This window comes from Nycticebus coucang, chromosome 15 (genome assembly GCF_027406575.1).
Source record: "Nycticebus coucang isolate mNycCou1 chromosome 15, mNycCou1.pri, whole genome shotgun sequence".
Lineage (NCBI taxonomy): Eukaryota > Metazoa > Chordata > Mammalia > Primates > Lorisidae > Nycticebus > Nycticebus coucang.
The window spans coordinates 96,877,879-97,022,057 of NC_069794.1; the positions used below are offsets into that span (position 1 = coordinate 96,877,879).

Genomic DNA, 144,179 nt, shown 5'->3' on the forward strand with positions numbered 1-144,179 from the left:
GGATACAAATAGTTTCTACGTGCAGAGTGGCTCATGCCTATAATCCTAGCCCTTTGGGAGACTAAGGTAGGAGGATCCCTTGAGGCTAGGAGTTTAAGACCATCCTAAGCAACAAAGCAAGATCCCCCTCCAGCACTGCCCCCCCCCCATTCTATACAAAAAAATACAAAACTTAGCCAGGCATGTCGGCAAACATCTGTCATGCTGGCTACTTGAGAGACTGAGGAAGAAGGACCTCTGGAGCCCAAGATTTGAGGTAGTAGTAATCTGTCTGTGATGACACTACTGTACTCCAGCCTGGGTAACAGAGCAAGACACTGTCTCAGAAAAAACAAAGAGGTTTCTACCTGAAAAAATTACTGAGAATTAAACAAAGTAACCCAAGGAAAGGCTTCAGCGTAGTTCTTGGCACAGAGTGTACTCTCAAGTGCTGCCAATGACAATGATCATTTTGTAATCATAACACCATCTTCAGCATAATATGACTTTTTAAGTAAGAAATAAATGTGCTCCTCATTTTTATTACAACAAACATTTTATGGATTCCTCTGAAGTGGGTAAGTTTAATTTTTTTTTCTCTTATTCATCCACCCAGCATTTATGGAGTCCTCACCCTGTGCCATGTGCCGTATGAGGTACAGGTGAACGAGTGAAATGCAAATGCTTTCTTCCAGGTACTCTTGTTTACTGGAGAAGACACAAAAATAGGTGAAAAGTCTGGTATATGGGCGCCTGTGGCTCAAAGGAGTAGGGCACCGGCCCCATATACTGGGGGTGGTGGGTTCGAACCCAGCCCTGGGCCAAAAACTGCAAAAAAAAAGTCTGGTATGTATTTGAAGAGGCCACTTCCCAGGAAGTATAGTTTTATCACAATAACTTCCAGCAGAGATTAGCTAAAAATTGGATGCCAAGGGGCTGCTTTTTATTTTCTGGTGTGGGGAGGGGATGATGGATGTTAATAATAAGTTAGATACACTAGACATTCCGTCCAATGACGTTCACTTGGTTTAATGAGGTTGTTCATGTCTTAATATGAATTATTTCTTATCTGATATAATTATTGTCTCAATTATCTTGCAAGAGTGAAAATGTTGATTTGGAGGTGATTTTGTGGTCTGATGCATTTGAGAGAGGGCAGACCTGGTGGGTTGAGCACAGTGGCAGTTCTGGAAAATCAAAATCCCTAGAAAGAGCGAATACCAGTGGAACAATTCGGAACACTTGTCCTCTGGGACCCCTGTCAGTTAAAATTATTGTTTGTGTATTTCTAATACGCACAGTAGGAAGATCTAGAGGAGGAGAGGCTGCTGGACTAGATAGATGGGCTCACAAATGCACAGAATTGTGCCTGTGGAGGAGGCTTAGAGATCATCCAGTCCAGCCTGCTCATCTTACAGGTGAGCAATTGTGACCTAGGTGAATAACCTGCTCAAGGAAACACAGCTTATTATTTAAAGACTAACAAATCACTAACCTCCCAAGACAGTGCTCATCTGTAAGGGACCATTTGGTTGTATATCTAGAATATCATAAAATTGTAATTAAGGTCCAGAATCACAACCTGGAAACATTAAGTATATTCCAAAGTATTGAGTTATGCTTTTTGTGCTAACATATTTCTACTACAATTTTACCATTACGTTTATTTTATTATAGTCTAATTATTTGAAAATGATATTGGAGGTATAACCACATGTGTCCTAGGACCATCAGCTTATTGCTATACAATGATATACCCTCATTTCTATTATCCACATAATTATGTAGGAGGACTCCTGAGGCACTAGGGTGCTCCCTTTGACCTTGTTTTTATTTTTATTTTTTATATTTTTGGAAACGGGGGTCTCATTATGTTGCTCAGGCCGGAGTGCAGTACTTATTTACAGGTGTAATCATAGCACACGGCAGCCTTGAACTTCTGGGCTCAAGAGATCCTCCCTTCTCAGCTTTCCGAGTAGCTTAGGCTGGGCCTGCTCCAACCTTTTTCATAAGAACCATAGTCCATTCATGAGGGTAGTGTCCTCAGACTGCATTACTTCTCCAAAGGCCCTACTTCTTAATACTATCACATTTTGTATTAGGTTCCAACATATGAATTTTGGAGGGACACATACATTCAGACCATAGCAACAGATGAGCAAGAATACAGCATTGTAAGCAAGGTTCTTCTGTGGTTCAGAAAGAAAGATACCACCGCTGGCTGGAAAGGTAGTAACAGCTATTATTAATATGACAATGCCATTTACACAAAAATCCAGTGATTCAGAAACCTCGTTTGTAGAACAGAAGAGGATTCAGGGAAAGTAAGTGACTTGCTGGGCTTGCTTAGATAGGATGCTAGCCCTGGAAATGGAGTTTTTAAATTCTTAAGTTCCCTCCACATTTCCATGCTGGGACAGCTCTATGGAGAAGGTGTCCACTCCATCACCATGTACTAAAAGTGGGACTGATGATAGGCAGAGATAAGGGCTGGGGCTTCTAGGTAAATCAGATAGCAAAGACATGAAAATTGGAAAAGTTAAGTCATATTTGGAAAAGGGTGAGCAGAACATGTTCGTTGAAGCACGAGCTATGTGCAGGGGAATGAGAAATAAGAAAAGAGAAATAAGAAATAAGATCTTAACGACAGATGATGGTGGAGGAGACAGTGTACTGGGACTGGGAGCAGAGGTAAAGTCAGGAAAATCTGGAGAAGTTGAATCAGGTTGTTGGGGAGAGGTTGGAAGAGGGAGGGGGATTGTTTAGGAGTGTGGAGGAGGTCTTCTGGGTGTCATGGGAAGAAAAGGCAAAGTCCAGAAACCTTGGGTGGTGAATTGACATGGTGACGGGATGAGGGTGCTGAAGGGGAGGCAGAAAGTGAAGATGGCTTTTAGCTATGAATGCTGTCAGGATTCTTAGGAATCTGCAGGTTGTGAAGATCTCCTTGTTATGAGCTGGGTTCATAATAAGATCTCCTTGTTATGAGGTGGGTTTTTTCACCTTTTTTTTTTTTTTAACACCCATTGCACTTTTGGGGTGATCACTTTTTTTTTTTGAGACAAAGTCTTACTTTGTCACCCTCCATAGAGTGTTGTGGCGTCACAGCTCACAGCAATCTCAAACTCTTGGGCTCAAGCGATTCTCTTGCCTCAGACTCCCTAGTAGCTGGGACTACAGGTGTCCACCACAACACTCAGCCATTTTTAGAGACAAGGTCTCCCTTTTGCTCATGCTGGTCTCAAACCTGTGAGCTCAGGCGATCCGCCCTCCTTGGCTTCCCAGAGTTCTGGGATTACAGGCATGAGCTACCGCACCTGGCCTGATCACTTGTTTTATTGTCTGTCTTCTCTGATAGACATGAAGCTATGTTGAGGCTGTCTTGTTTACAAATATATCCCAGTGCTAGTGCAATGACACATACACAGTAAGTACACACTAACAAATGTCTAAAACCCTAAAACAAGTGGTGAAATACTTACATATTTGATGACAGCAGGTAGAGTGAAGAGAGATGGTGGAAGGGCATCAAGCAACCTGAAAAGAGAATACTTGCAAAATCATTATAGGTACTGAGCAACAGTCTGAATATTTCTCTTCCAATGAATCAAAGAGAGTGGCAAATACAACTTCGATGTCTTTAAGAACTAGAGTCAGGGCTCAGTTTCCATAGCCAGCCACATACACGGAGGCTGGTGGGTTTGAACCCGGCCTGGGCCAGCTAAAACAACAATGACAACTGCAACAAAAAATAGCTGGGTTTTGTGGCAAGCACCTCTGGTCCCAGCTACTTTGGAGGCTGAGGCAAGAGAATCACTTAAGCCCAGTATTTGGAGGTGGCTGTGAGCTGTGACTCCACGGTACTCTACCAAGGGCGACATAATGAGAAAAAAAAAAAAAAAAAGAACTACAGTCAGAGGCAATGTATGTATATGGTTTTTTTTCCCCTTTAAATGAGTGATTAGATAAGATAAGCAGTTGCAAGCTAATGTTCTGAAGTGACTGAACTACTGAAATCCATTAAACAATGTGATTTAGCATTTAAAAATAAACAGAAAAAGAATCCAGTTTTTTGGTGGTCCTTGAATAATTGGATCTTCTGGCAACACCGGGCCTCAGAATGTTCTAAAATCTGTGTTTATCAATAGGCCACATCCTACCACTCACAAGGTGAGTGACCCTGGACAGAGTCTGGCTACCAAAGGCCTCTGAATTCCTGATTCCTGGGCCTTGGGCCCTTTAAGGCCCCTTAGCTTCAAAGATTTTCTTAGACACAGGATTTTGCTCTTAGGCCTGGGCTGGAGTGCAGTGGTGTAATGATACTGTACTGGACTCAAGTGATCCTCTGCTTCAGCCTCTCAAGTAGTGGGACTACAGACATGTTCTACCACACCCAGCTTATTTTTCTAATTTTTTGTGGAGACAGAGTCTTATGCTGTTGCCTAGGTTGGTCTTGAACTCCTAGCCTCAAGTGATTCTCCCTCTTCTGCCTTCTAAAGTTTTGAGATTACAGGTGTGAGCCACTGTTCCCCCTTACCCTATGTTGTCTTTTTTTTTTTTTTACTGTTGTCTCTGTGGTTTATTTCTACCAACTTTTGACCTCAGTACGTCTGAATTATATGTATACATAGATGTACATTACAATACATACTTGCTCAGATCTACTATAGATTCCGAAAATGATTTATTTCACATATAATCAAATAAAGTCCACCTGCCCAAGAAAACAGTTTTCTCTGAGTGTAGTTCATCCAAATTTCCATGTCATTCCTTTGATGACACTGGGGGAGATGCTAGACTGGAGTCTGTGGACTGGACTGGACGGCGGCCTGAAGGAAGGAGCTGCTGAGTGAAACACCTGCATGGGTCTGGCTTTTTTAATCAGGGAGTGAAAAGTATTAGCGTGCATTTCTCTGTGGAATCCTCTTACAGTTTCTCTGCCAGTGAGGGAAGCTGTCTAGCAACTCCACACATTCCAGCTGCATCAGGTTGAAGCAGAAATGGGTCTCAATCTCCTGGTCACTGTGCCCTTCTCCAGTTTGCAGCCAATTCCTTCAGTTTCTCGTGAGACCTCAAATATAGTGTGAAAGCCTCTGGTCACAGCCTCTGGCCCAGAGCCATTGCAAGGGGAATGGAAAAAAAGAAACAGTACTGGCAAGAACAGAGCCCACAGAAGTGGATTTGATGTCTGCTCTGCTCACCCGTTGGGCCTCATTCTTTGCTTTTTCTCCATCAACTGAAACACACAGGAGTTTGGAATAAAGGTGTCTCTAGGAAGTATCTGAGTTCTGACAATCAGATATTTTCATTTCAAACATTAAAAACTCTTCTTGGGGCTCAATAAGGAATGTGTCTACTGCCCTGTTTCCCCGAAAATAAGACAGTGTCTTATTTTAAGGTATGCTCCCAAAGATGCGCTAGGTCTTATTTTCAGGGGACGTCTTATCTTTCCTGTAAGTAGGTCTTATTTTCGGAGGATGTCTTATTTTGGGGGAAACAGGGTAGTAAGAGAGAAGGAGGCATTAATTTAGGGCACAGCTGGCCCATGAGGCTGGCGTCAAAGGTTTGCACAGTAGAGTTGTACAACTGGAACAGTCTCGGCACCTCACAGGAGGAATACCACTCCACACAGCTCCCTGGTCTTCACCCTCTCCCCCTTCTGTGGACATCTAATACAACCAAGTGCTGTGTAAAAAAACAACTTCATGTATATGTGGCATTTTGGCAAAATTAATGAGCAGATTATAAATAGGTATACTCATTATCCTAGAAATTCCCAATTAAAGAATAGAATTGAAAACACAATTAAGAGCATATGTAAAAGTATTTATGTGCAGATGTTCACAGCCACACTATTAAGGATAAATATTGGAAATATTATTTAAATGTTTATTAACAACAAATTAGTTAAAAATATTTACTTATTTCCATAAACAGAATATTGTATAGTAATTAACACTATGTTGTAGTTAAGGAAAATGTTCACAATAAGTTATTCAATTAAAAATCCAGCTATAAAATCTTTTGCCCACAGTACTTTTTCTATTTTCTTGACAATAATGCATGTATAAATATTCATAGAAAAGTTGGAAGAATATGAAATAAAGTGTTAATATTGATTAAAAAGAAAGAAAGAAAGAAAGAAACACAGGAACTGCCAGAGATAAGGCTGCAGAACGGGGCTTAGGAAGATGAAGAAACCGGGCAACACTAGAGTGCTAATTTGTTCAAGTATTTATTGAGTACCCACGACGTGCCACGCACTTTTATACGAGAGATTCAGAAGTAAACTAAAGTTTCTGCTTTCATTGAGCTTAATTCTAGTGCATAAACAATCATATCACATAACTATGTACACATCAGGTGGAAATAAGTGTTATTTATAAAACTGAAACAGAGCAAAGTAACAGCAAAGCCAAAAACGCGACAGAGCAAATCATGCGTCGGCGCTCTTTATTAATTTTCCAGCTACAGGGAACGAAGTGCGCTCTCTGCAAGCCCCGCCCTCCCTTCTTGATAGGGCGCGAGGTGCCGTCTCCAGGGTAACTCCTCCCTTTCCCCCGCCCAGAGGCGGCCTTGGGGGCGGGGCTTCGCGCCCAGAGCTCAGAGCACGCGGAGCCGAGAGCTAAGCGCACAGGGATCCCGGCGTTCTCCTCGCCTGGCGTGAGACGTACTCTGGCCGGAGCCTGGCATGCTGGGAACTGTAGTTGCCGACCGCCGCCCCGCACCTGGCGGGCAGTAAAAACTGCCAGGTTCGGCTCCATTTATGGCACAGGGTGTGCAACACCGAGTGGTTGTGAAGAGGCCTTGTGGGGAGGAACACAGGGTCGTCCCGAGAAGCAACTAAGCACGTCCGGCCGGGCGAGCGCCCAAGCAGGTCGCCGCCCCCGGTCACGTGTCCTCAGCCTCCGCAGGCGCGCGCCGCTCCCCCGAACCGTTCCCGCCCCAGCCCGCCCCGCCCGGCTCCGCCGTGGGCCCGCGCCTTCGCCGGCGCTGCTGCCACCTCGCGCTCGGAGGCGTCAGGGAACGTGCTCTCCGCCCCTTCTCCTCCTCCTGTCTTTCTCCCCCTCCCCCTCCCCCTCCCGCGCCGAGACTCGCCGCCGCCGCCGCAGCAGGAGTAGCCGCCGCCGGAGCCGCGCGCAGCCATGGCCGAGAACCCCAGTTTGGAGAACCACCGCATCAAGAGCTTCAAGAACAAGGGCCGCGATGTGGAAGTGAGTGCGCTTCCGTGGTCTGGGCCCGCCCGGCCGCGCCGGCCTGGCAGCGACAGGAAGGGGCGGGGGGCCGGCGCTGGGCTGGTTCTCGCCGGCTTGTGGTCCGACGGAGTTGGCGGCCGGCTCGGTGGCCCGGGGCCAGGCGGGGCGGGCGGCGGGTCGCGGGCTGGGCTGTCGCTCTCCTCCGGGGGTGCCGGCTCCAGGACCGGGGAATGCCGGGGTTTTCGGCTCCGTCACGCGGGCGCGGCCTGGTGTCGGCGCGGAAGGGATGTGGAACTGAGGCGGGGTCCGCGGGCCGGGGCCGCGCTACAGGAGCGGGGATGCTGCCCCCTGGCTGGCCGACGGTCCCTCCGCGGGGGCGGCGGCGGCTCGCGCCCAGCGCCCGAGCACCCTCCGCCGGCGCAGCCCCGCGCTGCCTCCCGCGCTGCCGCACATGGAGCCTCAGTTCTGCGGGTCCCAGCTCCTGCCTTCTGCGAGCCGGGCCCAGGCGGGCGGTGGCGGCCCGCAGGAGGGGGGTGGGGACCAGCTGGGCAACTGACTTGTTTGAGAGTGATGAATGGGGGAGGGTGGGATGCGCCAGGACCATTTTCTTGTATTCCAATACGGTCCTTTGGATAAATCGCGCCGAGGTGTTCTAGCGCATACTCTCGCAACTGCTGGTATTTGGAGCGAGCTGAGGGTGGACAATAGTTTGCCATCTATTGTGTTGAGGCTTCGGAAAAGAGGTTGTACAGCTCCCGGCTCATAGGACCTGTTTTCCTAGCCTGTCTTGGAGAGGGGGTGTGTGGACAGGATGGTAATTTCTTTGGTACGTTTTACCGAAATAAATTGGGTACATGGGTTCATACGTCCTCGCATATACCCCTTGCTCCAAGCTACTAGGATTTCCAAGTGGTGGCAAAACTGTAAACATCGTGGTCACTCCGTTGCTACTCAGCATGTTTCCATTGTCTCGTTAAGGTGACATTAGTAGGTACTGTTTGCAAACTCGGCTTATTGAAGCAGCGCTAGAGGTCTCTCTGTAGCTACTAAAAGCAATGAAGTATTAATGTGCAAACTTCACTGGAACTGTGACCTTTGGATTTGTTAGTGGGAAATGGTTTTAAGGCCACAGCTTCCTTTTCTAATACGAGGTGACATGACTTACAGGTCTGTAATTTTTGCTAAGGGGCTAGTGTGATTAAGAAGTATGTAATTTATACTGTCTTAAGGAAGGCGGTAGGGTAAATATACCATTCGGCCTTATACTTTGTGGCGAGACAAACTAAGGCCATCTGTCAGAGCTACAAAACTAAATACTAATTGGAAAAAAAACTAGGGAAATCTGTGGAATGCCCGTGAGACAAAAAAAAGGTCATCTGTTTCCTGATCTAGTTAAATATCCTCTGTAAGAAATACTTCTAGGCAAACGTGAAACTTGAGAATAGGAACAAGAAATTCTAGGACTGGCTGCCTCCTGCTGTCTTGTCTACTTGGTGACAAGAGTTTATTTTGAACTTTTCCCATTAGTATTTTTTTGAAAAATAACTGTTATAAGTAAAAACTACTTTTTCTGTAGTTATTTGTACAGAAAAACTAATAACATTTTTTTCTTAGATATTGGTACAGGTTTTTGTCTTACTGTTTGCTCGTATTGTTTTCAGGGAGTTCATTGATACCAAGTAAGGATCCTGCAACTAATATTTGCAGATGATAATCATCAGAATGTAACTGTTGTCTTAGAAAGACAGCATACCAGTTGGTAAGGCTCTGGCCCCGAGGGTGGTGGGTTCAAACCCGGCCCCGGCTGAACTGCAACCAAAAAATAGCCGGGCATTGTGGCGGGCACCTGTAGTCCCAGCTACCTGGGAGGCTGAGGCAAGAGAATCTCTTGGTCCCAGGAGTTGGAGGTTGCTGTGAGCTGTGTGATGCCATGGCACTCTACCGAGGGCCATAAAGTAAGACTCTGTCTCTACAAAAGAAAAAAAAAAGAAAGACAGCATAGTTGCTAAAGTATTCATCCTGATATTGGTCACAATGTTATATTTCCCAGTTACACTAGAGTAACTAAGGCAAAAATAACAGGCATTCAAGTAGTGGTTGTTTGTGGCAGACACTATGTTAACACAGTGCTGACTGGTCATGAGTTACCCAGTTTCTGTGGAAAATTGCCAGTCAACAGTGTGTTAAGTGAGGCAGGTGGATTGCCTGAGCTCATGGGTTTGAGACCAGCCTGAGCCAGACCGAGACCCAGTCTCTAAAAATAGCTGGGTGTTGTGGCGGCTGCCTGTAGTCCCAGCTACTTGGGAGGCGGAGGCAAGAGAATCACTTGACACCAAGAGTTTGAGATTGTTGTGAGCTGTGATGCCACGGCACTCTATGGATGGCAACGAAGTGAGACTCTGTCTCAAAGAAAAAAGAAAGAAAGAAAAGAAAAAAAAAAGATGTTAAGGTGACAAGTGATTTTATAAGCAGCTGAGAGATGAGGGTGAAAGAATAAAATAGGCTGAATTTGGGACAACTGGGAATTGAGACTGGGAGAAATGAATCAGGGAACAGCTGCTATGGTGAGAGTTTCATGACATCTCATTTAACCCATATAACAACTTTATGAGCTAGGTATGGCATTATCCTCAAGTTCACCTGAGGAAAATACTTTAGCTGTTAAACTTTAGAGTGCTTGTGTAGCCTGCACAAGTCACAGTGGGTATGAGCATGTTCACTGGTTGTCTGTTGAACATCTAACAGAGGTGTTTTGGGGATACAAAAAGGAATAAGATCCACCATGTATCTCAAGGGGTTTGCAGCGCAGGTGCTGTTACAGTGCAGCACATCAGTAAGTGTTGACGATATCGGTATTCTGAAAGTGCACGGGAAGACCATACTTGCAGCTAAACAGACAGGGGAGATGTGTGGGGAAGAAAAGGATATTCCAGACTTGAGAGAGCCATAACTGAAGAGTCCTGAGGGAATGTTTTAGGACTGCTGAGACTGCTGAGAGAAAGGGGAGTGCTAGAGGTGCTACTGAAAGGTAAGCTGGGGTCAGGTCTGGTCAAGGCCTTTATTGTGCATTTAGCCGTAACTGAGACAAGATGACACATGTCATTTAGTCTTGTCTTATCCATTAGACACTCTTATTACCTTAGAAACATAGCACCACTTCTGTAACCGAGTAGTTGTGATTATCAGGCTGTTCCAAAACAGTGAGATGCCCTTTGATAAGATAGGATTCCTATCTTTTCACATGAAGGGCAGACAAAAGGTACAACATGTTATAAATTATACAACCAGCTGATACACAAATGAGATGCTAGGTTTGAGAATAAGATACTTGGCGGAGGCACCTACAGCTTGATGGGTAGGGCTCTGGCTACATACACTCAGGCTGGCAGATTCGAACCCGGCCCGGGCCAGCTAAACAGCAATGACAGCTGCAACAAAAAATAGCCAGGTGTTGTGCTGGGCACCTGTAGTCCCAGCTACTTGGGAGTCTGAGGCAAGAGAATCGCTTAAGCCCAAGAGTTTGAGGTTGTCGTGAGCTGTGATGTCACAGCACTCTACTGAAGGTGACAGCTTGAGACTCTATCTCACACACTCACAAAAAAAGATAACTTATTTGCTAAAGAAAATCAAAGTTTAGAGTTATATGCTAGGGGGTTGTGATTAGGAATAGAGTTGAAGAAGAAGAAAATCATCCCATTTTGATTAGTCAAGAATGACATCTTAGAAGAGAGATTTTAAGAGGGCTTGGTGTGTGTGTGTGTGTAACGAGTGTGGTGACTCTCACAGGAAATAGGTACCAAATTTGAAAGGGGCACATGAATTAGTGAATAAAGATGGAGGGGAGGGCAGAAAGAGTGACTAGGAAGTGAAAAGATGAGACTTCCAGATGGCTTTTCTTTGTCTGAGAATATGTCTTGTGGCAGAGTCGCTTGGAAGCTTTTTCTTGATGGGAAGATCTGAAGGAATTTATTACCAAGCAAAAAGGAGGTATAACATGATTAGAGCAATGGAAAAGGGTGACTGGGTAATAATATTTATAATTGGTTTTAGAGAAATAGTTCTGTTATCTGGTCTGCAAGGAGGAATTTCCTAAAAAACTGAGACTGGGGATGGCCAGAAGCTGTGAGGATTTGATGCTCCTCCTCCTTGGTGTAAAGCTCACGGAAGAGAGAGAGGATATAGGTTATTCTGAGATTTATAGATGAAGGTAGGAGAGAATAGCAACTGGGAACTTGGGTAGGGAAATGGATTTTGTAGCTAAAACTGGGAAGTACATAGTGAAAAGGAAACTATTAATCACTCTTATTTCGTCTGTAATACCAGACCCAAAGACGTGAAAGTTGGAAAGTAAGAAGGGAAGCAGGAGAAGGGGAGCGGTAAAAACCTGGCCAGCCGCTTCAGTGAGCAGGTGCATTCAGGTGGTGGGCTGACTAAAGCATGTCAGAGCTGTGCATGTAACAAAAGCATTTGTACTCCCATAATATTTTGAAATAAAAAATAATTTTAGGAAGGTAGATGGTAAAAAAATAAATAATTAGAAAAAAATAATAGAACTTTTCATGTAAGGCATTGATTCTGAAGCTTTTTGTCTTTTTATTATTAAAACATTTCAAATAAACATACAGAAAAGTGCACAAAACAGAAATGTTCTTTTTAATGATTACCTGTAAAACACTCAGGAATCTGCTATCCAGGTTAGCATTTTTTTCTTACTCCTGTATATCTTCAAGGTCTGATTAATAACACCAGTAACAGTAACTAGTGATAATTGTTCTAAAAATCTTAACATTCATTGTTTACAGTGTACCAGCACTAAGTACTTTATATGAATTATTTGTTTAGTCGTTACTGGATTATTTAATAGTCCTATCAAGTAGATGCTGTTATTATCCCCACTTATTGCTGAGGAAACTTGAGACCTATGGCTCTTAAGTCATGAGCCGTCCGTCATTGGCAGAGCCTGGCCTGTGTCAAAGCATCATGATACTAAAGCCAGACTCTGTCACTGTGCTGCACTCTCCTGAGAATCTAAGGCTTGATGTGTATGGAATATGTCTGAAAGTTGAGTAATGAAGATAATATTGAAGAAATCTTGATTATGTCACTGAAATTCCTGTTTTAGCATTTTAAAACTTTGCTAATAAAAATTTTTGACACATTGTTTATCATTTGATTTATTTGCCTTTTTTTTTTTTATTCTTGCAAGGTTTCCCTCTTATGAGCAAGGAGCCAGTTAGTTGGTTTTCCTGAAAAATGATAACCCCTATCCTTGGGCTTAACACTTGAACTTTATGCTTTTGTTTGTAATAGTAAGAATAATATCCTGCAAATTCAATTAGCCCTCCCAAACTCAGTTCTTTCTGGAACCTTTATTGGTAAGTGGTACTATCTAATTGTCAAGTTTAAAATTTTATCCTCCACTTCCTTACTCTTCCCTTCTTTTACCCTTCTTTCTGTTAGTCATCTGAAGAGCCCTCATATTTTACTTCTGTTAACTATCAACCTCCTACCGCTGCCCCCAGTTTGGACTCCACTCGTCTCACCCGTGCAGGTGACAGGTATCAAGATTTTCCTATCTTGTCTCCCCAACGTATATGGTGGATTGAGCTTCCTAAATTCTTACTTCCCTTTCCTTTCATTTTGTCCTGCCTTCGGGATGAAAGTCCTTGGCATGTCCCATCACACGTAAATCTACCTACGGCCCTGCCTCTTCTGCCTCACCGACCACTTTTCCTCATGTTTTTTTGTGCCAGCCATGATAAACTACTTGACGTCACTGCATGACCAGTACTTTCTCTCTGGGCCTTTGAGTGTGCTAGCCTGTTACATGCCTTCTTTGGCCGTCTGTTGAGTGGGGCAAACAAACTGTCTTTGCTCAGACTCCTTCACTTATCTCTGGAACACTAAGATTAATAGTTCTGCCACACCATGTCATTCTAGTTCAAAACAACCTTTCACAAGTTCTCCACAAGGCCCTCCTGACTGACTAGTTTGGCACTATTAGTCCCTATTCTTTTTCTGCTTTCTAATGATTTCCTAGGTGAATTTTCCTTCACCTGTTTGGGATAAATTGCTGTGTTGTACAATAATTTCTTTGTGTGGATAGCTTTAAAAGTTCGTGGCTCTGCCAAGAAACCCAGTAAGGATACTTAGTGAACAGTGCATACAATCTAATAAATGCTCTTTGAGGAGACTAGATGATACGTACACTTGAAAACCTCTGCATTTGAGAATGAAAGGTGCAGTATTCTCAGACATTAATCATTAGGTGCACCAACTCCATGAAACTGATACTGTTGCTTAGCCTTTCTTCCAAAGTCTGTTCTGCTACCATGTATTTCTGTAACATGAACTCACACTTGATTGGTAAGTTGCAGAACAATGGTAGTTAATATGAGGCTTATATTGGTTCATATTTGATTTTTGCCAGCACTTTTCATGATTAGCATTCCCAGATAACAGCTGTGATGAACACACAGAAACATGACTGGACAGAGTGAGCCTAGGAGTGGTCACGTTGCCCCTCACCCACATCCTGCCTCTTGGCTCTGTTACTGTGTTGTAAAGCTGCTTATTACCATGGTGGTGCATTTCCTTTGCTTCCTAAGTTTTGAAAAAGTGAAGTGTTTCAGAAATCTCTATGTCATACAGACATGCAGCAGACACTATAATGTTCTCCTGAATTCACCTTTGACAGGGCGTACGCGCTCTCCTGGAGTGCCCTCTCTAGTCGGCCTGTCCTGGGCTCTGTCTCTGACAGTCTTCTCTACAGACTGTTTTCTTGCTCGCATCAACAGCTCCTTGGCTGTAATCATTTCAGTGTGGGGGGGACTTTAATCCTTTAATCATCTGCTGGGAATTATTCACATGAGCATCTCTGGAGCATCTCAAGCTCAGAGCATTTAAAGCCATGTTCTGCCTTTGTTTTTTGTCTTTCTTTTTTCTGTTTATGGCATCGTCACCCTCAACTGTGACATTAATTTGAAACTTGAGAGGCTCCTTGGACTTCTTTCTCATCTTCGACATTCAGTCAGATGCTTGAATCTCTGTGCTGTCTCTCTCTTCTGCCTCTAGCTTGCTGTAGACCTTATTACTTTATCACTGTGTGGGTTAAAAATCATCTCTGTGGCTCAGTGAGGAGGGCGCTGGCCCCACATGCCGAGGGTGGCGGGTTCAAACCCAGCCCCGGCCAAACTGCAACAAAAAAATAGCCAGGAGTTGTGGCGGGCGCCTGTAGTCCCAGCTGCTCGGGAGGCTGAGGCAAGAGAATCGCGTAAGCCCAAGAGTTACAGGTTGCTGTGAGCTGTGTGATGCCACAGCACTCTACCCGAGGGTGGTACAGTGAGACTCTGTCTCTACAAAAAAAAAAAAAAAAAAATCGTCTCTGAAGTGGTGGTGTCCCTTCAGTTGATGAGATTTTTTCGGTGAGCCTAATGCCTGGTTATTTCTCTGGTTTCAGCCTTCCTTCCTGCCTCCATCACCCCCCCGCCCCCCCCCCACACACACACCTCTTGAAGCTCTAGCAACACTGAACTTCTTATATGCTTATACATAATCTGGAATCTTGCCCTCCCGTCTTTGCCAGTGCTATTTCTGTTCTCAGGACCATCTTGCAGACTGGAATATCCTTCCCTGCCTCCTGTTGCCTGTAATTCTGACCCCTTTTAAATACTCAACTCTGGGTTAGGTACCATTCTTTGAACCTGGAAGAACTCTCATTGAAATTATGATAATTTATTTTAATTGTTTTGTCTGTTTCTTCTACTAGACTGTGAACTTACTGAGGGAGCAGATTATTTCTTCATTGTCCAGTGTTTAGTACAGTGGCTGGGAAAAACACTAAACTATTCCTCAAATAAATATTCATACTAGGGACCATGGGCACAGTAATTTTACTAGTGTATGTTTTTGAACTGAAACTTTAAGCCTTTTAGTGCCTTTTCCTACTACTTCCCAAATTGAGTCCAAACCTTATTATGACAGGTAAAATTTTGGGAAAGTAAGGCACATGCATAGTGAATTAGTAGCCAAGGCTCATGTGCATGGGCGAGTAGCCTTCCATCTTCCGTATATACCGTTTTGTTTATCGTGTCGTCCATAGGTGATTGCTTGGGTTGCTTCCTTCTTTTGGCTCTTGTCCCCTCACCATTTTTTAAATGTCATTAATTTGTTGAAGAAATCAGGTCAGTTTTCTTATATTAAGTTGCACCATATGAAATTGCCGTTTTTGAGGTTCAAAGCAGTGAAGTATTAGTAATTTTATATGGGTCAGCCTAATAGAATGTCCTAATTACAGGATTTGTGTTTCTTTGTGGTATTAAAATATTCCTCCTATTTATCACCACCCTTTGGATGGTGGTGGTGGATTTTCTATAAATTGGAAGTTGGATTCAAAGGCTTCAGGTTAGCCATTAAAAAAAAATTTTTTAAAAAATTCAGTTGGTGATTGTGTCGTGATCCTAGAGTTTATATGATAAAGCATAGTTTAATGTTATGAATGTGAAAGTTAATACATTTTATGAAACGAATTTTAGTTATTTGGGTGAAATATGGCATACACTGGATAACATCTGAAGTGAAAAAAGTAACCTAATTCCTAGGTATCCAGTAAAGGAATTACAAAATGTATTTCTAAAAAATCTAACTTCAGAGTTGTTGGGGTTCCCTTTCTATGAAACCATTCCTAAACTGATTTTTTTGTTTTCTTAGCATAAGGTTTGACTGTATGGTTGGTCCCCCATATTAAAGGTTTGTTTGCAGAAGCTGTGGATTTAAAGTGCCAACTGTACTGTGCCATTTTATAGAAGGGACTTGAGCATCTGCAGATTTGGCATCCAAGGGGCTCCTGCAGCCAATCTCTTGCGCACACTTGGGGGTGACTGTGTTTTCACTTGCACGTCTCTCTCTCTTTTTCTTGGAGGTGAAGGAATAAAAGTATAAAGTGGGTATAGCTATTCTTTTTTGCAGTTTTGCTATTAAGAAAAATTTTGTCACAGCTTAGTCAATATCAACAGTTAAATATGGTAAAATAAATCATGATTATACTTGGAATTAAGCATTCTGAGGGGTTGGTTTTCTGGGTTATGAAGTTTGTTTACATACATAGTACCAAATTTTATTTTGAAATTTTTACGAACACTTAAATCTTTTCAGTGTTGCTGAAAATGTCCTATGCATTTTTCTTCCTTCTTCAATAGAATATAATTTAGTTATTTCTGGGGTTTTGAGAATAACCATTATGAATATAGATATTGGGTTTTGCTTTTATGTGTATAAGTGATACCTCCCAAGTTCTTGGAGCTTTCTGGCTTGTCTTTGCCTCGCTTTCAGTCTTGTCAGCTTTCTCTTTGATGCTGTCAGCGTGTTTACCTGTGGTAACCCCTCTTTCCTTTTCATTTTGATTCTTCAGATGTCCTAGTGACGTGGAAAACAGATACATTAGACACTGGGCATTTTCTGTGTGCCAGGTGGAAAGTTTTAGGTGTCAAAGATTTAAAATTTTAAAATGTTGTCCCTGACCTAGGGAAGACCATTTTAGTGGAGGAGAATGAGGCCTAAACATAGGCTCAGTGTACGGGGTGATGTTCTATGATGCAGGTACCTAACTGGCAAAGAGTCCTGTCAGTATGGAGAGAAGGAATGACTGGGTGCACTTGGGGAGGGTGAGTGAGGCTACACAAATTGTATTTGGGCTGGTGTTAAAGAATGAGTTTCTCAGTCAGAAGAAAAGATAGCATGAGTAATAGTGACCATGCCATGGGGTCTCAAAAGCCTGAGGTGTTCAAACTACAGTTGTTGGGAGGGCATAGTATCCATTCCCACTTTCAAAAACAGCATTCTGATTTGGCCTTTTGAAACTACTTTTCTGCCATTGGATACCTTGTGGTGAGATTTATTTTTTTTTATTGATGGGGATTCATTGAGGGTACAATAAGCCAGGTTACACTGATTGCAATTGTTAGGTAAAGTCCCTCTTGCAATCATGTCTTGACCCCGTAAAGTGTGACACACACCAAGGCCCCACCCCCTTCCCTCCGTCCCTCTTTCTGCCTTTGGTTAACCAAGGTGCCTCACCTTTTTCTGGCTAACATAAATTGGGCCAATCAGATTCTGTTCCTGACATGTAAATCTTAAGTGAGCTGATTACTGAGAGACCTAATTGATTGATTCTGACAGAAGAACTGAGAAAGTAAACATCGGTTAATTCTTGCCACTGGAGCTGTGAGAGCTGCTGTCATCCCTGTTTTCGGAGGCCTGATCCTTCAGGTCCTGTTTTGGTTCTGTGCATTGCCCTCTGTCTTTCCAATAAATTCTCATTCCCCTCCCTTTTTCCTTTAAACGAATCCATGTCATTTTCTGTTGTTTGCAACCTACCTAAAGTGGTAACTTGTTTTGGTTTGCCTGGAACTGAGGGAGTTCCCAGAAACAGGTCTTTCACTATTTAAACCAGGAAAATCCTGGGCAAACTTGAATGAGTTGGTCTAATTGAAATATTTTGTGGCATAAAGATGAGTTCTGGGATCCAAATATATTGTTCAAGTGAAGATATTCAGTGTGCCGCTGAAAATAACATGTGCAGAGCAGGCTCCCTCCATTTGCCTCACTCAGCAGCTACTGGGATTCTGAACCAAGGATGAGGAATACAGCAGTGAAAGTGGTCGTAACCAGTAATTGTTTGCACACTCAACTGTGTGCAAAGCACTTATAAAGATAATTTGAAGTAATCCTCACAAAATTTCCATTTTACAGATGAAGAAAATACATTCAGTAATTTGTTCAAGAACATACAATGAGGAAGGGGCAGAATTGGCACTCAGCTCCGCGTTCGTGACTGTAAACCCCTCGCCTTCAATAGCCTTTCACACCTACTGTTCCTCGGGGTCAAGGAGAAGACGTGAAAGAAACGCTTACTGCAGTGGGAGTATGTACTGAGTGGTGGGAAGGAGCCAGCCAGATGGAGCAGGGAAAGCTTCATGGAGGTGATCATGGTTAAGCTAAAGTAGAAAACCTTGTAGGTATTTCCTGGGTGACCCTGGAAGACAGAGTGGTATGTTCTGGAGGAACTAAACTATTTTAGTATTTCTTGCAGGTGGAGTGATTGGATAGTTGGATAGGATGGCCAGGAGTCAGATTGTGAAAAACCTCTTCGTTGGGGAAAATTTTAAATAGGGGGGTGGATTTGTGCATTTAGCAGAGGTGGTTGCACCAGAGGAGATGATTGGTGAGGCTGAGAAGGGAGTTTGGGAGTGACAGAAAACCCTCAGGAATCTCACAGATGGTGGCCTGACGATAGTGCTGGCACTGGGGTTGAAAAGTTATTAGGACTGTTCATTTGATATATTTTACCTTACAGAAGATATATTTTACCTTAAACTTTCTCTGTAAAGATCATGTTTTTAAAAACCCATATGTCTGTGTTGTAAAAGGTCAACTCTGCCTTGAGCACAAAAGCAGGTGGCTAATAGGCAAACAAATGGGTGTGCCTACATTCCAATAAAGCATTATGTACAAAATCAGAGGGTGAGTTAGATTTGACTCACATGCCCTTCTAGGCTGATGTGGCCACTGGTGGTGAAGATTTGAAAAATAGTTTGAGTAGTGATTAGAATGAGTTGATAATGTAGATATGGGCTTATAGCAGAGATTTTCATCTGGTGTGCCATGAAAATTTTAAAGATCATTAATTAAATTATTTTCAAAAGAAGTTCAAAGCACAGTAAGTATATTCTTTTTTAAGCATGCTGTGGAAGTTTAACTATAGATTCAAGTATGCCATGAGATAAAAAAGAAAAGAAAAATACTGGTGACGGCGCCTGTGGCTCAAAGGAGTAGGGCACCAGCTCCCATATGCCAGAGGTGGAGGGTTCAAACTCAGCCCCGGCCAAAAGCTGCAAAAAAAAAAGAAAAGAAAAGAAAAATACCGGCTTATACTGGCTTATAGGAATAAGAAGGAAAGGGGACCAGGGAGGAAAGACCCCCGAGGCACCGCATCTTTTTAGGTGAGAATGCCCCTTAGCATGGTGGTGTACCAGAACGTTAAAGGAAAGTTTCCTGGAGGAGGGGGGGTAGTTGCAGTCGCTCTGCTGCGGGGAGGAGCGGCATGTTGAGCTTTTAGCAGGTGAAGCGGATCCAGATGTGGTCAGTTCTTAAAGGGGGCTCAGGTGGAAAAGACTTGGAGAAGTACAGTCAGAAGTGGGGACCAGCTGCAGCAGGGCAGGTAAACTGGAACAGACTCAGCTTGGTGGTCTCTGTTTTCTTTGACAAAGTTATCGGTAGAAAATGAAAGGTCTAAGAGAGGTAATGCTTGACCGAAAGGTGGGGAATGAAAAACAGGATTTACGGAGGAAGCAGGGCCTTGCTGAGCTGGATACTTTTTTTTTTTTTTTTGTAGAGACAGAGTTTCACTTTATGGCCCTCGGTAGAGTGCTGTAGCATCACACAGCTCACAGCAACCTCCAACTCCTGGGCTTAAGCGATTCTCTTGCCTCAGCCCCCCGAGTAGCTGGGACTACAGGAGCCCACCACAATGCCCAGCTATTTTTTGGTTGCAGTTCAGCCGGGGCCGGGTTTGAACCCGCCACCCTCGGTATATGGGGCCAGCGCCTTACCAACTGAGCCACAGGCGCTGCCCTCTGAGCTGGATACTTTAAGTACTGTTATTTTGGTAACAGTTATGAACAACTTTCCATTAATTGTATCAGATTTAGCTATACTTGGACTCTCAATTAGAATTGTTAGGTCCAATTCTAAGACTGAATTCTAAAAAAGTTGAACTAGCAGAAACACTGGAATTTAATGAGTCGAATTCTTTTTTTTTCACAGATGTAGAAAATTTCAGGCATGGAGAAATAATGTTGTGCACTCACCTTATTGAACTCCTATGTACCATTAAAACAATTATGATTTGTGGCCAGTCTTGTTTGATTTCTATCCCTGCCCTCTTCTCCCCTTCCCCAGATTATTTGAAGCATAATCTGTTGATACAGTGTTTCAAGTATGCCTAAAAGGTAAGACATGGCTTGTCTTTAAAAGTGTTTCTCTTCCTTTTAAAACGTAACTACAATGTATTTAAAAGGAAGAAAACCCCAAACAATAATTGTTTTATCATTAACTATTTAAAAACACACTTTTGATATGAAATTTCAAAGTAAAAATACCTGATATTCTATTATACACTTTTAGACCAAAAATAACCTTATTGGTCTGTTGTTTATGGTTGAAATGTGACATAGAATACCAATAAATATAGCAATATTTGAAATATTTGTTCTTCTCAACTTTCCAACCAAGAAGAGAAAGGAATAATTTTATTTTCCCTAAAAGAGTTGATTACAAACTGTACTTAATTTTTAAGTTCCAAAGGTGGTCCAGAAATTATAACAGAATGGGGCGGTGCCTGTGGCTCAAAGGAGTAGGGTGCTGGCCCCAAATACCAGAGGTGGCAGGTTCAAACCAAGCCCCAGCCAAAACTGCAATAAATAAATAAATAAGAAAGAAATTATAACAGAATGATGGACTTTATGATAATAAAGACTTCTTCATATTTGCAGGGTCCACCTCTTGAGACAGGGTCTTATTCTGTTGTCCAGGCTGGAGTGCAATAATAACATAGCTCACTGCAACCTCAAACTCCTGGGCTCAACTAATCCTTGTGCCTCAGTCTCCTGAATAGCTGGGACTACAGGTGCCCACCACCATGCCCAACTAACTTTTTATTTTTTTTTAGAGCTCAGGCTTATCTTCAACTCCTGGTCTCAAGTGATCCTCCCTTCTCAGCCTCCCAAAGTGCTGACATTACAGACATGAATTAACTTTCATCTTAAAAATGAAAATGACTAATGGTGTACATTATCAGAAAAATATTGAATACTTTATCTGTCTCCAAAATAGCCTGATGTATTTCAATTGAAGCTTACAACACAAAAAATAAATTTTCTTGTCAAATATAGAAGTATCAGAATGGTGAGGGACAAAGTGGGACAGCAGTGAATTCGCTCTTGACCCTTCCTATGTTGAAACAATGTATCGTTGGCCTCCACATCAATGGGTTCCGATTGGGTGGATTCAGCCAAGTGTGAATTGAATATTGGTGGGGGATAAAAAATACAACATAACTATTTACATAGCAATTACAATGTATTGGATATTGTAAATTATCTAGAGATGATTTAAAGTCCCTGGAGAACGTACAAAGGTTATATGCAAATACTGTGTCATTTTACATAAGGAACTTGGGGGTCTGGGATTTTGGTAAGGGGAGCTCCCAGAGCCTGTGTACTTTCTTTGAATTCCCTATTTCAGAATCACAAAACGTAAAGATCCACTTCCTCTTTGTGTTTACATGTTTGTGATGGTTACAGAGTGTGACACTATCGTTTGTTTTCGTTTTTTTGAGAGCTGGGTCACCAGGGGTAAGAGTCTGGAGTGCAGTGGGGTCATCCTGACTCCCTGCAACCTCTAACTCCTGGGCTATCCTACCACACCCAACTAATATTTCTATTTTTTGTTGAGACAGAGTCTTGTTCTTGCTCAGACTGGCCTCAAACGATCCTCGCAGCTTGGCCTCCCAAAGTGTTAAGATTACAGGTATGAGCCACTGGGCCAGGCTGTTACTTTTCTTCATTTAAATAGTAATAGAGAATTTGAGAGGTTGAAAGCTGAATAGTGTATTGAGGAAAGTAGCTGGACAGGCTTTGAAATAATTAGAGGGATTGGGTAGTACATGGGATGTTTCTTTCAAAGTTTGAATCTGTAAGAATAAAGGAATTGGTAGGGTGAAAAGGAGGATGATCATGTTAGCTAAATTTTAGGCTACAGATTGTAGAGCTGCTATATGGATGGCAGAGAAAAACTGGACACTGGATGTTATACAGTATCAATAGCAGCTAAACAGAGTCATATAGTTAATATCTTTTTATAAATTTGAACTGATCTTTATCAAACTTGAAACTACTTCCATGAATACCATACATGTATATCTTGGTTTTGGAATATTCTATAACTGGGAATGTTTATTGAGGCTTTTTAGATATTGCAAAAATAAATCTTTAACTTTAGCGCCTGGCATTTTAAACAAGGGTCAGAGAAACAGGGAAAGAATAGAAGAATATTTTCAATGAATATTTTGGGAATAGTGCTTATATATAACTTAATTTGCTAATATATAACTTAATCCATATTGGTAGTTAAGTATTCACTTGGTATATTTTTATTTCCTTACTAGTAATTGAAAGTTAAATATCTTTTGGCCAGCATAGTGGTTCACACCTAGCACTCTAGGAGGCCAGGATGGGTGGATTGCTTGAGCTCATGAGTTTGAGACTAGCCTAAGCAAGAGAAAAATTCCATCTCTACTACAAATTGGAAACTTAGCTGGGCATCACGGCAGGCACCTATAGTTCTAGCTACTTGGGAAGCTGAGGCAGGAGGATCACTTGAATCTTGGAGTTTGAGGTTGCTATGAGTTGTGACACAACAGCCCTTGACCCAGGATGACAGAGACTCTACCTCAGTGGTTCTCAACCTTCCTAATTCCGCGATGTATTTTCTTTTTTTTTTCCCCACGATGTATTTTCATTGTTACAAAGGGATCACAACCCACAGGTTGAGAACCGCTGCTCTATCTCAAAAGAAAAAAAAAAAGTTAATATCTTTTAAAGGAAAGAAGATGAAAATATAAATTATGATTCTAAATAAGGAGATAACAGCTTTCAGATATATTCACACATTTAAGGAGAAAGCCTATAAACTGGCAATTCCAATGATAAAAATGCACATTTATTCCTGTGTAATGAGAATCCCATTGGCTGAAATTCTTCAGTAGAAGTAAAAGTAATTTAAAATGCTTCCTCATTTTCCTAGGCAATTTAAAGTTACTGTCAGGGATTATGGCTGGTAACAGCAGGGTGGTTTTCAGTTACTTGTTGAGTTCTGGGAACATTATTTTTGCTTGGAATAAAGGAATTGGTACTTGGTTTTTTGTTTTTCTTTTGAGACAGGGTCTCACTATGTTGCCCTCTGTAGAGTGCTGTATCGTCACAGCTCATAGCAACCTCCAACTCTGGGGCTTAAGCGATTCTCTTGCCTCAACTTCCCAAGTAGCTGAGATTACAGGTGCCTGCTGCAATGCCTGGCTATTTTTTGGTTGCAGTTGTTCGGCTGGCCTGGGCTGGGTTCGAACCCACCACCCTCGGTGTATGTGGCTGGCGCTGTAACCACTGTGCTACAGGCGCTGAGTGGTACTTAGTTGTTAAAGTTCTGTCCTGGCTGACATTTGCTTTCGTCTTGTAAATTTAGGGTGTGGGGTTAATGCTAACATTTTTCTGTATCCTGTTGAGCTTTTGAAACTTTGGAAAAGTTAAATATTTAAGGCTTGGAACTGAATTCAATTTTGAAATATAGATGGAAAAAGTACATGGCTACAGAGTTCAGACTGAATAGACATTAGTTGTACAGACTACGTTTTTTCAATATTGTGGAGCAAATGAATGAAACAAGATCCCTGCATTCAAGGGGCATTTAATTTAGTGATGTAAATGATGCAGCTACTGGTAACTATAGACAATGTGGTAGTTTATAAAAGTAAAGGTGGTCCGGAAACAGGAGGGCAGATGTGAACTACAGCCTTCGAGCTTTGGGAAGGCTTCACAGTGGAGCTGACTATGAACCTCGTAGTGGAGATGAACTGGGCCTTGAATGTTTCAGGGTTTGTCTAAGACGTGTAGGTTAGAACATCAGAAATAAGCAATTTTTTTCCTTCAGCTGGTTTATTTCTGCCAGTGTACGGCCGTATGGATGAACTTCTGGAGACCCAGGTCCTTTGCATGAGAGTTTGTTAGATCAGTGTTTCCCATCTGGTGAGCTGCCCCAGGGACCAGCTGGAACTGGGTGGTAGAGACCCTGCAGCTTTGTCTCTTTATCTTAGTGTGATGTATAAAAATTTATGTGTATACCATGATGAGATTGGGAAGCACTATTTTAGCTTACTTGATATTTGTCTCCTAGTAATAAGTTCTTTAGTATGTTGTTTAGCTTTGGTCAGAAATCGCTAGCATACCTTCATAGTAAGGACACACTCTGAATTAATTGTATTAGTTACCAGTGCACAGACTTCTATTGTAATATATTAGACATCAGCTCCATGCAAGGGTTAGGGCGCCCAGCCAGGTTTTGCACTTTCATTCTGAGTTTTTGTAATTAGGAACACGATGGCCTCACATGAGGACATGAGGTGTTTGTGGTCATGGCCCAGTTTTAAATATTGTATAACCAAAATACTCCCTCTGTATGCTTTTCTTTTGATAGACACACCTATTTATGAAAAACTCTGTATACTGTTCACAGAAGCGCCAGTATTTGGAAGAAGGAAGGTGGGACAATCTGGGTGTGGTAAGAACAACCTTGAGGTTAGAGCTGCTGTCCAAGAGGCGGGACAGGTGGAAGAATGGACACGAGAGAAACTTGCTTCCAGTCCTGAATTTACACTGCGGAGGACACCGGGCAGCTGGACTCCCAGCCTCTCACTATGGGAGCGTGTAGGACGAGTGTCGAATTCAGGGTACAACCGTAGATTCTTGTAGGTTGGGCTGATGTGGCTTTAAATCATCTTAGGAAGAGGAGAACGTGGAGTTTCATCTGTCTTGTGTCAGGAGAAGGGGTCTAAGATGATTCTATTAAAGGACTGAAATGATCCTACAAAAGGTAGTCTGAGTCTCCCTCCCTCCATCTCTCTCACCTCTCGTCTCCTCCCTTCCCCAGGTTGCTTAGGCGTCCTGTTCTTCCTGTTCAGTTCCTTTTTGACAATACTTTAAATAAAGTACCGGAATCACCATTTAGGCCTGATTATCACTGAAACATGAAATGAACAAGTACAGCATTAAAGTAGGTACTTAAACATTAGGTCATATAAACATTATTGTAAGTTTTATTTATATCACTTTTGAAGATTTGTTATTGATTGCTTGCAAATTTTAAAAATCACAGGGAATATTTATCAATTACTACAAGCGTGGATAAGCAACAGAGATCCAAGTGTATAATACAGTATAAATAGCAAAAAAAATTAGGATGATACTGGTAATTACAGAATATAGAAAAATTAATCTTTGTGGCAAATTAATTAAGGGAAGATTTTAAGTTGAGTATTTCTTGGAATAAAATACATTTTATTTTTATTTTTTATTACTATTATTATTTTTATTAAATCATAGCTGTGAATAAAAGACATTTTAAAATTACGAAGGTTATTTGTGTGTTTAGCTTGATGTGAATTTGGGGGGGGAAGGGGGTTGATTTTTTTTGTTTTAAATTTTTTTCTGAGATAGGCTCTTGCTCTGCCTCCCAGACCAGAGGGCAGTGGTGCAGTCAGAGCTCACTGCATCCTTAAACTTCTGGGTTCACATGGTCTTCCTGCCTCAGCCTTCTGAGCTGGTGGGACTTACAAGGTTGAGCCATCAGGCCTAGCTGATTTTTCTATTTTTTATAGAAAATGGGATCTTGCTGTTGCTTAGGCTGGTCTTAATTCACGACCTCAAGCAGTCCTTCTGTTGGGCCTCCCAAAGTGCTAGGATTATAGAAGTGAGCCGCCACACCTGACCATGCTTATGAGTCTTAACCTATAGCTGTCTCCTCGTTGCTGCCATCACAGTGAAGGTATAAAATATTTCTGCCTCCCCAGAAAGTTTTCCCGTGGCCCTTTGTAGTAACTCCTCTTCCCTTAGCCGTAGGCAGATAGTTATCTGCTCTCTGTCCTTACAGATTAGTTTTCCAGAATTTCATATAAATGTGACCACAGTATAGATTCTTTGGTGTCTGGCTTTTTTTTTCTTAATATTTTGTGTACCAAGATGTGTTTGTTCATTTTATGTTGCTAAGAAAGGAATATTTGAGACTGAGTAGTTTATAAAGACAATAATTTTGGTTTCTGGATCTGCAAACTGCACGAAGAGTGTGGTGCCGGCACCTGCTTCTGGTGAGGGCTTTGGGGGCTTGTAGTCAAAGCTCGAAGGTGAAAGAGGAGCAGGAGAGGGAAGAGGTGGTTCCAAGCTCTTTTAAACAATCAGCTCTCGTGTGAACTAATAAAGTGAAAACTCAGTCATTGATGTGGGAAGGCACCGAGCCGTGCGTAGGACCCACCCTGTGACCCAGACTCCTGGCCCACCTCCAACACTGGGATCGCTTCCAACACGAGATTTGGAGGGGCCGTACCTCCAAACTGTGTTACTAAATAGTCATTCTTTTGAATTGCTTACTCGTATCCCACCACTTGTTTTTCCATTCACCTATTGTTGGATATTTGAGTTGTTTCCAGTTTTTGGTAGTTATGAGTAAAACTTCTGTGAATATTTGTTTACAGGTCAGGGTCTGTGTTAACTAGGCTGGAGTACAGTAGTGTGATCATAGCTCACTGTAACCTTGAACTCCTAGGTTCAGCAATCACGTACCAAGGCCAATGTTGGCCTAATAAATGCCAATCGAGGGGTTATTCCCTGTATAGTACTAGAATAACTAGTACTATAATTGCTTTAAAAACCTATATATTTTACGTGTCATCGTACAAGTAACAACACGTCAATCACGTTCTCTGCATGCTCTTTTCATTATATTTTTTCCTTGTGACGCGTGGCTGGGATGGACGCATCTGCCGCCCTCTTGCATACCTGTGTCTGTTTCCGTCTCTCTCCTGAGAACAAAGGCTTCAGGATGGTAAGAAGACTGGTTCAGAACTGTCATTTGAATCGGTCTGAAGAAATACTACCATAGACAGAAAGAATTAGTGGTGTGACCTTTTCTGGGTAAGCTTTCTGCGGCGTGTCTTGGAACTGGTACCTTAGGTTTGGTAGGCACTGTTCCTCTCATCACCACACCTGGTGCTTGATTGCACTTGTGCCCACAAAGATTCATTGCCATTGTGCATTTTTTGTGGAGAACACGCATGTTTTGAGCCCACCTTAAGTGTTCTTCGCAGAGCTGTCATGTCCAATCTTTCAAAAAGTATTTTCTTCCTGATTGTTTCTTCTAAATGAAGTTGCCAAGTTGGGAAGCTGCTGTTTGTTTCCAGAAAAATCACATAACAGTTGTATGCTGCAATGTCAGTGATGTTGGAGAGAATTGCCAGGGCCGACCCTACAGGAGTATGTTCTCAGCATTTCCCAAGTGCCCCAACACCTGCTTTAGAAACACCGTGGAAGTGGATTAGTCAGGCTTACTATCTGTCACCTGTGTCTTCATGCTGTGTGGAAAGTACTGTAACGACCTTTGTTGTCTTTGGAACATAACTTACTAATGTCACACAGAGATGGGGGCAGACCTTACTGCAACCAGATCGAGAGTTTTTTGTCAATGCCGGCCTGAGTTCTAGAGGCAAATCACTTTAATCACTGTGAACAGTACCTACTGTGGTTATATTCTTTCTGTCCATGGTAATATTTCTTCAGACTGATCCAAATGACAGTTCTGAACCAGTCTTCTTACGATCTTGAAGCTACTATTGTAATTTCTCAGAAGATTCTCTGATTTCCCTGCATATGGCTCCTCTGAAAAACAGTAGTTCGTAGAAGAATCACACCAGAGACTGACTGCAGTTCATACTTCTAGGTTTAGTTGTATGCGTGCAGTTCATACTTCTAGGTTTAGTTGTATGCGACGTGTGACTGGACAGCGCCTACCAAAAGTCACCAATTTCTTACCAGCAGTGTTGGAACCGTGAGGACTGTAGTAAAGTGAGAGTTTATTTATGACCATGGTCCTAATCTCTCTAACTGGAGGGAACTTGACACTGTGAGTGTCGCGTGCTGCAGCATCATCAGAACACAGGCATTTCAGCAGGAGCAGCGTTCTGTGTACTGAAAACATAGCATGGTAACTTGGAAAATTCTCACTGAAAAAATTCTCGGATATTGTCTTTATTTTGCCAGTACGCATCACAATTTAGAAGAATTCCAATTAGTTCTAATATTTCTTCTTTCCTGAAATCACCAGAATTTTGGATGAACACATTTTACATAATTTTTGACTAGATGTGGTTTCTAATTTGTAACCCTGAGTTAACATCCAGGGTTTCAGTATTAATTGAGTAGTTGGAAAGCATCCCAGGGAGTGTGGGGTTCTATTCCCAGCTGGATTCCTGGTTGAGTCCTCAGTGTCAGCGGACGGTGGTCTCCCTGCCCATGTATTGGCAGTGGGTCCCGTCTCGTCCTGGCAGCGCTATCATCTGGGCTGCAGGTTGTTCGTCCCCCTGCCCAGGTCCTGTCTCGTCCTGGCAGCGCCGTCATCTGGGCTGCAGGTTGTTCGTCCCCCTGCCCAGGTCCCGTCTCATCCTGGCAGCGCCGTCATCTGGGCTGCAGGTTGTTCGTCCCCCTGCCCAGGTCCCGTCTCGTCCTGGCAGCGCCGTCATCTGGGCTGCAGGTTGTTCGTCCCCCTGCCCAGGTCCCGTCTCGTCCTGGCAGCGCCGTCATCTGGGCTGCAGGTTGTTCGTCCCCCTGCCCAGGTCCCGTCTCGTCCTGGCAGCGCCGTCATCTGGGCTGCAGGTTGTTCGTCCTCCTGCCCAGGTCCCGTCTCGTCCTGGCAGCGCCGTCATCTGGGCTGCAGGTTGTTCTTCCCCCTGCCCAGGTCCTGTCTTGTCCTGGCAGCACCGTCATCTGGGCTGCAGGTTGTTCGTCCTCCTGCCCAGGTCCCGTCTCGTCCTGGCAGCGCCGTCATCTGGGCTGCAGGTTGTTCGTCCCCCTGCCCAGGTCCCGTCTCGTCCTGGCAGCGCCGTCATCTGGGCTGCAGGTTGTTCGTCCCCCTGCCCAGGTCCCGTCTCGTCCTGGCAGCGCCGTCATCTGGGCTGCAGGTTGTTCGTCCCCCTGCCCAGGTCCCGTCTTGTCCTGGCAGCTCCGTCATCTGGGCTGCAGGTTGTTCGTCCCCCTGCCCAGGTCCTGTCTTGTCCTGGCAGCGCCGTCATCTGGGCTGCAGGTTGTTCGTCCTTCTTGGGCGCCCCCATTCTGCATTTCTCTTCTCCGTCCTTGTGCTCTTCCCCTGCGCCCTTGTACTCAGAAAGAATAATTTCACATTCCACCTCTACGAATTCTTGTTTACTATCTGAAATAGTGAAAATATCCTCATCATTTCCTTCAAAATCTGATACTACCAGTTGTTTATCTCAGCTGCCAACAAATTATATCGCCTCTTTGGAATATTTATGTCTGCATTATGAGAACAAAAAGTAAGTCATCAAATATTCTGTGTTTTTAGTCCTGCATACCTTGATCTTCACCAAACACAAATACATTGCTTACTAACTTCACTATGAGAAAAACACTTAGGGAAAAGTAGAACCTCGGGTTTTCTGGAAAAGAGACCGCCACTCATTGCTGTCTATAAGGGAAGTGTCAAGAACTGCTGATCCAAGAGTGTTCACATGTGAAAGTGTCACGGGGGGTGGGTAAGGGCCTATTAACAAAAGTCGTAAATGGTAAACTGCAACTTGCTGCTGCATAGACAAATAAAACCCAACAAAACCACCGTGGGGTCAGTCCTTGACCTGCTCCTTGGTATGTGACTGTTATTAAGCAGTCCTCCCCCTCAGCCTCCTGAGTATCTGGGACTACAGATGCCTGCCAGTACACCTGGCTAATTCTTAATTTTTTTTGGTGGAGTTGGAGGTGTTTTTATGTCGCCAGAGTTAGCCTCACATGTCGTCTCAAGTGATCCTCCCACCTCGGACTCCCGAAGTGCTGGGACATGAGCTACTGTGCCTGGCCTGTTCACAAGTCTTTGTATATGTATTTTATTTTTCAATTTGATAAATATCTAGGAATAGAATGGCTGAGTCATTTGGTAAATACATATTTAACTTTATAAGAAACTTTGAAATTCTTTTCCAAAGTTGTTGTACTATTTTACATTCCACCAATAGTGTGTGATTCCCAGTATTCCACATCCTCCCCAATACTTTACGTTGGCCGTCTTTTGATTTTTGTTTTTTTTTTTTTTTTTTTTTTGTAGAGACAGAGTCTCACTTTATGGCCCTCGGTAGAGTGCTATGGCATCACACAGCTCACAGCAACCTCCAACTCCTGGACTTAAGGGATTCTCTTGCCTCAGCCTCCCGAGTAGCTGGGACTACAGGCGCCCGCCACAACGCCCAGCTATTTTTTGGTTTGCAGTTCAGCCGGGGCTGGGTTTGAACCCGCCACCCTGGGTATATGGGGCCGGCGCCTTACCGACTGAGCCACAGGCGCCGCCCTTGATTTTTGTTACTTTAGTGAGTATGTAGTGGTATCTTGTTAGAGTTTTATTTTGTAATCTTCTGATGATCTCGGGCATTTAAAAAATATGCTTATGATAGACAAGTCATATGCCTTCTTTACATAGTATCTGTTTTAATATTTTGCCCATTTAAGAAATTAGATTTCTTTAAAATTAAGTTGTAAGAGTTTTTTTTAAATCTACATACAAGTTCTTTGTTGTATCGTGAATAGTGTCCTTAGAAGAGCAAAACTTCCTTACTTTTAAAGTCCACTATATCAAGTTCTCTTTTTTTTTTTTTTTTTGGTGGTTTTTGGCCGGGGCTGGGTTTGAACCCGCCACCTCCAGCGTATGGGACCGGCACCCTACTCCTTGAGCCACAGGCGCCGCCCTCAAGTTCTCTTTTAACACTTACACTTTTTGTGTTTTATTTAAGAAATATTAATTACCCCACATATTTCTGTTATGCAAAGATTTTTCTCATATTTCCTCTAGAATTTATTTTAGCTTTTACGATAGGTCTGTGATTCATTTTGAATTAATATTTGTGTACACTATGAGGTAAGGGTTGGCATTCTTCCAGCACTCTTTAAATTACCTTGGCATCGTCAGAGACCAGTTGATCGTGTATATGTAGCTCTATTTCTTACCTTTTTTTTTTTTTTTGGAGACAGAATTTCACTGTGTCACCCTCGGTAGGGTACCTTGATGTCACAGCTGACTGCAACCTTAAACTCTTGGGCTTAAATGATTCTCTTGCCTCAGCCTCCCAGTAGCTAGAACTACAGGAGCCTGCCACAGTGTCCGGCTATTTTTGTTGTTGTTGTTGTTGTCACTGGTGTTTAGCAGACCCAGCCTAGGTTGGAACCCGCCAGCTCCTGTGTATGTGGCCAGTGTCCTAACCACTGAACTATGGGTGCTGAACCTCTGAGCTCTTTTTGTTTTTATTAATCTGTGTGTCTACCTTTGTGGTATTGCCTCACTATCTTTGTTGTGGTGGACTTACAGTCTTAAAATCAGTTTCTGACTTTGTTTCTCCTTTTCTTTTAATTTTAAATTTTTACATATTTTTGAGACAGGGTCTTACTCTGTCACCTGGAGTAGAGTTCAGTGGTGTCATCATAGCTCACAGCAATCTCAGACTTCTGGGCTCAAAGCAGTTCCGGTCTCAGCCTCCCCAGTAGCTGGAGTTACAGGCACACTACCATGTCCAGCTAATTTTTCTATTTTTTGTAGTGATAGGGTCTCACTCTTGCTCGGGCTGATCTCAAACACCTGGTCTCTAACAGTCTTCCTGCCTCAGCTACCCGAACTGCTAGGATTACAGGAGTGAACAAGCACACCAGACCTTTATTTTCTTTTTTGTTGTTACACAAACATTGCCCAATAATGTTCTCCCCTTTCAAGATCATTTTGGCTAGAAAAAAATCTGTGGAACATTCCTGATTCTCTAATTTGATTGTCATTCTTTTTTGTATTAAATTATTTCACGGTGTTGCTCTAAAATTTTAAAGTCTTAGAACACAAAGTCCTGTGTGAGTCCTATCTGTCCAGTCATCTGTGCCAGTCAGAATTTGTTAAAAAGGGATCCCATTTCAAAGTTTTTTGTAGAGTGAAAAATCTCACCTCCTCCTTAATTTTTAAAATTCTAGTTGATATCTAGGAATATGGATGCAATGGAATTTTCAGTCTATGATGAAGTTGGAATAGGCTTTTTTGGGGAATTGAAGCAAGTTTTGATATTTTGGTATTAGGTTAACTATAAACTTCTCCAGTCTCTGTTCATTCATTCATTCATTTTTGAGATAGGCTCTCACTGTGTTGTACAGGCTAGAGTGCCCTGGCGTCAGCTTAGCTCAGCTCACAGCAACCTCAAACTCCTAGATTCAAGTGATCTTCCTGCCTCAGCCATGGTGGGGTGCCTTCCTAAGTTTTCAATTTGTCAGAGAGATGGAGTCTTTCTCTTGCTCAGGCTAGTCTCAAACGCCTGAGCTCTAGCGGTCCTCCTGCCTCCGCTTCTCAGAATGCTGGATTTACAAGCTCCTTTCATCCTATCATAAGGATACTGTTAAGAGGTGACTGTTCACTGAATCTAATATCCATTTTTGAACTGTAACTAGCAGACCAGGAGGAGTTGGTAGAGAAGGAGGATTGAAGTTTCTTATTTATTCTTAATTTCCCATACTAGACAAGACTTCTTAGATTAAAATAATGCCTGTCTTTTAGACTTGATTCAATCCAAATGGCAAATTTAGTATAATTTCTGGTATTTAGATTCTAAGTCACTTCCTTTTTAATTACTATTATAGAAAAGCTAAATGTTTTGAAGTTTGGACAGTGTCATTAGCACAGGAAGGGGATAGGGAAGTCATCTGCCCTAAGCTCATAATCCAAAATTACAAAACACATGAGGAACTAACCCTACCACAGGTAATCTCCAGACATCACAAATGTCAGTCTGACGCTTCCTAAGGGTTGGGCAGTCCAAATAACCAAAGGCCATTGCGTAAGTATTTTAAGATGATTGAATCATTTTAAGAAATCAAAAATGTTAGGAAGTAAAAATGATACTACTAAAATAGACCAGTATATTCTGCTAAAAACGAAAGAAAAATCACTGATGTTCAATTCCCAGTGGACAGAAGTAGTGGCGTTTGAAGTTAGAAATGGAGATTACAACCCGTAGAAGGAGAAGGGAAACCAAAGCTGATGACTGCTGGCTTTGTGACACAAACAACGCCAGGCGCTTTTATTAATGTTTATCTCATGTGATTCTCAGAACCACTTTTTGAAGTAGTTTAACATTCCACTTCAGAGAGCACTGTTACCACAGATAGGGTGAGGATAGTACGTGAAACAAGATCCTCGAGGAAAATGACGAGCCTAGTTTTGAGTATTTTAAGGAAGCTATAGGGTTTTCTGGGGAGTGATCCAGGAAATACTAACTCTGGAGAGAGAGTTGTGCTTACTCCTTTTTTGTTTTGTTTTGTTAGTTTGTTTTTTAGGCAGAGTCTCCTGTGGTGTCAGTGTAGCTCACAGCAACCTCAAACTTCTGGATTCAAGGGATCCTTCTGCCTGAGTGCTAGGATTGCAGGTGTGAGCCACTGTGTCCACCCTGTGCTTAAAGTTTTAAGCTGCTTCAATTCCTAAGCTGGTTGGACTTACTGAATATACTCAAATATGTTTACTTACAAATACAGCAGTAAAATAAACTGGCTAAAGAGAGCCAGTGAAGGGGTGATTTAAGTCTGAGGGTTGAAATTTTCTGTACACATTGACAAAAGGTAGAGGAATGATTGTATAAAACTGACAGGGGTAATAGATAAATCAAGGGGACAGCAGAGGAGAGGATATTAGATTCAGTGCACAGTCACCTCTTAACAGTGTCCTTGTGATAGGATGAAAGGAGTAAAGGATGTTTGAGGATACAGGTTATTGGGGAGAAGATTGGGGGGAGATTTGGATGTGCTTGGTGGGAAGTTGAGTTGTTGCTGTCATCCATTTTCTCAGTAAATAGGGGGCCTGGTCTGCTGAGGGGAAGGACAATGTGGAGAAGGGGGCTTAAGAACAGTATTTTTATTTTGGTGCAAAATCTAACTAGGGAAGCTTGGAAAGATTTCTAAACAGTATGCATTAAAAATTTAATTGAAGTTAGAGACTTAGGATTTGTAATATAGCTAATGGAGGTTGAATAAATTTTTTTTTTCTCTTGGGTTGCTTTCAATATTTTTGTATTTATTTTTTGCTATTGATTTGGATCTCTTAAACTGGGCCAATCACCCGAGGACTATCCAAAGTGGTACCCTGGGTGTGTGGTTGTGGGAAGGTTTGATTTTTCCTTTTCCAGTTATTGCACGTGTGGGGCAGGGTCACTTAATTGCTGGTATTTCTCCACAGCTGACGCTTCAACTCAGAGTAACTGATTCACTAGGGTAGGACAGAGACCAGCTGAAAACAAGACAGGGCCACGTAGCCCCACAACACCAAGCAAGTCCCCCAGGGTCTCAGGCCATAGCACTGTACGGGCCCTTTGCAAAGCTCTAGGAGAAAAGGTACAGACACCAGTCCCAGCTCTTGGGCAAAGGACTGGTTAATCACTACTCCAGGAGCCCCTAACCCACTTCACCTTATCTGCTTATCTAGCCAAATGGTGTAAAATAACCATGTGGCGGAATCAGCTGAAAAACTCTAGTTAACATGAATAACCAGAGTAGATTAGCTCCCCCAAGGAATAATATGGCAGACACAACAGAAGATCCCATTCACAAACAGATGGCTGAGATGTCAGAAATCGAATTCAGAATTTGGATCACAAATAAGATTAATAGAATGGAAGTAAAGTTGTTATTAGAAATTCAAGAACATTTTAAAAGTTGTCTCAAGAATTCAATGAGTTCAAAGACAAAAATCACCAAAGATTTTGACACATTGAGACAAGAACTTGCAGCCCTCAAAGATCTGAGAAATACAATAGAATTCCTCAGTAACAGAATGGAGCAGGCAGAAGAAAGGATCTCTGACATTGAAGACAAAGCTTTTGAACACTCCCAAACGCTCAAAGAAGAAGAGAAGTGGAGAGCAAAAATGGATCATTCTTTCAGCTCTGGGATAATTCGAAGAAAACTAATATTCGCCTTATAGGAATTCTTGAAGGCAACAAAGTTGCTTTGAAAGGCACAGATGCTCTACTTCCTGAGATAATCAAGGAGAACTTCCCAGACATGCCAAGAGATTCTGAAATTCAGATGGCAGACAGTTTAAGAACCCCAGCATGACTCAACCCAAATAAGACATCTCCTAGACACATTATAATTAACTTCGCCAAAGTGAATATGAAGGAGAAAATTCTACAAGCAGTCAGACATAAGAAAACCATAACCTACAAAGGGAAGAATATTATAATGACTGCAGATCCCTCTGCTGAAACCTTTCAAGCTAGAAGAGGGTAGTCATTGACTTTTAATCTCTTAAAACAAAACAACTTTCAACCCAGGATCCTGTATGCAGCTAAACTGAGTTTCATTTATGATGGAGAAATTAAATAATGACATTTATATGTTGAAGAAATTGGCCATAACTAAACCACCTCTCCAGGATATTCTCAGACCTATCCTCCATAATGACCAACACAATCCTCCACCACAGAAGTAAACTCACTCAGAAACTTGATCGAATTCCAACTTCCACAGTGGCGAAAGGATTAAAAATGTCCACTGGACTTTTGAAAAACTCGATACCCCAAATTCTACCAGGCTTATCAATATTTACAATTAATGTGAATGGCTTAAGTTGTCCTCTAAAGAGGCACAGGTTAGCTGACTGGATACAAAAACTCAAGCCAGATACCTGCTGCATACAAGAATCTCATCTTACCTTAAAAGATAAATATAGACTCAGGGTGAAAGGATGGTCATGTATTTCAGGCAAATGGAAATCAGAAAAAAGCAGGTGTTGCGATTTTATTTGCAGATACAATAGGTTTTAAGCCAACAAAAGTAAAGAAAGATAAGGATGGTCACTTCATATTTGTTAAGGGTAACACTCAACATGATGAGATTTCAATTATTAACATTTATGCACCCAACCAGAATGTGCCTCATTTTATAAGAGAGACTGTAACAGACATGAGCAATGTGATTTACTCCAGCACCATAATAGTCAGAGATTTTAACACTCCTTTGGCAGTGTTGGATAGATCCTCCAATAAGAAACTCAGCAAAGAAATTTTAGACTTAACCATTTAACAATTGGATTTAACAGACATCTACAGAACATTTCATCCTAACAAAACGTCAGCCCATGGAACATACTCCAAAATTGATCACATCTTAGGTCACAAGTCTAACCTTAGCAAATTTAAAAGAATAGAAATAGTTCCTTGCATCTTCTCGAACCATCATGGAATAAAAGTTGAACTCAGTGACAACAGGAATCTGCACACTCATACAAAAACACGGAAGTTAAATAACCTTATGCTGAATGATAGCTGGGTCAGAGATGAGATTAAGAAGGAAATTACCAAATTTTGGAACAAAATGATAATGAAGATATGAATTATCAGAACCTCTGGGATACTGAAAAGGCAGTCCTAAGAGGGAAATTTATAGCACTGAAGCCTTCCTCAAGAGAACAGAAAGAGAAGAAGTTAACAACTTAATGGGACATCTCAAGCAACTGGAAAAGGAAGAATATTCCAATCCCAAACCTAGCAGGAGAAAAGAACCAAAATTAGAGCAGAATTAAATGAAATTGAAAACAAAAGTATTATATTTTTTGCTATTACAAAGCAGGGGTGCTGGGTCAGTGCCTGTGGCTCAAGTGGCTAAGGCACCAGCCACATATATCTGAGCTGGCAGGTTTGAATCCAGCCTGGGCCCACCAAACAATGATGGCTGCAACCAAAAAGTAGCCGGACGTTGTGGCGGGCACCTGTAGTCCCAACTACTTGGGAGGCAGAGGCAGGAGAATCGTTTGAGTCCAGGATTTGGAGGTTGCTGTGAGCTGTGATGCCACGGCACTCTACCCAGGGCGACAGCTTGAGGCTCTGTTTCCAAAAAAAAAAAAAAAAAAAAAATCAGAAATGCCCAGAAATCTCCTATATTCATATTTCTCATGGCGTGGGTGTGTGTGCCAGAGTTTCTGTAGGGTTGAATACCTCATAGTTAATTGTGGTGTCTTTGAGTCTTTTTCATCCTTAACCAGATTTTCACCAGTTTGCCTCCTGATTAACGAGGTTGACCACCTTTTTAGGTGGGCTATTACTGTTTTATGTTTTGTGTTCTAGGAAGTGCCCGTTCCTGTTTTTCTCTGTGGTTTTCTATTGCCTTTTCCTTGTTGGTGGATGTGAGTACTTTCATATAGTCAGTATTCAATATTTAAGCTTCCAGTATCCTTCTAGTTTGGCTTGGCTTTTCACTTTATGGACTCTTTTAAAGAACAAGAGTTCTTTTTTTTTTATTCTTTTGGAGACAGGGTCTCACTCTGTCACCAAGGTTGGAGCGCAGTTGTATGATTATAGCTGACTGCAACCTCAAACTCTTGGACTCAAGCAATCCTCCTGCTTAAACTGCTTGAGTAGCTGAGACTACAGGAATGTGCCACCTCGTTAGCTAATTTTTTAGTTATTTTTTGTAGAGACCAGGTCTCAGTATGTTGCCAGGTTTGTTGAGGGCTCCTGGGCTCTTATCATCTTGCCTCAGCCTTCCAGAGTGCTAGGATCACAGGCATGAGCCACCATGCCCAGCCAGAAGTTCTTAATTTTAATGGAATTATTCTTTTATTTTATCACTTTTGTATCTTGCTTGAGAAATTTTTCTCCATTTTTCTGATTTTTTCTCCATTTTTCTGATTTTTTTCAGGGATCAGAAAGACATTTTCTTTTAAAAATTTAAAAGTCAGTGTTGCTTTTGCAAATCTTTAATCCATCTGGAATTGATATTTCTGTATGATGATATGTGGATAGGTGTCCAGTTTCATGTTTTTCCCCATATGGATAATTAATCAGCCCAATACTGTTTACTGACTGGTCTTTTTCTCAGGGGTCTGCCGTGCCATTTGTGTCACATCAAATTTTCATATATGTCTGGTTTTATTTGGGTGTTCTTATCTATTGGTGAATTTATTTTCCACTTTAGTCTGTATATATTTATTATATTTCCTTAAAAGATTTTGCTAATTGTATGCCATCCCTCTGTCACCTGTAAATTGGTTGTTAGATATAGATCAAGTCTTCTATATCTATTGCTAAGACAAATTTGTAGGTGTCATGTACTTTAAAAAAACAAAAACAGCTTTTTTTTGGAGATGGGTCACTTTGTCCCCCTGGGTGGAGTGCTGTAGCATCACAGCTCACAGCAACCTCTAATTCTTGGGGTTAGGCGATTCTCTTGCCTCAGCCTCCTGAGTAGCTGGGACTACAGGCGCCTGCCACAACGCCCAGCTATTTTTTGTCGCAGTTGTCACTGCTGTTTTTGCTGACTGGGTCTGGGTTTGAACTCACCACCCTCAGTATATGGGCAGGTGCACTACCCACTGAGCCACAGGTGCCATCCAGCCCTTTGGTAGTTTTTAAATTGTGTTATTTGTCTTTTAATATTAATGAGTTGTGAGGATCTATTATACTCCAGTTACAAGTTTTTTCTCAGATACATGATATGTAAATCTTTTCTCTCATTCTATGGGGTTGCTTTTTAAATTGTCTTGGGTATTATAAGGTACATTAGGTCAAGTTATCTCTTTTTGTCATGTTAGCAAATGGTGATGATCATTGTCTAGATTTGTTCACTTTCTAACAGTTACGAAGTGGTAGTATGCAAATTCTAGAATTCTTTCCTGATTAGAGTTATGAGTTTGAAGTTAAAGTTTCTTTGAACACATTTAGGATACTATTTCACTGCCTCATGGCTTTCATTGATTTTTGGAAGTCAGCTTTGTCACCAATTCCCTGAAACATGGATACCCAGTTAATGGCAGGGCATCAGCACAGCCTTAGACCTTTTGTTTCAGAGCTGTAGTTTTTCAGCTGTATCATCACTTGAGAGGGTAATTTTGTGTCCTTATACAGTCTTAGAAGCCAAATGAGTCCCAGAAATTGTTCTGTCTCCTACCTGCCTTTCTCCATATAAAATTTATATACTTGTTTTGGTTACTTTGCTGAGGAAAACAATCAGTAACCAAAGAATAATTGTATAAATATCTGTATTGCAGAAGGGTGTTTTCCTTTTTACAGGTTAAAGAGATATAGTTTATATACCATATAATTCACTTATTGTAAGTATGCAGTTTGGTTTTTAGTAAATTTATATCGTGTGTAACATTACACTGTAGCCCAGTTTTAGTACAGTTCCATCACCTCAGAAAGTTTCTTTTGTCCTTTTCTGAAATTATTAATTTGGTTTTTTGTTGGTTTTTTTGAGACAGAGCCTCAAGCTGTCACCCTGGGTAGAGTGCGGTGGCATCACAGCTCACAGCAACCTCCAACTCTTGGGCTTAAGCGATTCTCCTGCCTTTGCCTCCCAAGTAGCTGGGACTATAGGCACCTGCCACAATGCCCAGCTATTTTTGGTTGCAGCCGTCATTGTTTGGCGGGCCCGGGCTGGATTCAAACCTACCAGTTCAGTGTATGTGGCTGACGCCTTAGCCGCTTGAGCCACAAGTTTTTGTTACAGAGATTTTTAATCTGGGGTTTATAGAGGCTAATGATGGCTCCAGAACCACCTGAAATTTTATGCCATGCCAATAATATACTTTTTTTTTTTAAACCGTGGTCTTTCTGTGTTAGGTAGGATGACCTCTTGGGCTCAGAAGATCCTGCTGCCTCAACCTTCTGAGGAGCTGTGACTATGGTCACGGGTCCTCACACCTGGCTTCCAGTGCTCTATATTTGAAGTGACTTCATCAGATTCTCAGAAGGGCCTGATCTTTAAAATATTTTAGTAGAGAAAAAAAAATTTAGTAGAGTGTCAATTGTACAAGTGTAGTAAAGCCAGAATCATTGAGTTTATCTTATTAAAGTGATTCTGAAATTGTTCCTGTAACTGAAAACTTTAGGAAAGAAAACTATGGGAATATGCTGTTTTAAAAAAAAAATTTAACTGTATGCTGTATAATTTGTTAGTAAAGTTACAGACTTATAAAATATAACCATTCATAAAGCCTGTTTATAAACTAAATTAATAGGGATTTATTAATTAAATTAATAAAAGGGAACTTTTTAGAGGTAGTTTTCAGCCTATTGCTTTTCGATTTCTTAGGCTCCTTTTAGAGTTCCTTTTTTCTCCCTTTGATGCTTTGCAGTATGTCCATATGTGTATTTATTTTTATTTTTCTGCTTAGGAGTTTGTTTAGCTTCTTGACACTGTGGTTTATTGTTTTTTACGAGGTCTGCCTCTGTCTCTTTACCTATTCCTTCTGCCCAATGCCTTTATTTTTCTGGAACCCAAATAAACACAGTTTCTCTGTTTTTTACCCTATCTTCTGCGTTTATCATTTTTTGTACCTCGAATGTCATGACTGATGGTTTCTGTGGCCTGTCTTACAGTTGATAGACTCTCTTCACAGCAAATCTGTAAAACCCCTCTATTGAGTTCTTAATATTGGTCATATATCTGTATTTCAGTAATTATTTTTCATATTTCAGAGTTCTGTTTGGTTCTCTTTTTTTTGTTCAGTTTTTCAAGTCTGCTGGTCATTTCTGGTCTTTTCTTCTGGCTGGCTGATAATTGATTTTTTTTAGACTGTTGCCTGGGTAAGAGTGCTGTGCTGTCAGTCTAGATCAGGGCAACCTCACACTCCTGGGCTGAGCCATCCCCCTGCCTTAGCCTCTCAAGTATCTGGGACTACAGGAGCATGCCACACCTAGCCACTTTTCCTTTTTTAGTAGAGATGGGGTCTGGCTTTGCTCAGGTTTGTCTTGATCCTCCCACCTTGGCCTCCCAGAGTGCTAGGATTATAGGTGTGAGCCATCGTAAGTGGTCTGCTTGTTGATATTTTTAATTCTATTTGTCTATTAAATAATTGTCTGCTTAAATATTTGCTGTAGTTTTATATTTTATAACCTAGGTGTTACAGTTTAGCTTTCCAACTCTGCCTCAGGGCCCAGGACTTAGTCCTTCTGTTCTCAGTGTGAAGTAGGCAATTTCCCTCATACTTTCTTTTCACTTATTTGCCTTTTATGACTTTTCCTTTAGGTTTAACCTCCTCACTTTTGCTCCTCTTTACTACTTATATAAGATCAGCAATGCATTAAAAAGTTTTTTTTTTCTGTTGTAACTAGGATCAGTTGTAATAGAATCGATAAACTCGTAAAGTATGAGGTCCTTCAGAAGTGACATGTACTATTTGTATTAAAGAAGATGTATGTTATTTAAAATAGAACTCTTAAAGCCATAAGGTACCATTACCATACTCCCCTCCTGCATGGTTATTTAGTCCTCTCTGAGCTGTGTATATATGTATCTGTGTAGTTAGTTCGGAGATGGCATCTCACTATATTGCCCAGGCTGGTCCCAAATTCCTGTTCTATATCTACAAAAAATATTACCTGGGTTTTGATAGAAATTACTTTGAACCTATATATCAGTATGGGGAAAATGGACATCTTTGCCAAGTTGAGTCTCCCTGTTTGTGAATACCAGCGTGTCTCCGTTTGTTAGATCATCACGGAATTCCTTCGTCAGTGTGGTAGACTTCCATGCATACAGGCCCCTCTATATGGATACATGTACTATTAGGTCTGTACCTAAGTATTCAGAGTTTTGAGAGATTTTATATGACACGGGCTTATATTTTTAATTTCAATGTCCATGTTTTCATTGCTAGTATATAAAAATACAATTCCCTCTTAAATTTTTTATCATGTGTCTTGTGACCCTGTTGAACTCAGCGTGTTAGAAGCTGTTTGGATTTCTTCCGGGTTCCTTTGTAGACAGTCCTGTCGTATGCACATGGAGGCCGTTTTATTTCTTCTTTCTGATCTCTGTCCCTTTCCTTTTCTTGCCTTATTTTACTGGCCAGAGCTTCTAGCACTATGTTGAATAAGAGCGGTGAGAACAGACACTCTTATCTTGTTCTCAATCTTTGGGAACAATACAGTGTTCAGACTTTTGCCATAAAAATGTTAACTACAAGTTTTTCATAGTTCCTTTTTCAAGTTGAGGAAGTTCTCTACTGTTGCTATTTTTTCTGAATGTTTTTCTTATGAATGGATATTGAATTTTATTACTTTTTTCTGCATTGATGTGATCATTTTTACCATTGATTGATTTTTCAAATACAGAACTATCCTCGCATCTCTTGAATGAAGTCCACTTGGTCATTGTTTATAATTCTTTATATTTATTGAGTTCTGTTTAGTAATATTTTGCTAAAGGTTTTTGCATCTGTAGTCATGAGGAGTATGCCTATAGTTTTCTTTTTTATGCCATCTTGTCTGATTTTGTTATCAGGATAATACTAGCTTCATAAAATGAATTGAGAAGTATTTCCTCATCTGTGTTTTGGGAAGAGAGTGTGTTGAATCGTTGTGAATTCTTTTTTAGACATTTGGAAGGTTTCTCTACTTAAGCCATCTGAGTTTGGAAGGGAAGTTTTAAAATATAATTTCTTTAGTAGTTATAGTTTTATTATTATTGTTATTACTGTTTTTGAGACAGAGTCTTACTTTGTTGCCCAGGCTAGAGTGCCATGGTTTCAGCCTTGCTCACAGCAACCTCAGACCCCTAAGTTGAAGGGATCCTCCCACCTTAGCCTCCCAAGTAGCTACAGGGCCCCACACGCAACGCCCAGTTAATTTTTTCTGTTTTTAGTAGAGACTGGTCTCAACCTCCTGAGCTCAAGGGATCCTTGCACCTTGGCCAAGGTGTTAGGATTACTGGAGCAAGCTCCCGAACTTGGCCATAACATTTTGAAAGATAAGTATTTTAGGTTGAATGAGGTGGTAGTTTTTGCTTTTTGAGGAATTGGTCCATTTCATCTGAATTGTCAGATTTGTATACGGAGAGTTCTTTGTACTGTTCCCTTGTTATTCTTTTAATTTCTGCAAGGAAAAGGTAGTGATACCACCTTTTTCATTTCTGATATTGGTAACAAAGTATTGCCACTGAAAGCCTGCCGAAAAGATACATCAACACACTGATTAAAATCTGCATCATAGAAGATGACAGTTTAAAATATAAAAGAACATTATCAGTCAGAATTAGAAGTAAAAGAAAAAATTATTTCAGAAAGGAAACCAAGCTAAGATCAGCAGGCTCTAGTCTGCGGGTCCCCGTGTTAGGTTGTAGGTTCTAGACTTGCACCGCTCAGTGTGTTATAGATGCATTTTTGTTGCATGGGTGAATGATTCACAGAGTAGGAGTTTAGGAGAGAGAGTTGAACTAAAGATACTTAGGAGTGGTGTCAAACAATACCTGAAGACAGGAGAGTACATGAGATCTTTTGGGAAGAATGTGAGGGAGGAGAGTTCATCTTTTTCTGTAATTCAGAGAGCAGAGTTAAGTCATGACTGACTCACAGGTACTTTTGTCAGACAACTGACCTACCACCGTTTGTCCATTTACATTCATATTGATTCTTTTGGGTGAGTAAATGGTCTTTAATTATTAGAAATAGGCAAGGATAATAGATATTTTTGCCTTAGGAGTTTTACTGCCAGTGGATTACATTACAGAAAGACAAGTCTTAATTCTGCTGTATATACAGACGTTATAGCAAGCCGTCACAAAAGATCACACAACTTGCTCCATGTCCTTATTAGCCATCTTAGACTCTAGACTACCACCTTGCAAAAACAAAACAAAACAAAACTTCAGTGCCAAGCAGATACTACAGTGTTCTAAATAGGATTAAGTGACAAAATTCTCTGAGAAGGAATGGGACCACGGAATCAAGGGAGGTTCTAGACTCAGGAACTTCTCTGAAATTGGGCTGCAGGGCCTGCCAGATTCTTAAACACCAGGTGAAAATCAAAATGCCTGTATTTTTAGACAATCCAAATATTTTGAATAACAATTCCATTTCAACAATAAAAATTTATCTCCAACTTTCTTTATGCTAGCTAGCAAACCAGTGCCTAAATTGAGATGTTGATCTTTGAAGCACTTATTACCTGGAACCTAACTCCTGATGATGAGGGTGTTTCAGATGTTAACTCACTACTATGAAGGATAGATTCCTAATTTAGGGTTCTTTAGACGTTAAATCTTAATGTGAATCATAGATAATAGAGCAGAAATTTAGTCATATTTTGGGGTAGATATGCTGCCCGGATTTTTTTTTCTTCTTATTGTTAGGCACCATCTTATAACAATTCATAAGTAATCAAGTGTAGTAGTTACTGCAATGAAAGTGTTTTTTCAGTTGTAGTAATAATTGGATTAGATATTCATTTAGGGAAATTTTAATAATGGTACAGTTCTAATCTTTAAGTGACTAAGGACAGTTTACAGTGTTATCAAAAAACATTTCTTTAATATTGAATATTTGAAGATTGTTCAACATTTATTACCTTTTTTTTGAGACAGGGTCTTGCTCTATTGCCCTGGGTAGAGTGCAGTGGTGTCATCATAGCTCACCGCAGCCTCAAGCTCTTGTGCTCAAGTGTCCTCCTGCTGTAGTCTCCCAAGTAGCAGGAATTAGGGAAATGCCACCACATCCAGCTAATTTTTTCTATTTTTGGTAGAGATGGGGTCTCACTCTTGCTCAGGCTGGTCTCAGAACTCCTGACCTCAGGCAACCTTTCTTCTTCTGCCTCCCAAAGTGGTAGGATTACAGGCATGAGGCACCACGCCTTATCTTCATCACCATTTTTTATGATGAGCTTATACATAAGGCATTCTCTATATTAGTAATACCCAGGTCAAAATGCAGAAACATACTAAACACACAGATTCCAGGCTCTTTCTGCTGTTGAACCTTATCAGTGAGGATAGCTTTGCCAGTGCCTCATTCTATCACAGTAAATGAATGCAACTAATTTAAATTTTGCTTCACAGTTTTCTTTATATGTATTCTGTCTCTGTATCTAAGTGTATTCCAGATTATTTCAATAAATTTAGCAAACTTTTATTATTGATTCTATGGGACTTTTTTTCTTTAAGAAGAGATTGAGTTTTCCTTGCAATTTAAGAAAAATACCACAACAAAAGAACTATGAAATAAAATAGTATATGAATCTGGCAGTATATTAAAAGAATAATACACCCGCCAGGTGTGGTGGCTCATGCTTGTAATCCTAGCACTCTTGGAGGCCAAAGCAGTGGATTGTTTGAGCTTAGGAGTTCAGAACCAGCTAAGCAAGAGTGAGACCCCATCTCTACTGAAAATGGAAAAACTAGCGGGGCATTGTGGTGGGTGCCTATAGTCCCAACTACTCAGGAGGCTGAGGCAAGAGGATTGCCCATACCCAAGAGTTCAAGGTTGCTATAAGCTATGATACCATGGCACTGTACCCAGGAGACAGAGTGAGACTCTGCTTAAAATAAGAAGAAGAAGAGGAAACCATGACCATAGAGTCTTTATTCCAAAAATGTAAGGATGTAATGAGATACATATATGTGTGTGTATAATAAAAGAACTCATCACTACGTCAGAGGCGAGCTATGTAATCATTTCAGTGGTTTCTGGTTTCTGATAAGACAAGCCTGATGGACCCTCTTAATAAACTTAGGTACTTTAACTTTAAATTTGAAGTAGAAATAGATATTTTGTATTAATTTTCATTTCTTATGGTTTTTAAGGTGATACACTGCTTTTTAAAAACGTAAGTCATGGCCCAGCGCCTGTGGCTCAAGTGGCTAAGGCACCAGCCACATACACCTGAGCTGGCGGGTTTGAATCCAGCCTGGGCCCGCCAAATGGCAATGACAGCTGCAACCAAAAAATAGCCAGGTATTGTGGTGGGTGCCTGTAGTCCCAGCTACTTGGGAGGCAGAGGCAGGAGAATCGCTTGAGCCCAGGAGTTGGAGGTTGCTGTGAGCTGTGATGCCACAGCACTTTACCCAGGGTGACAGCTTGAGGCTCTGTCTCAAAAAAAAACTTAAGTCATTAGAAATAGAATTTATTGGTTGCAAGCATCAAAAAGTCTCTGACTTAAGCAAACCATAATTTACTGGAAAAATATGAGGTGGCTCATTGAGTAGGGACATGGAAAAACTGGGACCAGAGGACGCCAAGAGCATAGGTGTCATTCACTGCCTTATCTAGACTCTTCCTTGGGAATTTAATATCCCTTTTATTCTTCCCACTTTGCTTCAGATTCAGAGTTACAGGTGAGAGAATTCTGTTGGTAGAGTTGGGTCTCATGCCCTGCTTAAGCTAAGAAAGAGCAAGACACTTTTAGGTTACATCTAGACTCTACACAATAGGGAGGATATGATTCCCCAAAGAAAACTGGGTGCATTTTGGACAACAAATGGATCCTCGGAAGACAGGCCCCACCTTCCCTTGTCCACAAAATTAACCAATAGATTTCCAATAAAATAGACAGTTTTGCCTTTTTAACTAATTATAGTTCATCATTCAAAATTGTAATACTGGCTCGGTGCCTGTATCTCAAGCGGCTAGGGCACCAGCTACATACACTGGAGCTGGTGGGTTCGAATCCAGCCCGGGCCCACCAAACAACAATGACAACTATAACCACAAAATAGCCGGGCCTTGTGGTGGGCGCCTGTAGTCTCAGCTACTTGGGAGGCTGAGGCAAGAGAATTGCCTAAGCCCAAGAGTTTGAGGTTGCTGTGAGCTGTGACGCTGCAGCATTCTACCAAGGGAAACAGCTTGAGACTCTGTCTCTAAATAAATAAATAAAATCTTAATTCATAGTCCTTAATCCTTAAATTACTTCTAAAGAATTTAAATCTCAAATGCCTAAGATCTTAATTTATGAATTAATGGTAATATCAGTATTTTGACACTTAGGTCTTTATTTTTCTTTTTAGACAATGCGAAGACACAGAAATGAAGTGACAGTTGAACTGCGGAAGGTAAGGGTGATTTGCATTTAGAGAAAAGTAATTAGAAGTTTTTCCTGATGTTAAAATGCTATATACATTGAATAATGAAAATACTGTGGCAAATTAGTCGTCTGTACCTAAAACCACACATTATTAGATTATAATGGTTCTAGGCTCTATGTGAAGAACTTTACCATTGTTGAGACTCTCATAGCATCGGATTAATTTAGATTTTTTTTTTCCTTAATAGCTTCTTTTTGTGAGCTGTGTATGGGACAGGATTCCTCTCCCTTTTCCCATGTAGAAGTTTTATACACCTGTTAAAGATAATTTATTTTTTATTAAATCATAGCTGTGTACATTAATGCAGTCGTGTGGTACAATGTACTGGTTTTACATACAATTTGAAATATTTTCATCAAACTGGTTAACATAGGCATTTTCTTAGTTATTATGTTAAGACGATTATATTCTACATTTAGTAAATGTCACAGGTACCCTTGTAAGATGCACCGTAGGTGTGGTCCCACCAATTACCCTTCCTCCACCCATCCTCCCTATTAAAGATACTTTGGAAAACAAAATGAAAGTACAAGAACCTTGTTGTGTCTTGCTAATTGAATGCACCTGCTGTTTATTATATTTTCATTCATTTTTGGAGGGAGGACTTTAGAGTTATCTTCATCAGATTGTGTTTTCAAGTGAACACATTTTATTTGAAGCAAATATTTAAACTGCCAGTCAAAAAAATACAGAATGAATTCTATGTACACATACATGTTAAAAAATAGACTTGAACCTTATTTCACATCTTAAATTCTTTTTTCCTCATCTAATTCACTTCTAAAACACCTTTCTATAACAAAGTATCATCTTGAAACTTCTCCATTTTAAGGAGAACAAAAAGTCTTGATTCTGAAGATACACTCTCTCACAGTCACTAGAACTAAGTGAACCTGTGCATTTACTTTTAAATTTAATGGTGATTTATTTAACGTGCACTTTGTGTCGTATACTGACTAGGTAGCTCTTCAACTCTCTGGTTTGACAAAGTACTAATTTTGTTTTTGTCAGAAGTTCATATTAACTGTGTTCACAAGATCTTCATCAGAAATTTGTTTATTTAGTTATTCAACTAAGCATCACTCTTAGAGATACTGTCTCATGAGTTGGATGTTATGTAAAAAAATCTCATAACCAAATACATATTTACAAATTCTAAGTAATGCTACTGAGAGAAAATTTTTTAACAAAGAAAAGAAATTGTGGTGGGTGCCTATAGTCCCAAATTGTGCTCATCAGTAAGCTCATTCGGGCACTGGCTGGGCACAATGGCTTATCCTTCAAGTTATTGCTTCAGACATTACCTGTCGAAGGTAATGTCTGAAGCAATAACTTGAAGGATAAATTGGAGTTAGCTTATTTTTTTCCAAACATTCACATAATCAAGTTTTAATTTTGGCCCATCAATGACATACTCATTGGTGTAGTGTATAGTTCTTGAAATCCATTCTCCTGTACCACTTCTCCTCCCATTTTTTATTAATTTTAAAAATACTTGCTAATTCCAGTGTCCTGTCAGTTCACCTCCTTTGCGGTAGTATTTTGGTAATCATATTTGCAGGTTCTTTCATATACTTAGGTCATTTGCCAAAGATGAACTAAGCCTTGGTTTAAATGAAGTGAGCTCCTTGCCAGTCTTACCACTTTAGACTTGCTTTTTTTTCTTTTTTAACCTTTTTTTTTTTTTTTTTAAAGACACAGTCTCTGTCACCTTGGAGTCAAGTGCTGTGCTATCACAGCTCACAACAACCTAAAACTCTTGTTCAGCCTCTTGAGTAGCTAGGACTATAGGCACCCGCCATAGTCCTCAGCTAGTTTTTCTACTTTAGTAGAGTCAAGGTCTTGCTTTTGTTTAGGGTTGTTTTGAACTCTTGGGTTCCAGCAATTCACCCACCTTGACCTCCAGAGTGCTAGGATTATAGGGGTAAGCCATTGTGCCCAGCCAGTGCCCGAATGAGCTTACTGATGAGCTCTGCCCATTTGAGAAATTGAATTTCGATGTTGTCCACTGATTGGTAAATCACTTCACTGTGTGGAAGTTGCTTTGAGTATTTAATTTTCTGTTAGAGTAGGAGTGAAGGCAATAACCACATTGACCATTGCCAGTCCCCTCCCCTTCCACAAGCAATTCTCAAGTCTTTCCCCCAAGCCATCTCAAAATACTTAATTGAATTCTGGATGTATTATTGGTATTCATTAAATGCTATTATTCAAGAATTAAATTAGAATTTCTTAAAATTTGTACTTATATTTAAATTAATTGATTTTTTTTGTTAATTGAAGTTTTAAAAAATATATAGCTAGTGCTACTCAAATGTCCTGACCTGTGACAAGTTGGAAATCTTGTGCCAAAATATGAAACAAGGCACTGCTTCCTTTATCCAGGAAGCCTTTCTGATACAAATAAATGGAAAGATATCCCATGTCCATGGATTCGAGGATTAATATTGTTAAAGTTTCCATTATTCCAGATGTGATGCACAGATTCAGGGCAATCCATATTAAATTTCCAGTGGCATTTAGAAGAGCATCTAAAGACACCAGATGACTAAAGCAAAGCAATCTTAAGCCCGAGGCATCACACTATGTCATTTGAAATCTACTATAAAGCTGTAGTAATCAAAACAGCATGGTGCTGACATAAAAACAGACACATAGACCAGGGGAATAGCAGTATAGAAAGCCTAGAAATAAATTCACACGTTTATGGTCAGTTGAGTTTTAGCAAAGGTGTTAAGAATACAATAGGGGAAAGGACAGTGTTTTCAGTAGTGTTGGGAACTGGCTGTCCACATGCAGGAGAATGAGACTAAACACTTACCTCATACCATGTACAAAAGTCAGCTCAGAATAGGGTAAAGACTTAAGGACCTGAAACTGCGTATTGCGGTTCTCAACCTGTGAGTCGCGACCCCTTTGGGGCTCAAACAACCCTTTCACAGGGGTTGCCTAAGGCCATCAGAAAACACATATTTTTGAAAAACACATTTTTGCACACATGAAGTAGCAATGAAAATAATTTTGTTTGGGGGTCACCACAACATGAGGAACTGTATTAAAGGGTTACAGTATTAGGAAGGTTGGGAACCACTGAACTAGAGGAAAACACAGGGAATCAGGTGCTGTAGCATATGCCTTTACTTAATCCCCGCTACTTAGGAGGCTGAGGCAGGAGGATTTCTTGAGGGCAGGCATTTGAGTCCAGTCTGGACAACATAGACCCTGTTGGGGGGCGGGGGGGGAACAACACAGGTAGGGGGAGCTCTCCATGGCATTGATCTGGGCATTGATTTTTCTGGATATGACCTCAAAAGCACAACAGCAATAACAAAAATAGACAAATGCGATTACATCAATTTTAAAAGCTGCACAGCAAAAGAACCAATCAACATGAACAATGAAGAGACAACCTACAGAAGATCCTTGAAAACCATACCAGGAAACAAATAACCCGATTTAAACCTGGGCAAAGGACCTGAATAAACATTCTTGAAAGAAAACATACACATTGCCAACAGATGTACAGAAAAATATTCAATATCATCGAAATCAAAACCACAGTAACAGCTTTGACTAATAAACAAGTAGAACTGCGTGCTGTTTGGGAACTGATTCTGTGATGGTGTAAGCTGCATGCTGTTTGGAGCCTGATTTTGTGATGGTGTAAACTGCATGCTGTTTGGGACCTGATTTTGTGATGGTGTAAGCTGTAGTTCCCAAACTGTACACTGAGGCTCCACAGGGAATTTAAAGGGTTCTAAATTTTGAGAATAACTCAGTGACATCTTTCAGATACCACAGAACTGTTAGATTAACAGGCAGTTCACAATTTGAACATAAATCACACTGCATTCTTTCAGTCATGTATTTTATCTGTGTGAAATAATTTTCCTTTCAGTTCGTATGTTTTTCTTTTATCCAAATGACTGTTAAGTTGTTTGAATCTACCTAATTGATAAAAGATACTGTTAGATCCTTACTTTGGCCTACACTGTGGACTGGGAAAGTTCAGGGACTTTTAGTATACAGCAAGCATCAGTTAGTTCAGTATGTTGTGTGTTGTAGCCCATGTTCTCCAAACACAAATGTAATCTAATTACAAATCAGTGGGTAAGCAGTTACAAAAGCTTCATAGTAGTTGAGTTTATAAAAGTTGTAAAGTATTTCTTAATACATTGAGCATTAAAGAAATCCTATTGGAAATTAGGAATACCTAAAAATGAACTGTGTGAAAAATAGTACAGGTGAGAACCGGTGGAGTCCAGCTGCAGTGCAACTTCATGGAGAAGCTCATAGCCAGGCGAGAGAAGAAGCAGTAAGCAGTGCTAGGAGTTTTAAAAGGCATATTAATTTAAAACATTTAATTTTTACTGCATAATAAATCTCTTCAAAATGAAGTAGCTTAAAATAACATTCAGCTAAGTGTTCTGAGCTTCTAAAGTGAAGCTGATAACCACACCAACCACTCTGGGGGGCTCCTTTGTTGCCTCTGATCCCCTGTCAGGCTGGTTCATGAACAGATGTTCTAAGAGGGTCTCCTGGGAACGTCTGGCTGTTGACTTGGGGACGCTGGTTGTGTCCCATGTAGCCTCATCCTCCAGTGGCTTACTGTGGTTCAAGTGGTGGCTTCAGAAACAAGGCAGCGAGAGAGGACCCATGCGCCGTGTGGGCACTTTTCAGGCCTGCTTGCCCAGTGCCCCCTTGCCAAAGCAAGTCACATATGGCACAGCCTTTCCTGTCATCAGTGCAGCACTGGACAGGTAGGGCAGTTGCTGCTGTCTTTGTAAATAGTCTGCTACAATTTGAATGTGAGCCTCTGGCCAGGGTACCCCCTGGTGTGGCTGGAAGGGCCTCCCCAGAAGGAACATGGACAGATTGCCCCTGAGGGTGACAAGCAAGTTTTCCTTTTTCTGGTTCTCTCTTCATAGAGGACAGTCGCTCGTCCCGGTCTGTGTTTATTAGAGGTGTGTCTTTAGTTCTTTGACACCCGGGAACCCGCTGCCTTTAGCACACTTTCCCTGTCTGTGCGCATCATACCACCGTCCTTACTGCCTTGGTCTGTGTTTCATACGTACACTTTTCCATGGAACTCCAGTGCATTTGTCAGATTAATCTTGGTTATACTCTACCATCTAATCCGTAAATCCAACTCAGATTTTGCATATTGCTCCCAATAACATCCTTTATAAATCTAAGATATTTTATCTAAGTGTTGCATTTCTTCAGCTGTTTCCGGTCTGCTGAGTAAAAGAACTATTCCTTGGTCTTTCTCTTCCATGACTGCTTTCTGTGGAGTGGCACGTGTGGGTTTGTCTGACTTTTCCCAGGTTAGCTGTTTAAGTCAGAAGCACCGCAGAGGTGGTGCCGTCCCATCAGTGCACCAGACAGGAGGCACCAAGTGTTGACTTGTCCTCCACTGGTGGTGACACCTTTTGTCCCTTGGTCAAAAGTTTTCCCGCTGTTAAACTAACAAATGGTTTTGTGGAAAACCACTTGAGACTATATAACATATCAATGCATGGATTTGAATATTTGTAAAGTACTTTAAAAATAATGTAGAATTGGTAATTTAAGTAGTTACTAAAGTGCGCTGTGATGTAAATGGAAATTATGAACTACTACTGGTATGTATAGGCATCAGTTTGTTTAAACATGTTCGCTTACACACAGCACAAAAACTGGTGCCAACAGTTAAGTATATTTCCATATATATGTGTCTGAATCTTACTTTCTATTTAATCTTAAATTTAATATCAATTATTAATGCTTCTTCAGTAACTTTCTGTTATGATCACTTTTGTAAATATATGGAACACTAGAAGTAAACCCTTTGAATTTTATGTTGAAAAGTACATTAGAAATCTTTAGTCTTTTGATCTAATTAGTTTTGATTAATTCCATAGACAAACTAAAGAGCTAGAGAAAATATGGTGAAATGGCACATAATATGTAAATTACAAATGATTGAAGTCACATAAAATGTAGAAATACATTTATTAGTTTTGTTTGTAGAAGCCAAAATAGCGAGAGTTTAATCGAGATTATGGCGAGTAGGTGGCGTTTATGTTGATAATAATCCATTCTCTACGTCCTTTAACACTGAAGCATTGAGCTCTTCCCACTAATCCGGCTCCGTAATAAATTGGTTCAAGTAATGAATAGCAGTAAGTCCATGGAAGTTAGCATACTAGTTGAAATATGTTTGCTAGATGTTTATAATAATACTGTACCTGCAAATTTAAATCACTACTAAAGATCAGGAGGCACAATGTTGGTCAAAACCATTAGTACTGAATGACTGTTGTGTGCCGTGTGTTTGAAAGCTGGCATCTCAGCCTGTTGATTCTGTTATCAAAGCTACGGTGTGGTCTTATCATTTTTTTGCAGTGTGCACATTTAATTCATGTGATCCTTATGTATTTAGTATCTGTTTCACAATTGCCTGATAAAGTTGAAACAATTTTAATGGGTTTTTCTTTTTCTTTTTTTTGAGACAGAGTCTTAGTATGTCACCCTCAGTAGAGTGCTATGACATCACAGCTCACAGCAACCTCTAACTCTTGGGCTTAGGCGATTCTCTTGCCTCAGCCTCCCAAGTAGCTGGGACTACAGGCGTCCGCCACAACGCCCAGCTGTTTTTTTGTTGCACTTGTCACTGTTGTTTAGCAGGCCCAGCCAATTTGAACCCGCCTGCCTTGGTGTATGTGGCCAGTGCCCTAACCACTGAGCTATGGCCGCCAAGCCTAATGGATTTTTCATTGACAACAGCCTCTGTGACTTCTTTAAAAATTTATTGGTTGCCTTTCAGAACAAAAGAGATGAACACTTATTGAAAAAGAGAAATGTTCCCCAGGAAGAAAGTTTAGAAGATTCAGATGTTGATGCTGATTTTAAAGCAGTAAGTTACCTTGTTTTTCTAAAACATCTTTAAAATAATTTGTATAACAACTGTGAGAACTTCATTTTTAATAAAGGAGCAATTCAATAATGATATTTTAACTTTAGCAGATACATTATTTAATGTAATTTTGCTAATAAACTCTGCTGAATTATCTTTTTTCTTTTTAAGCAAAATGTAACACTAGAAGCTATATTGCAGGTATGTTATTAATTTACTATTCTTATTTTAAAGTGTTTTGAAATTGCTTTTTTATTTTCTGAAATTTACATTTGGTATTTCAGAATGCCACAAGTGATAATCCCGTGGTCCAGCTGAGTGCTGTCCAGGCAGCAAGGTAAATACTAGTCTGTCCAGAGAGAGCATTGTGTTAGCTGATAGTCTAGAAGCTGTCATTGTTATTTCTGTTCATAGTTTGAGAATTATACCAATTAATTTTCTTATATTGCTTTTTCTAGAAAACTCTTATCCAGTGACAGAAACCCACCAATTGATGATCTAATAAAATCTGGGATTTTACCAATTCTAGTCAAATGTCTGGAAAGGGATGATAAGTAAGTATGGATTTGACTCCCTGTTTTCTTTTGGTCATTAAACTTAAAATTTAGGATTGTTATTTAATCAGTGGGTGCAGTTTGGTTTTGCATATTTAGTGTTTTTTCAGTTGTCATGTATTTTTATGTAATTTTCTTATTCTATGATCAAATTCAGTAGTTCCAAAGTGGTTCTCTTAGTTTCTGAAGTATGTGTGTATTCTCTAGGAAATATTTAGTTCTTGTTTGTTGCCTGTTCTAACTTATCTCAAATACTGAGTCTTTATTTGTTAGGATTTTTTATTAGTAATATTTAAAACAACCCAAATAGTATTTGAGTCACTCTTTACTTATGAGTCTATATATAGATTAACCTCATGACTGAGTCAACATGAATGTTTTCCAGAGCTAAGTGGTGCTCTCTCTCCCTGGGAATGTTTCAGCTGATCACTGACCCTCTGTGTGGTCTGTAACAGTACTCCAGCTATGATCAGATGTCCGACATACGGTTTTTCATTTGTGGTAAATTAAGAATAAGGGGAGAAGTTATACTTGTCCAGAAAATAAGGGGGAAACACTGTTTGCTGGTATCTTGAGGAATTGGTCTTATTTCCATTTATGTTTAGAGATAGTGTTAGTGCCATGTCTTAAACTTCATCAGTTTGAATTAACTGGATAGAATGTTAAGTGTGAATTCCAAAGTATCTTAAAACAGATGCTGTTTTTGCATGTAAGACCATTTATACTGAAACTTGAGATATTTTCCTAAATGTTGTCCAAGGAATTTTCACTTGAATAGGTAAGACTGACAGTATGTAAATGTTGCCACTAAAGTTAAAAACACCCTGTGCTTTCATTGTGAACCCCAAGATTCCTTTCTGCTGCCCTGTAGACCCTTAACACTTTTAAAAATACGGTCATGTATATTTTCTATAACAATGTTTATTTAAGTAAAGGTAAGCTTTATTTTAGCTGTTTAAGAAATAAATTCGATGCTACATCTTCTTTTAGAGACCCCATTTTGTTCCTGGTCTTCCCTCCCTCCCTCCCTCCCTTCTCCCTCCCTCCCTCCCTCCCTCCCTCCCTTCTTCTCCCTCCCTCCCTCCCTCCCTCCTTCTCCCTCCCTCCCTCCCTCCTTCTCCCTCCCTCCCTCTTTCTCCCTCCCTTCCTTCCTCTTCCTTCTTTTCCTCTCCTTCCTTCCTCCTTTTTTCCTTTTCTCTCCAGCTTTTGTCATAAACTCATTTGTGAGGATGTATTTCTGAAACATAGCATATATACAGAAAAGTATACTAAAATATACAGCTTAGTGAATAATTATAAAACACAGACCTCTATAACCACCACTCAAAGTAAAAATAAAAAATTTCAGTGATTTAGATCTGTCTGTATGGATTTGTCGTAGGAAGTTGTGTTACAGTATAAAAGACCATAGACTTTGGAAACATATAGCCCCTGGTTTAAATCCAAGATTTTGCTATTGATGAAAACCTAGGCAGTTGGGCGAGCTGGCTCACACTTGTAATCCTAGTACTCTGGGAGGCCAAGGCAGGTGGATTGCTTGAGCTCAGAAATTTTAGACCAGCCTGAGCAAGAGCGAGACCCCATCTCTAAAAACAATAGCCAGGTGTTGTGGTGGGCACCTGTAGTCCCAGCTGCTTAGAAGGCTGAAGCAAGAGGATCACTTGAGCTCAAGAGTTTGAGGTTGCTGTGATGCCATGGCATTCTTCTAAGGGTGACAAAGTGAGACTTCTGAAAAAAGAAAAAGAAAACCCTGGCGGCTTTTGAATCTCATCTGTAACAATAGGTGGCAGGACTAGCATGGTAGCTCGTGCCTGTAATTCCAGTACTTTGGGAGGCTGAGATGGAGAATCACTTAAGGCCAGCAGTTCAAGATCAGCCTGAGCAACATAGGAAGACTGCTTCTCTATGAAAAGTTTAAAAAATAGCCATGTGTGGTGGTATATATCTGTAGTCCCAGCTATTTGGGAGGCTGAGGTGGCTGGATCACTTGAGCCCCTGAGCTCAAGATTGCAGTGAGTTGTGACTGCACTACTGTACTCCAGCCTGGGTGACAGCAAGACCCTGTCTCTTACAAAAAAAAAAAAAAAGGAGGTGATAAGGAATGGAAATAATGTTTATAATAAAATTCTCTATACAATATTAAGCTGAAAATAAATGTTCATTTATTATTTACTTACTGCACTTGTGTATTTTTTCTGTGTCTTCTCATTCACTTTTTTACATCACATCTCAGAAAACTTTCCCTGGCTTTGTGATTTTTATTTTTTATATCTATCCATTTTCTTTTTGTTTTGAGACAGAGCCTCATGCTGTCACCCTGGGTAGAGTGCTGTGGCATCACAGCTCACAGCAACCTCCAACTCCTGGGCTCACGCGATTCTCCTGCCTCCACCTCCCAAGTAGCTGGGACTATAGGCGCCCACCACAACGCCCGGCTATTTTCTGGTTGTAGCCGTTATTGTTGTTTGGCGGGCCCAGGCTGGATTCGAACCCGCCAGCTCAGGTGTATCTGGCTGACACCTTAGCCACTTGTGCCACAGGCGCCGAGCCACTATTCATTTTCTTAATTAAGGCCTCTGTTAGCAGGATTTTGCCAGACCAACTAACCAGCTTACTAGTTCTTTTTCATTCCAATGTGAGACTATATATCCCATCTGTCATTTGTCATCTTTGATCTTATTGTTCTTTTACTTCTCTGTTAGTGATAACTTATTTTTTTGTTTGTTTTTATTTTTTAAGACAGAGTCTCACTCTGTTGCCCTGGGTAGAGTGCCATGGTGTCAAAGCTCATAGCAACCTCGAACTCCTGGGCTCAAGAGAGCCTCCTGCTTCAGTCTCCAGAGTAGTTGGGACTAGAGGCTTGCACCACCACACTCAGCTAATTTTTCTATTTTTAGTAGAAACAGGATCTCACTCTTGCTCAGACTGGTCTCAAACTCCTGAGCTCAAGTGATTCTCCGGCCTTGGCCTCCCAGAGTGCTGGGATTACAGGCTTGAGCCACCTCACTCAGCTCTGATAACTTCTTATTTATTTCCTTCTACTAGAATTCATCATATACAAGGGAACTTCAAAAAGTTCATGGAAAAATGGAATTAAAAGATAAAAATAGAAAATACAAACTTTATTTCTTAACATATGCTCCATTAAGGTCAAGGTACTTTTGTAAGTGCTGGTAGCAGCGGGTTAGTCCACGCCTACAGTCCCGAGGGTCCTGAGACTTCTGCCATGTCATGAAGGAAAATCAGTGCTCTTTATAAATTTTTAAAGATTAGGAAACCCAAAGAAGTTAAGAGCCAAATCAGGTCTGTAAGATGGATGCCTAATGATTCCCCATCCAAACGCGTGAACTTGCCCTTGTTTGATGAGAGGAGTGAGCAGGAGTGTTGTTTTGGTAGAAGAGGAGTCTGTGACGCTTCTCCAGAGAAGCTCTAAACTAACTTTCTTTTTTTACTAAATCTCTGTTTCTCCAGGCACTCTCATAATAAGCAGATGTTATTGTTCTTTGGCCCTTCAGAAAGTCGGCAAGCAAAATGGTCCGAGCGTTCACAGAAACTGTCACATGAGCTTTGCTTTCAAGCGTCTGCTTTTGCTTTGCCTGGACCACTTCCACCTCTTGGTAGCCGTTGCTTTGTGCTTTGTCTTCTGGCTCATATTGGGGAAACTGTGTTTCATCTCCTATTACGGTTCTTCAAAGAAGTGCTTCAGGATCTTGATCCTCTTGTTTAAAATTTCTGTTGGAAGCTGTATACTTGTCTGTAGCTGACCTGGGCACAATGGTGTCAGCACCCATTGAGCATAAAGTTTGCTCAACTTTTATTTTTCAGTTAGAATTGCATGAGCTGAATCTTTTGCAGTATCTGTGGTGTTGGATGTTTTGTTTGTGCTGTCAATCATTAGTCTTTAGTTAGGGGATGAACAAGATTAATTTTTCCTTGCAAATTGATCTGGGTGGTTTGCCGTATGCAGGCTTCATCTTCATGCTGGCCTTGTCCTTTCTTATCAGCCGGGCTGGGTGCAGTGGCTCACATGTGTAATCCTAGCCCTCTGGGAGGCCAAGGGGGGGTGGAACCCTTGATAGCAGGAGTCAAAGACCAGCCTGAGCAAGAGGGTGGTCCTGTCTCTATTAAAAATAGAGAAATTAGCCAGGTGTGGCAGGTGCCTATAAGTTCCAGCTGCTTGGGAGGCCGAGGCAGGAGGATCACATGAGCCCAGGAGTTTGAAGTTGCTGTAAGCTGTGATGGTGCCATGGCTCTCCAGCCTGGGCAACAACAGAGTAAGCCTCTGTCTTTTAAAAAAATGTATTATCAAGTTACCTTTTAGTAACTATTGATTTCTTTGGGACACTGTTGCCATGACTGTTCATAAAGCATCAGTGATGTCAACATTCTTCTACCCAGGCTTTCCCTGGTATTTGATGGTTCTTCTCTCTTCAATTTTAGTAGAATTCATATTGCTCTTCCCAGGATCTTTTCAGACTGTTGTCTTGTCTTTTTATTTCCAGCTGTCAGTGTCTTTTTTTTTAAATCCATCTTTGAAAAACTATTTTCACAGTCATGGTGAAAATAGTGGTGTGGCATGAACCATGGTGTGGTGGTTCATGCCTGTAATCCTAGCACTCGGGGAGGCTGAGGCAGGAGGATCACTTGAGCTCCAGAATTCAAGACCACCCTGAGCAAGAGCAAGACCCCCTCTGTACTAATGATAGAAAAAATTAGCCAGGTGTGATGGTGGGTGCTTGTCCAGCTACTCAGGAGGTTGAGGCAGAAGGATCGCTTGGACCTAGGGGATTGAGGTTGTTATGGACTAGGTTGGTGCCGGGCACTCTAGCCTTGGGGCAACAGAGTGAGACTCTGTCTTTTTTTTTCTTTCTTTCTTTCTTTTTTTTTTTATTAAATCGAGACTGTATTTTTAAAAAAAGAAAAAAACTTTTTCTTTGAGAGGTCTGTTCTAGAATAAAATGATCTCATCGTTTCAGCAAAATTATTCCGTCTTATAATAGCTCCATTATGTGAAGAAGATGGTGCAGTGGAGTCAGATGGAGTCTCATCTATCAGATCAGCTTAGCAGTGATTCTCAGCCTTCCTAATGCCGCGACCCTTTAATACAGTTCCTCGTGTTGTGGTGACGCCCACACATGAGGAGCCGTGTCTCGGTTCCTAAGACCATCGGAAATATGTGTCTTAAGGTGACCCCTGTGAAAGGGGAAAGGGTCGTTCGACCCCCAGGTTGAGAACCGCTGGCTTAGAGACTGGGCAATGATTCAGGTGAGACGATGAAGCCTCAACTAGCCCAGTGACAGAGTGATTCTGTAAATGTGACAAATATTTAGGAGGTAAGATTGACTTAGAAAGAGTCAAGGGGGAGATAGTGATGGGCTGAATGTTGTGATACTAGTGGACACCTGTGCAGGTGTACAGGGACTTGCCCCAGGAGCCTGAGGTTTTCTGGTAGAGACAGCCAGTAGACAGCTGTTAGGACACAGTGGAATCCAAGACAAGGTAAGGCATAATTATACAGACCATAAGTTTAAGTGATACAGTTATGTGTCTAAAAAGATGTTTTAATTGTTTTTTATAGTCCTTCATTACAGTTCGAAGCTGCTTGGGCATTAACTAATATAGCATCAGGAACATCCACACAGACTCAAGCTGTTGTACAGTCTAGTAAGTAAATTAAATTCCTAACCCTCTGAACTGTTCTGTTAAATGATGACAAGGAAGTGGAGTTTTGTAGTAAATAATGGATTTTATCTTGTAACATTTTTTTGTAACATTTTTTAAATGATAAATTTTATAAATTACTTTGAATGATTAATATATTTTCCATAGCTCTATCATTAATCTATCATTAAATAATTTTAATTGTGCTTACTGAAAAGAGGAAGGTTTTATCTTTCAGGATAGAGACCATCTTCTAATAATAGGAGTTTAAATTTCTATTTCTTAATCTTAAAGATGTTAAGTCTCTTCTGCCTTTTAGCTTATATATATTTTTTAAATTTTGCTTACCTCAAAATGAGTTAATATTATTAGTATATTGACTGATACATTACTAGTATATTGACTGAAACTGACACAAGCTCTTTGAAAAAGAGCTTCATAAAGCATCAGCGATGTCACCATCTACTAGAGGGCCTGAATGTGGTAGCTCATACCTGTAATGCTTGAATCTGGGAGGCTGAGGTGGGAGGATCACTGGAGGCCAAGAGCTGGAGACCAGTACAAGCAAAGGGAGACATTGTTTCTAGTAAAACTAGAAAAATCAGTGGGGCATGGTGGCTCACACAGATAGTTCCAGCAGCTCAGGAAGCTGAGGCAGAAGGATTGCTTGAGCCCAACTCAACCTCGCTTGGGTTTGAGGTTGCTGTGAGCCAAGCTGAGGCCTTGGCACTCTAGCCCCGGTGACAGAGGGGGACTCTGTCTCAAACAAAACAAAATACTAGATATCAGCCAGTACATTGTTTCTTATGGTACGGGACACTAGCTGACTTTAGGTGGTAATCAAGGTGATTTTAAATAGTATATGGTATAGCAGTGAGTTATGTGGAATCATGTGGTAAGTATACTATTTTCTCAGTTCTTTTCCTAGATATTTCAATAAGGAATGTTCAGGAGAAAGTTTCCAGTTAGGGTTAGTTATAACAAAAAAGAAACAGGGTTTAGTCGGGAACTCAATAGAAACTAGGAAGTACAATTGAAGAGAATGGTTCTATTTCATTGCTCATTTCTTGGTCATCTTCTGTTGGTAGTCAGTGATAGTGCTTCTCTATTTACAGCAGTGATACATTCAGTTAGAAATATGAGTCTGTGGACACCCTCATCTGTCCCGGTGGGAATGCAAAATGGTACAGCCTTTTTGAAAACCAGTTTCTTAAAATGTTGAACAGAATTATCATGTGAACCCGGAGTTGTACTCTTAGGTGAAACCAAGAGATAGAAAAACATGTCTACACAAAGACTTGCATACAAATACACACAACAGCATTCCTCATAAACAACCACAAAGTCCACGGATGCGTGGCTGAATGAAGCGTGCTGCACTGTGCAACACCCTTCAGTAACAACAGTGACGCTGACCAGCTGCGGCCATGACGAGCCTCAGAAACATCATGTGACGTGCAAGTGGCCAGACTCACAGCAGCGCATGCAGCATTGGAGTTAGACGTCCAGACCTGAAAAGACAGTGAGGGCTGTGGGAACTTAGGAACAAATTTCACATGTATTCAAATTTCCAGTGAACTATAATTAGGCAACATCAGTATGCCAAGCTCTGTGTATTTTTTCAACTTATTAGGCTGAAATCTATAAACTCTTTAACATTTTGCCAGTATAAATGTTGGTTTTTCTTTATTACAGATGCAGTACCTCTTTTTCTGAGACTTCTCCATTCACCACATCAAAATGTTTGTGAACAAGCAGTATGGGCTTTGGGAAACATTATAGGTAAGTTGCGTTGAGGTTTGAAAAGACTCCAATTAAGAATCTGAATTGACCTTCTTCCTACATTGGCATAGCCATTACACACTATGTTTCCTCTGAACTTAAGGTGGGTTGACTGTCTTCTGTGTCTCATAAATGCTAACTAACGGTGATACCTCTTTGTAAAGGGTATACAATTTGCTATCAGCATGGGTGGGTTAAATCTGTGTTCCCCAAATCAAAATCAGAGAAACAAGAACCCTTGATGCCTTTGACTAATAGTGAGGAAACATAGAACATCAGTGTCCCCACATAAGCCATTGCATACATTTCAGACTTTCTCATCCTGAATGTGAGCTTTTGTTAAATACAATTTTCATTTCTGTAGGTGATGGTCCTCAATGTAGAGATTATGTCATATCACTGGGAGTTGTCAAACCTCTTCTGTCCTTCATCAATCCCTCCATTCCCATCACCTTCCTTCGGAACGTCACATGGGTCATTGTCAATCTCTGCAGGAATAAGGATCCCCCACCGCCTATGGAGACAGTTCAGGAGGTAAATGAAGAATTGTAAAGGCCAGATGATATATTTTCCCTATGTTTATACTTTAGGTATTCATGTACAGGGGATTAAAATATCACGTATACTGATTTCACTGCAAATATGTGAGTTTTGAAGTAACATAGTGTATTTAATGACTGGCTCCTATGAAATAAAAGCTGAATGTCTTATGATAGCTGAAAGAATATCAGTCTATCCTAACACTTATTTTTTAATGACTTTCCATTGCAAGAAAGCATTAAAAAATTCAAACAAATATGAAAAAACTCAAAGTTTTATATGACATTTCATTATTGATTTAATGCTAAATGAAAATAAGGAATTGCTACAGATAAAACTGTACTCATGCAAATATACTTGAGTGAGTTTGCATTACGTCCAACTGATTTCTGTCAGAACGAGTGTTACTAAAGTGGTATTCGCTGTGTTAAACCTACTGATTAAGAAAAGTAAAAACTATTTACATTTGATATGTAAATGGTTCTGAATAGTCTGCTTTTTAAAAAATCTCCCGTAAACCTTACTCACTTAACTGCAGAGTGCGATTGACTGTGTATAATGGACGTCTTCTCAGGGGCCTGCTCCCTTGTCTTACGGGAAGGTGTTCAGTGTGGTTCCCACTCCTCCTTTCTACCTCTCACCCCCTAGACTTAAAAAGAGACCTCTGGGGCCTGAATTCAACAAACATGTCCTTATACTTCATACTGGTTAGATTTTCTTGACTGAAGCTGAGGTCAGAAATGTTAACTTAAGTGGTTTATTGAAGAAAATAATACCTCAGGAAATTTTACCTTAAGCAGGTGAGTGATACAATGATGGTAATTTTCCGAGTGGCTTTTCTTAAATAGCTGTAACTGTATCCTTGCATCTCCATTTTTTCCACTTGACATTATGTCATAAAGAAGGTTATTGAAAATAAATGTTTTGTTTTTTTTTTAAGGTATAAATCCTTAGTAAATCTCTGCCAGATTTATCAGGATGTTTTAATTGGACATTTGAAATATGTTTTTTGTTTTTCAGATTGATCAGATTTTCATTTTCCTAAAAGACGTTAAAGCAAATTTAACATTGTCTTTCTTGCCCTATAAACAGTGTTTACTGCTTTTTGTGCGAGAGTTGTTTATTTTTGCAAAGACATTCATCAACTCTAGGGTTACTTATTGTTTATCTTTTTTTCTCAGATTTTGCCAGCTTTATGTGTCCTCATATACCATACAGACATAAATGTAAGTAAAGCAGAAGCTTTATATAATAGGTTTAAGGAAGTTGAAGGGTGTGTTTGCCAAAGTTATGTGTAATTTATCATTGGGGTGAAGAAAATGCATCTTGGCTTAACATTTCTCACAAGTCAGTATACTTCGTATGTAAAAACTGAATCACATTTCTCTAGCTCAATCTAGTAATTAAATTCAGTTTTTATTCATGACGTATCAGCCTGAAATGTCACTAACATTAAGTAAAACATTTATCTACCGTCCTGTTTTCAGAATGGACATAAAGTGACTTAAAAGACATAAGATAATAAGCGTCTTAAAAGGAAGAAAGAAATAGTAAAATTACACAAAAGTTTAGTTGTTGCTATTGAATTCTTAGCTTTCTGACACCTGAGATTAAAAAGGAGAGTAAGCAAAATATCTGCTATTTGCATAAGGACTTCCCCCATAACATCATGGAATTAATTATGGACAAATAAAAGTTTCCATCGTCTGTTGGTCAAGTTTATGTGAAAGCCAGAGGTAATAAAGTGACAGGGAACTGTAGTTACAGGTGAATCTGTCAAGTTTAGCAAATACTCACAGACCGTTCCACTTAAAAGTCCTGGAATGTGCCTTGAATGTGGGCTCAGAGATACAGAAGACTGGGGGACCCTTCTGAGACCTCAGCACTGAGAGCAGGTACAGAGAATGGAAGGAGCGAACTCCCGTCAAGAGTTTGCTCTAAGTGTCTCTCTCTAGTCTCTCTTTATCATACTAGTACTCTTATAAGTTTTATTCTCCTATTTTATGTATGAGGAAATTGAAACTTGGCAAGTAATCTTACTAAGGTCATGCAATGAATAAGATCTACAGTTGAGATTTGAAGCCAGGTCCAAGGCCTGTGCTTTTTCATGCCATGATCACATGAACACACAGTGTAATATGAAAGCAAACAAGAAAAAGAAGAGTGTAACAGAGGAGTGACCAAAGTGCAAAATTACGTAAACGCAGATCATTTTGTCTGGCAAAGCAGAAAGGTAATAACATTTAAGATGAGCATTCTAAGGAAGGAAGTAGTGATAGTGAGGTTAAAGATGATTTTGTTATATTAGCATTTATTGAGAGTTTAAAATTTGCCACTGTTTTAAGCTACTTTTCATATGTTAACCCGTTTCATCCTTTAAAAACTCCTGTGAGAGTAATACTATCATTCTCTCCATCCCCATTATCTTTAAATGTGGTAAAGAGGAAGAGGTAATTTAGTAATTTGTCTGAAGTCTTAGAACTAGATGAATAGGATTTTGTCAAGTTGAGAAACTTATTTCAGGAACACGAGGAATGATATTAAGGACTCCAGAGAGTTAATGGAGATTTTAGAGAATATCGGTAGATAATAATCCAGTACATTTCCCAGGGCATTAGTTTGCAGAGTTTTAAATTCTGTGTTAAAGAGTTTTTGCTTACCTCATAATGACTGCAGAGTCATTGAGGATATTTAAATAGAAATGTGATATATCTGTTATACATCTGTACGGTTGTATGTAACAGGTAAATTGGTATGGACGGTCTGGAGTGTGGGAAGTTTGAATCTAAGTAGACCTATTTTGCTAATAGGTTTAAGGAAATTGATGAAGACATGAACTCTACAGCCAGTAACAAAAGGAGTGGTTAAGGGAGGAAGAATCTGGAGTGTTAGGTGGAGTAGAACTTAGAATTTGTTTCTTAGTGGCCGTATTTCCAAGAAACAAAAGACAGCATAGATTTGGGATTTATCAGTATTTAAGGGATTGATGAAAATACAGGTATTCAGTAAGATTGCCTAGGGGGAGGCTGTATTTCAGGAAAAGGTCTAAAGTTAACTGTAGGTGCATCTTACAAGGATACATGTGAAACTTAGTAAATGTGGAATGTAAATGTCTTAACACAATAACTAAGAAAATGCCAGGAAGGCTGTGTTAACCAGTGTGATGAAAATGTGTCAAACGGTCTATAAAACCAGTGTATGGTGCCCCCATGATCGCATTAATGTACACAGCTATGATTTAATAAAAAAAATAATAATAATAAAGTTAACTCTAAGAATTCCCTCCGTTTGAGCAGTGGCAGCAAGGGAAGAAGAGCCAAAATAGGAGTTGCTTTTTTTTTTTTTTTAATTTTTTTTTTTTTTAACATCAGGTTAATGTAAGAGTACAATCAATGAGGTTACAATATTTGAATTTGTTAGCTAGAGTTCCTCTTATAGTTGTGTCCTGCACCCAAAGGTGTGTCATATAACCCTACATTGTGCCCATAAAGTGGGAGCATCCAACTCCCTCTTCCTCCAGGTTGAATTGAAATGAGTTTTTCACCTAGGTGGGCATGAGTTAGATGGTCTGTTAGCATCATAGTAGATGCTAATATCAGATACTTGCTTTCCCATTCTTGTGATACTTTACTGGTGGTTATCAACCCTCCTGATGCCGCAGCCCTTTAATACAGTTCCTATGGGTTATGACCCACAAGTTGAAAACTGCTGCTTTATTGAGAAGAATGTGTTTCACCTCCATCCAGGTTAGTACAAATGATGTAAAGTCTCCATCTTTTCTTACAGCTGAATAGTCTTCCATGGTATACGTATACCACAGTTTATTAATCAATTCCTGATTTGATGGGCGTTTAGGTTGTTTGCACATTTTGGTGATTGTAAATTGAGCTGCAATAAACAATCTAGTGCATGTCTTTATGATAAAATGATTTTTTTCTTCTGGGTAGATGCCTAGTAATGGGATTGTGGGGTCAAATGGGAGATCTAATTTTAGTTCTTTAAGGATTTTCCATACTTGTTCCAAGTTTGCAGTCCCACCAACAGTGTAAAACTGTTCCCCTCTCTTCACATCTGTGCCAGCATCTGCAGCTTTGGGACCTTGTGATGTGGGCTAATCTTATTGGGGTTAGGTGGTATCTCAGGGTGGTTTTGATTTGCATTTCTCTGATGATTAGGGATTGTTTGCTCTTTTTGCTGATTAACTTGAGTTCTCTACAGGTCCTGGTTATCAACCCTTTGTCATATTCTTATCCTGCAAATATCTTTTCCTAGTCTGAAGGTTGTCTTTTTGCTTTGATTGTTGTGTCCTTAGCTGTGCAGAAGCTTTTCAGTTTAATTAAGTCCCATTTGTTTATTTTTGTTGTTGTTGCAATTGCCACTGAAATCTTCATAAAATCTTTCCCCAGTCCAACATCCTCAAGAGTTTTTTTTCACTCTTTCTTCTAGGATTTTTATCGTTTCATGCCTTAGATTTACATCTTTTATCCATCTTGAGTCAATTTTTGTAATGGTGAAAGGTTTGGGTCCAGTTTCAGTCTTTTACATGTGGTTATTCAGTTTTCCCAACACCAATTATTGAACCAGGGATTCTTTGCCCCACTGTATGCTTTTCTTGGTTTATCAAAGATCAGATTATATGAGATTGTTGTGATCTCTTGGTTTTCTGTTCCGTTCTTTGTGTCTATGTCTCTATTTTTGTACTAATACCATGCTGTTTTGATCACTGTGGACTTGTAATAAAGTCTGGTAGGGTGATGCCTCCAGCCTTTTTTTTACAAAAGATAGCCTTGGCTATATGGGATTTTTTTCTGGTTCCATACAGAATGAAGTCCTATTTTTTCTAGTTCTTCAAAGTATGTTGTTGGTATTTTCATGAGGATCTGTGGATTGCTTTAGGTAGTGTAGAAATTTTAACAACATTGATTCTTCCCAGCCAGGAGTATGGTATGTTCTTCCGTTTGTTATGTCTTCTGCTATTTCTTTTCTAGGATTTCATAATCTCTTTGTAAAGATCTTTCACCTCTTTTGTTAGAGATATTCCTAAGTATTTTATTTTCTTTGAAGCTACTATAAAGGAAATTGTGTCTTTGATTAGCTTCTCAACTTGACTGTTACTGGCATAAACAAAGGCTATTGATATGTAAACATTGATTTTATATCCTGAGATGTTACTGTATTGCTTGATTACTTCCAGGAGTCTCATGGTTGAGTCTCTGGAGTTCTCTAAATAAAAGATCTTATCATCAGCAAAGAGCAAGAATTTGACGACCTCTGCTCCCATTTAGATGCTCTTTAATAGCCTTCTCTTGCCTGATTACTTTGGCTAAAACTTCCAGCACTGTGTTGAATAGTAGTGGTGATAGTGGACAACTTTATCTGGGTCCAGTCCTAAGTTGAAAAGCTCCATTCAGTATTATGTTAACTGTGGGTTTGTCATGTATGGCTTCAATCAGCTTAAGAAATATGCTCCCTATGTCTATTCTCTTAAGTATTCTTGTTAGCAAAGGATGCTATACAAGAAACTCTACTCCCAGAAATTTGACAATGTGGAGGAAATGGACCAATACCTGGAATCACACCCTCTCCCTAGACTTCACCAGGAAGAAATAGATCTTTTGAACAGACTGTTAACAAAGCACTGAGATTGAAGAAACAATAAAAATCTTGTAACAACAAAAAATAAAATACCATGAAGACCCAGCTAAAAAGGAGAGAACTATAGACCAATTTCACTAATGAATATAGATCCAAAAATACTCAAGAAGCCAGGCACACTGGTTCACACTTAACAATCCTAGCACTCTGCAAGGCCGAGGCAGATGGATTGCTTGAGTACACAAGTTCAAGTCTAGCCTAAGCACAAAGTGAGACCATGTCTGTACTATAAATAGAAAAACTGAGGCAAGAGGATCATTAAGCCCAAGAATTGGAGGTTGCCGTGAGCTCTGACATCATGACACTCTACCCAGGGTAACAGCTTGAGACTCTGTCTCAAAAAACAAAGCAAAACAAAACAAAAAAAATCCCCCAAAATACTCAAGAAAATCTTAGTAATAGATTACGACTACACATTAAAAAAAATTACACATCACAATCAAGTTGGCTTCATCCCAGAGATGCAAGTCTGGTTTAACATACGCAGATCCATAAATATAATTTACCATATCAATAGAAGAAAAACAGACCATGTGATCATCTCAATAGATGCAAAATTTTACTTTTAAAAACTAGTGTGATAGGGCCAGGTGTAAGGGCTCATGCCTGTAATCCCAGCACTCTGAGAGACTGGGGAAGGTGGATTGCTTGAACTCAGGAGTTGGGAGACCAGCTTGAGCAAGAGCAAGACTCCATCTGTACTGGAAATAGAAAAACTAGCCTAGTATCGTGGGCTGCATAGGAGCCTGAGGCAAGAGGATCACTTCAGCCCAAGAGTTTGAGGTTGCTATGAGCCATGACATCATGACACTCTACCCAGGACAACAAAGTGAGACACTGTCTCATGAAAACAACAGCAAAAAATAACTATATAAATAAAATAAAAGCCGTGTAATAGAATTATAAACTGAAACAGTAGGGGAAATAGAAGGCAGAGTATTAGGTTCTAAATCATGTAGTGTCTTGGATGCCATATTAAGAGTCATATATTATTTTATGTATCTAATAAGAAGTCAAAGAATAACTGGTTAAATTCTTATTTTGGAATGATAGCTCATAGTACCTGAGTTGGCAGAGTGTAGATTGTAGTGGGGATTAGAGTGGGGAAGGCATATTGGTTTCGTAATAGGGATGAGAGAAAATTGGCACTGAAGCATTAGGAATGGAGGCTTGAGAAATGCTTAGATGATAAATGTGCTGGGTTTGCTATGAGTGGTAAGGAAGAAGAGTTGAGGGTAATACCCAACTTTCTAACTTTGACTTTAGGGCAGGACACAGCAGAAAATGAGTATATCAGTAAGGAGAGGCGTAAAGCATCAAGAAATAGTTAAGAATTTATGAGCTGGTGACTAGTAAGAATGCTGGAGAGGGGCTGGGTTGGAATACTGGAGAAGAATGCTTGAGACACTGAGCTGAATTTGGGATTTTTAATGTGCCTGTGCGGGACTAAAAGCAAAATTTAAGTATTGACTCTGAGGACAAAAGGAGAAACTCTCGACTGGTTAAGTCAATTGTGTGTTCATCTACTCTGCTGCTTAAAATAAATCTGCAATTGCGGTCATTCTGTAACATTTTATTTTCTTGCCCTTTTTTGAAGTTGTTTATCTATGGCAGCAGTTCTCAACCTTTGAGTTGCAATCCACAGGAACTGTATTAAAGGGCCATGACATTAGGAAGGTTGAGAACCACTGATCTTTGGCATGAGATGCCTAGACAATTTTGATTATCAAGCTGTTAATAAATCGAGTTTATTTTACTGCTAGTACAAGTGAAATGAGCAGACTAGTTATGTGCTAACACTTGATTGTTGGTGACAAGTAGCAATAAGTGTGTCAAGAACTGCCAGGACCACCCACAGGTTTGATGATTGGCTAGAGGGACTCATAGACCTCAAAAGCTTCTATCCTCATGTTTATGGTTTATTACAGCAAGAGGATACAGATCAAAATCGACAGAGACAGAAGGTTAAGAGGTGGGGGATGGGTACAGGAGAAATCAAGTATAAGCTTCCAGCTGTATGTCCAGTGAAGTTGTACGGGTAGCACCTAATTCTACCAAAAATACTGTATGATGTGTTTGTCGGCCATCTGGAGCCTTGGTGTCCAGAGGTTCTGTTGAGGGCTCAGTCACGTGATAGAAACTGTCCAGATGGTTGGCCTCTGTTACTCAGTCTCCACTCTTTCTTAGAATCAAATCAGTACAGCATGGCCCAGGGCTGCAGGAAAACAAAGAGAAGTGTTTGTCATAAGTCATATTTTAGCATAAACTATCAGGCACAGCCCCAGGTGTCAGGTTTACAAAGACATTATTATTAGGCAGGATATTCTGAGCCCTCAGACATTACCTTGCAGAAGCTTATCAAGGACTGATCCTTTCTTTGGAGCGTGCAGGCCCACCGAGGCACCTACCTTTACTGCACAAAAAGACTAAGCATAACTCTAGTTGGCTCTGAAGCCTGTGTAACTTTATCATAGACATCTAATTTTTTAGAAAATGCTGCATTATAGCAATTTTCAGTAATGTTGCCTAACAATATTACTTGTTAGTGTATTTACCAGAGATGGCAAAAATCAACTCTTGTTGTTGAGCGTATCCTTCTTTTAAGACTTTTTGAATGCTAGAGATTTTCCTTTGCTTCACATAACACAAGACTCAGAGAAGATTGTCAGCTGAACACACTGACCCTTGTAGAGCTGTCAAACTGTACATGCCTGTGTATATGGGCATATCTCTCCCCTGTTATGTGTGTCTAGAGATTAGCTCTCTAGCAGTCTTCATGTCTCTGAAATATTACTAAAGTAATCAATTTAAAAGCTAGCAATGAAAAGCAGACACAGTAGTGAAAAATAAAGTAGACCAGGATTGCTAAAGACCTTGTTGGTACAAGATTAATTAGAAGGAAAAGAATACAGTCATTTACTGTTAGCAACCATGGAAGCCAGGTAGTTTAGTGTAGAAATCAAGAAGGGAAAGCCAAGAAGAAAGAATAATAGACGTGGAAAGTATAAAATACCACAAGAGCTCAGTTGGGAAAAGACAGCAACAGGTAGAATTCCAAGGTTCAAAGACATTGAGCAGCTGTTAGCCAGAAAATAGAGATAAGAAAAACAAACTTAGAAGTAACTAGAATGGCCCAATAATCTTGTGCTGTGAATTAATTGTAAGGGGTGGGGTTTTTTGTTTATTGTTGTTGATTTTTCTGTTTTTGCCTTCCCCCCGCTTCCCGCCCCCCAAGGCAGGGTTTTACTCTGTCAGATAGGCTGGAATGCAGTGTCATCATAGCTCACTACAGCCTCCAACTCCTAGACTCAAGCCATCCACCTGCCTCAGCCTCTCAAGTAGCTGGGACCTCTAGGGGTGGGTAAGCTACCATGCCCAGCCAACAGGTTTTTGCTTTTCTTTTTTTAATTGGGTTTTCTATGAAGGTCTAGTATATTAAAAAGAAAACACAAAAAAGCCTAAAATTAAGTTAGTCATGGTGGTGCACACCTGTAGTCCCAACTACTTGGGAGCCTGAGGCAAGAAGATTGCTTGAGCCCAGGGCATTAAGTTTAGCGTGGACAGCATATTGAAACCCCCATCTCTTCAAAAAGAACTAAGAGACCACAGGAGTCTATAGTCTCAGGAGGGACTAAGACCTAGCTCTGGTTTACCTTCTCCCACCAGCCTTTGAGATACTGTCATGGGAAACCTCACTAGAAAGCCTAACTGATCACAGTCTTAGAGTCCCTAAATATTTTATTATTCTAGGCCTTTGTATATTAGAAAAAACTGGTTTTCTGTTAGTAGCAGGAGCCATGTAATGAAAAAAGTAACATTTCATTTAGTAGCCTCCCAAAACATCACAGGGCCAGGCCATGTATCATTCTGCCCAAGGGTCTGATTTGTGGACACAGCTTATTTAAACATATTATTGTGGGTTGGTATTTAAGCTATTGCCTGAATTTTTCAGATACAAATAATATGCCAGTGAATATTCTTGTACATTTTCATATTGTTGGAAGTATATCTTCAGGGTAAATTTCTAGAAGTGGGGCTGGGTTAAAGTGAATGCATTTGTAGATTTTTTTACATACCATCGAATTCTTTGCATTAGGACTTGTGCCATTTTGCCTTTCAAGCAGCAGCATAACAAAGTGAGTGACAATCTCTGTCTCCTTGCCAGAGAGTGTGCTGTCACAGTTTGAGTTTTTACTTGTATGATAGGTGAGAAACTATATCTCAATTTAATGTGGATTTCATTTATTATGAGTGAACTTCAACATTCATTTCATTTGACATTATTTCATTTATTTTTATTTGTATCTTTGCACGTAGACTTCATATTATTGTCCATTTTTCTATTAAATTTTTGCTCTTTTTCTTAGCTTTTAAGGTATATATGAAGGATATGAACTATTTTATAAATACTTTTCTTAGTTGGACTTTTGTCTTTGTGATGGGTTGTGTGCCATGCAGACTTTTTAAAAATACCGGGGTGCCTAAAAATGGATGTATCTTTTAAGTGATCTTGTTAAAAGTAAACCTAATCTGGCTTGGTGCCCATTAGGGCGCTGACCACATGCACTGAGGCTAGTGGGTTCTAACCTGGCCTGGGCCTGCTAAACAACGACAACAACAAGAAGAAAATAGCCGGGTGTCGTGGCAGCGCCTGTAGTCCCAGCTACTGGGAGGCTGAGGCAAGAGAATCGCTTAAACCCAAGAATTCGAGGTTCTGTGAGCTATGATGCCATGGCACTCTACTGAGGGTAACACAGTGAGACTCCATCTCAAAAAAATAAAAATAAAATAAACCTGATCTTTCCCGGAAAATGTATGCATCAAAAGTAAAATGGATGCATGTAACTTGCCCAGGTGCACTTGACCAATACCACTGCCTTCAGTTCAACTTTGAAAGTAATGTAGGTAACTTCTCCCTCTCCCTTCCTCCTTCCCTTTCCACCTCGCATTTTTTTAAAAAATTTAATTATTTCCCATTAATTGAGGGTACAAAGAATTAGGTCATACTATTTGCATTTTTTTTATTATTATTAAATCATAGCTGTGTACATTAATGCAATCATGGGGCACCATACACTGGTTTTATAGACCATTTGACATTTTCATCACAATGGTTAACTTAGCCTTCCTGGCATTTTCTTATAGTTATCGTGTTAAGACATTTACATTCTACATTTACTAAGTTTCACATATACCCTTGTAAGATGCACCGCAGGTGTAATCCCACCAATCACCCTCCCTCCGCCATCCTCACCCCTCCCTCCCTTCCCTCTCCCCCTTCCCCCTATTCTTAGGTTATAACTGGGTTATAGCTTTCATGTAAAAGCCATACATTAGTTTCATAGTAAGGCTGAGTACATTGGATACTTTTTCTTCCATTCTTGAGATACTTTACTAAGAAGAATATGTTCCAGCTCCATCCATGTAAACATGAAAGAGGTAAAGTCTCCATCTTTCTTTAAGGCTGCATAGTATTCCATGGTGTACATATACCACAATTTCTTAATCTATTTGTGGATCAATGGGTACTTGGGCTTTTTCCATGACTTAGCAATCATGAATTGGGCTGCATTAAACATTCTGGTACAAATATCTTTGTTATAATGTGATTTTTGGTCTTCTGGGTATATACCTAATAGAGGAATTATAGGATTGAATGGCACATCTATTTTTAGACCTCTAAGTGTTCTCCAAACATCTTTCCAAAAGGAATGTATTAATTTGCATTCCCACCAGCAGTGTAGAAGTGTTCCCTTTTCTCCACATCCATGCCAACATCTCTGGTCTTGGGATTTTGTGATATAGGCTAATCTTACCAGAGTTAGATGATATCTCAAAGTAGTTTTGATTTGCATTTCTCTGGGGATTAAGGATGATGAGCATTTTTCCATATGTCTGTAGGCCGTGCGCCTGTCTTCTTCAGAGAAGTTTCTCTTCAAGTCCCTTGCCCAACCTGCAATGGGATCACTTGTTCTTTTCTTGCTTATACGTTTGAGTTCTCTGTGGATTCTGGTTATTAAACCTTTGTCGGAGACATAACCTGCAAATATCTTCTCCCATTCTGAGGGCTGTTTGCTTGCTTTACTTACTGTTTTTGTGGCTGTGCAGAAGCTTTTTAGTTTGATCAGGTCCCAGTAGTGTATTTTTGAAGCTGCTTCAATTGCCCAGGGAGGTCCTCCTCATAAAATACTTGCCCAGACTGATTACTTCAAGGGTTTTCCCTGCATTCTCTTCTAGTATTTTTATAGTTTCATGTCTTAAGTTTAAATCTTTAATCCAGTGAGAGTCTGTCTTAGTTAATGGTGAAAGGTGTGGGTCCAGTTTGAGTCTCTACAGGTTGCCAGCCAGTTCACCCAGCACCATTTGTTAAATAGGGAATCTTTTCCCCACTGAATGTTTTTAATTGGCTTGTCAAAGATCAAATAACGGTAAGTAGCTGTATTCATCTCTTGGCTCTCTATTCTGTTTCAGAAATCTACTTCTCTGTTTTTGTGCCAGTACCATGCTGTTTTGATCACTATCGATTTATAGTATAGTCTGAGGTCCGGGAGCATGATTCCTCCTGCTTTGTTTTTATTTCTGAGTAATATCTTGGCTATTCGAGGTTTTTTCTGATTACATATAAAATGAAGTATTATTTTTTCAAGATCTTTGAAGTATGACAGTGGAGCTTTAATAGGGATTGCATTAAAATTGTTTATTGCTTTCGGTAGTATGTACATTTTAATAATGTTGATTCCCAGCCATTTGTTAACATTTTCAGCTGTTTCTTTTCTTAGACTTTCATAGTTCTCTTTATAGAGATCTTTCATGTCCTTTGTTAGATAAACTCCCAAATATTTCATCTTCTTTGGCACTACTGTGAACGGAATAGAGTCCTTAACTGTTTTTGCAGCTTGACTGTTGTTGGTATATATAAAGGCTACAGATTTATGAATGTTGATTTTGTAACCCGAGACGCTGCTGTATTCCTTGATCACTTCTAAGAGTTTTGTAGTAGAATCCCTGGTGTTTTCCAGATGTACAATCATATCATCTGCGAAGAGCGAAAGTTTGATCTCTTCTGACTCTACATGGATACCCTTGATGGCCTTTTCTTCCCTAATTGCGATGGCTAAAACTTCCATTACAATGTTAAAGAGCAGTGGAGACAATGGGCAGCCTTGTCTGGTTCCTGACCTAAGTGGAAATGATTTCAATTTAACTCCATTCAATACGATATTGGCTGTGGGTTTGCTGTAGATGGCCTCCATCAGTTTAAGAAATGTCCCTTCTATACCAATTTTCTTAAAAGTGTTCTGATCATGATGAGATGGTGGATAATATCAAAAGCTTTTTCTGCATCAATTGAGAGAATCATGTGGGCTTTGTTTTTTAATTTGTTTATGTGCTGAATTATACTTACAGATTTGCGTATGTTGAACCAGCCTTGAGACCCTGGGATAAAACCGACTTGGTCATGATGTATAATTTGTTTGATGTGTTGCTGGATTCTGTTCGTTGGGATCTTGTTGAATATTTTTGCATCTATATTCATTAGTGATATTGTTCTATAATTTTCTTTTCTTGTTGGGTCTTTTCCTGGTTTTGGGATCAGGGTGGTGTTTGCTTCATAGAACACGTTGGGTAGTCTTCCTTCTTTTTCTACATTTTAGAACAGGTTGAGTAATATAGGTACTAGTTCCTCTTTAAAGGTTTGGTAGAATTCTGGCATGAAGCCATCTGGTCCCAGGCTTTTCTTTTTAGGGAGATTTTGTATGGTTGATGCTATTTCAGAACTTGATATTGGCCTGTTCAACATTTCCACTTGATTCTGGCTAAGTCTTGGAAGGTGACGTGCTTCCAAGTATTGGTCAATTTCCTTCAGATTTTCATATTTCTGAGATAAAGTTTTTTGTAATGTTCATTAAAGATTTTTGAATTTCTCAGGTGTCTGTTGTTATTTCGTCTTTGTCGTTTCTGATTGATGAGATTTGAGATTTTACTCTTTTTTTTCCTGGTTAGGTTAGCCGAAGGTTTATCTATTTTATTGACCTTTTCAAAAAATCAACTTTTTGATTTATTGATCTGTTGTACAATTCTTTTGTTTTCAATTTCATTTAATTCTGCTCTAATTTTGGTTATTTCTTTTCTGCTACTGGGTTTGGGGTTGGAATGTTCTTCCTTTCCAGTTGCTTGGGAAGTTAAGTTGTTAACTTCCTCTCTTTCCATTCTCTTAAGGAAGGCTTGCAGTGCTATAGATTTCCCTCTTAGGACTGCCTTTATGGTATCCCAGAGGTTCTGATAATTTGTGTCTTCTTTGTCGGTTTGTTCCAAAAATTTGGTAATTTCCTTCTTAATCTCATCTCTGACCCAGCTATCATTTAGCATAAGGTTATTTAACTTCCATGTTTTCGTATGAGTGTGCCAATTCCTGTTGTTACTGAGTTGAACTTTTATTCCATGGTGGTCCGAGAAGATGCAAGGAATAATTCCTATTCCTTTAAATTTACTGAGGTTAGACTTGTGACCTAAGATTTGATCAATTATGGAGTATGTTCCATGGGCTGATGAGAAGTATGTGTATTCAGTTTTGTTGGGATGAATTGTTCTGTAGATGTCTGCGAAATCCAAATCTTGGATGGTTCGGTTTTAATCTAAAATTTCTTTGCTCAGCTTCTTATTGGAGGATTGATCCAACACTGGCAAAGGAGTGTTGAAATCTCTGACTTTTATGGAGCTGGAGGAAATCAAGTTGCTCATGTCTCTTAGAGTTTCTTTTAAAAATTGAGGTGCAGGCTGGTCCTGTGTCCCTCAGCTGGGAAGGACGCGTTGAGGTTGGCATACCCATCAAGGACAGTGACTACCATGGCTTCCAGGGCTTTGGCCAAACCTCAGATGCGTGGCCTCTCGGCCAGGCGCCTGCGGATTTACATTGTTGGAGCATTTGTTGTATCTCTGGGGGTTGCAGCTTTTTATAAGTATGCTGTGGCTGAACCAAGAAAGAAGGCATATGCAGATTTCTACAGAAATTATGATTCTATGAAATATTTTGAGGAGATGAGGCAGGCTGTTGTCTTTCAGAGTGTAAAGTGTTTTTGGAATATAAAGAATTTCTTTGGGCTGACTTACATAAATGTTTGTCACTGACCCGTGTTCCTGAGCTATGAATATGAGTAATAAATAAACTATTAATAAAAAAAAATTGAGGTGCATTCTGATTGGGTGCATAAATATTAATAATTAAAATCTCATCATATTGAGTATTACCCTTAACAGTTATGAAGTGACCATTCTTATCCTTCCTTACTTTTGTTGGTTTAAAACCTATCGTGTCTGCAAATAGAATTGCAACACCTGCTTTTTTCTGATTACAATTTGCCTGAAATTTGGATGACCATCCTTTCACCCTGAGTCTATATTTATCTTTTAAGGTAAGATGTGACTATTGTATGCAGCAAATATCTGGCCTGAGATTTTGTTTTTTTTTTTTTTTTTTGGAGTGTCTTCAGTTTTTTATTTTTATTTTTTTTTTTTTTTTAATTTTTTTATTAAATCATAAGTGTATACAATGATATGATTATGGGGCATCATACACTCACTTCATAAACCATTTGACACATTTTTATCCCAGTGGTTAACATAGCCTTTCCGGCGTTATCTCAGTTACTGTGCCAAAACATTTATATTCTACATTTACCAAGTTTCGCAAATACCCCTGTAATATGCACCACAGGTGTGATCCCACCGATTCCCCTCCCTCTACCCACCCCCCCCTTTCCCACTTCCCCCTATTGTTAAGTTGTAGTTGGGTTATAGCTTTCATGTGAGAGTCCCAAATTAGTTTCATAGTAGGGCTGTGTACATTGGATATTTTTTCTTCCATTCTTGGGATACTTTACTAAGAAGAATATGTTCCAGCTCCATCCATGTAAACATGAAAGAGGTAAAGTCTCCATCTTTCTTTAAGGCTGCATAGTATTCCATGGTATACATATACCACAATTTATTAATCCATTCGTGGATCGATGGGCACTTCGGCTTTTTCCATGACTTAGCAATTATGAATTGGGCTGCAATAAACATTCTGGTACAAATATCTTTGTTATGTTGTGATTTTTGGTCTTCTGGGTATATGCCCAGCAGAGGAATTACAGGATTGAATGGCAGATCTATTTTTAGATCTCTGAGTGTTCTCCATATATCCCTCCAAAAGGAATGTATTAATTTGCATTCCCACCAGCAGTGCAGAAGTGTTCCCTTTTCTCCGCATCCACGCCAACATCTCTGGTCTTGAGATTTTGTGATATAGGCTAGTCTCATTGGAGTTAGATGATATCTCAAAGTAGTTTTGATTTGCATTTCTCTGATGATTAAAGATGATGAGCATTTTTTCATATGTCTGAAGGCCGTGCGCCTGTCTTCTTCAGAGAAGTTTCTCTTCAAATCCCTTGCCCAGCCTGCGATGGGATCCCTTGTTTTTTTCTTGCTGATGCGTTTGAGTTCTCTGTGGATTCTGGTTATTAAACCTTTGTCAGAGTTATACCCTGCAAATATTTTCTCCCATTCTGAGGGCTGTCTGCTTGCTCTGCTTACTGTGTTCTTAGCTGTGCAGAAGCTTTTTAGTTTGATCAAGTCCCAGTAGTGTATTTTTGAAGCTGCTTCAATTGCCCGGGGGGTTCTCCTCATGAAATACTCACCCAGACCAATTTCTTCAAGGGTTTTCCCTGCATTCTCCTCTAGTATTTTTATAGTTTCATGTCTTAAGTTTAAATCTTTAATCCAATGAGAGTCTATCTTAGTTAATGGTGAAAGGTGTGGGTCTAATTTCAGTCTTCTGCAGGTTGCCAGCCAGTTCACCCAGCACCATTTGTTAAATAGGGAATCTTTTCCCCACTGAATGTTTTTAATTGGCTTGTCAAAAATCAAATAGCGGTAAGTAGCTGGATTCATCTCTTGGTTCTCTATTCTATTCCAGATATCTACTTCTCTGTTTTTGTGCCAATACCATGCTGTTTTGATCACTATCGATTTGTAGTAAAGTCTGAGGTCTGGTAGTGTGATTCCTCCTGTTTTGTTTTTATTTCTGAGTAATGTCTTGGCTATTCGAGGTTTTTTCTGATTCCATATAAAACGAAGTAATGTTTTTTCAAGATCTTTAAAATATGACAGTGGAGCTTTAATAGGGAGTGCATTGAAAGTATATATTGCTTTGGGTAGTATGGACATTTTGATAATGTTGATTCTTCCTAGCCATGAGCATGGTATGTTTTTCCATTTGTTAACATTTTCAGCTATTTCTTTTCTTAGAGTTTCATAGTTCTCTTTATAGAGATCTTTCACGTCTTTTGTTAGGTAAATTCCCAAATATTTCATCTTCTTTGGCACTACTGTGAATGGGATAGAGTCCTTAACTGCTTTTTCAATTTGACTGTTGTTGGTGTATATAAAGGCTACCGATTTATGAATGTTGATTTTGTAACCTGAGACGCTGCTGTATTCCTTGATCACTTCTAGGAGTTTTGTAGTAGAGTCCCTAGTGTTTTCCAGATACACAATCATATCATCTGCGAAGAGCGAGAGTTTGATCTCTTCTGACCCTATATGGATACCCTTGATCGCCTTTTCTTCCCTAATTGCGGTGGCTAAAACTTCCATTACAATGTTGAAAAGCAATGGAGACAATGGGCAGCCTTGTCTGGTTCCTGATCTGAGTGGAAATGATTCCAATTTAACTCCATTCAATATGATATTGGCTGTGGGTTTGCTGTAGATAGCCTCTATCAGTTTAAGAAAAGTCCCTTCTAGACCAATTTTCTTGAGTGTTCTGATCATGAAGGGATGCTGGATATTATCAAAAGCTTTTTCTGCATCAATTGAGAGAATCATATGGTCTTTGTTTTTTAATTTGTTTATGTGCTGAATTACATTTATAGATTTACGTATATTGAACCAGCCTTGAGACCCTGGGATAAAACCAACTTGGTCATGATGTATAATTTGTTTGATGTGTTGCTGGATTCTGTTTGTTAGGATCTTGTTGAATATTTTTGCATCTATATTCATTAGTGATATTGGTCTATAATTTTCTTTTCTTGTTGGGTCTTTTCCTGGTTTGGGGATCAGGGTGATATTTGCTTCATAGAACGTGTTGGGTAGTCTTCCTTCTTTTTCTACATTTTGGAACAGGTTGAGTAATATAGGTACTAATTCCTCTTTAAAGGTTTGGTAGAATTCTGACGTGAAACCATCTGGTCCCGGGCTTTTCTTTTTAGGGAGGTTTTGTATAGTTGATGCTATTTCTGAACTTGTTATGGGTCTGTTCAACATTTCCACTTGATTCTGGTTAAGTCTTGGAAGGTGGCGTGCTTCCAAGTATCGGTCTATTTCCTTCAGATTTTCATATTTCTGAGAATAAAGTTTCTTGTAATATTCATTAAGGATTTTTTGGATTTCTGATGAGTCTGTGGTTATTTTGTCTTTGTTGTTTCTGATTGATGATATTAGAGATTTTACTCTTTTTTTCCTGATTAGGTTGGCCAGAGGTTTATCTATTTTATTGACCTTTTCAAAAAACCAGCTTTTTGATTTATTGATCTGTTGTATTATTCTTTTGTTTTCAATTTCATTTAATTCTGCTCTAATTTTGGTTATTTCTTTTCTTCTACTGGGTTTGGGGTTGGAATGTTCTTCCTTTTCCAGTTGCGTGAGATGTCCCATTAAGTTGTTAACTTCCTCTCTTTCCGTTCTCTTGAGGAAGGCTTGCAGTGCTATAAATTTCCCTCTTAGAACTGCCTTTGCAGTGTCCCAGAGGTTCTGATAGCTTGTGTCTTCATTGTCATTTTGTTCCAAAAAATTGGTGATTTCTTTCTTAATCTCATCTCTGACCCAGCTATCATTCAGCATAAGGTTATTTAACTTCCATGTTTTTGTATGGGTATGCAGATTCCTGTTGTTACTCAATTCAAGTTTTATTCCATGATGGTCCGAGAAGATGCATGGAATAATTTCTATTCCTTTAAATTTACTGAGGTTAGACTTGTGACCTAAAATGTGATCAATTTTGGAGTAAGTTCCGTGGGCTGATGAGAAGTATGTGTATTCAGTTTTGTTGGGATGAATTGTTCTGTAGATGTCTGCGAAATCCAAATCTTGGATGGTTCGGTTTTAATCTAAAATTTCTTTGCTCAGCTTCTTATTGGAGGATTGATCCAACACTGGCAAAGGAGTGTTGAAATCTCTGACTTTTATGGAGCTGGAGGAAATCAAGTTGCTCATGTCTCTTAGAGTTTCTTTTAAAAATTGAGGTGCAGGCTGGTCCTGTGTCCCTCAGCTGGGAAGGACGCGTTGAGGTTGGCATACCCATCAAGGACAGTGACTACCATGGCTTCCAGGGCTTTGGCCAAACCTCAGATGCGTGGCCTCTCGGCCAGGCGCCTGCGGATTTACATTGTTGGAGCATTTGTTGTATCTCTGGGGGTTGCAGCTTTTTATAAGTATGCTGTGGCTGAACCAAGAAAGAAGGCATATGCAGATTTCTACAGAAATTATGATTCTATGAAATATTTTGAGGAGATGAGGCAGGCTGTTGTCTTTCAGAGTGTAAAGTGTTTTTGGAATATAAAGAATTTCTTTGGGCTGACTTACATAAATGTTTGTCACTGACCCGTGTTCCTGAGCTATGAATATGAGTAATAAATAAACTATTAATAAAAAAAAATTGAGGTGCATTCTGATTGGGTGCATAAATATTAATAATTAAAATCTCATCATATTGAGTATTACCCTTAACAGTTATGAAGTGACCATTCTTATCCTTCCTTACTTTTGTTGGTTTAAAACCTATCGTGTCTGCAAATAGAATTGCAACACCTGCTTTTTTCTGATTACAATTTGCCTGAAATTTGGATGACCATCCTTTCACCCTGAGTCTATATTTATCTTTTAAGGTAAGATGTGACTATTGTATGCAGCAAATATCTGGCCTGAGATTTTGTATCCAGTCAGCCAACCTGTGCCTCTTTAGAGGACAGTTTAAGCCGTTCACATTAATGGAGAATATTGATAAGTCTGGTAAAATTTTGGGTATCGAGTTTTTCTAAAGTCCAATGGACATTTTTCATCCTTTCGCCACTGTGGAAGTTGGCGTTTGATCAAAAGTTTCTGAGTGAGTTTACTTTTGTGGTAGAGGATTGGGCTGGTCATTATGGAGGATAGTGTGAGAATATCCTGAAGAGTTGCTTTGGTTATGGCAAATTTCTTCAACATATGAATGTCATTAAAGTATTTAATTTCTCCATAAATTAAACTCAGTTTAGCTGGATACAGAATCCGGGGTTGAAAGATATTTTGCTTTAGGAGATTAAAAGTTGATGATCACCTCTTCTGGCTTGAAAAGTTTCAGCAAGAGGTCTGTAGTCATTCTAATATTCTTCCCTTTGTAGGCAATGGATTTCTTACGTCTGGCTGCTTTCGGAATTTTCTCCTTCATACTAACTTTAGTGAAGTTAATTATGATATGCCTGGGGGGTGTCTTATTCGGATTGAGTCGTGCTGGGGTTCTGAAACTGTCTGCTATCTGAATTTCAGAATCTCTTGGCATGTCTGGAACATTCTCTTTCATAATTTCATGGAGAAGGGCCTCTGTGCCTTGCAAGGCCACTTCATCACTTTCAGGGATTCCAGTCAGGCAGATATTAGCCTTCTTCGAATTATCCCAGAGCTCTCAGAGAGAATGATCCGGTTTTGCTCTCCATTTTTCTTCCTCTTTGACAGTTTGGGAGCGTTCAAAGGCTTTGTCTTCAATGTCAGAAATCCTTTCTTCTGCTTGTTCCACTCTGTTACTGAGAGCTTCTACTGTATTTTTCAGATCTTTGGGGACTGTAAATTCTTGCTTCAGTGCATCAAAATCTTTGGTGGTTTTATCTTTAAATTCGTTAAATCTTGGTGGTTTTGTCTTTAAATTCATTAAATTCTTGAGACAAATTTTGAATTGCTCCTCGAATTCTAATTCCAAATTTTCCTCCACTCTATTTATCTTGTTTGCAATCCAAATTCTGAATTCAGTTTCTGACATCTCGGCCAGCTGATTGTGATTGGCATCTTCAGTTACATCTGCCATATCTTTCCTTGGGGGTGTTGATGTATTCTGGTTATTTATGTTACCAGAGTTTTTTCGCTGATTCTGCCCCATGATTGTTTTACACCATTTGACTTTTCCCCTGGAGCTTTGTCGAGGACCTGTACAGTGCTATGGGCTGAGAAACTGGGGACCTGTTTGGTGTGGTGGGGCTAAGTTTTCTGTCTTTGTTTTCAGCTGGTCTCTGTCCAACCGGAGTGAAACAGTTACTCTGGGTTGAAGTCTGAGCTGTGGCGAAATACTAGCAATTAATTCACCTCACCCCCCACAGGCAACAATTGGAAAAGGAAAATCAAACCTTCTTACAACCACATACCCAGGGCACCACCTGAATAGTCCTCGGGCGATTGGCTCAGGTCAAAAAGTCCAAATCAATTGTCTCAGTCAGCACCTGTCTCAGGTGGGAGAGTTTAAAAGTTCTCTGGCAACTGGATCTCAGGGGTCTGGTGACTTCTCAGATATGGCTTGGTCCAGTGCTCTGTGGAGTCAGGAGGACCCACCCAGCAAATAGATCACTCTGGGAAGGTTGATGCCTCCTTCCCCACTTTGTACCTCTGTCACACCCAGTCACTGATAGCCCTGCAGAGCTGTGACCCAGTTACCTGTAGTGAACAGATACTCCAGGGGTTTGCACCTGCCTGCATCACAAGGAAATCTATTTCTGCTCAGCCAGGCTGCTGTGCTCTGCCTCTATCTAGCAGGGGGAAGTGAGGGCTGACAACCTCGGGTGCTTGATGGAGGCTGGGGGGTGTTCACTCAGCTCCAGCCCTGCCCCTGATTGATGTTACTGACAGAACAGAACAGAACAACGTTGCGGGAATTTGTTTCTGTCCCTGCTAAATTCCCTTGCAGAAGACAAGCTGTTTTGAGTTCCCAGAGCCTGCGCCTCAGGCCCTGTCTTTGCTCCTGTAGGTTTGTATTCGGTTACCTGTCAGTTCTAGCCACTTGTCTTCCTTTGTCTATAGACTGAAGATCCCCTGAGGGCTGGGTGTGTCTTAGGCTTAGTAAAGCAGTCCTCTGGGTCAGCACCACCTTGGGAATTTCCCAGCTCTGCGCGTGCGTTTCTAGTCCCCGCGTTCCACCCAGGCCGGTACCACCTCAGGCAAACCCTTTACTCATGGGGCCTGCGTTTCCATCCCAGATCTGTTCCGTGGTGGTTGCCACCTGAGTAGATGCCCGGCCTCCTCTGGTTGCCCAGGGAGATAGGGGGTGTGGCTTCGGAATATCCGGGAGTGAGCCCTATTGTTGCCAAAAGACGGTAGCTGCTCTGTGCCTTGGGGCACCGCCACTCTGGTATGGTTCCCTCTCAGCCAACCATTCTCTCCTCACTCCCATGCCATAGAGTCAGCACTGACCAGCTGCAGTTTAGGCCCTGTCCACACCCTTTGAGAAATCACCCAAGAATCTGGACTCCTGGGGGACAGGCCTCCAGACCTCAGAATGAGAGTGGATGGGAGTGCTGGTAGCTCAGAGTTCCAGGTAGAAAATATGTACAGTTTTATGCCTGGCAGGAGAACACCGTGGCACCCCAGTAGGGGAGGTAGGTTCCGTTTTTAGAGGGTCTCTGCCATTGAGTGTTGTGGGAGGACCTTTGAACTCTGCTCGTTTGTTTGTGGGGCACTCCGAGCCCTTCTCATGGGGGAGGGGACTCCTGTTCACTTGGTGATAGATTTTGTACCTTTTGTTTGTATCCTTGGGGTGGCAGCTCGCCTCAGCAGGGTTGATGTGTGTTCTTCAACCTTCTCTCTTGGTGCAGCTCTAATCCACCAGGTTACTTGCTAAATTTCTCTCCTTCTGGACGGGAGCCTCTGGAAAACTGGCTTCAGTCAGCCATCTTGTCTCCGCCCCTCCACTATTTGCATGTTAGGTGAAGTTCCTCTTGTAACTGTATTCTGCCCCCGAGAGGGGAGCCACACTGTCTCACTGTGTCCCTCAAGTGGGAGCATCCTCATTCCTCTCCCCCTTCCTGCCCCCCACCTGAACCCGCTGGAGCTTTGCTCTTATGTGGCTATATATTAGATTGTCTACTGGCTTTGTATTAGAATTGAGTCCTTTTGATTCTTGTGATACTTTACTAAGAAGAATGTGTTCCAGTTGTATCCACATTAATACAAAATATGTAAAGTCTCCATCTTTCTTATGGCTGAATAGTATTCCATGATATGCACGTACCATAGATTGTTAATCCATTCCTGGGTCAGTGGGCGTTTAGGTTCTTTGCACATTTTGGTGATTGTAAATTGTGCTGCGATAAACAGTCTAGTGTGAATGTCCTTAGGATAAAATGATCTTTTTTCTTCTGGGTAGATGCCCTGTAATGGGATTGCAGGATCAAACAGGAGGTCTAGTTTGAGTTCTTTGAGAATTGTCCACACATCCTTCCAAAGAGGTTGTATTAGTTTGCAGTCCCACCAACAGTATAAAACTGTTCCCCTCTCTTCACATCTGTGCCAGCGTCTGCAGCTGTCAGATTTTGTGATGTGGGCCATTCTCACTGGGGTCAGGTGATATCTTAGGGTGGTTTTCATTTTCATTTCTCTGATGATCAGGGATGATGAGCATTTTTTCAAATGTTTGTTAGTCATTCATCTGTCTTCATCAGAGAAGGTTCTGTTCCTCTCTCTTGCCCAGTAGTAGATGGGATTATTAGCTCTTTTTTATGTTGATTAACTTGAGCTCTCTAGATTCTAGTTATCAACCCTTCATCAGATTCATACCCCGCAAATATCTTTTCCCATTCTGAAGGTTGTCTTTTTGCTTTACTTGTTGTATCCTTAGCTTTGAAGAAGCTTTTCGTCTTAATTAAGTCCAGTTTGTTTATCTTTGTTGTTGTGATTGCCACTTGAAATCTATGTCATAAATTCTTTCCCCAGTCCAATATCATCAAGCGTTTTTCCCACACTTTCTTCTAAGATTTTTGTCATTTAGTATACTAAATTTAAATCTTTTATCTATCTTGAGTCAATTTTTGTAAATGGTGAAAGGTGTGGGGCCAGTTAAAGTCTTTTATATGTTATTATCCAGTTCTCCCAGCAGCATTTGTTGTATAGGGATTCTTCTCCCCACTGTGTGCTTTTGTTTGGTTTGTCAAAGATCAGATGGCAAGTAGAGACTGGTTTCATCTCTCTCTCTCTCTCTCTCTTTTTTTTTTTTTGAGGCAGAGTCTCACTATATTGCCCTGGGTAGAGTGCCGTGGCATCACAGCTTACAACAACCTCAAACTCTTAGGCTTAAGTGATTCTCTTGCCTCAGCTTCCTGGGGAGCTGGGATTACAGGCGCCTGCCCCAACACCTGGCTATTTTTTGGTTGTAGCTGTCGTTGTAGTTTGGCAGGCCTGAGCTAGGATCGAATCCATCAGCTATGATGTATGTGGCTGGCGCCCTAGCCCCTGAGCTACAGGCACCAAGCCTGATTTCATCTCTGGGTTTTCTGTTCAGTTCCTTATGTCTGTGTCTCTGTTTTTATATCAATACCATGCTGTTTTGATTACTGTGGGCTTGTAATATAGCCTCAAGTCCCATAGGGTAATGCCTCCAGCTTTGTTTTCATTATTAAGAATAGCCTTGGCTACATGGGGTTTTTTCTGGTTCCCTACAAAACAAAGTACAATTTTTTTCCATTTCTTCAAAGTATGTTGTTGGTATTTTCATGAGGATTGCATTGAATCTATGGATTGCTTTGAGAAGAATAGACATTTTAACAATGTTGATTCTTCCCAGCCAAGAGCATGGTATGTTCTTCCATTTGTAAATGTCTTCTTTTTGTTGTTGTTGTTGATTCATTGAGGGTACAAAGGACCAGTTTACATTAATTGCTGGTGTTAGATAAAGACCTTCTTATCATAGTGTTCCACTCCCAAGAGATGTACCACCCCTCGTAACCTCACACCCCCTCCCTCCTTCCTTCTCACTGCCCTCCAGATCCCCCACTGTGTACTAGGTCATTAATTGTCCTCATACCAGAATTGAGTACATAGGATTCTTTTTTCTCCATTCTTGTGATGCTTTGCTAAGGATAATGTGTTCCACCTCCATCCACGTTAATACAAAAGATGTAAAGTGGCCATCTTTTTTAGTGGCTGAATAGTATTCCATGGTATACATATACCACAGCTTGTTAATCCATTCCTGGGTTGGTGGGCATTTAGGCTGTTTCCACATTTTGGCGATTGTAAATAGAGCTACGATAAACAGTCTAGTGCAAATGTCCTTATGGTGAAAGAATTTTTTTTCTTCTGGGTAGATGCCCAGTAATGGGATTGCAGGATCAAATGGGAGGTCTAGTTTGAGATATTTTAGGGTTCTCCATACTTCCTTTTTTCCTAAAAGGTTGTATTAGTTTGCAGTCCCACCAGCAGTGTAAAAGTGTTCCCTTCTCTCCACATCCACACCAGCATCTGCAGTTTTGAGACTATGTGATGAGGGACCATCACTGTGGTTAGATGATATCTCAGGGTGGTTTTGATTTGCATTTCTCTAATAGTTAGGAACGATGATCATTTTCTCATGTGTTTGTTAGCCATTCATCTATCTTTTTTAGAGAAGGCTCTATTCCTCTCTCTTGCCCAGTGATATAGGGGATTTTTGGCTCTTTTTATGTTGCTTAATTTGAGTTCCTGGCAGATCCTAGTTATTAAGCTTTTGTCTGATCTAAAATATGCAAATATCCTTTCTCATTGTGTAGGTTGTCTGTTTTCTTTGGTTATTGTCTCCTTACTTGTACAGAAGCTTTTCAGTTTAATTAAGTCCCATTTGTTTATTTTTGTTGTTGCATTGCCATGGGAGTCTTCTTTGTGAAGTCTTTTCTAAGGCCGATAGCTTCCAGTGTTTTCCCCACACTTTGTCTTTTGAGTACTTTTATTATTTTGTGCCTTGAATTTAGGTCTTTTATCCATCTTGAATCATTTTTTGTGAGTGTGGAAAGGTGTGGGTCCAGTTTCAGTCTTTTACATGTGAATATCCAGTTCTCCCAGCACCTTTTATTGAACAGGGATTCTTTCCCCCATGTATGTCCCTGATTGGTTTATCAAAGGACAAACTGCCATTGGTGGCAGTAAGAAGTTAGTTTCATCTCCTTGTTTTCTATTCAATTCCTTATGTCTGTGTCTGTATTTTTGTGTCAGTACCATGCTGTTTCAATCACTATAGCCTTATAGTGCAGCCTAAAGTCTGGTAGGCTGATGCCCTGGGCTTTGTTTTTATTACTAAGAATTGTCTTGGCTATACAAGGTTTCTTCTGATTCCATCCAAAACGAAGAATTATTTTTTCCAAGTCTGATGTTGGTATTTTAATGGGGATGGCACTGAATCTGTAGATTGCTTTGAGAAGTATAGACATTTTAACAATGTTGATTCTCAGCCATGAGCATGGTATGTTCTTCCATTTGTTAATATCCTCTGATACTTCTTTTCTTAGGGGTTCATAGTTTTCTTTCTTTTTTTTTTTTCTTTTCTTGAGACAGAGTCTCAAGCTATCGCCCTGGGTAGAGTGCCATGGCGTCACAGCTCACAGCAACCTCAAACTCCTAGGCCCAAGTGATTCTCTTGCCTCAGCCTCCCAAGTAGCTGGGACTACTTGGCACCCACCACAACGCCCAGCTATTTTTTGGCCCTGGCTGAGTTCGAACCTGCCAGCTCTGGTGTATGTGGCTGGTGCCCTAGCTGCCTGAGCTACAGTCACCAAGCCTATAGTTTTCTTTATAAAGGTCCTTCACCTCTTTTGCGAGGTGTATTCCTAGGTATTTCATTTTCTTACAAGCGACTGAGAACAGAATTGTGCCCTTGATTACCTCCTCGTCTTGGTTGTTATTGGCAAATACAAAGGCTGCTGATTTGTGGACATTGATTTTATATCCTGAGATGTTACTGTATTTTGCGATCACTTCCAGGAGTCTTGTGGTTGAGTCTTTGGGGTTATTTAAGTATAAAATCATATCATGGGCAAAGAGGGAGAGTTTCACTTCCTCTGTCCCCATCTGAATACCCTTTATTTCCTTCTCTTCTTTCTGATTGTATTAGCAAGGACTCACAGCACTATGTTGAATAGTAGTGGTGATAGAGGACATCCTTGTCTTGTTCCAGATCTGAGTGGAAACGCTTTCAGTTGTACTCTATTCACTATAATATTAGCTGTGAGTTTGTCATAGATGGCTTCAATTCATTTAAGAAATGTGCCACCAATGCCTATGTTCTTCAGAGGTCTAATTAGAAAAGATGTTGAATTTTATCAAGTGCTTTTTCTGCATCTATTGAGAGGATCATATGGTCTTTGTTTTTGCTTCTGTTGATACAGTGAATAACGTTTATGGACTTGCATGTGTTAAACCAGCCTTACATCCCTAGGATAAAACCTACTTGATCTTGATGTATGGCTTTTTTAATGATAAGCTGTAATCTATTGGCTAGGATTTTATTGAGCATCTTTGCATCTATATTCATTAGTGAAATTGGTCTGAAATTCTCCTTTTTAGTTGGATCTTTTCCAGGTTTTGATATCAGGGTTGTTGTTTGCTTCGTAGAACCTGTTGGGGAAGATTCCTTCCTCCTCAATTTTTTGGAATAATTTCTGCAATACAGGAATAAGCTCTTCTTTGAAGGTTTGATAGAATTCTGGTGTGAAGCCATCCGGACCAGGGCATTTTTTTTATTGGGAGATTTTTTATTGTTTCTTTGATTTCAGTGCTTGAAATTGATCTATTCAGATCTATTTCTTCTTGATTAAGACTAGGGAAAGGGTGTCACTCCAAGTATTGATCCATTTCCATTATATTGTCAAATTTCTGGGCATAGAGTTTCTTGTAGTGTTCAGAAATAATCTCTTGTATCTCTGTGGCATCTGTTGTTATTTCCCCCTTTATCGTTCTGATTGAGGTTACTAGAGCTTTTACTTTTCTGTTTCTAGTTAGTCTGGCCAAAGGTTTATCTATTTTATTTACTTCTTCAAAAAAACCAACTTTTTGTTTTGTTAATTTTCTGAATGATTTTTTTAATTTTCAATTCATTAATCTCTGATTTAATTTTGGCTATTTCCTTTCTTCTGCTGGGTTTAGGGTTAGATTGATCTTTTTCCAATTCCATAAGATGGTTTGTGAGTATGCTGATGCTCTCACTTTCAGTTTTTCAAAGGTAGGCATCTAGTGCAGTAAATTTTCCTCTCAGGACTGCTTTTGCTGTATCCTGTGGGTTTTAACAACTTGTGTTTTCATTGTTGTTATGTTTGAAGAAATTAACCGATTTCTCTTTTATTTCTTCTTGAACTCAACTATCATTCAGCATAATGTTGTGTTTAGTTTCCAAGACTTTGTGCGGGGTTGAACATAATTGTTGGAGTTGAGCTTCACCAATATAGCCTTGTGGTCTCAGAAGACACATGGAATAATTTCTACTCCTTTAATTTTGCTGAGGTTTGATTTGTATCCTATGATGTGATCTGTTTTTGGAGTATGTGCCATGAGCTGATGAGAAAAAAGTATATTCTTTTGCTTTGGGATGCTGTGTTCTGTATATGTCTATTATCCCATTTGTTCTAGGGTCATGTTTAAGTCCTTAGTATCTGTGTTTAGTTTCTATTTAGAGGATCTGTCCAGAGAGGGGCGTTGAAGTCCCCGACTATTAAGGTGTTATAGGATATCATATTGCTCAGACCTCAACGTCTGTTTCAAAATCTGAGAGCCTTTAAGTTAGGTTCATAAATGTTTAAAATTGAGATGTCTTCTTGTTGTATTGTTCCTTTGGCCAGTATGAAGGGTCCATCTTTGTCTTTCTTAACTAAAGTTGCTTTGAATTCGCTTGTATCTGGGAATAAGATTGCAACCTTTCCTTTCTTCTAATTTCTGTTTGCTTGAAACACTGTTTCATCCCTTCACCCAGAGTCTTGATTTGTCTTTCAGGGCAAAGTGTGTCTCCTATAGATAGCATATGGATGGCTTGTGTTTTTTTTTATCTTATTGACCAGCCTGTGCCTCTTCAGTGGGGAATTCAATCCATTGACATTTATTGAGAGTATTGATAAATGTGGTGGAATTCTATTCATCTTATTACGAAATAATTTGGTGTGTGAGTTTATCCTCTGTGCCATTGTGAAAGCTAAGCTCTGGCCCTTGACTTCTGGGTGTTTACTTAGGCAGTGGTTCATTGTGATGTTCAGAATTAAGAATCAGTCTAAGTATTTCTTGTAGAGCTGATCTTATTCTGATGAATTTTCTCAGTGCTTGTACATCTGCAAGAGATTTGATTTCTTCATTAATTTTGAAGCTAAGTTTGGCAGAATACAGGATTCTGGGCCGAAAATTATTTTGTTTAAGAATGTTGAAGGTGGATGACCATGCTCTTCTGGCTTCAGAGATTTCAGTTGAAAAGTCTGCTCTCATCCTAATGGTTCTGCCTTTGTGGGTCAATTGGTGCTTATTCCTAGCTGCTTGTAGAATTTTCTCCTTCATCTTGACTTTGGACAGCTTCATTACAATGTGCCTTGGGTAGGCTCTGTTAGAGTTAAAATGACCAGGGGTTTGATACCCATCTGAAAGGAGTACCGGGATCCTTAGTAAAACTTGGGACGTTTCATTTATGATATTCTCCAGTAGGGCTTCCATAACACAGGGATTTCTATTATTTGTATATTTGAATGCTTCCTGGTGTCTCTGCTTTCTTTCTTTTCTAACTCTGTAACTACCTATGTTAACTCAAAGACTTTATCCTCTAACTCTGATGTTCTTTTTTCCTGCATGGTCTAATCTGTTTTTGATACTTTCTACAGCTCTTTATATTCCCTGATTGTCTCCTTCATTTCTTTAAGCTCATCCATACCTTTTCTATATTCTCCATATCTCTCATCTAACTTTTGGTTCTCTTTCCATTTTCTCATCCAGTCCCTTTATTGTCTTAATCATCCATATTTTAAATTCCTTTTCTGTCAGATCCATTAATTCTTTATAGGAGGAGTCTTCTGCTGTAATTGTCTCATGGTCCCCTGGAGGAGTTGCTCTTTTTTGGTTCTTCATGGTGCCTGAGTTATTCCTTTGGGTCCTCCTCATGTGTGGTTTGTTCTTGTTCACTTCCTTGTCCACCTTTTTCCTTCTCACTTCCTCCTTTGCTTCAGGTTTCCTTGTCTCAGAGTTTAGGTGGCCTCTTGGTATGGGGTCAGAGGGCTGAGAAGTACTGGAGCAAGCAAGGAGAAACAAGAGGAAAGGGAATAAAAAGGAGAGGAAAAAGGAAGGAAAGAGTAAGGAAGAAGAAACGAAAGAAAAGAAAAATGGGGGGAAGGAGGAACGACAGATGAAAATTGGAAGAACAGGAGAGAAGGAAGATGGAAGGAAAGATGAGAGTATTCAGCCCAGTGCTAAGGCGGTGTCTCTAGCTCCAGGGTTTTAAGGAGCTAGGCTGGGTGGGTTTCTCTAAGTCAGGCCCTCCTTACCAGCCTGAACACAGTCAGACTCTTCCTCTGCCAAAATTAGGAAGAAAAGAAAAAGAGCAAACTCAAAACAACAAGAAGGGAAACTTGAGTTCCTGGCCTACTTGAGCCAGACTACTGCTGGGGTCTCCCTGCCAGACCACAGGTATGTCACATCTGCCCTCAGCAAAGAAAGGGTGGAGAAAAAAGAAGAGAGAAACAAAAAAATAGAATGAAAAAAATAAAAATAAAGAAACCAAGGGGGAAAAAAAGAAAAATTATTGAAAAATAGAATAGACAAAGGAAATTAAATGTGCCATTGAATCAAATACAGGAGAGGGTGGGAAAAAGAATAAACGAAGAAAAAAGACAATAATCCAAGAAGAAAGAAAAAACAAGGGGGGCAGGGGATTATCTTAGCTAATGTAGATGCACATTATGTGGGAAAGGTTAGATGAGTAGGAGAGTCTGTATCATCTGAGATAATGTTGAGGAGTGAAGTAGAGAGAGAGAATAAATCAAGCTGAAGTTCTGCAACTAACAAGACATATGCAATATAGAGAGAAACATACACATATATATGACTTAGGGATCTGACTTTTGTAGGAATATGTTTATGTTGCAATATACTTTCTGGACACCAGGTGGCTCCATGAATTTGGTGGATGAACAACACAGCTGTTAACCTCTCCTTGGTTCCCAGTTAGATTGTTCTGGGTGATCCCCTGTTTACCGGCTTGACACTCAGTCCCTGCCCATCTGTGATTCCACAGTTTTCAAAAAATCTTTAGAGGCAGGATTCACAGATTTCCCCTTCAACAGTTCTGTGGAGTAGGGTGGGGGGCCCTAGGCCTGTCCCATGGGTAGAACGGTTTGCCACAGGCGGACCGGGCCCTGGGCCCACAGCAAGAGGCCTGCCCGCTCCACCGTCTAGGGACTTTTATGACAACAGTGGCGGCCTCCTGACTGGTAACATTCCCATATAGATGTCTCACCAGCTGCCAAATCATGGCAGAGCCCCTCCAGCCAGTATCCCACTCTGGCCAGCAAACTCTGCTCTGGAGTGCACTTGCGATCTTTTCACTCAACACCCAGCTCCCACCAAGAACCGAAAACTACAATAACTGCAGTTGGCTTTTGGGATGGGGGTGGGAGGTCTCTGTGGGGCGGGCCCACAAATACTTGCCTGGCTGTCTCTGCAGTTCAGCTTCAAGTCCAGTGATCCACCCCCTGGCCGCATACCCTGAACTACCACTCCATGCTGTTATTTCACTGGTATGATCTAACCCACTTGCTCCCACCGGTTGTTGGAGAGAGTGCAGCTAAACGTCTTTCCCTTATGCCCTTGTGCTCTGCCCTCCCCTTCCTCTGTTAGTGTCTTCTGCTATTTATTTTCTAAGGTTTCATAATTCTCTTTGTACAGATCCTTCACCTCTTTTGTTAGAGATACTCCTAAGTATTTCGTTTTCTTTGAAGCTACTGTAAAGGAAATTGTGTCTTTGATTAGCTTCTCAACTTGACTGTTACTGGCATAAACAAAGGCTACTGATATGTGGACGTTGGTTTTATATCCTGAGACTTTACTGTATTGCTTGATTACTTCCAGTAGTCTCGTGGTTGAGTCTCTGGAGTTCTCTAAATAAAAGATCTTATCATCAGCAAAGAGCAAGAGTTTGACCTCCTTTGCTCCCATTTTGATGCCCTTTAATAGCCTTCTCTTGCCTGATGACTTTGGCTAGAATTTACAGCACTATGTTGAATAGTAGTGGCGACAGTGGACATCCTCGTCTGGGTCCAGTCCTAAGTTGAAAAGCTCCATTCAGTATTATGTTAACTGTGGGTTTGTCATGGATGGCTTCAATGAGCTTAAGAAATATGCCACCTATGCCTGTTTTAAGTGTTCTTAGAAAAGGATGCTGAGTTTTGGCACATGCTTTTTCTGCATCTATTTTAGAGGATTTTATCTTTGTTTTTGCTTCTGTTGATATGTTGAATTGCATTTATGGATTTGCAAATGTTAAACTACCCTTGCGTCCCTGGGATGAAGCCTACTTGATTGTGATATATAATTTTTTTAATGTGTAGCTACAATCTGTTGGCTAAGATTTTGTTGAGTACTTTTACATCCATATTCATTAGTGAAATTGGTCTGTAGTTCTCCTTTTTAGTTAGATCCTTCTCTGGTTTCATAGTCAGGATAATGTTTGCTTCATAGAATGGACTGGGGAAAGTTCCTTTCTTTTCAGTATTTTGGAAAACATTCTGCAGTATAGGTACAAGCTCGTCTTTGAAAGTGTGATAAAATTCTGATATGAAGCAATCTGCTCCAGGGCTTTTTTGTTGTTGTTGTTGTTGGAAGCTTTTTCATTGTTTCTGCAATCTCAATGCTTGATATTGGTCTGTTCAAGAGATCTGTTGTTTCTTGGTTATGTCTAGGGCAATGGTTTGATTCCAGGTATTGGTCCATTTCCTCCACGTTGTCAAATTTTGGGGCAAGAGTTTTTTGTAGTAGTCAGAAATAATCACTTGTATCTCTGTGGTATCAGTTGTTGTTTCCCCCTTTTGTTTCTGATTAAGGTTATTAGAGATTTTACTTTTCTACTTCTGGTTAATCTGGCCAATGGTCTATCTATTTATCTTTTTGAAGAACCAAATTTTGTTTCATTAATTTTCCTAATCTTTTGTTTTCAATTTCATTTATTTCTGATTTAATTTTGGTTATTCTTTTCTGCTAGGTTTGGGATTGGATTGCTCTTCTTTTTCCTTTTTCCTTTTTTTATGGTGATTGATTAGATTGTTGATGTGCTGTCTTTCTGTTTTTCAGATGTAGGCATCTAATATGATAAATTTTCCTCCTACAACTACTTTTGCAGTGCCCAACAGGTTTGGTAGCTTGTGTCTTCATTGTCAGTTATGCTCAAGGAAGTCAATGATTTCTTCTTTTATCTCTTCTTGACCCAACTATCATTCAGCATAAGGGTATTTAGTTTCCATGCCTTCATGTGGGGAATGAAAATTTTTGTAGAAGTTGAGTTCCACGTTTATTACCTTGTGGTCTGAGAAAATACATGGTATAATTTCAATTCTTGTGATTTTTTTGAGGTTTGATTTGTGTCCTAGTATATGATCTATTTGGGAGAATGACAAGAAGAACTATATTTCTTAGCTTTGGGATGGTGTGTTCTGTATATGTCTATTAAGCACAGTTGTTCTAGGGTATCATTTACGTCCCTTGTATCTTTGCTTAGTTTCTGTTTAGAGGATCTCTCTGTCTTTGTAAAAAATGTGTTAAAGTCCCCTACTATTAAGCTGTTATTTGATATCTATTGCTTAGACTGATTAAGGTCTATTTCATAAATCTGAAAATATTTAAGTTGGGTACATAAATATTTTAAAATTGAAATGTGTTCAAGTGCCCATTTTTGTCTTTTTTGACTTTCGTTGCTTTTAATCTTCTCGTATCTGAAAATAAGCTTGTGGCCCCTCCTTACTTTATTTGTCTGAAATATTTTCCTTTCCTTCACCCTGAGTTCGCTTTGTCCTTGGAGGTTAGGTGTGTTTCCAGTAGGCAGCATATGGATGGCTTGTGCTTATTTATCCAGTCAGCCAGCCTATTCTGCTTTAGTGGGGAAGTCAAGCCATTTATATTTATTGAGAGAATTGGTAAGTGTGGTCGAGTTCTCTTCATCTTATTTTGTGAAAGTCCATTGCATAGTTTTATCTTGTGCATCATTGTGGAAGCTGAGTTTTGTCCTTTAGTTACTGGATGTTTACTTTGCTGGTGGTCCATTTTGATGATCAGTGTGGAGAATAGGTCTAAGTATTTCCTGTAGAGCTGGTCTTGTTGCGGCAAACGTTTTTATTGTTTGCATGTAAATAAAAGATTCAATTTCTTCATCAATTTTAAAGCTTAGCTTCGCAGTATAAAATGCTGGGCTGAAAATTGTTTTGTTTAACAAGGTTAAAGGTAGATGACTATTGTCTTCTGGCTTGAAATGTTTCATTTGAGAAGTCTGCTGTCACTCTGATGGATTTGCCCCTGTAGGTCAATTGGCATTTACTCTTGGCTGCTTGCAGAATTTTCTCTTTGGGCAGGTTCATGACAATGTGTCTTGGAGAAGCTCTTTTTGAGTTGAAACAACCTGGGTTCGATATCCCTCTGAAAGGAGTGTGTCAGAATCTTTGGTGATACTTGGGAAATTTTCATTTATGATGTCCTCTAGTAGGGTTTCCATCCCCTTCTGGGATACGTGTAATTTGTATGTTTGAACTCTTCATGAAGTCCCATAATCTCTCAGTGAACGTTGTACTTTCTCTCTCTTTTTTCTTTCTCTTTAGCTGCCTGTGTTAGCTCAAGAGCCGTATCTAGCCCTGAGGTTCATTCTTCTCCATGGTCTAGTCTGTTACTGATACCTTCTACTGCATCTTTAAGTTCCCTGATTGACTGCTTCAGTTCCTTAAGCTCTGAAATAGCCTTTCTATATTTTTACATCTTTCGTCCCTTACTTGATTCTGTTTTGGGATTTCCTGTTGGTTATTTTCCACTTTCTCACCAATTCTCTTCATTGTCTTTACCATCCATATTTTAAATTCTCTTTCTGTCACTTCTAACTTTTCTTCATAGGTGGAATCCTCCACAGTAGCTACCTCATGACCCCTTGGAAATGTTGCTTTGTTTTGGTTTTTCTTGTTCCCAGGATTTTTCTGTTGTTTTTACCCCATGAGTGTTTTCTTTTCATCTGCTTCCTTATCCTACTTTGTGTTTTCACCTCCTTCTCCTCAAGTAACCTTGTCTCCAACCTTAGGTGTTGAAGTGTCCTTTTGGTATAGGACTGAAAAGAAGAGAAGAATGAAGAATGAACAAGAAGGGAGAAAAGATGACAAAAGACAAAGAGCAAGTAAAGGGAGTGGGTGAAAGAAAAGTTGAACAGAAAGAGACAGGAGTGAGAGTGGTGTTCATCAGGGTGCTGTGTCCTGCACCCACAGTTCCGAGCCTGTTGGGGCTGGGTAGTATGGATGCCTCAAGGTCACAGCTCCTTATGAAGCCCACCTCCACCAAATAGAGAAGAAAAACAAAAATAGTATGAAGTTAAACAAAACAAAAAACCTTAAGGGATAAAATTGGGGGCAAAAAAGAGTGACTGGAGCAGAAAAACTAGCAAAAATGGAGCCCTTACTACTGAAGCAGAAAATAATGAAATATTATAGTTACACAAGAGGGAAAAAAATAAAGAAAAATCTAGGGTAAAAATGTTGAAACAAGATTTTTTTGAACAGGAATACATTTTGCCATATATTGGCTGGGCAACAGGTGATCTTCTGGGGTGTAAGATGCTAATTATGGCACTGATACAGCTGTATAAGATGGAGGGTGGAAGCCTCTTGTTGCCAAGGAGACCTGGTCCCTTCTTTCCAATTTCTTTCCCCTTGTTCCCCACAGGGTTTGAGCCTGAAGCTCTTGTCAGCCTCCTTAATAGACATGCCTTGACCTTTCCTTGTTCACACAGTGGCTTTCCCAGAAAAGTGTGTATTGCTCAAATCTCCCCCACAGGTGGCTGCCCAGCTTATAAGGTGCATCAGAACCAGCCTCTCACTAAGACCCTGAGGGCTGATCTTGCAAGGCAGCTCTCCCACAATGGCTGTGCCCACAGCCAAACAATGAGATCCCCACTCCACCAGGTGTCTCATTCCCAGCCTAAGCAAAACCCACAGAGCAGGCCTTCTCTGTCTAAAAACCCCTATTGCCGCCAAACCAGCCAGCTTCTACCAGGTTGCAAGTACTTGCCCTTGTGCTGGTTCTCTATGGCTCTGACCTTCTCTTGGGCTCCTGGAGTCTCCTGCCTCCCTGTGCCCCCAAAGTGATGTTTCTGGGCAGGGCCCATCAGCCAGAGGTGACTGGATTCCTTTTTCCCTAGTCTCATCACACGTGGCTTCAAAGAAGCTATCTGTAGTCCACCATCTTGCTCCACCTCTCTCTCTCTCTCTCTTTTTTTTTTTTGGGGGGTGGGGGGAATGGTCTTATTCTGTTGCCCAGGCTGGATGCAGTGGCATCCCAGCTCATAACCACCCCAACATCACTGGGCTCAAGTGATCCTTCTGCCTCAGCTTCCTAAGTAGCTGAGACAGTATATGCCTACTGTACAACACCCAGCTAATTTTTCAATCTTCAGTAGAGATAAGGTTTCTCTTGCTCAGACTGGTGTTGAAATCACTCATCCTTCCAGAGTGCTAGGATTACAGGTGTGAGCCACCTCATCTAGCCCAAAAAGTAATATAGATAACACCGTTTAAAATTTGTATACATTTTTTGACACCCTCTGTATAATCAAATTTGTCAGTCTTTTATTTTCGTTATCTAGATTTTGTCTGAGCTATAGATAAGTTAAAGGATTATCTATAAATTCCTGTTTTTTTTGTATGTTTTGTATCAAGAATGGGTGATGGGGGTGGCGCCTGTGGCTCAAGGAGTAGGGCACTGCCCCATATACCAGAAGTGGAGGTTCAAACCCAGCCCGGCCAAAAACTGCAAAAAAAAAAGTGATGAATTTTTCAGTGGCTGTGGAGCTAATCTTATTTTGCTCTATTAATCTATTAACTAATCTTGTATTAATGATATTCCTAAAATTGAATAATCCTTGCATTCCTTGAATGATTCCACTTAATCATTGTATATTATGTTTTCAATGTGGTATATTTTATGACATTTTATTTCAAAGTTTTACATCAGTACTCAAACATAAGTGATACTGGTCTGCAGTTTAGGTTTTATGGTATTTGTTAGGTCTTTATCTTACAGATGTTAATTTTACAGTTAATAATTGTATTAGTTGATTTAGTTGATAATGCTACTAATCATTTATAAGTAATAGATTATGTAGTTATACTTTATTAGATGTTAATTTATGCTTTTATTGTTTTTTTTTCAAGTTTAGGTATTAATGTTACATTTCCTTTTCTATGCTATAGAACAACTTATATATCCTTGAGTCTATCTTATCACTGAAGATACAGCAATTTCCCTCTTGAGTCCTTTTGGGTCATGGTACTTTTCTGTGGGGATAGTTTCTTGATAATATTCTCTATTTTTACCATGGAAGTTAGCTTGTTGATGCTATTTCTACTATAAACTATTGTCATTACATCTAGATTTTCAACTTGCATGTAAGTATGCAAAATAGTCTCTATGATTTTTTAATATTATTTTATGGGTTATTATCTTAATCATTTCTCATGTTGTGACAAGAGACATTCCCAATTGTTTTATGTTACATGCAGTATGGAGTTGGGTTTTGTTTTGAGAGCCGGTTTGAAAATCTTTTACTTATTGTAGGTGAGGTAAGCCCATTCACATATGCTTCTTTTCTTTTTTGGAGACAGAGTCTCAAGCTGTCACCCTGGGTAGAGTACCCTGGTGTCACAGCTCACAGCAACCTCAAACTCTTGGGCATAAGCGATTCTCTTGCCTCAGCCTCCCAAGTAGCTGGGACTACAGGTGCCCGCCATAATACCCAGCTATTTTTTGGTTGTAGTTGTCATTGTTGTTTGGCAGACCCAGGCTGGATTCAAACCTGCCAGCTCTGGTATATGTGACTGGCACCCTAGCCACTGGGCTACAGGCGCCAAGTCTGCTTCTTTTTTTCTAAGTTAGCTAGGACTTTTTCTATTTTAATTTTTTCAGAGAACAAAGGATTCAGTTTATTAGATTGATGATTTTTCTGTTTGCCTCATTACTTTTGTGTTTTTGATTAACAAGTGATAATTGCTCAAATCCATAGTTTACATTACGGTTCAGTCACTCTTGGCATTGGGCATTCTGTTCATTTGGACAAATTTGTTTAAATTTTTAAGGGTTTGAATTTTCCTTTGATCACTGGTTTTAGATAAATCTTACAGGTTCTAATAGATTTTTTTGTTATAATTTTCTAAAAATTATATAAACATTTTTCTTTTCCTTAAAAGTTGTTTAATATAAGGTTGTTTAATTCTCCATATTAAGTCCTTTTTGGTTTTTATTTTAACTATGTCTTTTATCGGCTTGTGATAAGTTTGTAATATTTCTGATTTATGTAATTTTATAATGTTTTCTTAGGGCTTAATATGATTTTTGTGCTTCATATGCAAGCACACATTATATTGTTCATTATCAGGGCATATAGTTCAATACAACATTTTTTTTTAACTTTATTCAAATTAATATGAGGGTATAATTTTTAGGTTACATTGTTCTCACTTCCAGAGCAAACTTCCATTTGTAGACGAGCCTCTCACCCGGGGGTGTGTTGTACACCCTCACAATGTGCACATTAGGTGAGACCCCGCCTCCTCCTGTCACATGTCCTCCCCCTCTCCTCTCCTGCTTCCCTCTACCCCCAGACTGGACTATAATAGTGTTTTATTGTTCTTAGGAACATGTAATTGTTTAAATATTGATTTCACATAAGTATGGAGTACATTGGGTATTTATCTTTCTATTCTTGCAATACTTTACTGAGAAGAATGTATTTCAACTCCATCCAGGTAAATGCCAAAGATGTAAAGTCTCCATCTTTTTAATGGCTGAATAATATTCCATGGTATACATATACCGCAATTTGTTGATCCATTCATGGGTTGATGGACACTTAGGTGGCTTCCACAACTTGGCAATTAGGAATTGAGCAGCAGTAAACATTCTAGTGCAAATGTCTTTGTGTTAAAATGATTTTTGTTCTTCCGAGTAGATACCTAGTAATGGAAATGCAGGGTCAAATGGAAGTTCCACATTTGGATCTCTGAGGATTCTCCATACTACTCTCCTAAAGGGCTGCATTAGTTTGCAATCCCACCAGCAGTGTAGAAGTGTTCCTTTCTCTCCACACCTATGCCAGCATCTGGTGTTTGGGGACTTTGTGATGTGGGCTAATCTTGCTGGGGTTAGGTGATATCTTAGAATGGTTTTGGCCGGGGCTAGGTTTGAACCTGCCACCTCCGGCATATGGGACCGGCGCCCTACTCCTTGAGCCACAGGCGCCGCCCCTTAGAATGGTTTTGATTTGCATTTCTCTGATGATGAAAGACAATGAGATTTTTTCATGTGTTTGGCCATTTGTCTGTCATCCTTGGAGAAGTTTCTGTTCAAATCTTTTGCCCACTTATAGAGAGGGTTGTTTGTACTTTTCTTATTGTTTAATTTGATTTCTCTGTAGATTCTAGTTATCAGGCCTTTATCAGATTCATAACATGCAAAAGTCTTCTTCCATTCTGAGGGCTGTTTGCTCTGTTTATGGTACTCTTAGCCATGCAAAAGCTTTTTAGCTTGGTCAAGTCCCAGGTATTTATTTCTGGTGTTGTTACAATTGCTGGGGCATGGGGCGGTCTTCCTCATAAATTTTTTTCCCAGGCCAATATCTTCAAGTGTTTTCCCCACACTCTTACTCTTTTCTAGAATTTTTATTGTTTTGTGTCTTAAATTTAAATCTTTTATCCAACAAGAATCAATTTTTGTCAATGGTGCGCGGTGCGGGTCCACTTTCAGTCTTCTGCATGTGGATAATCAGTTCTCCCAGCACCATTTGTTAAATAAGGATTCTTTTCCCCATTGCGTGCTTTTGTTGTGCTTATCAAATGATGGATGCTATGTGGCTGGGTTCATCTCTGGATTCTCTATCCTATTCCATAGATCTGTGTCTCTATTTTTGTGCCAGTGCCATGCTGTTTTGATCACTATAGCCTTGTAATACAACCTGAAATCTGGCAACTGGATTAGAAATAATTGTTTTTATTTCTAAGAACTGTATTTACTATTCAGGCTTCTTTTCTGATTCCATATGAATTGAAGTACTATTTTTTCAAGATCTTTAAAGTACAACATTGGTGCTTTGATGGGGATTGCATTAAATCTATAGATTGCTTTGGGTAGTATGGACATTTTAATGATGCTGATTATTCCCAGCCAGGAGCATGGTATGTTCTTCCATTTGTTGCATTTTCTGTTATTTCTTTTCTCAGTGTTTCATAATTCTCTTCATAGAGATCTTTCACATCTTTTGTTAGATATATTCCCATGTATTTCACCTTCTTTGGTGCTATTATAAAAGGAATAGTGTCTTTGATTTTGTTCTCGGCTTGACAGTTATTGGCATACATGAAGGCTACTGATTTGTGGGTATTGATTTTGTATCCTGAGATGCAGCTTTATTCCTTGATCACTTTTAAGAGCTTTGTAGTTGAGTCCCTGGGTTTTCCAGGTATAAGATCATGTCATCTGCAAAGAGGGAGAGTTTGACCTCCTCTACCCTCATTTGGATTCTTTTGATCTCCTTCTCTTGCCTGATTGTGATGGCTAAGACTTCCAACACATGTTAAATAGCAGTGGAGGCAATGGGCATCCTTGTCTGGTTCCAGATTTGAATGGGAATGCTTTCAGTTTTACTCCATTCAATATGATATCGGCTGTGGATTAGCTATAGATAGCCTCTGTCAGGTTAAGAAATGTTTCTTCTAAGCCTATTTTCTTGAGTGTTTTTATCATGAAAGAACGCTGGATATTGTCAAAAGCCTTTTTTCTGCGTCAGTTGAAAGAATCCTATGGTCTTTGTTTTTTATTCTATTTATGTGGTGCCAGTACAACATTTACATCTTTATTTTTTTTTTTTTGTAGAGACAGAGTCTCACTTTATGGCCCTGGGTAGAGTGCCGTGACATCACATAGCTCACAGCAACCTCCAACTCCTGGGCTTAAGCAATTCTCTTGCCTCAACCTCCCAAGCAGCTGGGATTACAGGCGCCCGCCACAACGCCCGGCTATTTTTTTTTTGTTGTTGTTGTTGCAGTTCGGCCGGGGCCGGGTCTGAACCCGCCATCCTCGGTATATGGGGCCAGCGCCCTACCGACTGAGCCACAGGTGCCGCCCAACATCTTTATTTTTTGTCTGCTTGGCCTCTCTCATACTGACAGTAGTATCTTTAAACTTATTATTAACATGTTTTTTGTATTTTTCTTGTGTCTTTTTATTATCTGTTTTATAACATTGATTGTGGGATTATTTCAGTAGACCATTACAGCTATTATATCTTCATTATAAATGTGGGATTTTACTTCAGAAAGTATCTTTATTTCTTTTTTTTATACTGAGTTTTAGCCTATTCTGTTGGTCTGTCAACAGGATTAGAACTTGTACTTTTTTTTTTTGAGGTAGAATCTCACTCTGTCACCCTGGGCAGAGTGCTGTGGCACTCACAGCTCACAGCAACCTCTAACTGTTGGGTTCAAGTGACCCTCTTGCCTCAGCCTCCCATGTAGCTGGGACTACAGGTGCCAGCCACAATGCCTGGCTAGTTTTTCTGCTTTTAGTAGAAACGGGGTCTTGCTTTTGGTCAGGTTGGTCTTGAACTCCTGAGCTCAAGTCATCCACTCGCCTTGGTTTCCCGGAGTGCTACGATTACAAGGCATAGGCACTGCACCTGGTCTGCCTTTTTTTTTATCATTAACTGAGTATACCTTTGCTCATCCCCTTATTTCTAGCCTTTCCAAATTATTTTAGGTGTGTCTCTCATGTACAATATGGAGTTGGGTTTTGTTTTGAGAGCCAGTTTGAGAATCTTTTACTTATTGTAGATGAGGTAAGCCCATTCATGTGGATTGACATGATTGATATGTTTGGTTTCAACTCTGTGACATCATTTTGCAGAATAATTTCTGTGTATTTTATTCTCAGTATACTTTTCTCTTTAAAATTTCTTTTGGTGTTTGGGAAGGTTTGTATTTTTGTTCACCTCTGCCCAGGATGACAGAGTGAGATTCTATCTCAAAAAAAAAAAAAAAGTACATGTTCATCCTGTACATGGCTACATCCTGTAGCCTTATATTTAAATGCCCTTTTAAATGCACTTGTCTTTTTTACTGCATGTTTTGACAGTTTTAAAGTCACATACCAATGTGGGGGATCAGAGACACTGAAAAACAAATGGGTCCTGACCTCCCCAGTTGGCATGCCACTGTTAATTGGTCGTTTTTGACTCTTATCTGTTATTTCTGCAGTGATGCATGAACTTTATTTTCTCTTGCCATGCCTCATCCTCCTTTTTTTTGAATTTTGAATTTGTAAGCTTATGTCTTTTGCCAAATTTGGGACAATTTTCACCATTATTTCTTCAAATTTTTTTTAGCTCCACCTCTTCTAGGTGGAGCTGGTAGCACAAATGGTCAATCTGTTGTTATTGTATTATAATTTCCCAGGGCTCTGTTCATTCTAATATTTCAATCTGTTTGTTTTTTCTGTTTTTTAGATTGAATGATTTATATTGATCTGTTTTTAAGTTCATTTATGTCCCCTACACCACTATCATGTTTTCTTTTTCTGCTGAAACTTTCTATTTTTACTTTGTTTCAAATGTGTTCATAATTATTCACTGGTGCATTTTTGTAATAGTTTACTTTAAAATCATTGTCAAGTCCCTGTCAGATAATTTTGGTGTCTGTGACAGTTCCATGTTGGCATCTGTTCACTGTCTTTTCTCTTTTATTGAGTTGAGATTTTCCTGGTTCTTGGGATGTAGCATGATGAGTTATTTTCAGCTGCAGCTTGCATGTTTGGGGTGTTAGGCTGTGAGACTGGTTTCTGTGTGAATCTTGTTGCCTCTTATGACCAGACTGGGTAGTAGCCAGGCTTTGATTCCACACACAGCATCTCCACACCTCCAACAGGGAGGCCTCTTCATTGCTGTGGTGCATGGTAGATGGACTCAGCTTTTAGGCGCAGCTTCTGTTCTTCATGTTTCAAAGTTGTAATTTACGTTTCTATTTTCCCATAACTTGTGACACTTACAAATTATTCTTCTAATTGAATTAGAAGAATGAATGATTATTCATTTGTGTTAGCCCTTTATCTACAATGAAATACATTGAATGCTCATTATTATTCCTTTTGCTCAAGTTTCCTTAGTTATTATCTGTTTGATGAATAAAGCTCATGCTACAGTTAAGGGATCAGTAAATTTATCTATAAATTTCAAGGAGTAAATATTTTACGCGGGTTTTTTTTTTTTTTTTTCCGTATGGTCTCTGTCCCACTGAAGGAGACTCGTCCCCTCGTCTCTTTAACGCAGTCTTGGGGCAAGAGATCCAGGCAGAAGCTATAATTTAATTTTTTCTCTTCTTCCAGGTAATTGGGCATTTTTGGTATTCTCTGACACCTAGTAATGCTGAAGGTGCGGGTTATGTGTAATTTTATTTACTCTTCTTTGGTATGCTTTGCTGAAGGATGTATGAATCCAGTTACATGCTATCAACAAGATAGCTATAATATGGATCTCCTAATAGGAGGCGTCTCTGGCTATCACACGAAATGAGACCAGTGACAGCAAGGAAATCTGCATATAAGCTCTTTGACCTTGAAAGAATTAGCAAATCTCTGTGCCTATTTTTTTCTGTCTTTGCAAAATTAACATGGGTATAGGGCATAGTTTATACTTTGTGATTTTCAGTTGGGAACATTTTACAATTTTTTTCCTCAAATGAAGTTAAAGTGCTAAGTCATTTTCTTTATCTGCTTACGTTAGTAGACTGAAAAATTGTGTCACTAAGTATGTTTAAAGACCAGTAGAGTGGATAGGCAATCTTTTTGGTCGTCTTTAGACTTGAAGCAACATGGTATGTTGACCTCATCCTGTAAATAGTGTTTTCGTGTGATTTTTTAGGTACCTCATTTATGAGGATAGGAAGAATTACTTTTCTGCCTGTTTTAAAATATATCTGTCTGTCCTCAGGGACGGCGTCTATTGGAATATTTTTTAAAATAAAAAAGTAAATAAACAATTTGATACATAAATGCAAAAATTGGGACAGAAGCCGTCTCAGACTTCTGTGACTCATTGTGTGAGGAGTTTTCTGAGGTAGGAGCTGAGAGAAAGATGAGGTACCTTCTGCCTAATAGGTAAGCACATGTCTTTGTCCGTTAAGCTCAGACATGTAAAACACTCCCGAAAGGTGTAATGTACATTTTAAGTATTGAAACACTTACGTACCCTGGTTATTTTTCATTTCCTACAGATTCTGGTAGACACGGTCTGGGCTCTGTCCTACCTGACAGACGGCGGCAATGAGCAGATACAGATGGTCATCGACTCCGGGGTCGTGCCGTTTCTTGTGCCCCTTCTGAGCCACCAGGAAGTGAAAGTTCAAGTAAGTATTTTAAAATGTTTCCTACTTGTGTAGAACTGCGTCTGCTGTAAGGAGTTAACTCGTACAGCCAGGCTCCAATTCCGCCTGTCTCTGTCCTCTTTGTATTCTCCTGTTAGTTCCTTCACCCTCATTTTGTGATTTCCAAATCTTTATTTCACCCAGGTTCTTTGCTGAGGGTCAGACTCGTGTGGAAATTGTCTTTTGGACATGTCCTCTAAGGACACTTTCAGGCATTCTACTGTCATTTCAACCAGATGAAGCAAGAAACAGTCACCATCTCCCACCAACCTGCTTTTCTTCCTTGTCCTCTGTCAGGGGACAGCATGGTTGAGGCTAGAAACCTTGGTTCCTGCTTTCAGATCCCACTCCCTCACAAGATCTTTTCGATTCTTCTCATGTCACTTTCTAATCCATCTCTCCTGTAGTCACCGATTTAGTCCAAGGCTCCTTTCCTTTCCCCACACTAATTAGGGGTGGGCAGCCAGAGCATCTATTCATCCTACTTCTGCCAAGGAGACTTTCTAGATGGTGACTTTCTGGGTCTTTCTTAAAATATGTTGTGGGTGCCAGTTTAAGGGGTAAATTAGCTGTTAAAAAATGGGACTTTAGGGCCAGGCGTTGTGCTGAGCGCCTGTAGTCCCAGCTACTTGGGAGGCTAAGGCCAGAGAATCCCTTGGGCCCAAGCATTTAAGGTTGCTGTGAGTTGTGACACTACGGCACTCTACTGAGGGCGACAAGTGAGACTCTGTCTCAAAAAAACAAACTAAAATAAAGTTATATTTTTTAATTTGCTTTTAATTTTCGAACCTTTTTTCCAACAATTTTTCCATAAAGTTTCAATTTTTCACAAGAGAGTATTGCTTTCAATCTGCTCAGTGCTTTGTGTAAGGATGACGTGTTAATCATTCTCCCCTTGCATTTTTGTATTTTCTCAAGATTATGAAAAATACAGAATCAGTTCCATCCTAAGCAAATAATCTTAATAGAAAGCATTTTCTTACATCCCAGACAGCAGCACTCAGAGCAGTTGGCAACATAGTGACGGGCACCGACGAGCAGACCCAGGTTGTCCTCAACTGTGACGTGCTGTCACACTTCCCAAACCTCCTGTCACACCCAAAGGAAAAGATAAATAAGGTAAGACAAAGGAAGTCCTCTTCATCCTCCTTTCCTTCCCTTTCCTTGTCAGTTTTAACTGCCCCTTGTTTCTGTTGTTGCTTGTTTGTTGTTATTTTCTTCCAAACCCCTGCAGCGCGGATGAGGATTATTTCAAATCACCTCGTGACTGTTTTGTGTCAACTTCTGATTGCTTCCTCCAAGTCCTGTCTTGGACTCAGAATAAAAAATATTTTTAGACGATCTATTTTTTCATTCAAATAGACTGAGCTGTAGCAAGAGCCATTAGCAAATAGGTTTAGATGTATACAAAATCTGTCACTGGATTAGCTGGTATCTTTTTTAAAACAAACAACATAATTTACTCTCCATTCAAAATTGGACTGGACCTAAAGATGAAATGCCAACATTGCTCTTTCTAAGATTTTAAGCTTTATAAAAAAATTTATTGTTAATCCCTTAATATGTATTTAAGTACTTGTCTTTTTTTCTGGCTTATTTTATATAACATTTTCAAGGTTCATCCATTTTGAGACTTGCAAAAAACTTCATTCTTTTATGGCTTGATAAAGATTCCATTGTATGTATTAGGTCATTAAATCTGAAACAATAAAAGATTATTATATCTGAAACAAGAAGCAGTATAGTCAATCAAAGTGTACACCTAAACTATCAGCACAGTTTTCCCATATTAACTGTAGCTTGTGTATGCTACCAGTGACGGAGGCTGGAGAGGAAATCCTGAAAAGCATTTTCCATAGTTTGTTGAGAATTGACTATTTTTCCTTGCAAGAAGTGTTCCAAATCCTGGAAGACATGGGAGTAGTTGGGGCAAGGTCCGGTGGAGATGGTGGATGACAGAGTTTCCAATCTAGTTTCTGTAGTTTGAGCAGTATTGTTTGTAGAGAGCATTGTCTTGCAAGAGGATTGGCCTGTCCTTGTTGACCATTCTCAGCTGCTTAATTAATTGCAAGCATCCTCCTCACATCATCCAGTTGGCTGCAGTGGACATTGGCTGTAATGGATCGACCAGGCTTCCTGAAGCTGGAGTAGATAATACCATCCCTGGACCACCAAACAGACTTAATTACCTCTTTTTGATAACTGTTTGATTTTGAACTGTGTTTGAGCACTTTACCTTCATCCAGCCATCGTGCTGAATGCTTTTGATTGTTAGAAAGAATCCATTTTTCATCACGTGTGACAGGATGGTGTGGGAATTGTTCACCTTTATGTCATGACAGGAAAGAAAGTCAAGCTTCTGATGCTCATTTAATTCATGCAGAAACCATCTATCCAGCTTCTTTACCTTGATGATTTGTTTCAAATTGTCCAGTATATTACCCTATTTCCCCAAAAATAAGACAGTGTCTTATTTTAAGGTGTGCTCCCAAAGATGTGCTAGGTCTTATTTTCAGGGGGCATCTTATCTTTCCTGTAAGTAGGTCTTATTTTCGGAGGATGTCTTATTTTTGGGGAACAGAGTAGAATAATAACATCAAACTCTGCTGCCAATTCACAAGTAGGTTGAGATGGATTCACTTCCACTATACCTTTTAGCTCACCATTCATTATCCACCTTGGTCTCAGGTCCCCCATGTGGCTCATTTTGAAGATTAAAATCACCAGAATGGGCAGTGCCTGTAGCTCAGTGGCACACCGGCCTCATATACCAAGGATGGCAGGTTTGAACCCAGCCCCAGCCAAACTGCAACAAAAAAATAGCCGGGCGTTGTGGTAGGTACCTGTAGTCCCAGCTACTTGCCCAGGAGTTGGAGGTTGCTGTGAGCCGTAATGCCACGGCACTCTACTGCAGGTGATAAAGTGAGACTCTGTCTCAAAGAAAATAATCACTAGAATGGAACTTCGTAAACCATCAACATATCGTGTATTCAATAGCTACATCCTTCCCAAACACTTCATTGCTATTTCAAACCATCTGAACTGCACTGGTTCCACAGGAACCATGGAACTCATATTCAAAAATAACACGAATTTTTGACTCATCCATGGTTTCACAAAACTTGCTCTAGAAAAATTTTTGAAAGGTAATCACAAGCCAGAGAGTGCATTTGAAAGAATGAGGATGTTACCTTCAAAATAAACAAAAACAACAAAAAAAGCCCCAAGAAGTGTCAAGATGAAATGTCAGAGATAACACCCGTCAAACTTAGTATTTAGGAAATGAGACATTTCCTACTTAATGACCTATTTACATCGTCACCAGCAATGTATGAGGGTTCTTGTTTCTTCCCAACACTTATTTTCCATTAAAAAAATGATCCTAGTAAACATCCTTGTAGATGTGAAGTGTTGTCTCATTGTGATTTTAATTTGCACTCAGTTTAATGCAGTTTTGTTTTTTTGAGACAGAGTCTTGCTGTGCTGCCCCAGCTACGGTGCTGTGGCATCATCATAGCTCACTACAACCTCAAACTCCTGGGCTCAAGGGATGTTCCTGCCTCAGCCTCCTAAATAACTGACACTATAGGCATACACCACCACACCCAGCTAATTTTTTTCTATTTTAGTAGGATTCGGTGGGGGGGGGGTGAGGAATCTCTCTCTTGCTCAGACTGGTCTCAATCTCCTAAGCTGAAGGGATCTTCCTGCCTCGGCGTCCCAGCGTGCTAGGATTACAGGCGTGAGCCACCATGCCCGGCCTGTGATGCACTTTTATCTGCCTGAAATGCTAATATTCCCCCAAACCCAGCGGAATTGATCATTTCTTCTTCTGTGTCATAACTTTATTTATGTGGCTGATTGAGTATAATTTGACTCTTAGATTCTTAAAGAAAATTATATTGTCAAAAATCACATTTAATACACACATTTCTTCCAGTGAAGAAAAAGCCAGAGACTTCAGAGTCTGGGTCAGTTATTTTTACTATATAGAAATTTCAGCAATATAGATGATTTCTGTAGCTGAACGAGTTCTGTCATTGGAAACAGCTGAGCAGTGAGGCAGCTAGAGAGAAGTGTGTAGAGGCTCTAGTCTCGGGGAGGGAGAGGTGCACACGTACTGGACGCCTTCTCAGCTCCAGCAAGGAGTTATTTCAGAAGTTTCTCACTTGGAGAATTTTTTATTCCTGTCTATCTTGAGACCATCATCGGACTCTGGAGGTGGAAGTGACCAAATTGGGTTTCTTCCCCTCAACATTTTACTTTACAAATTTTAAACCTAGGCCGGGCGCAGTGGTTTACATCTGTAATCCAGCACCGTGTGAGGCCATGGTGGTGGATCACCTGAGCTCAGGAGATTGAGACCAGCCTGAGTAAGAGGAACCCCATCTCTAAAAATAGAAAAACTAGTGGCTGTTGTGGCAGGTGCCTATAGTCCCCAGCTAATGGAGAGTCTGAGGCAAGAGGATCACTTAAGCCCAAGAGTTTGAGGTTGTTGTGAGCTATGAAGTCACAGCACTTTGCCCAGGGTGACAGAGTAAGACTCTATTAAAAAAAAATTTTTTTTTGAACCTAGAAAAAAGTTTTGGGAATAGTATAGTGAATGTCACCCATTTGCTGCAAACGAAAGATTCACCATTAATATCATGATTGAATGGCAAAATAAATTTAAAACATGTAATTCTTCAGTTGTGGAGAAGGAAGATACACATTTGACACAATAACTTGTAAATAAGGTCACTGAACTTTGTTGTTTATGGCTTATAAATCCCTTGAGGTTTGATTAATACTTAGGTTATATAGATCCATCCTAGACTACTTACATGCTTAATTTGTATGGGATATATGAATGATTATTTAGTGAGTAAATATTTCTAAAATAAAATATTTCACCTTCCTTTGAAGTAGTTTTTTTTTCTTTTTTTGAAGTAGTTTTTAACAAAGTTTGGAGAAATTCAGTCATATATTTATTTCTACCTGACTTTTAGAGAGAGCTAATATACAGAAATACGAGTTTCATGAATAGTGATTTTTGATTGCATGTTCACTTCTGTATTGCTATTATCTAGAATAAAGCGCTTTATTTATTTGTGTATTTACTTAGAGACAGAGTCTCACTCCGTTGCCATGGATAGAGAGTAGTGGTGTCCTTATAACTGACAGCAGCCTCAGATTCCTGGGCTCACATGACCCTCCCGCCTATTTGGAACTAGGCCTCACGATGCCCGGCTGATTTTTTCTTTTTTCTTTTCTATTGTGGAGATGGGGTCTCACTCTTGCTCAGGCAAGTCTTGAACTCAAGCATGCTCCCACCTCAGCCTCCTAGAGTACTGGAATTACAGGCACGAGCCACCACGCCCGTGGCTTATATGCATTTTTGAATAGGTAAGTGCCAGGTTAATGGGGCCTGAATATCATGAATGGCAGTTTCCTTGTAACTTATTTAAAATGTGAGATCTTGTGTAACCTAATCACCTTTTAGATGCCGTGTCTTTTTTTTTTTTTGTAGAGACAGAGTCTCACTTTACTGCTCTCGGGTAGAGTACCGTGTCGTCACACGGCTCACAGCAACCTCTAATTCCTGGGCTTCAGCGATTCTCTTGCCTCAGCCTCCCGAGCAGCTGGGACTACAGGCGCCTGCCACAGTGCCCGGCTATTTTTTTGTTGCAGTTTGGCCAGGGCTGGGTTTGAACCCGCCACCCTCGGCATATGGGGCCAGCGCCTTACTCACTGAGCCACAGGTGCCGCCCTAGATGCCGTGTCTTTAACACACCTCGGGTGATTTTGTTATTGTGTGTATCTGTATGTAAATATATATATGTGTGTGTGTGTGTTTAATTATAGGAAGCAGTGTGGTTCCTTTCCAACATAACAGCAGGCAACCAGCAACAAGTCCAAGCTGTAATAGATGCTGGATTAATCCCGATGATAATTCATCAGCTTGCTAAGGTCAGTCATAAGTTCATCATGTTTATTCATATGTTATAGCCAAAACTTTTTGCATAAATAATTCACTTTATGATTTTGTTTTTACCTTCAGGGAGACTTTGGAACACAAAAAGAAGCTGCTTGGGCCATCAGCAATTTAACAATAAGTGGCAGAAAAGATCAGGTGAGTTTGAAAAACCTGACTGCCGTGATTGTTACCATTGAGTGCACTGCTCTCTCAAGTTGAGTAGTTGCTGTTTGTTTTTTGTTTTTTGCTGTCCTGTGTTCTTTTGGGTAAAAGGTAATTATTATCCTATTTGTTTATATAAGAGACAGGGTTTCACATGTTGTTCAGGATGAAGTGTGGTGGCTCCTCCCAGGCACAGTGCTGTGCAGCCTGGAGTGAGCTCCTGTCTTAGCCTCCTGAGTAGCTGGGACTATAAGCATGTGCCACTGCACCCAGCTGGGGAAAAGATAATTATATAAATACAAATATTTCTTCTCCTTTTTTTCTAGGTTGAGTACCTTGTGCAGCAGAATGTAATACCACCATTCTGTAATTTACTGGCAGTAAAAGATTCTCAAGTGGTTCAGGTGGTTCTAGACGGTCTAAAAAACATTCTGATAATGGCTGGCGATGAAGCAAGCACAATAGCTGAGATAATAGAGGAGTGTGGAGGTAAGAGTGGAGTGACTGAAGAGCAGCAGTGGAGCCCTGGAGCTCTGAGCCATTAGTCTTTAAAAAGTCAGTTATTAGAAAGAAAATTAATAGCATATGTTGTTAAATGATTACAGTATGTTGCTGTTCTTTATTTGCTGTATGAACCTTCCAAGAGGATTTTCCAGAAAAAAAGTCCATACTTGGCAGAAAACAGTTGTGAAGGCCACTCTAGAACCTTCCTAGAGTTGAGGTTGCTTTTTAGGAAACCTAATACTTCATTAAGTCATGATGCATGAGAGCAAACTGAAGCCCCTTAAAACCAAAAAGCTTTGTTCATCCGACATTTCTCAAACTTGACATTGAGACCCTTTTGTTCGGGTTGTATCTGTTTGAGTCTGTGGACCCTACTTTAGGAAATGCTTCGTTGTTGGAGAGAGTTAATGATCTCCACGTCATCAGGTATTTTGTTGGGGTCCTGTTGGTCGTAATGGTTCTTATTACTGCCCCCACTGCGTGCATGCGCAAGTATGTTGTGGAAGTTACTTTGAGATTTTAATGAGAAAGAACTGTGATTTGAAATACTGTATTTCTCTGGTAATGACGTAAGAAGCATATATTTTATTATTTATTTGGGTGTATCATGGCATGATCATAGCTCACTGCAGCCTCGAACTCCTTACTTAGATCAAGCTATTCTCCTATTTTAGCCTCCTGAGTGACTGGGACTAGGGGCACCTACCATCGTGCATAGATAGTTTTTTAATTTTTTCTTTTTTTAATTTTTTTTTTTATAGAGATAGGATCTCATTGTGTTGCCCAAACTGGTCTCAAATTCTTGGGCTTGAGTGATCCTCCACGTCATTCTCCCAAAGTGCTGGGATTATAGGCAGGAGCCACCACATTCAGCCTAAAATGCTATTTTAAAAGGCGCCTATTCAGTATGTACTAACATGTCCAAACTGTAAAGTAGCTTACCATATCATGTTTTACTTTTTATATTTTCTCAACTACTTTGTACAAATATTCTACTCAGTTTATTTTTTAAGAGAAGACAAATCTGATAGCATCATAGCACTCACACTAGAAGGATTTCTTTTTTTTTTTTTTTTTTTGGCAGTTTTTGGTCAGGGCTGGGTTTGAACCTGCCACCTCTGGCATTTGGGGCCGGCGCCCTACTCCTTGAGCCACAGGCGCCACCCTAGAAGGATTTCTTAATAACAAGAAATTATCCCAGAGATTTTAAGGATTCTTGTCCAAGATCACAGAAGTAGGTAGTCATAGAAGCAAAATTAATATCCATATATTCTTGCTATTAATTCTTGGTTTAAGATAATTAAATTTTAGTGTTGTGGTCAGGCTTATTACTTAACTCTGAGTTGGAACAGCTAGAGAATTGTTGCTCTTCAGTTCAGTACAGCTGCTTCTGTCTGGGAGTAATAATTAGGTTACATACTTATTTAGTATTTTGTGATTTTCTGAAGCACTTTACATGTATTATTTTTGACACTATTTTCTCCTTTTTCTGGTTTATTACTGTATAAAGAGAAAATGCAGCTATTTGAAAATAACCTAGTCAAAAAGACATTTCAAGGAAAAATATTGTTAAGGTTTAAATTTATAGACGTGCATGCGTGATGCTTGGCATTCTGGGATTGCTCTTCTGAAAAACTGTTTCCTCACATTCACTGTGGCTATAGGATTTAAGACCCTTATTCACTGTTTTTTTTTTTTTTTTTTTTTTTTTTTTGAGACAGGGTCCCACCCTATGCCCCTGAGCAGAGTGCAGTGGGCGTGGTAGCTCACCACAACCTCAGACTCAGGCTGCGGGCACCCCTCTGCCTCAGCCTCTGGAAGCCGCTGGGATTACAGGCGCTCGCCACGGCGCCCGGCTGGGTTTTTCCATTTTTTTTACGAGTCGGGGTCTCACTGTTGCCTTATTCACTTTTTTAAAGAACGTTTTTAAAAATTTAAAGCTTTATCTTTTGTTAATAGCAGTCATTAAGTTTCTAAAAAGTTACTTTTATGTGAAAGTAATAACATGTAGAAAACAAAGAGAAAGATATAAATTACTGTATGAGAAGTATGATTGTATTAAAGCAGTCTGGGGAGGTCCTGGTTCAGTCCTGTACTGTCCTTAATTAGCCCTGTGCCTTGAAATAAATCCCTTTGCGTGTCTGTGCCTCACCCTCCTCCTCTGTCAAGTGGAGTGTTCAGGCTGCCTCAGGGACCGGGACTCAGGGACTTCTAAGGAGGGAAACATCAGTGGGGCGATGCTCCACTGTGATCTTCTAAGTGGGTGAGAGTGGGGTTCTGAGCTCCTTAGTATTTCTCCATGATTGAAATGAGCGTGGTTTTCACTAATATCTCCTTACCAATTATTTGGTTATTTTTATTTTATTTATATTAGGTTTGGAGAAAATTGAAGTTTTGCAGCAACATGAAAATGAAGACATATATAAATTAGCGTTTGAAATCATAGATCAGTATTTCTCTGGTGATGATGTAAGTATAAAAATATGGTGTGTCTGCATGTTAATTAAAACCAACACAAGTAGGTATAAGTATAAATGTAAATTTACTGAAAGATTTCCTTGTATTACTAATATGATTTTAAGTTTATATTTCTGTTAGAGGCTCTATCAGTCAATTCTTTGAAATACTTTGATATTTCATTATAAGGTAAAATTGTAAAACAGTTGTTTTTTCATTTGTAATCTATTAACTGAGGAGAAAGAGTTAAGTATATATGAGAGATATGTTCACATAGGTTAAATAAATCTACAGATACCAGGACCTAAGAAAAGGGCAGATTTTAAATGTGTGTTCAGTTGTTTTTTTTTTTTTTAGGCAAAGTCTTGCTCTGTTGCCCTGGGTAGAGTGCTGTTGGCCTCAGCCTGGCTCACAGCTGCCTCAGACTTGTGAGTTCAAGTGATCCTTTTGCCTCAGCCTCCCATGTAACAGGGACTACAGGCACCCACCTGCACACCTGACTAAATTTTTATTTTTTTTGTAGAGACAGGGTCTTGTTCTTGCTCAGGCTGGTCTTTGGCTCCTGAGCTCAAGCTATCTTCCCATCGTGGCCTTCCAGAGTGCTAGGATTATAGGCATGAGGCACCATGCCCAGCCTGTGTGTTCAGTTTTAAATTGTTAAATATCTTAATAAAATTCCTGATTTACCCAGTTATTTGGGAATGATTAAAACATTTAAATAGGATTCTCTCCTGAGAGGTAAAAAGTCATTTTCAGCTTATACCATAATGTAGTATCATAACATAATAGGGTTTTTTTTCTTTTTATAGATTGATGAAGATCCCAGCCTCATTCCTGAAGCAACACAAGGAGGTACTTACAATTTTGACCCAACAGCCAACCTTCAAACAAAAGAATTTAATTTTTAAGTTCAACTGAGTGCAGCATCTTTCCCACATTGAATATGAAGCACCACCAGGTGGCTACCAAATGATAAGAACAGCGGTGACCGCGGCTCCAAACACACACGCCTCTTCATTTTGATGCTTCTGAAGCAGTGGTTCTCAACCTTCCTAGTGCCACAGTGTATTTTCATTGTTATAAAGGGGCCGCGACCCACAGGTTGAGAACTGCTGTTCTAAAGCAAGCCATGTCTCAGTCACTTTGCAGTTGCCAAAAGTCACTCTCACGTGGACTGTAAATGCATATGCATGATTTCCTCAACTGTTTTACAATTCTCCTTAACAATCTCAACTATCCTATTTTTCCCTGTTCCCTGGTGCCACACACTGATAACTACAGTCTCCAATTCAGAAAACTTCCATAGTGGTGGTGTAACGGCTGCCCACTGATACTCCGTTGGAAGATGGTGCACTGTGGATCCAGGCACTTCGGTGTGATGTGTGTACACGTCAGAAGACTGGGAGGCGCAGTGTGAGCCGAGCCTCCCTCACTGTCCTCCACAAACAGACTTTCATATTTCTTATGTGGAAGAATAGACTTTAAAGTACAAGCCAAATGATTTTCATTGGTGGAACTGACACAAAAAACATAACTTAAAAACAAGAAACTTGGTTATTGATTAAACAAATAAGTTTTAAAAACTGTACTTCATCCACCAGTAATTGATGTGTTTATTATCTGCCTCAGAAGCCAGGGTTGGAGGGAGAACTTTAGATGTGGACGGTAATGCTTTTGTCATTATTCCTAATTTTTGAGAACCGCAAGCCCTATTTGACCACTCACTTCAGCCTGTGTGTTTCCTGCTGTTTTGAAGTAATCAATGCTGTGCATGGATTTTACCTGAGCTGCAACCTGTTACAGACTTGAACTTCTGTTAAGTTGAAAGCAAGAGTCCCTGACAATAAAGGAAAAAGGGGTGGGGGGGGGAGAAACTGCAAAGGTCTAAAATACCCATGGATGATGTTTTTGTTTTTTGTTTTTTTTTTAAATCTTGCTTTCAGCTTTCAGGAGTTGTTATTTTTTGTTTTAATTTGGTAATTGGATATGGTTGATTTATATTGGGTTTAAACTGTGGAGCCTTCATGCTTACTGTGATTTAGTCTTAAAATATTTTTTACTTAGTAACCAGTGCTTTTGATAATGTGGTTGGCAACAGACCAGCAACTATTTAGAAGTGTCATAAAACTTTATTCTTTGAGTATCGGGAAAGTAATTCAGATCCTACTCCAAAAGCATTTTCACATTTGAAAAGATTGAGACAGGGATCCATGTAGAGAGGTTATCTGCATACACTTAACATAAACCTGACTTGCAGTAATCTTTAAGTAATTCTGCAAAATCTGGTATTACTGTGTAAAGTTATTGCTTTTGGTAAATTGTCTGACCCAGTTATTAATGAAAGAATATGGATTTGAAAACTTTTAAATGAAATAATTTGTACTGTCACAGAAATGGTTTTGTTGCTCTTGTTTACTGGGTGTGATTTCCCAATGCACTGATGTGAAAAGATAAACTAACTTAGTTATCCGGTGAGGGGGTGTATTTACTGTGATGAACACGAGACAGATGTCATCAGACCTCTGTGAGTCAGCTGGGTGTCTCCACTGATAAACTTCATGTAGCAGGTGAGCGTTCATTACAAATATTTGTATCTGCCAAGGCGGAGCCACTTTAAAGAGTGAGTTTTGTCTTGTATCTAAAGTGGATACAAGCGTATGTTTAAACTGCAAGATTTTTACTTGCTAGAGAATCTGTTTTAATATAGTGGTTTGGCCTCTGATTATTTATAGGTTTTATAAATTTTAAAATCAATTTCTCTTTAAGGTGGCTCAGATTTTTCAACTCTTGTGCACATAAAATTGAGTTGAAGTTCATTGTGCCTTTTTTTCTTTACCCAAATTTTGAGTTCAAGCTTCATATGGTAACTGCATCCTCTTCAGACAAATACAGTCTAAATTTTTGAAACTGTGTGGTGTTCCCTAAAAGTAGGAATAGCAGAGTCAAAGCTAATTAAGGTCACAAGCTTCAGTGAAACCCTTAACGTCCAAATCTTCTTGACAGTGTGAATTGTACCCCTTTCAGTTTAGTTTCTTCTGGACTCTCTGTACTTAACTGACAGTTACCTTTTAAAATTTGCACACATTAAGATTGGGCCTCTACTGTGACAATTTATTTCCTCCTGTGTTTTAAGTGCAAACTAACACCTAGGTGAACTTCAGCATCAAGTACTGCAGACTTAAAGAGTTTTTTAAAGTACTGCAGACTATTTGCAGACACAGGTGCATTGGCTTGATTCAGTTTGCAGTGTGTGACCTTACCAGTTTTGAATTGGAATCATACCATTTCATACATAAAGGAAACTAAGTATATTGCTGCAGTTTTAAGTTTTCAAAACAGTGTTTAAAAATTACATTGTTTTTATTTTTTTTAGACTCAGTTAAAAAAGACTAAAACGTTCTTTCAAAAGAGGCATCTAAATGTGTTCCTAATTTTGTATATGGGCTTAGGTTTTGTAACCAATAAAAAAAGCTGCTATCAAATATGGTAAAACATTGAAAGATTTATTTCTGAAAATAATTGCTTAGCTTTCTTTTCTGTATGGCTAAATTTGGAATTATGTTTCAAAAATCAACCACAAAGGAAGTGAATCATGAATTACCCTTTTACTGTATTTTAATATCTCCTTCCCACTATAACCAGAATGACCAATAACAACACTAGATTTGAGAGCATTTGTGACAGATAAGTACCAAAATCTGTTGATTTCCTAAGCTGCTGTGACAGAATACTCAAACTAGATAGTTTCAAACAATAGAAATTTATTTTCATACAGTTCTGGAGGCCAGAATTCTAAAATAAAGGTGATGGCTGGGCAAGACTTTTCTGAGGATGCTCCCTGCCTCTTCCTAGCTACTGCTGGCTGCTACCAGTCCTCAGAATCCCCAGCAGCCTCCATCAGTCCCCAGCAGAGCCCAGCAGCCTCCAGCAGTCCCCAGCAGCGCCCTTCAGCCTCCAGCAGTCCCTGGCAGCCTCCAGCAGTCCCCAGCAGTGCCCTTCAGCCTCCAGCAGTCCCTGGCAGCCGCCAGGAGCCCCCGGCAGCCTCCAGCAGTCCCTGGCAGCCTCCAGCAGTCCCCAGCAGTGCCCTTCAGCCTCCAGCAGTCCCTGGCAGCCTCCAGGAGCCCCCGGCAGCCTCCAGCAGTCCCCGGCAGCCTCCAGCAGTACCCGGCAGCCCCCACTTGCAGCTCCATTGACTGCCTTCATTAGCACTGGCATCTCCCTGTATGTCTCAGATTTAAATAATACAACTCAGAAAAGGGCTGTTTATTTGGGATGATGTGATGACTTTCATGAAACAGACAAAAACTCTGACTTATATTTAGGACTTGCCTCTAATCCTTGAAAATATGTAACTAGAGTAATTGAAGTAAACCCGAAAGTTTTAACCTGTTGGAGGGCATGGCTCTAAAAGAAACCTTGGGTTAATTAAAGGAACAAAGGAGCAGCCAGACTTCAAGTCTGTAAGTATTTTTACTTTTGTATAATGCCACTTCAAATTATTTTTGAAAGAAGTTGGTATGTAAGTAAATAAACGTGATGGTACTCAGAATCTTGCTATCATTTCCTTCAGAAGAATTCTTTTTAGCAGATTAGTTAATTTTCGCAGGTAAACAAATAAGAGCAGCTGACGTTCATGGATGTCCGTTGTCGTACTGTGGTTAATTTTTTTTTTTTTATTAACTGGGGCTTTTTAAGTCTGTATGTTAAGCTGCAAGTCTTAAGACATCCATGTATAATCTAAAGAGTACTCTGTTCAACTTGTCACTGATTTGTCCAAATTTATAGGCAACTCTTCATATAAATGTACTAGATTAGACAGCTGAAAAAGTGATAGAATGATTCTCAGAAAGTCTATATGTATCATATAAAGAGAAAGTGTATGGTAAAGGGATGTGGGAGTGCAACCTACTCTCACTATTTGCCATAAAATCCCCCAACTAGCATTGGCCTGAATCAGGGGTCCCACACCCTGCACTCTTGACTTTTTGTGGTGTGGAGACTGCTGTGCCCTGCAGGACGTTCAACAGCATCTCTGGGCTCTGTGGAGTGGACCTCAGCAGCACCTCTCCCTGCCGTGCCAGTCAAGACAACCCCAAATGTCTCTGAGGCCAAAACTCCTCCTAGATATGAAATACTGCCCTAAGTAATTCCTTTAGAATCCTCCACCCACCCACAGCAGCCACCATTCTGGTTCCAGTGTGAACCATCCTACTAGGCTTGCTTCTGATGAATGAAAGGACAAAAAAATGTGCCTTTACTTCATTCTAAGTTTTAGGAAAAATTAGACTTCTAAATTCATTCCCCAAATTACCAACCTATGGGAGCTCTATCAGGGGTCCTCAAACTGCAGCCCACAGGCCACATGAGGCGGTGTGATTGTATTTGTTCCTGTTTTGTTTTTTCACTTCAAAATAAGATACGTGCAGTGTGCATAGGAATTTGTTCATAGTTTTTTTTTTTTTTTTACTATAGTCCGGCCCTCCAACGGTCTGAGGGACAATGAACTGGCACCCTGTTTAAGAAGTTTTGAGGATGCCTGCTAGTCTAGATAATACTGAGCTAATCCCATCTATTGCAAGGATTTAGGGTAGAAATGGGAATATGAAGCAACTAGTTATCGGCTCAAATTGAACTAGAAAATCATACTATCGTTTTAAAATCACTTCTTGAAATATTCTGAGAGATTGGCCCCATCAGAACACTTACACAAGTTTACTAAATGATGAAAAGCAGAACTATGGTTGAACAATGCTACGAAGGAAGCGTTCCCTGCAAGGAATTTCTTCTGCAGCTTCCCTCTCTAACAAGCTGCTATATACCTTCTTGAGTAATTCTCTTTTCCCCTAACAGTGGCAGCCAAAAATACTTGGGGCCTTGTTCCAAATAACCTGTGAAGCCATAAGCAAAGGACATCATTAAACAGCAGTTTTACTAGGTGTTAAGTAAAACAGTTTTGTGGTAACACAAGCTAAAGTTTACAGACTAAGGTACACATTTAACAATGTTTTAAAGATAAAATTAGATTTGGGGGGTAGGCCATTTTATGGAAACATTCCTGCAGCAGTAGAAGTGAGAAAAGTTTGAAGAGTAAACGCAGACCCTCATTCCCAGGGAGTTTTGGTTGTGTCAGAGTCCTCTCGATATTAAAGAAAAATCACCTTAAATGTCCATCATTATAAATCAACTTCTTTGGGAGTAGACTTTTTGTTAATGGTATTTCAGGATACCAGAAGAGACAGCTCCCGTCCTCCACCTGAATACCCCAGGCATTTTATTCATCCTGATGCTTAAATTGTTGTTGGACTTGGTTCTGTCATCTTGATATACTCCAAGGACCCCAACAATGAAGACTGCGGTGTGGCTAGTTTCTAGGCACTTTGGAATGGGAACATTCCTTTATCCGGACACTTGATTTTATTAATGTGGGGGAGATTGTTTCAATTGTTTTACCAGCTTCCTCATAATTAAATTTATGATCAAGTCACTGCCTCTGCTCTCTTTGGCCATCTACCTTTTGCAAGTGTAAGTATAAAAATAAATTTCATATTTATTTCAGCCCAGTTTCTGCATATGTATCAATGTCCTCTGTCTTTTATAAGATTTTTGACTAAGCCTTTAGAAACATTTGAATATTTATTCAGTGCCCTATCCTGTGTCAGGTACTGTACTAGGGCACAGCATACTTTTTTAAAAGTCACAGGAATGAAAAGTGAAAAGTTAACATACTAGGGAAAAGGGTATACAATGGAAGATAAAGTAGAGGGAATTGGCTTGTTAAGGTTATTAGTCAGGCTGATGAGCCTTAACTAAGTGCCAGCCACTGTCAGGAGCACTTTACGAGTACTAAGTAAGTCCTCTCCACTCCGCCAGGAAGGTTCTGTCATCAGGCAGAAGTTAAATTTTCCCCAAATTTTCAGCCAGTTGTGGTGAAAAAGCAGGAGTCAGTTGGGCAAATTGGAAGCTTTCTATGGTGGGAAGAGTATATACAATGCCTTGGGGAAAGCACCATTCAAGAGGGTGGAAGACAGCTGGTATCACTGGGTCGAAGATGCTAGTGGTGAGAAGGATCAGTAGGGGTCGGGGATGGAGAGAGGGGGCCAGACCCCACAGCCTGGTAAGTCAGAAAGGATTTGGGCACTCTAAGAGGAATGTAAAACCATTACCATTAAGCATAATCAAAACACGGAGATAAGGGACATTAATATCCTTTGCAACTCCTTTATAGAATTGATTTTTAAGCTATCTCTTGAACACACTCAAAGAACAGGGGAGGTAAAACACTTAAACAGAGCAGGATGTTTCACAATGTCTAGAACAAGAAGGATGAAGAGAGAGGGGGCAAGACCAATAACCAGGGAAGTGCTGCCGGGTTGTGGGACCCACAGAAGGGAATTCCAAGATCACTGATAAAAAAAGAAAAGGTGTGGGCAGCACCTGTGGCTCAGAGGGGTAGGGCACTGGCCTCCTATGCTGGAGGTGGCGGGTTCAAACCCAGCCCCAGCCAAAAACTGCAAAAAAGAAAAAAAAAAAAAAGAAAAGGTGAGAGCATCCTGCAATCAGTGATCGGTGGTGAGAGAGGGGTTGGATGGGGAAGGGCTCCAGGAGGCAATGGAATCAGCAGTGCAAGACCCTCAAGAGCTCCAGTAGTGGGGAGGGTGGAGAGTGGCAGGTCGAGAGGCCCCAGGGGCAGCTAGGGGCTCCTGGTTCTGTTGAAGATGGTCAGAGAGCATTGACCAGGAGAAGTGAAGGTGCAGCCAGCCGGGGGGCCGCCCTTGCTGCCTGCTGTGTGCCTCCTTGTGGAGATGGACCCTGACAGACCTCTCTGCCTACTTTGTCACTCCCACACTTTGTCATGTGGGGCTCTGCTTAGGCTTGTCCTTCAGGGTAAAGGAAGTTGTCACAGAAAACCTGGGCTGCAATTTACTCTCCATGCCTTCTACCTTAATACTCTTGGGTGGTTTTTCTTCTAAGAAATCCTGAGGTCAGGGCCAGGTGTGGCGGCTCATGCCTGTAATCTTAGCACTCTGGGAGGCGGGGGTGGGTGGATTGCTTGAGCTTACAAGCTTGAGACCAGCCTGAGCAAGAATATTTTCTACCAAAAATAGAAAACTAACCAGGCGCATGGCAGGTTCCTGTGGTCCCAGCTACTTGGGAGGCTGAGGCAAGAGGATCACTTGAGCCCAGGAATTTAAGGTTGATGTGAGATATGATGCCAGGGCACTCTACCTAAGGCGACAAAGTGATACCATCTCAAAAAAAAAAAAAAAAGTCCTGAAGTTCAGTGGCTTTTCTCCCTGTTACTTTGGGCAGGGCCCTTCTCCAGTGAACATCTCCATCTGTTTCTTGACCTTCCACAAATGTAATTTCAGTCTCCAAAATAGGGAGGAAAAAAATGGAGAAACTAATTTCAATGTCTGACTCTTGGCTTTAAAATTTCTTCCCCTTCCTCCTTGCCTAGTTCTGACATTGCCTTTTCATTCACATCTATTTCCTGGTTTCCCTTTTCTTTCCTGGCATTGTCAGCTTTGGTCAGCTTTACTCCAAGACAGATACCCTTTCTAGTAAGTGAATTCATAGCCCTCCTACTCTTTGGCAGACCAGGCGGTTTAGCTGTATGTTTAAAGCTTAGAAATGCCACCTCATTGAAGCCCAAGAGACAGCACCCAGAATGACCCACTGTCCACTTTTGATGGTCTGCCTGGACAGCCCCTGTCCTCCTCAGACCAAAACTCAGTCTGCTTTCTAGCGTCATAAGCAAGACAGTGTCATCTGGCAGTAGAGATGGCTGTCTGTGTAGCCAGATCTCTGAACAACATTCCGTTCTGTTGTTCCTCATTTCCACAAATATTTGAGTGCCTACCTGGGTGCCAGGTCCTGTGCTCCATGGATGGTGCTTGTCTTCTCAGAGATGGTGGAATAGCAGTGTATTCTCTTCTTGGTTGGAGGATGTAGTTTTCTAATGTTGCACTCTGTAGGAGGCACCTGTGAGACATACCTTGGTAATAAGGGATTGGGGAAGGGATTTAACATCATTGGCTCTTGTTAGTGGGACGCATGAAAACATCAAAGTACGTACAGCATTGGTCAGCAGGCTCCACACCTGTGGCCTAGGCGGCCACGGGATTACTTCTATAAACAGCTTCCAGAGACGTTAGCTAGCCAGAAGTTAGCCAGGTTAGCTCGTGTGGCTCTGAGCATATTGTGCTCCCCTACTAAGACTGCTGCTGAGAGATTGCTGCTGAAATGCTCACTCCTACTAATATTGACTGTGACTTCTAAGGTGCTTCGGCACCTGAAACCGAATGAGACCTACCCCGAGTAAGCTGGCGCAGCGGCCACGTCTAGGCAGTTGAGTGGGCTGGCCGGAGACCTGGTGTCCTGGCTCCAACCAGGCCCTGGGTCAGGGCCGGAGACATGGCGTCACGGATCCCGACAGCACTCAATGTAAAACCCAATAACAAATTTCTTTTGTAGATAAATGCTAAGAGAAACTTAGTGTCTCCTAAAAAAATTGGTTTATTCCTTTCTGACAGCAACAACCATATAAACGTTCCTCCTTTTTCCTTCTGGTTGCCTGGAAGCTCAAAACCACATTGAAGCTCTGTAATCCCTCTAATAAAATAATAGGTGGCCCGTGTTTGTGTATGTCCTTAATAGTCTTCTGTCTGGATTCTTGTATTTTTTCATAACTAATTTTAAAATTCTTTGTGTATTTTTCTGTTTAATTGAATGTTGTATTGCAATTGACCTAAAACCTTTTGTATGAGGAGAAAGTGTATAAATACTCCAGAAAATTTTAATGCTACCAAAATTTTATTTTCTTTGAAATGGAAAAGTATTCTGGAGGAAATACCTTAGTTCCCCCCACTTTTTCTTTTTCGTAATACTAAGCACGACTTCTATTTTGTTCTTCTCTATCTCCAGGATCTGGCACAGATCTGGTTTGTAGGAGCTAGTCATGTATTTATTAATATTAAATGAATGGAAGAATGATTCTATCCTCTTTATTTACAGTAGTTATCAGTCATTTATATTTTAAGTCTCAAATTGTTCAGACAGCTAAAGGGTCAGAGTTCCTTTTCTATCTTAATCATAGTCTTTTAAAACAAAATCTGTTTAGATTGCGTCTTTCTATAATCATTGTAGAAAAGTATAACACATGAAAGGAAGAAGACGATAAAGCATCCACAGGTAACTATGATTAGTATTTGGGGGACTAGGTTTCTAGAATTTATATGAAAATACAGTGGAACCTCTGTAAGGTGACCAGTTAAGGGACTGTAAGGAACTAGGAACATAAGGAACAACATAAGGAACTAGGCCTACTGATACGTACATGTGGTGCATGTCTGGTCCAGAGGTGGTCAGTGTGGGAAGATTCTACTGTATATGGCCCCGTCTCTGCTAAAAAATAGGAACCTTAGCCAGGAGGGTGTTTATAGTCCCAGCTACTGAGGAGGCTGAGGCAGGAGGATCACTTGAGCCCAAGAGTTTGAGGTTGTTGTGAGCTACAATGCTACAGCACTCTATCCAGGACACAAGTGAGACTCTGTCTCAAACAAAAATAATAGGAGCCCATGGTATGATGCTTTCTGGGGCCAAGATGTCCTCCTTTTTAATAGTTGCACACTTTTCCATAGCGTGGATATACTATGAACCAACTGTGCAAATTCACATTATTTCTAGGTTTTTGCCACTAAAAATAAAAACTACAATAAAAAAAATCCTTGAACAGATATCTTTATCTCTGTTAGTTTCAAAATGGAATAAACAGATACATATTTTTCATAGTAATAGTACTTTTTATAAGAATGGAATTCCATTGTTCATTCTTGATTGTTCTTACCGTTTAACTATGTTCTGTGACCATCCCTATCAGTCCATTGAACTATCTCATAATTTTAAATCAGTCTAATTGTTGGACTTACAGGTGCTTTCCCATTGCTGGGAATGTTCTCTGTGCGTTTTTATACACTTGTCTATTTACTCAGGATAATCCTTACGATAGAATTGCTGGGTCTAAGGGAGTCAGTTTTTAGACTCCAGAAAGAAGCTACTCATTTATAATCCCATCAGCTGGCTTTCGCACTCCCACACCAGCCTTAGGTATTAATATTATCTCAGCTACCCGCTTCGTACCTCATCTCAGGTCTTCTTGGCCTCATCTGACCCTTGACAACCACCATGTCGGTGACCAACTCTGACTTCTTCTGGACCCACCCAGCCAGCCAGCATCTCTACTCTCACCTTCTGTACCAGGCATTCTCTGCGCCACTGGAACATGAAACTCAGGGCCCTCACGCAGGAATACACAGTGGGATTTGGGAGCCACTGGGTAAATTCTTCTTCCTTCTCCCAAGATTGACTCTCCAGAGATGTGGTCCTTCATATAATCTCTGGAAAACTCAAGATGAAAACATTAGTTATCTTGTTACTAAGTGGTATTACATAAGTAATAAGTAAAGTAAGTGGTATCACATAAGTAAATATGAGGCTGCTCAGTAACACAGCCTCATATTTGATTCACCCTCCCGTCTCTCATTTTTCACACATGTCACTCCTGCTTCCTGGGGACAGCAATCCCCATAAAAGTAGGAGCATATGGCTGGGTGTGGTGGCTCACACCTCCCAGCACTCTGGGGGTCCAAGATGGAAGAATCCCTTGAGTTCAGGAGTTCAAGACCAGCCTGAGCAAGAGTGAGACCCCGTCTCTGCTAAAAATAGGAAACTTAGCCAGGAGGGTGCCTACAGTCCCAGCTACTGAGGAGGCTGAGGCAGGAGGATCTCTTGAGCCCAAGAGTTTGAGGTTGCTGTGAGCTACAATGCCACGGCACTCTACCCAGGACACAGAGTGAGATTCTGTCTCAAACAAAAAAAGTAGGAGCCCATGGTATGATGTTTTCTGGGGTCAAGATGTCCTCCTTTTTAATAGTTGCACACTTTTCCATAGCGTGGATATACTATGAACCAACTGTGCAAATTCACATTATTTCTAGGTTTTTGCCACTAAAAATAAAAACTACAATAAACATCCTTGAACAGATATCTTTATCTCTGTTAGTTTCAAAATAGAAATTCTGGGTCAATAAATAGATACAAGCAGATATGAATTTTATACCGTAAAATGTGTTATGTGAGAAATGGTCCTTTTCTTTCTCTTATTCAAATCAAAATAAACTGAATTAGCAAGCTCCTATCCTACCTAGGAAATTCAACCTTAGTTATGAGGGATTTTCTCTCTTTTAGAGTCTCAGGAGAGGATAGGAGACTTACATAATTCTCAGAAAAAGGAGGCAGGGTATATAGTCTTTGGTCCATCCTGATCACAGCTGATACCCGCTTTGACTAAGCCTTCAATTTTCTTGAAGGAGGATATCTCTGCTAATCTGGAGCCAGGCATTAGGACAAGAATCTGAGGCTTAGATCCTGGGGTCTTCCTCTGATAGCCTGTTTTTCTATGGGGCATTCATCTTTTCCTTATGAATTTGTAAGAACTGTTCATATGTTAGTACAAATAATTTCATCTATACTTTATTATGTTTTTTTGAGAAGAGAGCAAGAAAGAGTTGTCTCAGCCTCATTTATTGACTAATCCATTCTTTCTCCACTTATTTGAAATTTTGCCATTATCATATACTAAGGATTTTATATGCAAAGATATGTTTGGGGATTTTTTTTGTTTAGTTGTATATTTATAAATCTTTTGGTTTCCAATTCTGTCCATGCCATTATTTTAGCATTATAATGCTTTTTTTTTTTTTTTGCAGTTTTTGGCTGGGGCTGGGTTTGAACCTGCTACCTCTGGCATATGGGGCCAGCACCCTACTCCTTTGAGCCACAGGCGCCACCCCATTATAACGCTTTTTAATATCTGATAAAACAAACTTTTCCCCACTATTATTTTTCAAACACTGTTAAGTTTATTATATATTAGATGGAGGGAGTGGAGACAAACAATATTGATTAATTGATTGTATATCCTTCCAGATGTACTTTTAGATTGACTTTTCCAAGTTCTAACATGGGTATTTCAATTTATTATTTCCTAAAATGTTTAGGTTAGTTTGATAAGATGAGATGATTAAATGATATGTATCATTTAATCTTCTTTGTTTAAATCTTCTGTCATAGTCTCTTAAAGTTTATTTCTAAACGTTTTCTATTTTTATTGTACTGTGTTTCTCCTTTGTATTTTAGCTGGTTGTTGTTACTAGAGTGAAAGCTGTTGAGATATACCTCGATAGTAACCACCCACTTTTCTGGAATTCCCTTCTTCCCTTCAGCTTTATTGAGTTGTAATTTACATACGATAAAACTCAACCCATTTTGTGTGATGTTTGATGAATTTTAGTCATCGTGCAGTTGTGTAACCATCACAGTCACAAGATAGAACATTCCATTGCTTTTTAAAAGGTTTCCTCATGCCCTTTTGCAGATATACCAATGTTTACTACCAGCCCCAGCAAACACCAACATGTTTTCTGTCTTTAAAGTTTTGCTTTCCTTTGGATTTTATATAAATGAAATTATACAGTATATAATCTTTTATCTAACATAAATTGCTGAGCAGTATTCGATGCTATGGATTATCTCTATTTGTCCATTGGCTGGTTAATGGGCATTTGGGCTGTTTCTAGCTTTTGACTCTTATAAATAATGCTGCGGTGGGTATCTGCTGACAAGTATTTGGACATGTTTGTATTTCTCTTGTTGAAATTATTTTCCAAAGTGGCTATGCCGTTGTGCCTTCCCACTATAGGTAGGAGTGTTCCAGTTGTCCCAGGTCCTCACCAGAACTTAGCGTCATTGTATTTTATTGTTTTTTTGTTTGTTTGTAATCATCCTGATAGATGTATATGACTAAAACTTACCACTCACCCTCAGAGTGCGTTTTAAAGTGTAGTGCCAGTTACCAAACACTGTTCTGGAAGGTTTGTGCCATCATCCAAGAAGCCTGGGGCAGGGTGGGAAGGTGGAATGGGTACAGGCTTGGGGTGCAACAGATGGGCCTTGAATGCTGTCTTTGCTATTCGCCAGCTGAGAAATAACCCTTTCCCACTGCAAATCCTTTCTGTAAATGAGGGGAGAAAAGAAGGAAACATTTTCTGTCTTGGTTTTCATATCTGTAAAATAAGAAATAATGTTTACCTCAAAGAGGTATGAGGACTAAGCTTTACAATTTAGGACAGTGCTTCTCAAACTTGAATGTGCACAGAAATCACCAGGGATTGGCTGAGATCCACAGTGATAACCAGTCCCGGGCTGTAGCTCATGGCCTATATTTGAGCAGCAAAGATGTAGGATGTCTGGCAGAGCTGGCATTTATTGAACGTAGCCGAGTTCAATAACTGTGGTCTTCTCTTCTGCCCCCTTGGGCATTCCTTCTCTCCATATTCCATACTTGGATTAGCTTTTAATGTTCATCTCATCCCTGTGTATGTGATGATGTGTGTGTCCAGTTAAGATGAGCCTTGGGAGATTTCCTCTCAGACCCTTCATCTGAGACATAACAAACCTTCTAGGCAGGGTACAGTCTTAAAAAGGGAGAAATATTTTTCAAGTCCTGAATCAAACAAGGAAGCCACCCTTTTGTAAGAACCTGTGTGACTAATCCCTGCAGTTCTGAGAGAAACCACCATGGTCCACCGTGAACATTAGGTAACAACTGTCTGCTGGAGCAGATTCCATCAAATGGAAGTCATGGTCTCAAGCAGATGACAGCTGGCAGCATACATTCATGAAGCCACTAAGCCTTGTCATCCAGGGCTGGCAGGAGGCTACCACAGCTCATCCCTCCAGAAGCAATGATGTATGCTGTTGCCATGACATGGAAAAATCTATTCTGACTAGGCTGACTCTTGTGAGTCAGATTTGAAAATGCTAATAAAATGTTGACAGGATTTACATATTGATTCTATTCTTACTCGACTTCATTCTCCCACTCTTGACAATGAATGTTGCATATTTTCTCTGGATCTTCATTCAAATGCACTAAAAAAAAAAAAATCAGAAAAAAATTCAGCTTTAATTTGTGTTCTTCTGTAAAGCCTTTATTCTGCTAAATTTTTCCTTAAGGATCAAAATGAGTAAACTGAGCATTGTCTCTAAATTGGACATTTAATTATAGGTAGCAGTAAGTAGGAACACTTTATCACTTATTTTATCTTGGCTTTGACTTACAGCTGTTTTGAAGTCTATAAAATTGCTTGTTAAACTGACACGTCTGGAGCATCTTAAGGGAAAAAATAAGCCTGGTTTTTGTTACTTAATTTTATTTGGCATGGTACGTTTTGGTTTTTAAGTTAATTTTGTTCGCAACTCAATTAAATATAGCTCAATCATGTTTTAGAGGACCCAACAGGGGCTTTCCTGAAATTCTTAAACTAAATTTCCTGATATGAAGAACTTTAAAATGTTTTCCATTTTTATAATCTATCTATTTTAAGGGCAGAACCTCTATATTTCTGCCTGAGGTGTAAATGTTCAGTCTGGTGGGGTGAGCCAGGTCCTGGGACAGAAGCGGGTGTCTTTCCCCACCTGGCCGCGAGGGGGCGGAGCTGCTCGGTCCGCAGACGCCGGCTGGTCAGGCCTGGACCCTCCTGGGCGGTGTGGACAGGGGAAGGTGTGGGAGGCAGGCGCGGGGAACCCGCCGTGCTGGTGCTTTCAGGGCGATGCCACCGCGTGCTCTCAACTCCGCGTCGGCTGCGCTGGGGGCGACGGCGGGGCGTGGCCCGTCTGTCCCCTGATTCTGCTTCGCGGCCTGGCGGGGACAGCAGGGACGGCCGTCTGACCGTCCCTGCCCCTCGGCCCCGGGTCCCCGCAGATGACACCTTTCCCGGCGACGCCGAGCTGGGGCATCGCGGGGACTCCTGAGAGCGTGGGGACAGCTCTCCATTCTTCGAACTCCCTCGAAGTGACAGTTCTCGGGATGTCGCTGTTGCCTCTCCAGCCTTGGACCGGATCTTCCCTATCTCCCTGCTCCTCTCAGCACTTTCTCCTCTTCAGAGAGCCTCTGGTTTGCAGGGGTGCGAGACACAGCCAGACCCAGAGGAAGAAGCTCCTTCCTGAGACCCGGCTCGGACTCCAGTGAGGTGGGGAGGGTGTAAGGGGAGTGAGGGTGAGGGGGTGAGCGTGAGGGGGTGAGGATGTGAGAGATGAGGAGATGAGGAGGTGAGAGTGAGGGGGTGAGAGTGAGGGGGTAGGGATGTGAGAGATGAGGAGATGAGGGGGTGAGAGTGAGGGGGTGAGGATGTGAGAGATGAGGAGATGAGGGTGTGAGGGTGAGGGGGTGAGAGTGAGGGGGTAGGGATGTGAGAGATGAGGAGATGAGGGGGTGAGAGTGAGGGGGTGAGGATGTGAGAGATGAGGAGATGAGGGGGTGAGAGTGAGGGGGTGAGGATGTGAGAGATGAAGATGTGAGGGTGAGGGGGTCAGGATGTGAGAGATGAGGGTGTGAGGGTGAAGGGTGAGGATATGAGAGATGAAGGTGTGAGGGTGAGGATGTGAGAGATGAGGGTGTGCGAGTGAGGGGGTGAGGATGTGAGAGATGAGGGTGTGAGGGTGAGGGCGTGAGGATGTGAGAGATGAGGCAATGAGGGCGTGAGGATGTGAGAGATGAGGGTGTGAGGGTGAGGATGTGAGAGATTAGGGTGTGAGGGTGAGTGGGTGAGGGGGTGAGAGATGAGGGTGTGAGGGGATGAGAATGTGAGAGATGAGGGTGTGAGGGGGTGAGGGTGAAGGGTAAGGATGTGAGAGATGAAGGCGTGAGGGTGAGATGTGAGAGATGAAGGTGTGAGGGTGAGATGTGAGAGATGAAGGTGTGAGGGTGAGAATGTGAGAGATGAGGGTGTGAGGGTGAGGGGGTGAGGATGTGAGAGATGAGGCAGTGAGGGTGTGAGGGTGAGGGGGTGAGGATGTGAGAGATGAAGGTGTGAGGGTGAGGGGGTGAGAGATGAGGGTGTGAGGGTGAGGATGTGAGAGATGAGGGGGTGAGGGGTTGAGGATGTGAGAGATGAGGGAGTGAGGGGTGAAGGTGAAGGGGTGAGTGATGAGGGTCTGAGTGTGGTGGTGTGAAAGTGTGAGGGTGAGCTCTGGGTTCCTGCCAGTGTCACCTCAAGCATATTCCCAGCTAGGCCAGGGCATCCTCTGCCGGTCGCAGCAGGAGCTGTTCCCAGGTCCCTATAAAAGCTGCTTCCCTCCCTCCCTTCCTTTCTTCCCTCCGACTGTGACCTCAGTCTAGTTCACAGGAATGGGTCAAACTCATGGGTTTAAGGGATTCTCCTATTTTCAGCCTCCCAAGTAGCTGGGACCACAGGAAAGTGCCACCGTGCCTGGCTAATTTTTCTATTTTAAGTAAAGACAGAGTCTTATTCCTGCTCAGGCTGGTGTCAAACTCCTGAGCTCAGCCTCCCAGAGTGCTAGGATGACAGATGTGAGCGACCTGGCCTAGCCTAAAAGCATTTAATTGTATTGATTGATTGATTGATTGAGACAGTCTTACTTTGTCACCCTCTGTAGAGTGCATGGCGTCACAGCTCACAGCAACCTCAAACTCTTGGGCTTAAGCAATTCTCTTGCCTCAGCCTCCCAAGTAGCTGGGACTACAGGCACCCGCCACGATGCCCAATGATTTTTAGAGAAGTCTCACTCTGACTCAGGCTGGTCTTGAACTTGTCAGCTCAGGAAATCCACCCACCGACCTCCCAGAGTGCGAGGATTATAGGTTGTGAGCCACCTCACCCAGTTTCTAAAAGCATTTTCAGTAGACAAACATAGAATTTTCCACATCAGCCTCTGGGTAAATAGAAAAACTAACAGGGAGAAAGTATTTATAATTACATACTAATAAAAACATGAAAAATGTCTCGGAGGCTGCTGTGGAACTTCGTTGCCCCTGGCCAATGAGACTGAGTGGGAGTCAGGAGGGAGAGAGGCTTTGGCCCTCACTGTCCAACTTTTTGTAGAGTTTCTTTTAAAAACTTATCACTTCTACAATATTTTTGAAAAGCTAAAATTTAAAAGGCACACCCCAGAAGAAATGTCAGAAGAGCAAAGGAAAATGCGCTGACGTATCAGTGTCCGCAGACGTGTGTCTCTGTAAGCCTGACTTCTCTGCTGTACTTGGTTCATCAGTGTCCCCCTGGCCAGAAGGGAGGGAAGGTCCTCGGAGGTGGGGGGATGAGCGGTGAGTGACAGCCCTGCTCTGCACAGCAGGGGAGAATTGCTCAGCCTGGGACCTAGAGACAGGATGTTAATGCCAAGAAGGTGCTGGTAATTTAAAGAGGGAGTATGAATAATGAGTATTTTTTCCTTTTCTTTTGGTGGTGATCAGGGTGCTCCTTACTTTTCATCCTTTCTGTGCAAGCGTCTATTTTAACCCTTAAAATGCCACTCAACGAAAATATTTGAAAATTCCCTTTGGTTCCTGTGAGGAGATGCTTTGACAGGTGAGGGGTATTGGCACCCCGACACATGGAAGCCCGCCTCCCTGGTTTACTTCTGTGTGTGTGTGGGGCGGGGGGAGGTGTTGGGAGGGCTCTGTGGTGCAGTGCAGGTGTAGGGAGGGCTCTCTGGTGCAGTGCGGGTGTAGGGAGGGCTCTGTGGTGCAGTGTAGGGGTAGGGAGGGCTCTGTGGTGCAGTGCGCATGTAGGGAGGGCTCTCTGGTGCAGCGTAGGGGTGTAGGGAGGGCTCTGTGGTGCAGTGCGCGTGTAGGGAGGGCTCTCTGGTGCAGCGTAGGGGTGTAGGGAGGGTTCTGTGGTGCAGTGTTATTCAAATCTTGCTGCATTTGTTTCCTCTGTTGCTTTTTTGTTTTCTCCTTCCCTTCTTTTTCTCCCTTTCTTCCCCTATTCCTCCCTCCCTCCTTTCTTGAAGTAACTTGGAAGTGATCTGGACCTCATGTCATTTTCCCTACATACTATGTAGGCCTGTTTCCAAAAATTCAGATCGCGTTTTTTCATGGACAGGCGTCTGCCTCTCGCTTTATGTTAGGAAGGACAGAGTGCCAGGTGATGTCATGTCCAGCCAGTCCGGGTATCCACCTGGGTTGTCTCCGTGAGCCTGACTTCTCTGTGGCTAATGGGCATTGGAGGTGTAGAACTCATAGCCTGTGCCCACTGACAGTGCTGGGGCTTACATGGGCCTTGTCCCCAGCCCACCGCACCTGGCCCTCTGCTGACGCACTGTACCTGGGTCTGTACCCTGGTTCCTCACCATCCTTTAAATAAGCAATGAGTCTTTCCAGTTCTGTGCTCAAGGCTGCAGCTCAGAAAGAGAGACCATCAAAGGTTGATGTGTAGATCGAGTTAACTGTGCCTGTAATTCATTCATTAGACCTCTGTTAAAAGCTTGACCTACTTTGTATTATCAGTTAGGGTGAAACCCAGAGAGGTGAGAGTAACAGTGAATGTAAGAAACACAGTCTGTTGTACTTGTTTTTACTCAAGCTTAGCCAACTGCATGACACCTACACCCATTCAAGCCCTGCCTTCCCAGTCACAACGGCACCCTGCAGGTGGCCCTGCTGTTTACGAAGCTCCTTTCATCTGGTCCTTAGATCCTCAGAGTGCTTGTTGGATTCACACCTGAATTGTATTTCCACATGGCTGGATCTTGATCTTAAATTCTGGAGCTGATAACCTCCCATATTTATTCTACAATTTAATATAAATGTCATGCCTCACAGCCTAGAAATAATTTTAAGGGGGAAGGAAAAAAGCACTTTATATAGATCATTTAATAGGGTTAATTTAACTTAATATAGTTCATTTAATATAATGTGCTTGAACAGATGAATAGTTAAACAAAATGGGACACATACATACCGTGGAATATCATTCGGCCTCAACGAAGAAGAAAATTCAGACGTCTGCTACAATGTGGATGATCCCTGAAGGCTCTGTGCTAAGTGAAGTGAGCCAGACCTCATAACGAGGTTCCAGTGAGCAGCTGCCGCGTATACAAAGGGGTCTCGTTAGATTATAATGAAGCTAAAAATTTCTGTTTCCTGGTGATGTGGTAGCCATCCCCATGTGGTCTGATGCATTACTTTCTACATTTAGATTCATAAATACCACTGTCTTACAGTTGCCCACGGTATTGTGTGCAGTCACACGCTGTTCAGGTTGTAGCCTGGGAGCAGTAGGCTGTATCGTACGGCCTAGGTTGTGGCAGGTGTACCACCTAAGTTTGTGTGAGTAGACTCGGACATTCACACAATGACAGACTCTCTCATGATGTATTTCTCAGAATGCTTCACTGTTAAGTGACACATGACTGTTTGGTATGATTCCACTTATAGGAGCACCTAGAATAGTCAGATTCATGGATGCAGGAAGTAGAATGATGGTTGCCAGGGCAGGGAGAAGAGGTTAATGGAGAGTTACTGTGTCATGAGAGCTTCAGTTTGAGGGAAAGAAAAGAGTTCTAGAAGTGGGTGGTGGTGGTGGTTTCACCACCACTTTTAACACATAATGCCGCCAAGCATCGCTGGGCAAAGGCGGGGCCCACCAGGCCTCACACCAGCCTCTGCACCCCTGGGATCCATCCTGCCGCCTTTCCTCCCACCTCTCCACCTGCTCACCAGTGCCGGTTCTTCTCCTGCCTTGTTTTGGAATCATTACTTTTACCCACTGCAGCCCCTCATCTTCATCCAACCTTTATTGAATTGGAAGCCATTGCTACCCAAGTAGACAATAAGCTCTCTGAGGCCATAGCCAGCCTATCCTAATTTATTTTTTTAAAGTCCAGGTGCAGTGGCTCATACCTATAACCCCAGCAAGTTGGGAGGCCGAGGCAGGAGGATCACCTCAGGCTAGGAGTTTACAGTGAGCTATAATCATGCCCCTGCCCTCTAGCCTGGGCAACTGAGCAAGACCTCATACCCCCCAAGATAAATAAATAAATAAAAACAAAAAGTCCTAACAGTTGCTTTAAAAATGTTATTCGGTTAATAATGTTACTCTTTCTCCCATGTCTTTATCTACCTATTTCTTTAATTAAGAAATTAAATTAATTAATTTCTTTTGAGATAATTGTAGATCCACTCCCAATCGCAAGAAATAATACGGAGAGATAAAACTATAAAACAATTTCACAACCAAGGTATGGACATTGATCCAGTTCATTGATCTTATTAAACTCCCCAGTTTTGCTTGTACTCATCTGTGTTTGTGTGTGTAAGTTCTAAACAATGTTATCAACTGGATAGCTTGTGTATCCACCACAAGCAGTCAAGATACTGAACAGATGCAGCACCAAGAAGACCCAGAGTGTTTTCCTTTTATAACTATACTCAATCCCCCGTGCTCCCCCCACCCCTGTTGTTGTCCACTGGGATTCTAGTTGATGACACAGAGATAGCACCACAGATGAAATGATTGATTTAAAAGGGATGGCTGGTGCTCGCTCGGGCACAGCAGCCATCAGCTGTCTTTATTCACTTTCTTATATACCCAAAATCATCAGATAAAAATAATCCAAGGATAAAGAAGACCAAAGGTAAAGATTCCTTATCAGCGTTAATGCAGCAAAGTATGTACACACCTTTCTAAATCAAGAATATCCTGTTTGGAGATAAACAACAATGGAGATGAACCACAAAGGTGCTGGGTTGTCTGTTCTGTTTGCCCACTTCCCTACATGACTAACTGAAAGTTATTGTGTAAATAGAGGTAGGGGATTAAGTGCAACGGTCCATTGCCCCAGGCAGATGATATGTCTCCAGCTACGACTTGGCGAGTACCCTCCAGCACTCTTTCCTTTAAGGTGTGACTGCCTGCATTTTTCAGCAAAGCTGCTTTTGTGAACTAGGGGAGAATATCCCCCAAAACTCACATCTAGCCCAAGTACTAGAACTGTTCCTTCTTGGAGCCTCATACCTCAAGGAGCACAAATGAGACTGATTCACCTTACCAGGGTGCAGAGGACTGTGCCCCTTCAACCCCTCCAGACTCTCAGCCCTGGAAACCACTGATACATCCTCCATTTCTAAAATTTATCATTTCAGACATGGTATATGAATGTCATCATAGACACGTAACTGTTTGTGGTTGGCTTTCTTCCCCCACCATAATTCCCTGTAGACCCATCCGTCCAAGTGGTCGAGTGTATCAGGTTGGTCCCTTCTTTTGCTGGGTAGTTTATGGTATGAAGTACCACGGTTTCTTTAACCATTCATTATCTACTTTTTAGCTATTACAAATAAAGTTGCTATGAACCTTTTTGTGTGTGTGTTTATGAACATATGTTTCTATCTTTCTGAGAGAAATACCCAAGCATGCAGTTGGCTGGGTTATACAGTTATTACATGTTTAGTTTTAGAAGAAACTGCCAAACTCTAGTTTTCCAGAGTGGCTCTACCACTTTGATCCCATTAGAAATGTGTGAGTGATTCCATTTCCCTACATCCTAGTCAGCATTTCCTGTGGCCGCTCTGACAGCTGTGCAGTGATCTCATTGTGGTTTGAAGTCGTGTTTCATTGATTGCTGGTGAAGTTGAACATCTTTTCATGAGCTTATTTTCTGTTCTTTGTCCTCTTCAGTGAAATGTCTATTTCTTTTGCCCATTTTTCTAGTTGAATTATTTGGGGTTTTTGTTTATTTATTTATTTTATTTTATTTTGAGACAGAGCCTAAGCTGTCACCCTGGGTAGAGTGCCGTGACATCACAGCTCACAGCAACCTCCAACTCCTGGGCTCAAGCGAGTCTCCTGCCTCTGCCTCCCAAGTAGCTGGGACTACAGGCACCTGCCACAATGCCCGGCTATTTTTTGGTTGCAGCCTCATTGTTGTTTGGTGGACAGATTCGAACCTGCCACCTCAGGTGTATGTGGCTGGTGCCTTAGCCACTTGAGCCACAGGTGCCGAGCCTGTTGTTTTTTTTTTAACTCTCTTGTTTTTTTTATCCCCTCCCACTCTCTCTTCTGTGCCTCCTTCTTTTAGAAACATTTATTGGCACGTACTATGTATCAGCCATTCGGAATACAGAGACAAATTCTTGACTCTCAGGGGTTGGAAGGAAGACAAGTAAGCAGGTGTGTGTGTGTAGGAGGCCACAGACCTCCCAGCAGGAGAATCAGTGAAATTCTATTTCCTGGAGAAGGTGACCTCTGACCAGGATTTGAAGGCATGGATATACTTGTTAACTGTTTTATACTGGGTTTACATTTTTAGGACTTTAATATAGTAAGAAATATGTTGTGGGTGGAGGGGGTAGGATTACTTGAGGCCAGGAGTTAGAGATTAGCTTGACCAAGAGCAATACTTGGTCTCTACAAAAGATAGAAAAAATTAGCCAGGCATCGTGGCGTACACCTGTGGTCTCATCTACTCAGGAGACTGGGACAGGAGGATTGCTTGAGCCCAGGAGTTTAATGTTGCTATGGCGATTGCACTCTAGTGACAGGGCAAGACTCTTCAACAAACAAAAGGAGAGAGAGAGAAAGAGAGAGAGGGAGGGAAGGAGGAAAGGAAGGAAGGAATATGTGGTACATTTCAAAAGCTTTATCAGGGCATCGTTTTTTTTAAGTAAGTTGTTATGTGAACTTGTAATTAACGATTAGCAAACACTGAACACAGTATCATCCTAGGTCCTTAGGGATTCTAAGATAAAGATAATATTTCAGCCCCAGAAATGTATGGTCTTATGGGAGCTGGAGATCCATAACCAGCAGACAGATGATGATTACAGAAACAAAAATTTAATAACATGAGGGTTATAGGAAAGTGAGACGTTAATCCTCACTAGGAGGTTTGGGAAAGTTTCTTTGATGAAAAGAGGTTTCAGCTGGGATTTGAAAAATGAGTAGAACATCAACAAGTAGCTACAAAAGTGAACAAGTTTTTTGCACACTTACAGGTCCCCAAATGTTATTGATTTGTAGGTCCCGTCTGGCCCTTAGAGTTGTTTCTGAGGAGAAGTTCTCCATCTAGTGTCAGAATTCGTGTTTTGTGAATGGGTCTAGTTGAAGTGATTGCAAATGGTCACCTCTCCTTTGAGGGTAAGATCCATAATCTAATTTTAGGAAGCCCATCATCTTGCTGATAGATGGCCTGAAGCCTAGAGGGGGTCAAGTTCAGCCCAGCCTTACGGCCCTACTCTAAGCCAGTGGACGTGCTTTGTCTAGAAAGTTCCCAGGCCAAGCCAAGGGAACAGAAGTGGTGTGGATTTCCCCCTGTGGCTCTGCTAAAAATAAAACAGTGGGTGGTGAAAATAAAGTGTTGCAAAGTAAATGGACTGGGAAGTACTTATTTGTTTTAAAATATTACTGTTTTATTACTAATTTTTAAAAAATCTCTTTTAAAGAATATAACTTTTACAATATGCTCAGATAAACCACATTTATCAGCTAAGTAACTTGTAAAGAGTGTTAAGAAAAGATAAAATAAACCAGTTTTAAAGCCAGCAGAGATTAAAATGATAAGAAGCTCGAAGATATTCATGAGATGGAGAGAAAATGAGGTTTTCTCTTTGAATCAGAAAAGAAAAGGTGATTATACACATAAACTGTGGGATAAGCAAAAATATCTTATAAAAGAGTCACAGCCCAAATATGAAGCAAACTAAAATACAGCGTGATTCTGAGAAATCCATGAAGTGAGGAATGATATTCCATTTGCAACATCCTCCTTAAATGACGGAAGAGCCAGGAAACGGATCTGTATGAAAAGACACTGTAGGCCATGACAGTGGGCGCGATTTCCATAATCACAATATTGTAAATGCTCTTAGTTGGTCTGTAAGGCATTAGAATCCACTTACAGATAAAGCAGGGGAGACAAATATGTTTATAGAAGAAGAACGGAACTGTGATCCATCTCAACAAGCGGAGTGAGTCAGAGTGGGGAGGGGAGCCTGGAGGGGCCTCTGTGCTGTTACGGTGCGGAGTCCAGAAGCTGCATAACTGGCAAGCGAGCAAGGTTTTCAGTTTATTATTTAAGTCACAAATATGGATAACTAACGGAATAGTGTAGCTACCAAAATACCTGAAAGGGTGGCCAGGTGTGGTGACTCACGCTTGTAATCCTAGCACTCTGGGAAGCCGAGGCAGGTAGATCCCTTGAGCTCAGGAGTTCAAGACCAGCCTAAGCAAGAGCAAGATCCCCTCATCTCTCCTAAAAAGAGAAAAACTAGATGAGTGTTGTGGGTGCACCTGAGGTCCCAACTACTCAGGAGGCTGAGGCAGGAGGATCACTTGAGCCCAGGAGTTTGAGGTTGCTGTGAGCTGGGCCCATGCCACATAACTCTAGCCTGGACAACAGAATAAGACTCTCTGTCTTGGGGGCTGGGGGTGGAGGAACAAAAAGAAAAAAAACCCAGAACCATAAAAACCTAGAAGTACTGCAAGGGGGGTGAGAGTAGCACTGGAAGTGAGCAGAGGGGAGGCACAGACAGTTTTAATATCATACAGCAGTTGCTTTAGCAAAAAAAAAAAAAAAATGCTGGGCAGTGGCACACACTTGAACTCCTAGTGACTTATGTGGCAGGCTGAGACAAGAGGATCACTTGAAGCCAGGAGTTTGAGACCAGCCTGGGCAACAAGGTGAGACCCCCATCTGTACAAGAAATTAAAAAATCAGCCAGGCTTGGTGCCTGGCTACAGATGCCCACCACAACGCTCGGCTATAGTCCCACCTACTCAGGAGGATCACTTGAGCCTAGGAGTTGAAGGCTGCAGTGAGCTATGATCTCCCCAATGTACTTATTCCTGGATGACAGAGACCCTGTCTCAAAAAAAAAAAAAAAAAAGAAAGAAAGAAATGAGGAAAAGTTGTATTGACCAACAAAAAAATGTATTCAAAGGAGCCATGTGACAATCAGATATCCCAGTGTGTTCTAGTTGTTTAGTTTTTGAAATCTTAGGCAAGGAAACAACTTAGTGATGGGAAAATATTACATGTAATTGCAGATATTTTATTGCCTAAATGTTAAAAGGTAGCCTGCAACCATTTTAAATGTTCCTAAATTTCTCCTTATGTGGAAGAGGATAACTCTTGTATAGACAATCGATGGCTGTTTTTGTTAAGAGACATCTGGATTGTTTTGAGGTTAAAAATAAATGAACAGCTCTGAGGTTCTTTTTTTTTTTTTTTAAAGAAAGAGTCTCACTTTGTTGCTCTTCGTAGAGTGCTGTGGCATCACAGCTCACAGCAACCTCTAGCTCTTGGGCTTAGGTGATTCTCTTGCCTCAGCCTTCTGAGAAGCTGGGACTACAGAAGCCCACCACAACGCTCGGCTATTTTTTTGTTGCAGTTTAGCCAGGGCTGGGTTCAAACCCGCCACCCTTGGTATATGGGTCCAGCACCCTACTCACTGAGCCACAGGCACGGCCCCGGCCCTGCTATGAGGTTCTTCTCAAAGATGTAAGACCCCTGGAATAATCTGGAACTTATTCTATTTAATACCATAGTTCTTTCCTTGTGCCAATTGTTTTTTCCACATAAGAACACACCTCTGATTTTATAATGTCAGTCACTGGAAAATAACAGTTATACATTAGCGTTAGACATAGCCATTTCCCAAGTCCAGGTAGCCACAAGGATCGTACCCACAGGGTTGTGTAGGCGTGGAACTGCAGCTGCTGACCAGGATGTAGACGGGGGTAGGAGAGTCTGCGCACAATGCTGCACGTCTGTGGTGCCGTCCTCTGGTGGTGACCCCAAATTAAAGCTTGTCTTCATTTTCTTCTCTCTAGGAAGGCCCTTTTGTCTACTTGTCTTTAGTAGGAAACATTGCAGATTCTGATGGCTTGATTGCTTCTTTATGTAAGTAATTAAGAACATTTGCATTTGAAATGTTTGAGATAATTGCAGGTGTGGTTGTCAATTAAATTAATGCCTGTATCATATGTTGTATGATTTTATTTGTATGCAATGTCCAGAGTTAGGTAAATGTGCAGAGACAGGTTAGTGGTTGCCGAGGGCTGGGTGTGGGGTAGGAGACTTGGGGAGAAACAGGGAGTGACTGCTCATGGCTACAGGTTTTATGGGGGAGATAATGGAATGTTCTTAGACTGTTGTGATTCAAATCTTTGAATATGCTACGTCTGATTCTTTAAACAAGTTGAGAGTATAGCCTGTGAATTTCATTTTGGTAAAGCTATATATTGCAAACCGCTTGTAGTAAGTACAGATGGAAGAGCTTGCAGCCTTTAAAGTAGCTGTTTTTCTTTCATGCTCTTTGATACCAACTTTCTCTTTATTTTACATATATATCTGCAGCCTTGTAGATAATTTCTAAAGCTCCTCCTGCTCTGCAGAGATAGTTACTTGATATCCCACTCTGGCTCGGTCTCCCATCTTCTTCATGCTCAAGTTCAATCAGTTGGTATCAGCTACCTACCCTGCACCGTGTCAGCACTGACAACTAAGTGAGCCCCACAGCCTTGTCCTGTGCCATTTTTTTTTGTAGACATGGGGGTCGCTTCAAGTGCTCCTCCCCCTCCGCCTCCCAGAGTGCTGGGATTACAGGCCAGGGCCACATGTGCTTGGCCATTGGCGCTTTTATAAACCTGTCTTGTCTGGATAACTGCTTTCAGACTTACCTTCTGAAATTTTGCATTGTTTATCTCATTCCATTTATGACACTGAAATCATCTCCTCCAGCCAGGATCTGTGTGTGGACTCTGGTTCACCACTAGTAATAGGCAGCTTCTTGCAGGGTGTCCAACCTTCATCCTGCAGGCTGCATGCAGATTACGTGAGGATTTTTTTTGCTTATCTGTGGTGGATATCACAAAAATTATGCACAGACCTCTTTTTGTTGTTGTTCAACAGCTTTCATTAGCGTTTTTATATTTAATGTGTAGCCCAAAATGGCTCTTCTTCCAAAATGCAGAGAAGGCGAGAGGTTGGATACTCCTGTTAGAGGCTTGAGTCAGCTTCAGTCAGTCCTTCTCAAAACAAGACCAATGTCATTTTTGATGCCATAAGTCCTGGCCAGTGGTCACTCAGGGAGTCCGAGTCCCTCGGCCAGAGCCCAGCTACCTCCGCTCCAAGCCTGAGCTAAAGGCAGCTACGTACCTTTGCAGTGAGTGGCTGGATTTGCTCAGAGATTGCTGCTGAAGCCCAGAGGCTGAAGGACCCAGCCTGAGTCATCGCTTCTCCCTAGAGAGCGTCCTTGTCATTGGTCCCCTTTACAGAGGCTATGCTGACGCCTCACACCTTGACGGCCCTCCCTGGCATCAGAGAAAGCAAATCACCTAGACTGACTTAGTCCTGTGAAATGCTAATGTCTAACATGGTCTCTCTCTATCATCTTCACATTCACGACATTCACCTTAAAGTGAAAACTCACTGGATGAAGGTGCCCTTTATTTTCATGAAGATGAAAACCCAATGGATTATGTAAGGAACACAGTGCTTCCCAGACTCAAGTGCAAGAATTGCCCGGGAGTCTTGTTCCAGTGCAGGTTCT

General features: G+C 40.7%; 1 protein-coding gene across 3 annotated transcripts; it reads left to right on the forward strand.

The window, feature by feature from the left end:
* The first annotated feature begins 6,380 nt into the window (after positions 1-6,380).
* KPNA3 (karyopherin subunit alpha 3) lies at positions 6,381-117,351 on the forward strand. 3 transcript variants are annotated; one of them, XM_053563443.1, is made up of 17 exons: positions 6,381-7,190; positions 46,838-46,882; positions 53,724-53,813; positions 53,985-54,014; positions 54,098-54,150; positions 54,272-54,367; positions 59,946-60,031; positions 61,724-61,810; positions 62,175-62,344; positions 63,532-63,576; positions 106,540-106,671; positions 107,680-107,808; positions 112,534-112,638; positions 112,730-112,801; positions 113,134-113,296; positions 115,686-115,780; positions 116,578-117,351. In XM_053563443.1, the coding sequence occupies exons 1-17, from the start codon at positions 7,122-7,124 to the stop codon at positions 116,674-116,676; spliced, it is 1,566 nt and encodes a 521-aa protein (XP_053419418.1). In that variant the 5' UTR covers positions 6,381-7,121; the 3' UTR covers positions 116,677-117,351. The 3 variants fall into 3 exon arrangements, with proteins under 3 accessions (XP_053419418.1, XP_053419419.1, XP_053419420.1); XM_053563444.1 differs by lacking the exon at positions 6,381-7,190 and adding an exon at positions 20,161-20,179; XM_053563445.1 differs by lacking the exon at positions 6,381-7,190 and adding an exon at positions 26,776-26,965.
* Positions 117,352-144,179: the final 26,828 nt, after the last annotated feature.

Excerpts from the sequence above, each read along its gene's own strand:
- KPNA3 (XM_053563443.1), top strand. The coding sequence starts at position 7,122 with ATGGCCGAGAACCCCAGTTTGGAGAACCACCGCATCAAGAGCTTCAAG. Across the intron at positions 54,151-54,271 it reads AGTGCTGTCCAGGCAGCAAG|AAAACTCTTATCCAGTGACA; the intron begins GTAAATACTAGT and ends TGCTTTTTCTAG. Across the intron at positions 62,345-63,531 it reads CTATGGAGACAGTTCAGGAG|ATTTTGCCAGCTTTATGTGT; the intron begins GTAAATGAAGAA and ends TTTTTTTCTCAG.